This window comes from Thermobia domestica, chromosome 11 (assembly GCF_964235325.1).
Source record: "Thermobia domestica chromosome 11, izTheDome1.hap1.1, whole genome shotgun sequence".
Lineage (NCBI taxonomy): Eukaryota > Metazoa > Arthropoda > Insecta > Zygentoma > Lepismatidae > Thermobia > Thermobia domestica.
The window spans coordinates 63,123,315-63,254,832 of NC_137464.1; the positions used below are offsets into that span (position 1 = coordinate 63,123,315).

General features: G+C 35.9%; 2 protein-coding genes across 4 annotated transcripts; both read right to left on the bottom strand.

The window, feature by feature from the left end:
• Positions 1 to 1,120: 1,120 nt before the first annotated feature.
• On the bottom strand, positions 1,121 to 37,152 carry LOC145664102 (U3 small nucleolar RNA-associated protein 25 homolog). Its single transcript, XM_081730452.1, has 8 exons — positions 36,996 to 37,152; positions 30,899 to 31,334; positions 25,360 to 26,000; positions 18,786 to 18,990; positions 16,113 to 16,532; positions 11,768 to 11,974; positions 4,746 to 4,922; positions 1,121 to 1,380 (listed from the first exon to the last, which is right to left on the bottom strand). The coding sequence occupies exons 2-8, from the start codon at positions 31,292 to 31,294 to the stop codon at positions 1,216 to 1,218; spliced, it is 2,211 nt and encodes a 736-aa protein (XP_081586578.1). The 5' UTR covers positions 31,295 to 31,334; positions 36,996 to 37,152; the 3' UTR covers positions 1,121 to 1,215.
• Positions 37,153 to 57,657: 20,505 nt separating this feature from the next.
• On the bottom strand, positions 57,658 to 110,248 carry Sec23 (transport protein Sec23). 3 transcript variants are annotated; one of them, XM_081730454.1, is made up of 17 exons: positions 110,097 to 110,248; positions 103,531 to 103,679; positions 100,833 to 100,963; positions 97,880 to 97,966; positions 94,067 to 94,389; positions 92,699 to 92,843; positions 88,031 to 88,305; positions 86,755 to 86,897; positions 83,321 to 83,472; positions 79,770 to 79,876; positions 78,082 to 78,235; positions 77,575 to 77,726; positions 76,041 to 76,215; positions 72,204 to 72,359; positions 67,728 to 67,793; positions 66,582 to 66,602; positions 57,658 to 58,093 (listed from the first exon to the last, which is right to left on the bottom strand). In XM_081730454.1, the coding sequence occupies exons 2-17, from the start codon at positions 103,676 to 103,678 to the stop codon at positions 58,004 to 58,006; spliced, it is 2,325 nt and encodes a 774-aa protein (XP_081586580.1). In that variant the 5' UTR covers position 103,679; positions 110,097 to 110,248; the 3' UTR covers positions 57,658 to 58,003. The 3 variants fall into 3 exon arrangements, with proteins under 3 accessions (XP_081586580.1, XP_081586579.1, XP_081586581.1); XM_081730453.1 differs by having other exon boundaries at positions 66,582 to 66,605; XM_081730455.1 differs by lacking the exon at positions 66,582 to 66,602.
• Positions 110,249 to 131,518: the final 21,270 nt, after the last annotated feature.

The window sequence follows — 131,518 nt, forward strand, 5'->3', positions numbered from 1 at the left end:
AAATAAATAAAGACTTAAAAACAGTCAGCAGCTGCAGTAAACATGGTGCCCAACTAGACACTTCATGGCTACTTTCCTGTTAATTTCTTTCTTATATACCTAGGTAAATTTATCAATCTTATTACAGGTTTAATGAAAGAAGATCGAATCAACTTAAATCAACCTTTTTAAGCTCAAGGAAGACAAGCGACAAATAATTTATGACCTCAAAGGACTGAAAACTAAGCACAAATAAGAATGGGGCCTATTATTCTTACTGCCATTCTGTGTCTTTATCTGCAAAGTGTGCAAGGTCTCAGATGTTATTATTGCATAGGAAATAGTACAAACGTCTTGTCCCTCTGTAATACTGGCTTCTGGCGCAACGATACGAAGAAGTTAAGCAAGCAACTTGAAGTTGCATGTCCAGAAAAAGAATCAAAATTTTGTGTGAAAACAGTGTATCCCAAAACAGACCATTATGTGACAATTCGAGGATGTAAACGATCTATAGATGACAGGAAGATGGAATTGAAACCAGGATGTACAACGTTAGAAAATCAGGTCATGGTTTGCTTATGTGATACAGATTTGTGTAACTTAACACCCAGAAAAAAACTTAACGTAAATGTTTTACTGCTATTGTTAACTACAGCCTTAATTGCTGGCCATTGATAGTGCAGTGCTAGTACGTTTTTCACATTACGGCCGTCAATATCTTTTCCTGAATAATGGTATCAAGAAGTGTATCCGAGAAAGAGGAATATGCTGAAGTGTTAACTACTGGACACACCTTAAGAATTCTGAATAGACAACATCAACATCAATCTTTTTGATCTATTCGGGACGACATTATTTCAGAACAACTTCAGGACCTTGGCAGAATAAGGCTGCGACAAATCTAGACAAACAGTAAAATTTTTGTTCTCGCACTCGGCTAGTATATAATCCGCATCTTTCACATTTACACGTTCTTGTTATGTATTGTTGTATATTTACAAGGAAATGTATATTTCCTTGCAATTTGATAGTAAATAAAAAGAATAATTAAATATGTCGTCTCATTCCGTAGTTTGATCATATAAAGAGAAACGATAAAATTGAGTTTAAAAAAATAATCTATTTATGTAGGAAAACACTGTTAAACTTTTTGGTATCTTTGTTTTAAATAAACAATTTCAACTTTATACACAGTCACATTTAGTCACAATCCAAATTACCCATGATACAGGAGATTTATTCTCCTGTAACGAACATATGCACAGAACGTTCTGATGTGATCATTCGAGAGGCTCTTTCACTGTTCACGATGCCTGCCAACTGCTGGGCGTCGTATTTCGAATAGAGCATTGTAACAGTCATGTTGCTCTCACTTCCTCCTCGAGGATTCTGGTTGAATTCCTATAATAAATAAATGCGTAAGTCAGTGATATAGTAATACCTTACAATGAGAATACATTTTGAAATAGGAAAAAAAAGAAAAAATCACGAATATTGGAAATATTTCGGATTTCTATTTAATTTTCTTTTCATAAAAATTAAAGTCGACTCAGTAAAATACAGCTTGCCAAGTAATGTTATTCTTTCGTTTCTATATCCACCTCCCTTAGCATAAAGGGTATAATTGTGGGAACGTTATACTGAAAGATTTCAATTGATTTCTTTTGTTTCTATAAGACAGACATTTCAGCTATGTCCAATCTTCCGATCAACCTCCTTGTTAGAGCATAACAACTGCACACTATCTTGATTACATTCCAAAGATCTTCCACTCTTTCTATTTTATTTTTAAGTTTTACAATTATGATTTATACATTTAATATTTTTATACCCTTCCTTTGCTGTAACGTAGGTACTACACCTTAGGGTGGTCCTTATACATATAGTGAAATTTCAAAATAAAGCAATTTACTCTCTGACCCTCTCAAAAGTTTTCTTTTCATATAAAAATAATATGTGCAAAATATCATGTAAGAATTTTAATATTTAGAGGTGGCTCAACAATGTTAAAGTTTTGCCATGTAAAAGCCTAATGCTAATTGTTCGAGTATTCCATGTTTCACACAGTCAGTTACTCACAGTAAATCGATGTAAAAGTTTCGTATAGTCTCTACTGAATTATTACAGAACAACATATTTCGATTTTGAATAATCCCATAGAGGTTTGCAATCACTGATCCTGAAGAAAAGTAGATTTCCTTACAACAGGGAACTTTTCCCGTGTGTGTTCGATTACTTGGATCGCGTACTGCAAATGTTCTTTAGTCTTAAAGCGTCCTGACTAAGTCGCTTCTTATATTGGGGCGACACCACACTGCATGATCATTTGTGGTTGATGTTAAGCAAATAATTAACTTACCGGCCTTAAATCCATCCTTATCATTTCATACATCAGAATCTTCACTGAGTATACCATCTGGAATGTCAAGAAGAGCAAATATATTTCTGTTTCTTTTTGTCACAAAATCGACGTGTCTTACTTTCTACCATCGCACCTCTGCTCGGGTTGATAGATCTTCTCCCCCGTCTATCTCTGCTGAAGATTGCACCATAGCTCATTTTGTGTTAGAGTCTAACTCTGGATCAGAGAGACTAAAGAAGATCAAATCTTCCGACAGGTACCATAGATGTGTCAATGTTGCTTCACCAATCTCACGTTAGGATAAGCACAAAGTTCCTTAAGGAGTTGGAGATTATTTCTACCTGTCGTAGAAGCCTGGGGTACCAGAAAACATTATTTAACATAAATCCTCGCGAGAAATATGTTGAGATCTCGCAATCCTTGCAGCTCTGTCTGTGTCAACTTAAATTGGGAACGGAACAACCAAACTTAAGACTGTAGATTGCCTTCGCCATCCAGCGAGCTTGATGCATTGACCCAGGAGCTCGGAACTTGATCTGTGTTGATGGACCAGATGGTGAACTTCCCAAGAAGATTATCAACAAGAACAGTTCGCAATAATCATCTTGCGATTGATGATCCTGCAGTTAGTGTTCATAGAAAGGAAATACTCCATCCTGGACACTACGAATTTATGCTGCTGGAAAATCATCTGAGATGACATCCTCATACTTTCCCTGGTTAATGGATGGCCACTGTTGCTTGAAACGTTTGACCATGAGAATGACTGGTGAGCAGATGTGTCCTAAGCATGCTCCAAAGCAGAGAACAATATAAGTTTCAGGATGTGATGTCGACATCCGAAGTGAAGAAGACTATGGCCTAATAGCTGTTCAAGAGTGATACACGCTCCTTATGACAGCAACGGACAGAAGAGAACTGCGCCCATCGACGATCGAGCAGTGGATTATGCAATGTAATCACACCATGGGATTCAGCCATCTTGGAGCACTGGTCATGGCGGATCATGGTGTTGGCTCGACGATGAAGCACGACAACGGTGTGAACTTGTTTGCGTCATGGGCTCGATTGCGTCTGCTGAATGCTGGATTAGACATACTTATGCCTTTGGATTGGCTTCATTGACTCTAAACTACAAACGCTTCCTGATATGCTGACTGGAAGAGGGTCTGTTTTGGGGCAATTCTTCCTTCAACTTTTTTACAGAATTGTCCAGTCACAGCGACAGAATGGAAGTACTGATGTGCAACGTCATTAAGTATAAATAGTCTCGGACGCTAACTATTGATAACTCTGCCAGTAACCATTTCATCATCCCTTTCTTCAGACAACTCCGGACGCCATATTTCTGCACAACAACAATGCCTGGCCACATGTATCATGGGATGTGCAAGCTTTCTGCGAGGAATGACGGGTATTCCTGCTTTAATGACTTGCACGGTAGCTTAACAACGTCCGTCTAATACGTGTAAGATATGATTGGTCGTACCTGCTCGCCGCAGTATCTAGTACGGTGTCTATATCTTGTAGTCTCGCCGCAAGAACAAATCCAAGGTCTATTTAATTCGATGTCATGAAGTATTGTGTCTAATTGTAACACGTAGAACCTTTCGCCATACTGCTTTATCAAGGTTAAAATGGTTGTTCAGTTCTGAAACTGTAATCATTTTTGTATAATCATGTACTGAATCTGTGGCATAAATTTCACCGTCTCTCTCGGTGTTTCAACTTTCAAAAACAGCCATGTATTTAATGTCAAGTTTACATAAAATCATATGACACTGAAAATTTGCAATAACCAGATCTTTGAAGTTAATTAGTTTTAACTCAATCAATGAAACACAGAATGGATTTACTCTGTTCCGATAATACTGCGACTTATGAACAATATATCTTATTATTTTCTTTTTCCTTAGCGAAATTCTACATATATTTTCGGTTCTGATACAGATCAATGTTACTTAGCTTTATTTTCCTATACTTTTTCCACGTTATCCATTGCAAACATTTTCCAGCCGATGAAATCAGAATACACTTTTCGGCGTCAAACTTCGTTCTATACAAAAACATCTTGTAAATTACAGTCATCAACTTATTTATCCATAATTCTACCTAATTTCTTTTCTATATCAACTTGACTTAAAGAAATGATATACAAAGAGTGAAAAATTGTACGACTGTATATCACTGAATTCGGACCTACAGAGGATTTAGAGTAGTATAAAATGAAGTATTTCCTTTACTTCTTATACATAATTGGATAAATAAAGTTCAAAGGGAGTCATGTAGAGACCCATAGGCAAAAAGAAATTAAGAACATTGATCTGTGCTGGTAACTCTTATGCTTAGTATACTATGATCTAATTAAAGCTACAAGTACAGATATCAAAGAAAACGACAGTACCTGCATCAAATTGCACATTTCGCTATAGAAGATGGGATACGTTGGTGGCTGATAGAACACAAGATGCCTGATACCTTTGATCCGGAGACGTCGAAAGAAATGACACCTTTCACTATACAACAAGAAATGAGCTTTGTTGTGAAAGAAATAGTCCCTGGCTCTTGCAATTTTTCCCTCCTGCAAGAAAACATATATTTATCTAGATTAAGATTTAGTTACAGAATATTTGATCAAAAACGGAAATGCGATACAGTGAGCACTTTACAAGACAATCATATGAGTATACAATTCTCGTATACTCTATTTTTAACACTTTAGAATGTACGCAGAACACAAACAGATAAAATCAATAAACCTGAAATAAATAAATTCGTATACCTATATATTACTAAGTGGTGTTTCGTTATCTACTCAAAATGTATATTACTGAGTGGATACTTTCAAATATTTAGGATCAATATTAACAGACGAAAACCATATTCACGAAGAAATTAAATGTCGATTAAAAGTAGAGAATTCGTGTTATTATTCACTTCAAAATCTCTTGTTGTCGCGAATTTTGTCGAGAAATTTGAAGCTTAAAATATGCAAAACGATAATCATGCCTATTGTTCTGTATGGTTGCGAAACATGTTCGCTTGCTCGAAGAACGCAGCTTCAAAGTATTTAAGAATGAGATCCTGAGACGAATATTCGGACCTAAGAGGAACAGGAATGTAGAATGGCATAAATTTCATAACAAGGAACTACATAATTTATACCGTTTATCAAACATTGTTAGAGTCACCAAATCGAGTAGTCTCAGGTGGGCATGTCCTGTAGCCAGAATGGACGAAAGTAGAAACACTTTCAAAGTTTTAACTGGAAGTCCAGTTGGGAAACGACCATTAGGGAGATCTAGGTGCAGATGGGAGGACAATATTAAGATGGATCTTGCAGAAATACGACTACAAAGTAGAAACTGGATACAGTTGGCTAAGGATACAAGTCAGTGGAGAGCTTTTGTGAACGCGGGATTGAAAGTTTTCGTTAGATATTTCGTAATCAACTGTAGAAATACCCATGAATTTACCACTCCTACCGGCTTTACACAAACAACTGTTTTGAACCTACACGTGGTTCATCTTCAGATTTCTGAGGAATATAAATGGGAAGTAAAATTAAAAGGAAAACTTGCATGAACTCCTTCCCACTCTGTAGGTAATTATTAAAAAAAAAAAAAAAATAGCAATTTGGATGGTAAAGGATCTCACACTTCCCTTATGGAAAAACTCTTAGGTTATTGTTTTTTAAATTTGTGATATTTCAATTCTTCCCATCTTAATGAACTAAGGTCATAGTGGGTACAACCGTCGGAAAGGTCTCCTAAGCCCTTTAATTAAGCACTTAATTACTGCAAGAAAGATCACGAAAATGAGGCTTTCAAGATTGAACTATTAATACATTACTCCGCACGATAACTCTTGAACGAAAGTGATTTTTTTAAATTTTGTTTTTTTGCAATAGATAAATAGAGCAATTAGTTCTACAGAGTTTGTTAATGAAGACAATCTTGTGCAGTTTAAAAATATAGAAGCCATTTCTTTATGTCTTCCGTGATCTTTCTTGCTGTCTTTACTAGAGTTTATTTTCTTCTTTTTGCTATTATATTGTTAATATGAAGTGAAAAGAGGTTTATAGGAATATATAAAGCTTGTTGTTCTTTGCTATTTTGAAATAATGTTAAAGAATTTAATATTTTTGTTTTCTTTAGAAAAGAAAGAAAAAAAGATATTTCGCACGAACTTACAATACATTAAGAAATAGCTTAGATTAATTGATTTAACAAATAAATTGTTATAGTATAATTGGATTAAAAAGATAATTGAATGGTGAATGATTGGAAGATCGGGTAATGGTATGATTCGATGATCAGATGACCAGTTGGTGGACCATTGCATGATAAATGGATAGATAGTAGATAATGGATGATTGGGTGCTGTACGCTTGAATTTAAAGGATGAACGATAAATGATTGAATGCTAAATGGATGAATGATGGATGGTTAGAAGATGGATGTTTCATTGATCGAATGATAGATGTCTGAATTATAAATGAATGGATGAAGAGTTATTAGATGATAGAATAGTGGATGACTCAATGATGAAATGGAGAATAATAAATGACTGGACGATCGAACAGTAATTCAATTATACATCATTGAATCGTCTACTTGTTAGATCACTTAATTCACGTTAATCCTTAAGGTACTGTGGTTCTTTTACAAAAGACACTTTTTTTTCCTCTCCTCTAATATGAATACAAAATCAAAAAAAAAAAAAAAAAAACAATTATTTTAAAATAGCAGAAAAGAACAAGCTTACATATTCCTACATTCCCTTTTTCACTTTATATTAACACAATAATAGGCAAAATCCAAAAAAAATAAATTAGATAAAGATAATAAGGAAGATCACGCAAAAAAATAAATAAATAAAGAAGATCCCCATATTCTTAATCTCAATAGGATTGACTCTATTAACAAACTCGACCGAGATAATCGTTCTAACTATATACTGAAAAAAAAAAAAAAATCCTTCAAGAGGTATCGTGTGGAGTAGTTCTACACTACACATGATTGACTCCATTAACGAACTCAGTAGAGATAATTGCTCTCCATAAATTCTGTTTTTTTGTAATTTATAGCTATCATGTCCAAGCGTTTTGTCCAAGAACTATTGTGTGGATTCGAATGTAAAGAGTGGCTCAATATGCTTACTCTGCACGGGATTGTCTCCATTAACAAACTCGTTAGAGATGATTCCTTCTATTGCAAAAACAGAATTTAAAAATTCAGCTTCGTTCAAGAGTTATCGTGCGGAGTATGCACTAACAGTACAATCTTGTACGTCTCACTTTCGTGATCCTATTAATTTAGGGCTCGATTAGAAGGCTTGCAAGATCTTTCCGCTTATTGCGCTTATTATGACTTGTTAAGTCAAATATTAAGAATCGAAATATAACATTTAAAAAAAATAATAAATAAATAAAAATAAAAAAAATAACCGAAGCGTTTTTCCACAAGGAACAGCAGGGATCCTTTTAAGGTTTTGAAAGTATCTACTTGTTTTTCTCCCCCTTCCCCCCTCCCCCTTCATTCCTTCAGAAACCTAACGATGATTCTTGAGTAAGTTCGGAACGTTGTTAACGTATAAGGAAGACAAGAGTCGATAATCGTATAGTAAGTTTGTTTTAATTACATAATGTCAATGTTATTACTAAATGCTATTACCCTCAAACTGTAATCTGTCTGCCAATCTTAAAATCATACCGATATCTCTTCATGCCACATTACGGCAAAATGGCATTCCTCGGAGAAAAAAAGTCTTATGAAAGGACTCTACTGACTGTAACAAACATCATCAATGGCTCTAAAACTAAACAAACAACAGAGATCTCAATAAGAATTTACAGGACTTAATTCCCTCGCCTTCCTATTCCCGGAGTTAAGGTCAAAGGCATACAGTCTAGAATTCTAAAATTCTGAATATGTATTGTGTATGATAAAGATGCTCCACAAGCCTTTTCGGACTACATAAGACGACAAATGCTTTTCCACATTTAACGAATGTCAAAGGATGTCAAGCACTACCCCTCTCTTGGGGCAAGGTTCACATTTCGAGCACGAATACCTTGATTTTCCAGGATTTACGATTTACAAATTTGCAGGCCTATATATAGTGTAAAAAAACAAAACAATATTTCCCTAGAGCAGAGGCTTCCTCATTTATGTATGTACCTGTATATATAGTGTGTGTATAGGTAAACTAACTCATTTTACAAAATATCTTCTGCCAAATAGCCGATTAAGGGAAAAAGAGAAATGGACTCTGAGAAGTAAAAATTCATACTTAAAATTCTCTGACTTTTCCAGGACTTTTATGACTAAAATGAATTCTATGGTTTTCCCAAGTTTTCCAATCCTATAGAAACCCTGTAGGGGTTGTGGGAATTATTGCTTTCCCAGATGTTGATTTCGATGGGTACCTTACACTTTTGACCCCACCACCACTCATTAGCAAGGTAATGAAGAGAGTACCAGACTATGCCTGAGTCCCAGGGGACCGAAATCCCCCTACCAATTTTGGTCACTGGTGTATTGAATCTTACTACCATCAACATATTATATTTTCTAAATTACTCGATTTGAGTGTCCCCACAGACCGCAGAGTCCATTCCAAACTGGGAACCTCTAGAAACAAGAGGGATCTCTAGTCCCAGCCCTACCTACTTACCTCTGTTGCTCAAAGTCTCCAACGAGATATCGTGCAGATGTGCCAGGAACACGTCAAGATGCTCCCGCACATCATCCCGGATCCAATAGTACGTTTGAGTTTAAGACCGAAGTCTCTTTACCTAGATAAGAACCTCCCTTCGATTGGAATCGGAAACCTTTACCCAGTTAATCTGGAATCAGCACCTTCTCGTAATCTCGGCTCAATCCTCTCGGGGTCAGACTACTGTTTCTCTCCCCCGAAAGGATCGTCCAAGCAATACCTAATTACGGGAGAGGAACACCACACATTAGTGGATCCAATGACAGATGTTGGAATGGTAATTTCACTTGTAATTTTCTATTTGTTATTTCTTTTTCTTGAAGATATTCTTACATAAGGTAACGAGCACACGCCGAAGTGGCCCAAGAGTGATATGGAGGTATGGCACCAGGCTATGGTCGCCTTTAACCTCTTACGTACCCGTTTTACAAAAGATAGGTGAATCCCCGGGTCGTTTAGAACAAGGACAGATCCGAAAGTAATTTCCGCCTCCGCAGGAGACCAAACCAGGGTCATTCGGTTAGTAGGTACACTATGGCGCTGTATTCTGTCGTATTACCATGAAATTAGACAGCGTGACTCAAATATCCTTACAGTGTACAAGTTAGCAACGGCTGTATAATACACATTGAAAGGTACTTACATATGTAATGCAAAATTTACTTTATTTGCAACTAATACCAATAAATATAGAAATACTCGTCCAAATTAGTCATTGCACTAACTATTAATCCAATATTTCGACTCATGATGGCTCTGCTCTCGAATGCTTACTTCCTGTAGGAAAAATCCCTAATTCAATTGCGGAATGTGTAAGCCTCTGGTGGAGAAAATCGCATCCATAGATTATCTCACAGTTTTCCGATTTCTCCACCTGCTCATTCCATTAACTGCTCTATCATTATTCACTTACAATTACCATCTGCTTTCATAAGTTTATAAACTATAACTACAGATGTTAGCCTAAAACAGAAAATTTCGGATGGTAATACACGATTCCATGTCATTTGAAAGATAATCAAAATAAATAAATAAAATAAAAATATTCCATTCCTTTCTTTCTCCCAAATTCCCCAGCTGAGGCTAAATTAACCCTTACATGTGACGGGTTAACATGGCCACAGATGCCGGAAGCTCAGAAATCTAATTCCTAACAAGTTCAACAATATTCTACAAACACGACACTAATGATGGTTATCAAAATAATAGAAACATACATAGGCGAGAATGCGAGTGCAGTGCCTGGCTGTTCTTAACAGTGTTTAGGTGATCGTCTGTAGTAAATCAGATGAGAAAGAATGAAGCCTGGTAGACGGTGATGATGCAAAATGAAAGAAGACTTTCAGTTTCGAAGAGTTCAAATTGCGGGTGCGTGGTTAGTTGGTGCAAGTGTATCTCAGGTGAATACTGTGTTAGGTATGTCGCGAGGAATAGTGCCCAAGGTGATGCTGGCCTACGGAACTCAATTACAAAACAACATCGGCGAAGGATAATAGTGGACGGAAGAGACGGATCGCCAAGCATTGAAGACAATTCTCACCACGGACCACAAGAATGCGAGGAAAATAACTGTGGAACTCAGTCTGCAGCTAAAACAGTTTATCGGAACATAATACCCCGATGCGAGTTGGTCGGGTTACAATTTTCAAACCGCTGTTTACCACTAACAACACTTTAGCGCACAAAGAATGTGTCGAGAGGCCCCGAAACGCGTAATATAGTTCGATTCTTACTCGTAGGAATTTCCAACAGGCCACGTTTATGTATGGCGCACGCCCAAAGAAGTTTATGCTCCGAATTGTGTTCTCCCTATCGTGAAATCTGGCGTCGACTCTGTGATATTAGTAACTATTTTCTGGTGTATCATGGGCCTCGTGATTGCGCTCATAATTACTGCCAGTGATTATCTGGACATCTTTAGTAACTATCTGCATCCTATGGTACAGATGTTGTTTCCAACCAATAATGACAATGCGCCAATTCACACTGATGAAGCTGTTGATGTAATGGTTTCATGAACAGCAGAATGATCTACAGTACATTTGCCGTCCCGTTCCACTCCAGACCTCAGAATTATTGAACATCTGTGGTCAGTTCTGGAGCTCAGAATCCAAACAGAAATCCTCCACGCTCGCTGATGGAAATCAGTAGACACACTATATGAGTAGCTTAACAAATAAAACACAGTTCTGACCAGAGCAGAATGAAATATATTAAAAACTATACTTACAATGTGTTACAGTTTCAAGGACCTAACGTCCTCTTCATCAGACACCAACACTCAGAGTGTTGGTGTCTGATGAAGAGGACGTTAGGTCCTTGAAACTGTAACACATTGTAAGTATAGTTTTTAATATATTTCATTCTGCTCTGGTCAGAACTGTGTTTTATTTGTTAAGCTACTTATCCAGAGCTATGGAGTTTGTTCACTATATGAGTAATGGTACAATAATCTTCTGGAAACTTTATCATATCACGACGAGTCAGAGTTGTTCTCCGCACTAACCAAGTAAGCTGGATTTTCTTCAGATGTTTCCAATGTTTCGATAACCATCTCTTTATTGTATATAAAGTGATTCTAAGAAACAAATTATCAGCACAGTTCTCGTTGAGTCCCTATGATCCGGCTTGACATTATCGTACTACAAGAGGTTTACATCTTACATTCTTATATAATGGTAAGAAGATAATGGCAACAAAACTTACCTTAGAATATTCGCATATCTGCACAAAACTAATTTCTTCCCTTTTAAAATAGTTTCGTAATCTAACGAAGTCAAAATATGAGGGAACATAAATCAGAACATGATTCATTATTTTGTCCTTAAATTGCGGCAGTATCTTTGATATAAAGAAATCAAATCTTTTGTCGATAACTTCTTGAGCTGATTTCGTTTCAAACCGTTGGAACACCTGCATAAGAAGAGAAAATATAATGTGATAAATATAAAAAATGACACACCAATTACGTAAAAATTTTAACGCAATTTTAGAGAAAAATACAAACAGGCGGTGTTTTTAATATGATTATTGTAAGCAGTTGGGGACACGTCAAGTGGTTAGAGCGTTAGATTCATGTCTGTGTGGTCCCAGGTTCGATTCCCAGCTGGTGCTTCCTCAATTTTCGGCGTCCACTAGCGTCGTGAGGCAAACTGGGAAGTCACGTGACGGCCACTAGGTCTAGAAGGCTCCCGATACGCCGGCTAACGATAGGGCGACGGCCCGTCGCTAGGCTGGACGTAGTTCCACCAATCGATAACAGATGGCGTGGAGAGGCTCAGACCCACAAATCGGGCCGTTACGCCACCTAGTTTGGTTTCTATTGTAAGCAGTTACTAACCTCAAGCTTCTAGTACACGAATACTAAAAGTGGTTAACATTTGTAGTAAAAATGTGTTGCTTGCATATTATCTAGTTACAAGTTCCTACACGTTAATTTGGACTCGATATTCGATTCCGCAAAAAATACTGCACATTTATTTTAACAGAAATAATTATACAAAAAGTAAGCTAGCTAATTATTTTGGGATACATAGGAAAAGAGCGATTATCATATTATCTTCATTTCGAATTCATCTGTCGAAAATTCTGCAAGGTTTGTTTTTTCCTTTTTCTGGAAACTACTCAACAAGTGTACTGAAAACAAATATTTCTATATTGTAGCTAAACTCGTGTGACTAATTTCGGTCTCTTTCTAAAAAATAAGCTATCTGCACAATATAATAACGAAATCACTTGCATAGGAGCTTAACAATACTTTTCAACTGATAAGCTATTTGTCTTGAGGAGCTAGCTTTATGCTTAATCCAACTGGGTTCACGCGGTGTTGTCAATTTACGACAGGAGGTAATGTAAATTCCCACACTACTGCGAATGTTATTGAAACTAGATGCGCTACTTACAAGTATTGTATTTGGTCTAGGAATTAATTCGTGCGGTTGGTACGCACACATTGAAGCTGTAGTACAAACACAAAATACATAAATACCTTAAGAAAAATATTGTCCATCGCTAGCAACCACTTTCGCCCATCTGTCAGGCAATGTACGGATTCCGTGGCGAAAGAAGTCCTCATCCTTGGAAGCGATCCAGTCAGAGACCCATGTTTCGATATCTTCTGAAGAAGTAAACCGCTGTCCAATCAAATCGTTGTTCATGCAATCGAACAAGTAGTAGTCCGAAGGAGCAACGTCTGGTGAATACGGCGGGTGGGGTAAAACTTCCCATCCGACATTTTCGAAATAGGTTTTGACCGGTTTTGCGACATGTGGGCGAGCGTTATCATGTTGAACAATAAGTTTATCATGTCTGTTCTCCCATTCTGGTCGTGTTCTGGCCAGAGCTTGCTTCAAACGCATTAATTGTCGTCGATAACGTTCTCCATTCATAGTTTCACCCGGTTGCAGCAGCCCATAGTACACCACACCTTTCATATCCCACCATATGCACAGCATAACCTTTGCACAGTGAATATCTCGTTTTGGTTGTGATGGACCTGGTTCACCTGGTTTCACCCAGGCCTTTTTTCGTTTAGGGTTCTCGTAATGGATCCACTTCTCATCACCCGTAATAATTCGATGCAGAAACCCCTTTCTGCTCTGTCGTTGAAGCAGCAATTCGCAAATGGTTTTTCGTCTTTCAACGTCTCTGTCTTTCAATTCATGTGGAACCCAATGTGACATCTTTTGAATCATTCCCATGGCTTTCAAGCGTTTGGAGACTGTTGTTTGATCAACGCCTAATGCTACTGCAAGTTGTTCCTCCGTTTGACACGAATCCTGCTCGAGCAATGCTGTCAATTCTTCGTCTTGAAATTTTTTTGGCTGTCCAGCTCGCTCTTGGTCTGCCAAGCCGAAATCACCACTTCTAAACCGTGCAAACCACTTCTGACACGTTCGCTCAGCTAGAGCATGGTCACCATACACTTCCACCAAAATACGATGACTTTCAGTCGCACTTTTCTGCATGTTAAAGTAATGCAGCAGGACACCCCGCAAAAACACTTTATCAGGCACAAATTGCGCCATGTTCACTTAACTACAAACTAGTGTTGTTGACGCTTTAATCCACTGCCCTATACTATGAACGATACGCGATGACAGGGGTTTGCGACACATGTGTGGATACACGGAACTGTGGGACGCTCCGTTCGTTGCGCCATCTCTTGTCCACCCGCACGAATTAATTCCTAGACCAAATATTAGTATAATAATTGCTCACTCCTGCAAGTAAGTGAAAACTTCATGTTTCTATATCAACTAATGGTCATGATATAGACTTAAGTTTCCATATAAAACAATTAAATAATTTAGGTCTTATGTATAACTTCGACTGATTTGATTCAAGTTTTTGTTCAATGTTTGTTTTTAGAAAATTGATTCCATAATTCTAGAAAAGAATAGTAAACAAAATAATTCACCACCTGCAGACTCTGTTTGCACTTAGATGCAGATGCAGCAGCATATCTTAGAACTACTTCCTACATACAAGTACTTTAAGAAAAGAAAGTCATGAGATTCTCTTGAAAAAAATCTTTTCAAAAGAAATACCTATTCTTGTCTGATGTGAGTAATGTAATTTTTTTTAAAAAAATTATTAGCTCATAGCCCATCCCACTCATCTTCTCAGCTCTCACTCATTAGCTCATAGCCTTCTCTTCATCCTATATAAAGACGGCAAGGCATAAATGATACATAATAAATCATAGTACCCAAACTAACTCAACTGTTTTGCGATACGCAGAAATTACGGGGACCACTGAGTTGAGTTGAGTTGAGTTTGGAGTTTAACATCTCGTTTAGCAGCGAAGCTACATGAGACGTAGTCCTACAGCTTAAGGTGGAATCCGAATCACATGAGAATGGGACCTGGTCTTCCCGCGCCCACGACGCGTAAGCCAACCATACAGCCACGAAGAAGTTCAGCGGGACCATTCTGAAATTCATACCGTTGTATACCATGAAAGCTGATTCAGTTGGATGGGAACATAGCCTCCTTGTTGTATAATATTCATCTGTTATTATTATTATTATTATTATTATTATTAAGTGAACGCACTTTGTATCAATCATACATTCTTGTAAGCTGTAGAAACTGAAGTAGTAATCGAAATAAAAGAAAAGCAAATGACAAAATTTATTTTTAGTGTTTAAAATTACAAAAACAAAAGAACGAAAGAGAAAGAAAGAAAGAAATATCAAGCAATAGTTGCCAAAACTTAATTTCCGAATAAGTCAAAGTCTTAGAGCAAAAACTTATATAGTTCTGTTCCTCAAAAACGTAATTAACGAGGAAACAGACCACCTAAACAAAAGACTGAGGATTATGTAAATAATATGCAGAAAAATCATGAGAAAAAGATTTAATGAAAGAGAGTAACAAATTTAGAGCATTATACAAAGTTTCAAAGATCAAGCTGAAACAGCAACAGAAAATATGAAGTGACACAGACAACGGTAACAGCAAAACAAAACACACGATGGGCTCTTAGCAGTTCTAGCGAAATAAATTAGCAGATAATTCATGTATGTTTAAACTATTTTTATATTTCTACAACGGACAGTAAATCTGCAAATTATTATTGGAATAAGGTGTATAAAATTACTGGTAATACTGCTAATGCATTTTTCGTAACGTTGAAGGGACAGTCAAAAGAGAAAAGAGTCTACACGCCGGCAACGTTGTACTAAAACTCACGCATCGTATCACTGGTTATTTGTTCATGTACTTTCTCATCTGAAAGGCCCTGTAGTTCATCTTATGCGTAAGTATGGTTTCAATAAGTTGTCACAAATATAGAAACAGTAACTCCTATGATTCATAATTCGTAATGAGTTAAGAAGTAGTGAACAACGTAAATGGTGTTTACATCTGGTGTTCTATTTAATATTTTTTTTTTCAAAAATAGTTATAAACAATTATCAACCCATTGAAGAATAACTTTTGCTTCTATTGAATTTGACAACTGATCTGTAATATTCATAGAATACGTCGCAAAGTATTGTGGATTTACGACATATCACAACAATAGGCATAATACAATTAATCTTACCTGTGGCAACTGAACGACAACTTGACATATAGCTCCTGTAGTTACTGGATTAACTGAACGCACTTTCCCAGCATAATTACGACAATGACGATTAAACAACGAATTTATAACTGGGAGTGGAACTGAACTTAATAGCAGAGTTTGTCTATAGTAACGACTCCACCCATTCAATGTCCACAAGCGCACCCGAGAAAAGTCCGCACCATGTGAGTCTCTGGGTTGAAGGTGGAGATGTTCGAAGATATGGAGAACGTGATTCCAATTCTGCATAAAGAAGATATCAGCTTGATCAAGAATTAAAACTTCAATCGATGTTAGGAAATCATAATCTCGTTCGCTGTCCCCTTCTGCCCCGACGATCATTCGAAGTCCAAGAGGTGAGGCAACTATGATGTCTGATGAATAAAAATCAGCATATAACTGGAATTATAAAAATAAAAATTCGTATAATAGAACGTTTCTCTACTAATTAAAATAATTAAATATTACGATGCAGTAAACTAAGTAATAAACAAAATAGGAAATATATTTTGGTTAAAACTAGGGAATTACAAGTTCATTCATTGAAATTCATGAAAATATATATATATATATATATATATATATATATATATATATACGTTAAAAACGTGTTGGTAATCAAACTTTCCTTTCCCCTCCTATCCCCGAAGAAATTAGTCACAGTTAATGAATGAGCAGAATATCTTGCTTCTGCCACAAAAGAAACTATAAATAGTAATATCATGACCCAGCCCGTGGTATTGTACGGAATGTAGCTCAAATACGATCCACGAACACAGTCTTCATTTATTGTTTTAATGTTGGTAATTTTATATATCACGCATGTACCTACAGGCGATTAAGTTAAGATGTATTTAATGTAAATTATATGTGTCTTTAAACTGCGTGTGTCTCAGTTGTCGAAGAGTGATATGTTATAAGGAGGATTATCACTAGCACACTTATTACTATAGTTCAGATTTCTAAGCAAAATGCTTATTTCTTTGAACACTTCTAAAGATATGCAGAAACGTTGTACTTCGTAGTACGCACTCTGACAAGCAATTTAAATTATGGTTTATAGTGCTTAAAACGCTTATTCTGATAAATTATTTTGCTTGCTTATTTTATGATTTTCAATTAAAAATTGCACATTTTACTAAAAAAATATCACATTAAAAATGCATATTGAACTCCTATGCACTACTTTTATTATCACTCATTCCATATTTTCCGTATTACATTCATAACCACTTCTCCAAACTACTTGATTTTATAAAGCATTAGAAAATTCGAAATAATTCCTTACAACATTCACTTTCTCTTGACAGAAGAAATTTCAGTAATATTTTCAGGGGACCTAAGGTGTTGCTAAAACTGAATTCGATAAGTTTAGCCAAGTACTACTAAAAAATCCTGATTACAAAACACTGTGCAAAATTTCTGCAAAGCATTTCGGTGAAGAAACAAATATTGCAGAGGAATCCATCAAAAAAGAATTGTGTTGCTTTCCACATGCTCCTGTGACGGCATGCAATGTGAAAACAGCACTTTCACTGCACAAATCATTTTTCAGTGACAAACGCAAGAAAATCTCAGTATGACCTTATATACTGTAATATCCTCGAATAAGGCAGTATTTTACCAAAATAAATATTTCGTTTGATTTTCGTGTATTTGTTTTTGCTTATTCTGATGCTTATTATTATTATTATTATTATTATTATTATTATTATTATTATTATTAATAATAATAATAATAATAATAATAATAATAATAATAATAATAATAATAATAATAATAATAATAATAATAATAATAATAATTTATCGAGCATATTTGCATGCTTACGTTATTATTTGATGTACTTATAAATCCGAGTACAAATAAGAATCGAGCCTTTGGTTGTCCAAATTGGTACTCAGCTTAACTCTTATATCTGATGGTGAACCTGCTAGTCCCTTTCCACATAGTCTTGGATGCTGACTATTTATAACAGATTTACTTTCCTGAAGCTTTACTAATAGATGTTAGTATGGTTTAAAAAGTTGACACCTGTCAAACTTAAGTCTGAAGTTGATTTGAGGTCCTCGCTATATGTCTACTTGACTTCACTACTTCCTCTGGTTTTGAATTTCAGACCAGAAGTTTTTGTATAGAACTGAATGGCGAGCTCTTAACATATGTCACATGCAGTTAGACATAACTCTCACTTGCAATATGATGTGCTCATGTTTTCAGCTTATGGAATTGTAGTTTGAAGAAGAACTAAAATGTCCACATACAAATTTACGTGAAGAAGCAATTTTAATGCACGAAGTTGCAATATCAGCGTGTACGATCTCATCCACAAACACACATCACATGTTTCAGGAACGAACACATACTTTTCTGTTATGTAAAATTAATAAACTAAAAAATAAATGTAAGTACAATAATAATACATATTATCACCATCTAAGTATTCTGTCACTCGTACATCACTTGCTGCAAATTTAAAAGTTTCCGTGCGTTACAATTCTCTCTCAAGTTTCTTCTTTGACATTTCCTCTTTGATTTCATTCATCAACTGCAATCATCTTCTTCTTCTTTTAAATTCTACCCCATCTAAATTTAAAAATCAATAACCAAGCCTCAAAATCAATCAACATATATTTATGTGCATTTATTACCTTTAAACTTTTCTTCGTTACTGTAAGACCAACGCGGAAAGTGTCATCAGTGTTCCCTGCAAAAGTCATTTCATAATCCTCCGGTTTGGGATTTTTCCGAGGCATTGCTATCTCTTCTCCACTGAATTCATCAACAAAACGTTTCTTGTTAAGTACATTTGCTTTCTCATCCGGCATCAGAATACTGATGATATTTTTCACCACCCTGGAAAACAAATATCAACGTTACCATAACATGTATAACACACATAACTTCCAGATTTAAATAGATAGAACTGTAGAAAATTAATTAAAGATTGACAAATAAAATAAGGTATGTATTTGCTTGTACGGACTAGTGATGCTGTGCACTGTTGAATCGAATGATCCTCCCTCTCATGAATTTCAACACAAAACTATAGAAGGTCTCTAATCTCCGACAAAATACATACAATGTTCTATTAAAAATTGAGTGTTATTAATAAATATTCAGGAAAATGTGTTATATAAAATTGAGGATTACGTTCTCCCTCATTATTGGCCTCAATTGAGACGATTGGAAATTCTTAAAAAAAATTAGAACATCCGACTTTTTTTTTTAACGAAAGTAATTATGGAATTTTTATTCAAATTCTCGGCGGGTAGGTTAAGTAAGTCCTCATATTTGATCAAGTTCAACTGAAAAAGTGGGTATTATATCAAAACCTCAATAAACACATATTTTATTTTGTGTTTACGAAAATTATCATAGAATATACTTTTTTAAACCTTGGGGAGAAAAGTTCCTTATCTTGTTATCGATTGATTTTAAATGCAAGTAGCAGGAATCACTGTGAATCCTCGAAAAGCATACTCCATATTAAATGAAATTATATTTCTACGAAAGATATCTAGGATCATATTTTTAATCGGAGGCGGGGGGGGGGGGGGGCAGTAATCCTTATCCTTTTAGGGCCTGATTTTACCGTTCATTCTGGACTGATTTTAATCCCAAGCACTAGGTATTACGGAAAAAATCAAAGAAAATATGCATTATATTATTGTAAAACCGAATGAATTTGAACATTTATTGGTGAACTATAAACGAACTCGGGGGAGAGGGTGACAGAAGGTACATCCACTATTTTATTCTTTACTGATTTTATCTCCATGCAAAGAGGATGATTGGTTAACCTTAAAGAAAATGTCAACATGTTACGCCAAAATCAAACACTTTTAGCGAAAATTATCGTGAAACACATTTTGAACTTGAGGGGCAGGAGGAGGAATAATTCACCCTTTTATTCTTGGTAGATTTTAACTCCAAGCTGTAGGGATATTCACAATACTATTAAAAAAATATACGATAAGTTTTTTCATAATCAAATAACTTTTACGTAGTCTATATTGGAAAATTGTCTTACATGTCAATGTGTAAACTTGCAACATACGGTGAGTTTCACCCCCCTTTACCCTTATTACTTACTGGATTGCAACCCCAAACAACAAGGTTATTTCTGCATGTTGAAGGAAGGTCCATAGCAAGTTTTGTTAAAATAAGGTAGTTTTACGACTTATCATGGAATACATGAGTAGAACACACAAATGCCAAGCGAGTCGAATTCTAGAAGCTTCATTAATGTTCGCTTCAACTAGAATATTAATGTGTAATAAAGCAAAATATTTGTCTTAATTAGTTGGTAGTAGTTTTTCTTCCTCTATATTTCGGTATCAGTCCAAAGACACCGAAATATAGGAAAGAAAAACTACCCCGCATTTAAGGTAAATATTTTATTTTACTTCATGATACACACTGTTTTTGTTTTCTAAAATATAGTTTAAGCGTACGATCGGTTTAACTGTACAGCTAATTTAACTTAACCCTTGTGCTTGTAAGCAATGTGTTCAAGGGCACACAACCACTTACAAAACGGTTCCTATAATTTTAACAAAAGTATGCATTATGTATTCTGTGCTTAGTAAATACAACAAAGAGAAAGGCTATTTTTTACAATATTTTCTCTTATTGTCTTACAACGAATTTCGAACTGGCACCAGGATGTAATCACTGCAATGTAGAAATTATTTCTGATTATTCGGCGAAGTAGCAGAATCCAACACTTTGGTCCCTTCAGGTATTTCACAGTCCTCAGTAGTTAACAGGCAGCTCTCCATACGTTTCCTCAGACTATCATAAAATTTTGACATTAATGTGATTTTCTTGACGATGTTTTGTACCTCTCTTAAGCGGGACTTCTATGAACCTTAACACTAAGTGCTTCAAGATAAAAGAGCCCACTCGTCAATTGCCTTTCCTTAAACTGCTGGACTTAATTGCTATTTTTTAAATTTAATTTTGTGGGCCAAGTAAACTGTTATGCCACGCGCTTTTAATTCTAGACAGATCTGGCAATTCCTGAAGCACGTCACACATCACTCCAAGATTCGAAATCAACATTTGTTAAGTTTTCTTCAGAAGACCTTTATACGCACTTCTTTTATTTCTTTCCCTTCTTTCATCACTTCTGAAGTATGCAATAAACACTTCAAAATATTTTTACACTGCGGACATACTTCTAAGCTAGAAGTTACACACGTGCTATCTAAAATTCTTCCAGTTTTCCAGATTTCAATGTCAAGCTGTTCCGCTTTTGCTCTTAACTTTCTAGCATTTTTTGTTGATTAAGATATAATATGTATTTGTCCCGAAAAGATTTGAGATGATTCACATGAGAAGGAAAATCTTTATTTAGTAGATCTGCTAACCTGTGATTTGCACAGTGCCAAAGTATGTGTAATATTTGAGGAAACTGTTGCTTGAGTAAGATACCTACTTCTGATTTTCTACCAAGCTGCCCCATAAGTTGCAACTGTAACAGGATTTTATTTCAAAAAAGTCATTGTGAAACCCAGCTGCTGTTAAACGCATCATCAATGAGGTGAACACGCTTTCGGCAGTAGTGTCTTCTCAAGGAAGATGTCGGTGGATGGGCCCATGACATTTGAGCGCGGCCGTTTGGGCGCAAAACCTTTTATCCAAATAGGTTTACCTACCTACATATGTTATAATGTATTTCATAACTAGAGCCCAAATGTTTAAGCATTGGAAATTTCGAAAAAACTTCCGCAAATGAGTCTGCAAAAACTAAAAATAACATCCTGAACACAGCGAAGTTTTTGCATATCATGCACAACTTGTCTCTACCAGTTGAGAAGAAATGGGAAGAAACCGTAGCAAACTATTGACTGCCCGGTCTCCGTACTATGCGGCTTAGTTTTAAAAGAATATTTTCTTTTAATAAAATAAGACATATGTAACAAAGACATGTAATTTATGTATAAAAAAAAATCGTTAATGTTTAGTAATTATAAAGATGTGACTATATATTCATACTGTATTGTGCACTTGATTTTTGAGTCAGACATTATTAAATTTATTATAATAGTGTACATATTTTCATTTTCTATAATAAATTATACCAATATAATACGTACCAAGAGGTCAGAAGAAACGAATAAGAGCTGTTTTTGGAACAAAAATGGGTGATTCAGAAAGTATTTAGTGAATGCTTTTTGTTATTTGATCTGCCCATTAGGCCGGATAGTTGATACTCTATTGTATCAATAAAAAGTTATTTCGGATTTCATAAAAATACACACTTATAGGCACTAGCTATACATTGAAATAGGAAGAATTTGGCCAAACAAAATTTACTGTAGGAAGTCTGTGACACTCCAAAACAATTTTTTGTCCTTTATGATATATCTAACGTAAAGGAACGATACAAGTGGGCGGCAAAAAAACAGCATTATTTCCAATGAGAATATGCAATCTGTATGACAGTATGACAGAATTCTCAATGACCAGTTAAGAACGAACAACCACGCCGAAGCAGCTCATCGTGTTGCTTTGCGCCCAAACGGCCGCGCCTAAACGTCTGCCCCCAAGCGTCCTGCTCCGTAGTGGGTTCACTCATGCCTGGAAGCACTGTTCTGAGGTACACAATGAGTGATGACAGATGGCTAATTGTTGAGTTCTGTCTATAAGAAGGGCTATTTTACTGTTCGAAGTTGAGTATTTTCTTAAATAATTTGCTTTTCATTTTCGGTAGTAATGTGATTAACGATATTGATATATGCGTTAGTTGGACGACCCATACAGATTGCATTCAGTTCTTGCATATCAATTTTAAACTCAAAATCATGAAACGCTTGATACTTTTTAATCAATAACTTCTGCCATAGAAACGATTTCCTTTCAATTTTCATATGCTTTCGTGCACATTGCTTCTACAGATTTCAGTTTTGTTGTGCTCAATATTTTAACAGCGACCTGGTGAACTGCACTTTCTTTATATTTGATTTTTTTTTTTTTATGACGTACAGAAACCATTTGCTCTCATTTATCACTATCTGCGGCATTGATACAAATTGAAGCCAATGGGTGTGAAATAGTCATCTCACATAGCGTTCTGTTTGGTTCTAGCATACCAACTTCTTTGCAAGTTTTGCAAACCAGTATTTAACCTTTTACAATTACTCACTCATATATAATCTGGACATAATATATATTGTCCAGATTCCAACTTCCGGAAGATCATTTGGGTTACTAGTTTGAAGTCTGCAGCGGAGGATCACTGATAACGTCACTAACATTACACCCACTTCTGTTTGTAAAGTATTCGGTTTATATACCTCCTCAGAATTACCCTGGGCTTCTTTGCTGTCTGAGAAGGTGCAAAACAGTTTCTAATTTTTGTGTTCGTATTGAAATTCCACAGCGAATTAAGGACAAAGAAATAGAAACACAATGAACGATGTAATATATACGGAGCTAGGTCAAATATACAGCAGCGCTATAATTAAGCGAGCTCTACAAGCACAGCGTTGCCAGATCCGATAATTCGGATTATGCTAAGATACTTGAAGACTACACGAGATGAATCTCTACGTATAAACTCTTGAATTGTAATGGTGTTTAGCCTTCATTTTGATATAAGCAAAATACAACAAATAGATTAATTTTTTATTCTCTTGTTGATCCGACACCAAAATGTGCCGTCACAAGGATTCTAGAGCAATTGGTGGCTGTGTTCGGCTTGTTGTTGTGTCATCTCGTAAGGCACAAGTCGAGGCCATCTACAAACAAACTACATACAGTTGATGAAGTTGAACACACTGTGCTTTGAGATGATCCCATCTAATCGACGTGTACTTGTGCATGAATTGGATATTAGTCTTCTCCAGGAGAATTGTATTTATAGCAACTGTTTTCCCAGCTCGAGGTTGGTATTCAACGCTCATATCACCTGTCATGAATCGTGTTAACCAGTTTTGGGTTATCCGGATATTCAAAAGTTCCCTCCCCTTCCAAAGTATAGATTTCCTTTGCAATTTCCGAGGCGTTCACCATTTTCTTCCAAAAATGTCTTAACGGTATCGAGTAGCCACTTGATCGAGTTCCCATATTTGAAAATGAAATGAAATCTTTGAGTTTTACGTCCCACGGTTATGCCGGTTAGGCTAAAGGAGACGGTGATTATGAGAAATGAATGAAATGGTGGAATGAAGAAAGTGGGAGGAAACGGGAGAACCCCGAGAAAACCCACGCACACGGTGTTTGTCCACCACAAAGTTTACTTGGCGAGGGCGGGGACCGAACCCAAGACCCCAAGCACCAGAGGTGAACGCTCTACCACTGAGCCACAGCGGCCCCAAGTTCCCATATTTGATCGTGTCAGTTGACTAATACGGAAACAGGAGCTGATACGCTGTCTACGTAACGATTGACATACGCACTATGTCATACTAACTCCTGGTTAAATTTAGTACTTCCACATGACGGAACAATATAATACATTTGAATGGGTTCAAATACAAACGAATATATGCCTCACTCTGTTATATATGCAAGACAAATTATTTTGACCTGCAGGACATAATGTTCGTATCATCAGACATAATGGTACGAATTTTGGTACTTAGGAGATTTCTGGCTTGAAGCATTTATACTTATCACCGGAGTTAATATGAACGAGTCATGGAGTGATAGTGAGGATAGCTTCCTTTGTCTCAAAGAATATATTCGTATCTCTTGACCCACCAATGATATTTGGTATGTGGAGATTTTGTTACAGAAAGCAGAAATCTGTAATCCATCGTTACAAATGCAATGCATGAGCGATTGGGACACAAACTACAGACTTTCACCGAAATTCCAGACTGCTAGACACTCTGTTTAACTCATAGTAATAGGTAAAATACTATGTATTATAAATTTGAAAGGAATAATGTAGATAAGAGGTTAGTCGTCTGCTCCAGCAACTAAGAGGCTCCAGTTTCAACCTTTCCGACAAGATTTCTCCTCATCTTTACCTTTAGTATATAGATCCTGGATAACATTCTTTTAAGAAAAGATCAAGCTCCACATCTTATACTGTCACTGATCCAGTGTAAAATGACTCCCGCTGCTAAGCTCTAAATTAACTAATTAAATCAGAAATACTTTTATTTAATACAATGGGACCTTAAAGACTTTTGATAGAGCGATAAATTGTCCGAGGTCATAATATTGATTAAACAGTAGCAATACTAGTAAGTTTGTGGAAAAAGTTACCTGAGTGCAGCTTCTTTAAAAGGCACAAGTATTAACACTTTAGGTCTAGTGAGGCCTTGGTCCCGAAACTCCTCAGGAGTTTCATCACGTTTGGTTATTTTTGCATTGTGATGCAAAATTTTAGTTCGAGTTTTTAAAATATGATTCACAGCATGAAGACAATATACAAATCTAATTTCTTCTCCATTTTTATGAGTCCTTTCACAATAATACAGGTCTTGGTAGTTGTTAATAACAGAAAATAGTTCCTTTTGCAAAGTAGTAAAAATCTCAGATGAATCTAAATCTTGGTCTTTCAGATTACCAGAATTCGCACTACTTATGTTGTTTTGAATTTGCTGTTTCACGTAGAGTGTGGACAAGTCTACAGTTTTTATTGGCTTGGGTACGGTACCAAGTTCTGCGTATTTTGTATCTCCATCTATAAGTGTCTTAGGTTCAGATTTTACATTTGTACTGGAAACTTTGCCTGATTCACTAGCCGGTCGTGGAAGTTGGATGATAAGTTGCCCGAGCATTTGCCAAGTCACTTCATGCACTTTCTCTGACGGTGGATCACTGGTTATGCCTTTGAAAGTATCTTCACTCAGTTCATATTCAAGATGACGGCTAAATGGATCTTGACAGCTCTCGATCTCCTCCTAATAAAAGAATAAAATAAATCATTTTCTTACTGTTACTTCACCAAAAACTAATTCTATGCACTTTACTGTTAAACCTTACCCTAATTCCTTCTACACTTTCAGGCTATGATGGACACAATTACTAAAATATTCCTTTTGAAACGTTCTTCTGCCTTGTACCTGTTCTTCAAGGGAAACCGTTTAGCAATCATGTCCATCATAACATTGAAGTATGGAAACTGGTACAGGATGTCATTTAAAAGCATTTTATTCAAGTTTTGAGATTTTTCAGAGTAAAAAATTCCATCATCATCTAATATGTTTAGTAACGCTAATAAGGTACACCGAGAAACAGGTAAGAGAAGCTTTGAAACTGTATGGATAATAATATATTGTTTTTGCCTTTTCAAATATCAGGTTGTCTAGAAAGTGTTGAGCCTTTTGTGTATGAGATGGCGTTAGTGCGTTAAATCTTGGGATATATGACTCGCAGCAGGTCAGGTTTAATGTCATTTGCCACATTAAGTTAGATTTGGAAACAGTGGAGAAATTCTTATAATCAGACTAAGGTATTGCGCCGTGAAGATATTATGACTTTCTACAAAACTGCACTACATTTTACAATTTTATTTCGATAAAGGGGTAAATGCTGCGCAGGCCCGTGAAGAAATTTGTAATGTTTATCGGCAAGATATGTTTACAAAAGCAATAACCAAAAGACGATTCAGTCGCCTTCGTTCTGGAAATTTCGATGTACCAGATGCTTCTAACAGACAGCGACCAATCAGAAAAAAGAAAGAATGATATTCTGGAAAAAGTCGAGCAGCACTGGCATGCAAGCAATCACGACATCGTCTACGACCTAAACATCTACCACCAAATGGTATTAAACCATTTGGGAAAAGCTGGCTACAAAAAGAATCTTGACATTTGAGTGCCACATGATCTCACAAAAGAATAATTTACTCGATCGAATTTCTATCTGCGTATCTCTACGGAAACGTAACGAACTTGATCCATTTCTGAAGCAGATCATCACAAGTGATGAAAAGTGGATAACCTACAATAACAAATGTGCAAAACGGATCGTGGTTGAAGGGAGAAAAAATTAAATAAACAGTTTCTGGCTAAGCCGACAATGACGCCCAGAAACGCTATATTCTTCGTTTGGGGCACTGGAAGACCATCATATATCACGAGCTGCTGCCGCTGGACAAAACGATAGATTCGAACTATACCGTCAACAATTAGCACGACCGCACCCATCAATTAAAAAAAAAAAAAAAAAAAAAAAAGCCGAAACTGGCCAACAGAAAAGATGTCATATAGCATGCTCACAACGAAGGTCAGACTGCATACATCTTTAACGACACATCAGAAATTAAAAGAAATTCGCTGGGAGATTTTAATGCTTCCAGCGTATAACCCGGACCTGGCACTGTGAGACAATCATTTGCGAACCATGTGTCACAATCATTTGACTAGAAACGAAGGTCTACAGCGACGGGATTACGATGTTGTCAGAAAAATGGCGAAAAGTCATCTAACAAAATGGTGCATGCGTGGTCTCATTATGTTATTTTCAAATCAGAATAAATGTCTTCTCAATTATGACCTCCAACGGCTCAATACTTTTTAGACAACCTGGTATTAAATGTTTATCGTATAGCATCCATCGGTAAATATAAGTAAAGAATATTTCACTAAGATTCTAGAAAATTCCATTTTTAAATCAATTCTAGCGTAACAAGTTTTGTAAGTCTTGAAAATGTTCGTCTGATTTAAAGAGTTTTACGTTTGTAAATACTTTCATAGCTTTTAAAAGTAAAGAGTCAATGGATATTTTTTTCGTGAGTGTCAATTACACTTTTTCCACATTTTTTTTTTTTTTTTAATGCATAATATTCTTTCGTGAGTAAGTTCGGAATTAATGGACCAATCTGAATATTGTTTCGGTTTTGACATTTAGTCTTATCAAAATTACAACTCTCTCTGTCTATCAAAAAAGTGTCTATTGACTTGAAGCCAGTGACAACAGAATGAGAGGTGAGAACGCACTTTTGCTGGCGGTTGTAGAAATCATGATATTTTTCTACGAGTTTTTAAGAACTTTATAAAATTCTTTCACAGCAAATCATTTCAGAATGGTGTGTATCAGTACCTATTATAATTATTATTATTTAACCCTAGGAACACCCACGTATTTTGGCTTACATTAAAAACTAATGGGTGTGAGCCTCAAGCAGTCCCCTTCCCCCTTGGTGTTCTTACGGTTAACACTCAGGTTTCTTCCCCATACCTATCTTTCTAAACCTTTTCTAGACAGCTGAAAAAATTCGTACTTAACTTCTAAAAACTATATAAAAAGTTATACATTAACTTTGGGGAAATATTTCTCTATTTATGGGTGATACAAAATAGAAATACTATGCACTACACTAAAAAGATGTTGCTACTACATTACTGTAGCGATACAAATATAAAAATATTAAGTCATATTAAAAACAAATCTTCTTTTCTGAGCCCACTATTCTTACTATAAGTAACATGTTTCGACATTTAGACTTTAAAGCACGGCTTGTAAGTGTGCAAGCCTGTTATTTAAAAAACTGTTTTTAAATCGCAAACCAGTAAGGAATGACATTTTCTGGTGAACTGCAAGATAGTCTGTTTCGAGTAATCTGTGGCTGAACTTGTGTGAATTTATACTAGTGTGAGTAAATCTTCCGGTGCAAAATCACATCCTAATTTAGTAAAGGTATGCGTCCAGGAACCGTGAGTAAACTTGCGGAGGACTAGAATGTTCTTGTGAAAAAGTAGTTCTTATGAATCTTCAATCATTGTAATATAACTATAAAAATATTAAAATTAACTATTTACTTCTTCAATATTGATTCATCAAGTTTGAAGAAATACATATAATTAGTGAATTAATTATATTACGTGTACATGATGTATGATGTAGCAGTTTAGCAGTGGCGGAAGAATACAATCGAACAAGTCATGCATTCATTCTGAATAATGACACGAAAACCGGAGGAATAAACACTTCAACATAGTGCAGATATTATGTAAAATTAGTGAAGAGAAAAACATCAGATGAAGTTAAATTAATACTAAACTTGTTTATACTTTTATAGTGATCACTAAAGTTTATTAAATATGTGAATCAACGATTTACAGTGCGAATTTCGCGTCCGTAACCGTAATCGTCCGTGTGCGTGTTGCGTCAGTTTATTCCTTTACTATAAGCTAAAGGACTGCTATTCATAAATACAGGTTTGAAGTGAAAATTAATATTAAAATGTCTACTCTATAATATTGTGAAATGTAAAACATATGTAAGTATTTGTGAACAGTAAAGAGGGCAGTAAAACAAATGTCACTAAGACAGCCCGAAAATATACATGTTAAACTAAATTGAATTTGCTTAATGAAAGTGTTCCTATTTTATTGCATGATTAGTTATAAGTTGTCTGCATGTTAAATTCGTAATGTTTGTGCTTCAATGTAAATAACTGAATGAAAATCATACCGGAATTTCATACAGTTATTCACATGGTGATTCTTAGTATGTTCGCGCTATTGAAGGATCTGATCACTGAGTAGTTCATAGTTTTGGTTCGAATCCCAACGTGGTAATATAGCGCACCGAACAGGATCCGAACCCCTCACGGTCACAGGATTCAACGGACTAATGCTGTTTATCAGAGGAACGTAAGAACAGAAAAGTTACTGTGTTATCCTGATTATTATGATCAAGACCTTTTCTGGAAATATGGGCCTTGCATGAATAAAGCAATAAAAAGAACAACTTAATGATAATCAACCCACAACGATGCTGATAATAGTATATCCAATTAAGCAACAGTTATCTGAAATGTGATGTTCAGATTTCACGAAATTTATAGATCTCCAGCATAGATAGCAGAAGTGTAATAGCATATAAGAATAACGACTATAATTATTCAGTCCAGTCATTTTGAGAGTATGTACTGAAAAATCTATTTAGTGTGGAAAAAATTCTTTCGATATATTTGAAAAACATGATTACATCATCTGAAATTGTAAATAGGCCTATTGCGGGCGTGTATAGTGTTCTTGTACGAGCATTTGTGTGTATATATTGTTCGGTTTCAAATTATGCCCATTATATAAAATATGCAGCTAAGAAAAGATTTATGTCTACTACTGGCTTGTGCTCTGACTTCTAAAAGTAGTTATAAAAATAAGCAAGTAGGAAAGTATTTCTTATCAGTGTACATCTTTTTCCCTTTTTTAAAAAATGTTCTTTGCTTTAAGAATATTTTTGTATAAATCTTCACAACACACAATAACAAATAAAAAATAACACTTCACATTAACTACTATAAAACACAAAATAGTAGAACTTTCGAGAGATACACCCCCTATCTTCAACTGACATGAGTTTGGAAAAGGTTAAACTCAAGTCTAGAACCCTTTAAAACCTCAAGTCAGTTAAAGATGAAGGGCGTGTCCCTTGAAAGTTCTACTGTTTTATGATTTATAGCGGTGAATATGAAGCGTTATATTTTACTTACTACTGTAACAATTATCACTGCTAGCAACTTACACTACTTTAGTTTTCAATAGTTCATCAGTCAATCAATTAGAAATGATTGCTATGTACAAATAATGAGAGGCAAGCGCAGAATAAGTGGACTCAGAATAGCAGGAATTGTCCATCCAAAGAGAGACCACATGAAAACACAAACTGCCCATAGAGAATTACCACAAACAATTATGTTCCCCACGCGCCACTCCACTGCATCTTTTGTTAAAATATAAATGCTATTCAAGAGACACATAACATAATTTTCTGTGTCATGCTTCATAATATTTGCAGCTTAGTTATAGACTACATTCTTCATTCAAAAAATGAAATTCCAACTTACTTTTTCCATTATTTCATCTTCTGAATCAGTATCGTTTGAGTCTTTTTCCTCGACTTCACCATCTTCACTGTCACCAACTGCCTCCGTTTCTTCTTCAGCTTTCTCCTCCGTGTTGTTCTCGTCTCCACTACTCTCTGATTCATCACTATCAATCACCTTGGGCTTAGCTCGGCCAGAAGAACCAGAAAAGGTGGCAAGCAACTGAGTGTAGGCACTTTGTTCACTTTCTGACTCAGAGGACGCTTCACTAATTGCAGTTTCCTCCACTTGAGGTACAGAACTTCTCTCCTCCTTAAATTCCTCATCTTTTCGCACAGCATGTTCTACATCAACTTTTCTACGTTTGTGTTTACGTCTAGGATTAAAATTACCTTTTCTTCTGTATTTACCCTTCATTCTTGACGAGTTTGACTGTTTCCTCACAAACAATTCAAATCTGAAAATGATTACAAAATGTTTTAATTTCTAAGAGTAACCAAAATGTATTTTACAAGCATTCTTAATTTCCAAAAAATTCCATTAAACCTATAATTGCTCTTTGTTACTTATTACCTGGCATTTGGCAATACCACCGAATAAACAAACATAAGAAGCATAGTATTTTAAGGTTTTCATATTTGTGCAATATGTATATAAATATGATAAATTATAGTACTTTATCTTATGCGTGCTTAAATTTTATTATTGTGCTATTTCGATGTCTTACTAATACTGACATCATTACGTAGGTACTTTAGAGTGTGTAACCAAGATGCCTGATTTAACACATTTTAAATCTCTTAATTTTCCTTTTTTTTTTCCCAAAGATTTATAAAGTTTTCTTCTGCTAAAAGCACTGAACTTCCAGATTTGTTCAATCACTGAAATGCACTAATTAAAATTTCCTGCAAAAATTACTGACACTATGTACAAACCTTATAAAATTATAGAAACTAAAATTTTGGCAAATTATAGTACTTTGTATTCATTATTATTATTTTCAGGACTTCAGGAATTTAGTGAAGTTCAGGGGCTGGACAGAGATGGAAGTTCAGTGCTTTTAACAAGAGCAAAGCTTATAAATCTTTGGTTTAAAAAAAAAAAAAAGAAAAAAAGGTAACTTGATTAGGCTCTTTAAGGTAGTGTGACCCTGGAAGATGTCAGTAGATTAGAAAGAAATCGAAATGATAGGTATATTAACAGAACTCCAATATGCATTCGGTGAAGTACTATAATTCTACATATTTATATATATACAAAGCATTTTGTTTATTAGAGATGGAACATATTATCTTACGCCTCCTTATCAACTGATATCTTTCGAAAAGTTACTAGAAGTGAACTCTCCCTTTCTTTTCTATTTTAATTTTATTTTAAAGGAAAACAATATCGTAATGATTCTTTGAAGACAGAGATTTAGTATTTAGGAAAAGCTACGAATTAAATCGATGGTTTATCAAATTTGAAGTTTCTTATTTATTAAAAAAAAAAAAAAAAAAAAAAAAAAAACTTTACGAAGCCAATTCAATCCAAGGATGTTAATAAGAACGGAAGCAAACCCCCTCCCTACAAAAAAAAAAAAAAAAAAAAAAAAAAATCGCAGCGCGGAGCCGAAACCGATAACATCAGTTCCAAACACACAACAGATTTTTCGAGGAACACATTCATTGAATACGTCAGAAGAACTGACATTGACCTTAAAACAGGTTTTACAGAAAAATGACAAATAGATATAACGAAACCGTTGTAGGGTGCTCCCTCGAGTTCTCGTTTCACAGTTGCTCAACAACTTTTGCAGCTTGTAACAATCTTAAGCTAACGACATTTGCAAACGATAATGAAAAACTTTCAAAACATAATTCATTGCGAGCTTTATTTTCAGTTTCGTGAAGAGAACCAATATATCAGAATGTATTTCGCTTCTATTCTCAAAACAAGTGAAATTATGGTTTTCGGCTCTGTGAACAAAAATTATTATTATTATTATTATTATTTCAGTTAACTAGGATTGGCTTTTTGGATCGTTGTTCACCTGTTTCTATCTTGTGGCGTACCCACTGTGACACCACACTGCAGCATATCGTTCTTCACACACTCTCTCTCTCTTTTCCTTTTCCATTCCATTCTTATACCATTCACTCGGTGAGCTACGAATTCCGAAGATCTTCTCCTTACCTGTCCAAACCATCGAAGTCTACTTTCTTGTAGTTTCTTTGCTGCTGGTCTCACCTTTACTGTTTCTCGCATCGCTTCACTCTTAATTTTGTCCTTGTGCATCACTTTACACATTCCCCACAGCATTTTATCTCCGCAACATGCAACTTCTATTTCTCTCTTTTCTTCGTCATCCAACATTTTGCTTCGTATATGGCAGGTCTCACTATTGTTTAGTAAACTTTTCCTTTAAGGCGTATTGGCACCCTACGATCACCATTACTCCTGCTGCTTCTGTCCATTTAGTCCAACCGCTGCTAATTCTGCTGTTTATGTCTTCTTCTATACCTGCATTTTCCTGCAGTATTGATCCCAAGGACTTGGATTTCCCCATCATTACCACTTCTTCTTCATCTAGTCGTATTCTCGATTATATGTCTTTGATAGGGGACTGCATCCTCAAACGCCCCTGAAAAAGCGCATACTCAGTGGATTCAGTCAATGTAGAGAACAAGTAGTAATTACATCCTCACACAAGGCAAGAAGACGGAACACTTCGGTAGATATTTGCACAATATCTACTCAAACACGAGAGCTCCTTCGTGGCTAAGCGATTAGCGTACGCGCCTTTGGCGTGGGAGACCCGGGTTCGATTCCCGGCGGGAGCTCATGTGATTCGGTCCCGTCTCATATAGCCTCGCTGCTGAAAAGGACGTTAAACTCAACTATTCAAACACGCAACAAGGAAGGATATCATTCACGAATTCTTAGTTTCAGTTTCGAAGCTACGTATATCCTCCATCGCAGTGAGAAGGTTCATAGTTTCAGTAATTTCTGAGCAGTGCGTAGTTTGAAACACTTAACAGTTCCCAGGGTACTAATTTTGCGCAGTAATACTATATAGATGCATATGGATGTAGGAAAGAAATGAAATGAAATCTTTGAGTTTTACGTCCCGCGGTTATGCCGGTTAGGCTAAAGGAGACGGTGATGATGAGTAATGAATGAAATGGTGGAATGAAGAAAGTGGGAGGAAACGGGAGAACCCCGAGAAAACCCACGCACACGGTGTTTGTCCACCACAAAGTTCACTTGGCGGGGGCTGGGATCGAACCCGGAACCCCAAGCACCAGAGGTGAACGCTCTACCACTGAGCCACCGCGGCCCCTGGATGTAGGAAAGAGTAAAGGAAGGATGAAAATAAGAAATATTTGCGATTAACAGTGTATTTGACAGGGGGTTCTGCCCTTAATTCTCTTCTGAAAGTTTATTTACGTAACATTGTATTCGGATGTTTATAGTGCTGGTTGGAAACAGGAGAAGGTAAGGATTCACTGTTTTCGTTATTTCTCAATAGTGCGTAGTTTGCAACACTTAATAGTTGGAAGGTACCAATTTTGCGAAGCAATACAATACTGCGAATAGATATCTAGCGAAGAGCAAAGAAAGCATGAAATATTTGTGATCAATAGCTAAGAATGAACGACGGAAATGAAAGAAGAGTAATTCTAGGTAAGATATAATAAAATGCAATACAACGTTGAAAACAGCTTCATACGAGTCTAATCCTGGGCCGCTATCTGCGGAAAATGAGCCCTTCAGGAGGGTAACTCCTGTATCCCCGGACAAATTTTAGAAAATTTACCAGATGAACTGGAGAATCTATTTTGGATTGTGAGGAAGAGTGAATGAAAGTTAGGTGAGAAGAATAGTTGAAGTCAGGCCCACTTTAAAACCCACCTGGGTTTTTGAGCATTTTGTATTGGTACAATTAAGGTGACCACATTGCAAGTAATTTTTATCAGATTTTGGACTTCTTGTGGGAGAATTAAATGCTTTCGTGTTAAGGTATACAACTTCAACATAAGACCTTTATAAAGTTCTGAATGCACTGAATGAGTTAAAAAAGAAAGAAAAAAAATTAGCTTGCGATAATTATAAAACAAATTAATGTATGGATTACGCTTATAGCCTATTTGAAGTAAAATATGTAATTTTATATTTTCGAAGATACTTCCGTGAATAGTGTGCTCGCCAACTCAGCGACGCCAAGGGGCATTATCCTTCATACGTTTGACGGATTCAAGGCCAGATGCACCGGTACTACCAGTAAATGCATTAGTAGTAAAACTATTAGTATTATTTCTTACCTTTGATGAGAACACAAGTACTTTTCAGTAAAAATTTGGTTTTCAAACAATAGTTTAGTTCAGTCATTTATTACTACTCTTCAAATAAGCATTCTGTACAATCAACACCAGTAATAGGGTAAAAATTCTTGTCAAATTTAAGAAGCTTAATGCTCAGAGTCCCGAAGACTATGTAATGCTTACTATTTCAAGTGTTGAATTCAAACTTCCATACTAGTGGAAGTTTCGATGTAAAGTAAAGAGACCTGCATTTTCGGGAAATTACCGTCGTGAAAGAAGAATCGCAATCTTCGAATTTTAAAGTTGAAATATTGGGGGTAGAAGCACGAGACGTTCTAAATTTGCTACATAGATTTTCTCGACGATCCAATGTAAAATTTCAAAATAGCAGTCATTTTTTTTTAAAAAACAGCAGTGAATAGAAAATTGTTGCAAGCTGTGACAATGATCACATTTTATCACTTTTACCACAAAGACATTGAAATATTTCGAAAAAACCTGAAAATACTCTTAAAATCCCATATGGGCCCAGGTGGGTTGGGTCTTTTCAAACCCTGGTCAAGTTATGAAAATACTTGTTAGCTGTTTTTTGACACTGTAAGCGGGACTATAAATGGAGGTCGAAAGGATTATTTGGCGGAGAGGTAAACTTGATATGATTTATGGAAAGGGAAGTGTGGAAATGGTGCGTAAATGACAAGATTGTGACAAATCGTGTTTGAGTTTTATGACTTATACAAAAATAAAGTGTGTCAATTGTTGAAATTTTGTGAAAGGCATGGTAAAGAGCAGAACAGTTTACCGTAAGTGTGGAAACAAATAGAAAGTACAGTAAAGAGGAGGAAAATCTAACCAAACCTAACCTAATACAATTTAGTCTTTTTCTGGATGGCATTTAGTATCTCCACCAATGCCGTCCAACACATAAGCCAAGTATGTTTCTACCATTTTCGTTTGTGCATATACCCACTGCCGCTGACGCGCCTGTTTCATACGGACGCAACCCCTCGCTCCGCCAGGCGCCCTGCTTCGCTCCTACCTGATTTGGTTAGATAGCATTACTGCTTTTTAGTGGCCGCCTAGCATAAGTTGGTTCATGTTTTATACACTAGTTTTTATGCCATATGCTCACACTGTATTTCGAAAAATAATCACTACCAAGTGAGCCAAGATTACAACCTAGTATTTTGGGGGAGAAACTAAGTAATACTCTTTTTTATTATTGTTATTTTTCCTGTGGTCCGGCGATACAGCAGTAATACCCCTTCAGATCACATTCTGATGGTAGGCCTAAACTTCCTATTTTACATTTTCGGAGTTGCGTGAACTAATGATGTTTTCAATAAGTGGCCCGGGAAGGGAATTCCCCCTAAAAGTTGTAAAATTTTACTCAATGAATATGTCCACCTACACTCAAGGTATGTTATTATATTTTCCCAGTACTATTTTCACTCCCCTTTCCATCTAATGGTCTTATAATCTCTTAGTTGTACTATTGCTGACAAAGTGAGCTTGCTACTATTTCATCGATCTTTATAGCTGTTTCTAAAGAAATTTTCACTACTGTACTTAAAAAAAAAAAAAAAAAAAAAACACGCCATGTAAAACTCCAAAGGGCTATGTATTATGTCTTAATATTCTGCATCTAGCCCTGGCAAAGTAACTCTACATTTATTGAGCGATTTTATAGAACATACGTAATCAGTTATTGAGCGACTCTTCAAATAACAGATACAAATATTAAAATTTACATACGACATTAGAACATCTATTTTCCACACTGCATCTTTAACTGCAATACAGCAAATACTTACATTCTTACATAAGTGTTATAAGAACTTGACACGTCTTACGTTACATCAATTTACTACAGAATTTGCACTAACACACGTCAAAGATACTTCTAACATAGTACAAGAGTAGATTCTCGTTAAAACACACCAATGAATGACGAAATCAAATAATACGCACTACACACTGTAATTACGTTGTAAGCAATATTAAACTCATCTTCTCAGATGTATTCTGTCTTCAACTTTATGTAACAACATACATAATGGGAAATCCCACTTATATATGGGATCATTCCATGCATTTTTTTTTTTTTTTTTTTTGCAAAACAGTGTAGGAAAAGCAAAGCGAATAATGCAAAGCATGATTATAACACTGGCTATTCTGATTATCGCGACTCTAAATTTACTTTGTGTTTTCGTAAACCGTTACAGATCGTGCCAAGAGAATTTCATATTTAAATAAGGATTTTCACTCTTTTTTTTTTAAATTTAAAAGAACAGTGTGTGGAATGAATAAATATATATATATATATATTTTTAGTGCATATTTACTATACGAATCCACAGATGTAATATTTCCAGAACAAATTCATAATAATCTTTTAATAGATTAGAATGTTAATAATCTTAATGGGCCTTATGCAGAGACGTTTTGACGCCCGATTAAAGCCATACTAAGTGGTTGACTAACGGGTGGTTATCAAAATTGTATTCAGAGTCACTGATTAGGACGTAGTATTTGACGAAGTTAATCACATGTGACTAATTAATCTAGAGCAGAGGCTAATCTTTTACCCACGGTTTAGCGTGCGACACAACATTTCATATTTCGTATTTCATATATTTTCATTTTTACAGACTACGCATGCGCTCATCTACTCTTCCGTAGTTGCTACATTTATTTTTCTCACCCGATGCATTAGGGTTATATAAGTTAATCATACCCAAATCATCATTTTAGTTGTACTCAAAGTAGACTCTGAATACCATAACGTGCATCTCCCTTAGTAAATTGTTAGTATGTCCCTCTTCATATTCAGCCACTGCAGTGGCGCAACTCGGTGGAGCAACTGCTTGTGAAGCATTGCTTTAAATTGCTGCCTTCGTTTGTTTCCACTGCAGTTGCTTCCACTAAAACGGTTGCCGCCACCGACCGCTCTCGCGCAACTGTCTCGAGCAACTCTCAGTGTCCGTCACTCGAGGTAAAGCATTGCTTTAAATTGTAGCCTTCGTACGGAGACACTGGAGTGGCGGTCACCGCACAAGGTTGCCAGTGTATCTCGATGCCAATGTATGTATATGTTGTTAAAAAAAAAAAAGGAAAAAAGAAAAGAAGAAAAGGTACGGATCAGACGAAACATGCACACTTGATCTTTCCGTGCCTGCCCTAGTCGCGGGTTTACTACCCCTCCCCGATGGGGGAAATTTTTAACACAATAGAAAATAACAATGAAAAACTTATTTTATGCATACCTTTATTTCGTTATAGTATAAGTTTTAATGAATTTTCATTTTACATATGTTGTGAAGAAAGACTTAATTATTATAAATTAACGATCTTTTCTTGTTGTTTGAAATAGTTACAGAGAATGATGAGTTTTACAATATGCGTTGGCGCAATAATGAAATAAATTCGTTTTGAATTTTCGCCCGTAATAGTTTGAATATTCCAACACTAAGAATTTCATTAAAGGAAATAAAATAATCGGATTGCAAGGGCACCAATCAGGAGGGGCAAGGTGGGGCGATCGCCCCCTAGAGGAAATTGTACTTCAGAATATCGAAAATCCAATAGAATTTTTACATTAGTTACAGCAAAATTTGAAACTATCTTTGAAACGTCGCTTATACTGCCCCCCTTGTAAACCACAACATGGGCGCCCTTGTTGGATTGTTGAATTTTATCTAGATTTATATTGTGACAAGGTGTTGAGGAGCACATGCACAGAGGGTTGCGAGGGAAGTGCAGTACACCATAATTACCCGCCTCTTCGCTACTGTCTACTGCAAGTAGAACGTTAAAATTCTATTTAGCTTCGACGACCAATGATTAACGCCAATAGACTTCCTAAATCAATTATTATTTGGAGACTGTTTGACTTATGTTATTATTATTATTATTATTTATTATTATTATTATTATTATTATTATTATTATTATTATTATTATTAATAATAATAATAATAATAATAATAATAATAATATTTTTGCACTTTCCTTCGTCTTGCTAATTAAATTTTTATTCAAAGTGCTCCCCTCAAAACGTTGCTCCCCTAGACTCGGCCCTAGTGGTAAATCCAACTCTGCCTAGTCGTTTATTATGTTTTGTTCTTTGGGTATTAGTCATTCATCACCTGATTAGCAGCCACCCCTTATGCCAAATGAATCATTTCCGGGTACGTTTATAACTATTATTATTATCACGTAACGGGGCTTATAATATTGTATTCTTAGTCCGTCCGTTACTCCTACGATAAATCTGGACAAATGCCAAATTGTTATTTTCTGTTTTTGCAGTAGATATGTGGAGCGATTATAGTATCTCGTCCGAGTTCGTTAATGGAGACGATTAATCAACCGGACGTGGTAAAAATCAACCATTTCCGGTTTTAACGTTGCCATTATAGAGCGAAAGCCATAATAGATAGCGAGAAGGGGTTTTCTCAAATCGATTAAGTGTTCCAAGAATATCTTCCATGTCCATCCTTAATACTGTATTGAAACCGGAAGTGGTAGAAATCCAGTACGACTTCAGATTTCAATATTAATCTATATAAAGAAAACCGATAAGAGAACAAGTTCGATTTCCTTGGAATCGTAGCATTCTAAGAATAGTTCGCATTTTCTCTTTTAACACTTTATTCAAATCGGTAGTGGCAGAAATCAACCATTTCCGCTTTCAGTGTTGATCGCCATAGAATAAAAATGATAATAGATAGCGAAAAGTGTTTTTGTAATCAATTTAGCATTTCAAATATATGTACTATCTCCTCTCTTAACCCTCTATTTAAACCAGAAGTGGCATAAATCAACTACTTCCGGTTTAAACGTTGATTACTATAAGGTAAAAACAGTAATAGGTAGGAGAAGCGGTTTCTGTAATCAATTGTGTCCCAAGAATAATATTCCATCTCGACTCTAATCTGTTTACTAAAACCAAACCTGGTACACATGTACCATTTTTAATTTCCAGACTAATTTGAAAAAACATATTGGCACGCTCCACTTTATTATCTTTACAGAATTATGTATTATTATTATTATTATTATTATTATTATTATTATTATTATTATTATTATTATTATTATTATTATTATTATTATTATTATTATTATTATTATTATTATTATTATTATTATTATTATTATTAAATCATTAAGGAAAGAAGAATGTGAATCCTCAGGAATCTCATTGAAGCTAGTTCAGACCAACTGTCATCCGGGGAATCTAAAATATTCCCCTTCATGTCAGCATCTTCAAAACCCAGGGAACTCACTCAATTAAAAGGATTTAGTTCTAAATATCTAAAAATTTTCGACATACGGAAGTAGTTAAAGAACTTCATTTTGTCTGCACAGAGATCACGATACAAAGTATGATACAGGCCAGTTTGCAATCTCATTGATAGCATAGGATGCACGGACATTCGTTTTTTCCCTCTACGTTTCTTCTTTTTGAGCAGCAAAATAAGAAGAAGTGCTTGCTTACTATTAACAGCCATAACACAAAGTGGAATAACTTGAGACAGTGGAAATGCTTCTACGAACTATATGAACCGGATAGTCGCCGAATGGACACTGAAATCTCGAACCATGAATGGTTGTATGTGTGTTTATGCGTGTTCCATGTATTTCTGTGTGTCCTGGCAACACCACTCATAGCTTGGGCAATAAAAGGGGGGGGAACAGAAAATAACAAGAAGCCCTGGTACCTGCTGTCGGTTGCTCGTCTTTTCACAAACAGTGGCGTAACTCAGTGTTTCCACTCAGTGGCCGCGAATGAAGGGGACCTATGAGTACTAACTAGTCTGAGACTAACCCTAGATAAACGAATTCTCTCTGAATACCGCCCAATATGTTGTGTTCTTACCTATGAGATGCTTATCTACGTAATAATACATAAATGTAAGTCGAACTTGTTATTCACGGATTTGGCGATATCTACTAACCACAAAGGAAAGTGAGGTGATGTATCTAGTTAATGTGCTATGACGCGAAACTATAGAAATGTTCAAGAAGTAAGGGATCCACATAATTGTAAAACTTACGATAAAGAAATGTTGTGATACTTTGGAACACTAATATACGAGCAATTGAATCATACTAGAATATCACCTATAACGTCTTTAAAGATATAAATATATAATTCAATATATAAGGTAATTTTATGCCATATACAGTTTTGCGCTATCCTTGTTTATGTGTATACACCAAGGGCGCCGATCCTGGGGACCGAGGGAGCCCCCCAAAGCTCATGTGAGTCCCCGTATTGTATTTATCAATATATAATATTTGGTATAATTTGAATGCAATGTGTCTTAAAATCCTCATATATGTCTTCTACATCTGATTGCCCCCCCCCCCCCCGAATTTACAGAGAAATTGGCGCCCTTGCTATACCCACACTCGCTGATGTGCCTGCTCTCTACGGACGGAGCCCTAGTATTATTCGGGCCCTACTGCTGCGATCCTTCCTTGACTCGGTTAGGTAACACTCGTGCTTTCTAGTGATCTCATAGCACAAGTTGGTTACTTTTTTTTTTTTTTTTTTTTTTTTTTTTTTTTTTACACAATAAGTCTTATCATATACATACACTAAAGCCCCGATAAACCAAATCTGAAAAAGAATTATATACGCAATGAATTTATTATGGATTCGTAAAATACATGTGTACATTTCTTCTATATATGCAATACTAACGAAGTAAATGGACTTCGAAAAATTCTTGAAGCTTTCCCACTGAAAATAACAGTGCCATACGCCTGTGGAAATGACGTAAGAGGTGACCAAACGTGACCCACGTGCCCAAAGACCGTAGGTGTGGTGGTATCAGAACTCAAAGGGATTATTTGAATATAGAGTAAATAAAAGAAGTTCATTGTCTTTTTTTTTTTTTTTTTTTAACTTGACAACATATTGTAAAATTGAACTATAATAATTTGCTTTTAACTATTTACAATATGGGAAAAGTACCGAATTTCGTCCCCTGGTTTATCTACGTTGATAAATGCCGCAACCTCGTTGCATCTAACTGAAATTTCCGTAAAGGAGGAAATAGTGAGCTGGACGTATCGGCGCGAGAAGTCGTTTTGTTTTGTAGTGAGTATTCTGTTGTTTAATAATTATCAAAAGCAAGAATGTTGTTTTTCCAGTGTTGCCAGATCTACTGATTTTGCAGGAGATCTGCTGCTTTTTCTACGTTCTACTGATCTACTGCGAAAGAAAATGAAAAGTGAACAATCTCCTGCTTTTTCCTTACTTCGAGAAGTTGAAGAAATATTATTAGTCTATTATTAATATTGAATCTTCAATGTTTCCTCACATAAAAAGACGGAATTTCTCTGTTATAATACACAAAGCTCTGTAGAGCATATAGTTATAGAGCTTTACTGTATATAATATGAGTCCAAAGAATACAACTGTACGTCATTCTCTATATGCATTATGGTTAGCGTTTTTATGGCTTTCTGTAAGATTTACAAGTAAGTGTTGTTTAAATTAGGACTTGGGCTGGAAGAGTGGTTTAGATCGTTTCTCCGCGATCGTCAACAAGAAATCGTCTTACGCCACGGTCACGTGTGACTGCACAATATAGCTACGTTATCGCTATGTACATGAAAAGACATTTTCCCACTCCACTTTGCTCTTTCACTACGTTTTACTTCACACATATTTGTATCAAATAATATTAATATAAATCGGGACTTTTCACTTTCATTTGCTCAACGTAGTTCATCGGAAATGAATTCTGGATTGCTTGTTTTGACTACTGCCCCTTTAATAATGACAAATTTTATTGCCCCCCCCCCCCCGGATTTACATTCAAACACCACCACTGTCTGTGTCTACTGCTTTCTCCTGTTTTTTATCTTCGAATCTCCTGCTTTTCCAAGTGATTGGTCTGGCATCACTGTGTTTTTCTGGTTGTGACAACACATTTAGCTCCAAAGTTAGGTAAACGCACTACAATTTTCTGTCTAATGCCTATTTTAAGATTGGAAAGTTGTAATTGTTTAAAGCACGAGTGCTATGCGCACTTGTCGTCATATTGGACAATGAGTGAGTTCCTAATTTCGTTCCCTTAGGTATACCTAATTTTCATCCCCGGGACGAAATTTGGAACAAATATTTCTCTCTCGTCTCGGTTTAGATGTTAATACAATGGAATCTGATTATTCGCTTCCCTTCTAATTTCAGATGCCCTTGACACCGGACCTCCTCATATGACAAACGTCAGAAGATGGATAAGAAAAAAAATATTTCTAGTCGTGTATCTACTGATATAAATCAACCTTTAGAAAGGGGCACGAAAAGAAGGCTTCTTTTGGAAGTTGTGCAGAAAGTAGCCATAAAGGGCCTTATGCAGAGTCGTTTTGACGTCTGATTAAGGCAATACTACAAGATTGACTAACGGATGGTTATCAAAAGTGTATTCAGAGTCTCTGATTTAGGACGTAGTAATCGACGGAGTTCATAACATGTGACTAATTTATCTAGAGCAGAGGGCATCACTTAACTACGGTTTAGCTTGTGCGACACATTTCGGAATTCGTATGTCATGTATTTCCAATTTTACAGACCACGCATGCGCACATCTCTTCTCCGTAGTTGCCACATTTATTTTTCTCACCGATGCATTGGGGTTCTATAAGTTAATCATCGTTTTAGTTCTACTCAAAGTAAACTCTGAATACCAAAAAGCGCACCTTCCTTAGTAAAGATTTAGTATCCTTACTAACTAATTTGTGACTAACCCTCGATTAACGAATTCTCTCTGAATACCGCCCAAAGTATCTAGGCCTACTGAGCCAAGCACCTCTACGTTTTGCCTTGAGTCTCAGCAGGGATCATTTAGACCTAGAAAACGAGCAAATACTGTTTTTGTGAAGAACAAGAAACCGAGAAGATGACTAAATGTTCCGCCATCAAGTGAGAAAAAATAAGAAGACGAAGATACTCCATATATATCGACTGACAATGAAGATAGCGAGAACAAGGATGTAATACTGTTGTTAGACACCGAACAGATTGCGACTTGAGGGCTTTTGCACATGGCGATGTTTAGGCGTGACCAACAGGCCCGTAGCCAGCCCAAAAATGTAGGTAGGGCCCGGCAGAAGTTAGGGACGGCCCGATCCAACCATATTATAGTCCATCACTATATTATAGTTCATTTGCAAGCCTACCATGAAAATTTTAGGAGCCCACAAAAATTTAGGGGGCACCGACCCCGTGAATACGGGCCTGGTGACCAAGTGTTTAAGTTGAAATTTAAATATGTCTATTGAGTGAATAATTCAACCTACAAAGTATTGTCGGAAGTACAAGACACTAATAAGTGCATTGTAATATTAGTGAGTATATTAATTCTGAAGTAATTAATAGAATACAAAAACAGTAAAACTATTAAGCATAGTTATTAGTGTGATTCTAAACTTTCGGGTAAGATCCATTTTGATTATTTCTCTCCATTATCTTGAAGTAATTTGCATCTATATTTTTACTTATTTTGTCTTATCCTGTGGTGTTATATAAGTTTACTTGTTATGTTATTCTTTGTGCTTCAAGTTTAATTTAGATTATTATGAAAGTTAAGGATAAAACTTCTTTGGAAGTTTTGGAAAAGACAGATTGCATCTCAATGGAAGTAGAACAAATAGCGGAAGTTTTGGTATCTTCCAATAGTACAGGAAATCAAATCTCCAAAACATTTTCAGAAATGGAATCAAAGGTCACAGGAAATACGGAAACTACATTTATTAACCCGGAATCTAATGTAATACATATAGCTAATAACATATATCAATCACACCACTTGGTATCCTATTACATCTTCCTAAAATCACTATCTGATGACATAGGAAAAAACATATAATGTCAATCAGCCGTAAAATATTTTACGCCGAAATACCTGGAATTGAGTGTATTGAAAAAATAGGCCGCAATTTAATAAAACTTAAATTCCGTTCCGGAGATGAAGCTAATAAATTCATGACTCATCCTATTTTGACAAATAACCAATGGGAGGCTTTTATCCCAAATCACCTTATTTACTCTTCAGGTGTAATCCACGATATAGACACGGATGTAACTTGGATGAACTACTATCAGACATTCAGAGTGACGTTCAAGTTACTTCAGCACGTAGAATTTATCGCAGAAATGATAATAACGAACTTCAACCAACATCGACTGTTATTTTAACTTCTGACGCTCAAAATCTGCCCTCAGATATAAAATTATATTATATGAAACGTGACGTACCTTTATACATACCAACCACCAAACAATGTCTTTTTGGATGCTATAAATTTGGTCACAGAAAAAATAGTTTGCGGTGTTAAAAAACCCACATGCGTCAAGTGTGGTCAATTTCATCAATCCGACTCATGCAATAGCCCAGTTCATTGTCTAAACTGTGGGGCTAGTCATAGAGCTGATTCTAATCAATGTGTAGAACGCCTTCGTCAAATCAAAACCATGGAATTAATGGCCAAAGAGAAAATCTCTTTCAATGAAGCCAACATAATTATAAAACGCTCTCCAGCACCAGACAACTCAACTTTTCGTATTGAAACTTACAGAAATCCAACAACACAAACTTCTATGTTGTCTTCTCCTTCTAAAGATAAACATTTCACCTACTCGGAAGCTCTTTCACATCAATCCACTATTTCATTAGAATTCCTGCGTAGACAAGTACCTGGGAGTCCTACACGAAAAAAGAGGAAAAACATTGTGGAACATAAATCTACAAAATTTATGAGTGACAATAATTCCAAGAAAACTGTGCAATCCAACATCGACTCAGAATCTAACTCTAAATGTCAACAACCTACTACATCTAAAAACTTCTCTCAGAATACCAACAGTATAAAGAAGGACAGAAGTAGGATCTTTCCTGGACCAAGAGAAGATATTTCTTCTTTTAAAAGGAAAATATATTCCCACCCACATTCACAACCTACTAATTTTAACAATGATCTTCCTCAAGGGAAAGACTTTCCGAACAGAATAAAAACCTTTCACCCAACATCCCTTGTGCCTAAACATGTAGACTCGGTTGTAGCATCTCATGATATAGGTCGCAGAATTGACTTATCAGGGAAATTTCAAAATAAAACATTTAAATTAAGAGAAATTCTCCAACATTGTCTGACTTTATTACAAGCAGAAAATGAATCACAACTGAAGGTGGACACAGTCATACAAGAACTATACTCAATTTTTGATATATAAAAAAATGTTTTCCAAAAATCCTTTATAAAGTTTAGGAAAAAAATATTGTTCATTTAGTGTAATTATAAATGGATAACATAATGAATAGAAAGTTAATTATTTTACAATGGAATGCACAAAGCATGTATGGAAAACTCTTTTATTTAAAATCATTGATTAATATATATATTCACCTGACAGTACTTTTACAAGAAACATGGTGTACTCCGAAAATCCCATTAAAAATTAAGGGATATAATTGTATTAATCATTTGAGACAAGACTCACATGGAGGAATTGCTATTTGTATAAAATCTAATTTACAATACCAATCACTCAATTTACAACTAACTAATCACCACAATCATATTCAATATATTGGCATTCAAATGCACAACATAAAGTTGATAAATCTATAGATGCTGCCCAAAATAAAAGTTAATACTTGATTTTGGAAATTATTATTACTAAATAAACAAGAAATTGATTATATATGTGGATATTTTAACGTATCGCATACAATATGGGGCTCAAATAGAACAGATCCCGCGGGGCGAATTTTTTTAAAAGTACTGACAGAATCACCATTCACTTTTCTCAATAACGGTTCTCCAACCAGAGTACAAAACAATTCCTTCAGTGCTCCTGATATAACCTTGGCTAAGAGAGAGCATTACATAGAAACAGAATGGTCAACGTATTTTCATATGTGTAATAGTAATCACTATCCAATTATTTTTAAATCACACAATAAATCAGTTACCTGTTCACTCTCATAACAATGAATTATTTAAATGAAAACTTCAACATGTTGCAAAGGATATAAATTGGACAGCATACAGCAATATGATTCAGGAAAATATCATGAACCCAACTAAAGAACAGGACCTTTTCAAGCTAACTAAAACCTCTTCTTCCATTCTATCAGCAAAACAAAAACAAGTGTGGAACAGAAATAATAATTCAAATCAACGACCACGTAATAAACCAACATGGTGGAATACTGAATGTCAAAAAAGTGTTAATAAGTGTATATCTGCTTTCAATCAGTGAAATCTCCTTCAAATTTTGTTAATTATCAACAACAGAAAGCTCTGTCTAAAATTATTATTAATAATACCTAGAGACAACATTGGCAAAATTTTTGCAATACCTTGTCAGATCGTACCTCAACGTATAAAATATGGAACTTCTGGAAGAAGTTCAGAAATTATTATACAAGTAATGAAAGTACATTCCCAACATTTGACTTCAGTTGGATTGAGCTATTTCATTGTAAACTAACACCTTGTTCAGTCAACAACGACAGAATACTTTTAAGCACATACTTATTCAACAATACCAATCCTCTATTAGAGAAGGATTTTACAATGAAAGAACTGGAAATTGTTCTTAAAAATTTACATAGAAATTCATCTCCAGGTATTGATGGTATTGGATTTAATCATTACAAACATCTTCCAGATGGTCTCCAAATTTTGCTTAACGATTACAACAATATTTGGAACTCTGGTATTATTCCATTACAATGGAAAAAATCCTAGTGATTCCCATACCAAAATCCAAACATCCGAATAATATGACAAATAACTTTCGACCTATAGCTTTATTAATTTGTTCAATGAAAATATTCAAAAATCTTTTATTAAATCGACGTATGTGGTTCATAGAACACCACCAACTTCTTCCCTTTAATGTAACAGGCTTCAGAAAAAAATTCAACATACGATGCATTAACATTACTGATATCAGATATTTACAAATCTTTTTACTTAAGACAATCACTACTAGTTATATCCCTGGATATTCAAGGTGCATTTGACAATGTTATATTAGACATTCTTATTCAAAAAATGCACGAACTAAAAATTCCAGGGAAAATGATAAGAATCGTACACAATTCTTTAATTAACAGGAAACTTTTTATCAAATGGAACAATTCTTACTCCACCCATAGGGAAACATCATTGGGACTTCTACAAGAAAGTAAACTAAGTCCCATCCTCTTCAATATATATATATATCTCGGATTTGCTGAAAAACAACTGGTATCCATGCCAGATGATTGGTTTTTGCAGATGATGTCCTGCTAAACATTTAAACTAACAATATTAAAGAAAGTCTTCCTATATTAGAAAGGAGCCTAAATAAAATAAATAACTGGATGATTCAAAATGGCTTAGAACTCAACTGTAAAAGAACCAAATTCATCTTTATCAGGAAGAGGAATTTTCAACAATATATCATACAAATGCAAAATATCAAGATTAACTCTGATAGTGCAATGAAATATTTAGAAATGCATCTTCACAGGAAATTAAACTAGAGAAAATATATTCAATTCCTTTTGAACGAATCAACAAAATATCAAAATTTACTCAGTTGTCTATCATCAAAAAAATGGGGAATTAATTCTATATCCCTAGCAACTATTCTCAAACAAGGATTTATGTCAAAGGTAGCTTATGGCATTATATTTATGAATCATATCCACTCTCATTATACTAAACTGGAACAAACCTTATATTTGTTAGCGAAATCAATTTTTTCACAACCAGCATTCTGTCCGAAAGGAGCTCTTTTAACAGAAATTGGATGCAACCCAATCCAAATTTTTATTTCTAAATATGGATACCAATATATTTTAAACGCTTTAGGAAAATCTAACTCTCCGATCATGAATAAATTACAACAAATTGATTTAATTCTGCAAAAAAGTACACCTTACTGTAAAAAAAAAAAAAAAAAAAAAAAAAAAAAAAAAAAACGTGGTTCATTCAAGCATACATGAACTTAAATATTAATATATATATATTCAGAAAGTTTATACCGTAAGTTGTTTTGTTTGGGACTATCAAGTTAATATGACGCAGATCAAACCCATTATACCTAATTATATAAAAATTTATCATGAAGACTTAAGACAAGCAATTTACCAGAACATCTGGAAAGCTCAATTCACTCTTTTGACGAAAACACTACAATTGTTTATACTGATGCCTCTAAATTCCCAAATTCTAAAGTTGGAGCTGCAATATTTATCCCAGCAAAATCCTGTACTATTAAATATAAATTACCACAATCTACATCTATATTTGAGGAAGAAGCTTTTGCGATACGCCAGGCTCTACTGTACATAAAAAGAAATAAAATATTAAAGTCGACAATATGCTCAAACTCTTTAAGTGTGCTAATGTCTCTCAATACAACTCACTGGAACAAAAAAAAAACTACCTGGCTCATTTTAAACATCAAATATCTTTATGCAATTATGTCAAAAAAAATAAATAAATAAATATCAAATAACATTTGTGTTTAGCAAAGCACACGTCAACCTTGACCCAAACTCAACTATTATTAAGCTGCTAAAAGTGCATGTCGAGTAGGCCAAAATATAAAATTAGCACCACAAAATTTCAAATATATAATATCAGAGTACGTAAAATCAGAGTTCAATCAATGGAGATTAAAGAATACTCCATTACCTGGAAAACTTTATTGGGAGATTCACGAAAACAATACAGCAAACTTCTTCAAATGCCTATCTTCCTGGACAAGGCAAGAAGTAATAATATATTATCGCATCTTACTTAATACTGCATTAACTCCAACAAAACAATTTCAAGTTAAAAGGAAAGAAATTTACCACTGTTGGTGCGATAAAGGAATTGGCACTCTAAACCATATTATATTTGAATGCGATCTATATAAGTTACACAGAACTAATTTACTCCAACAACTATATTCGATTCTGTGACACGCACCATTTTCTTATAAATTTGTTTTCGCATCAAACAACTGGAAAGGAATAAAAGCAATGGTACAATTCATATCAAAAGCATGACTTAATTTATATATTTAAAAAAAATCTCTCATCATGTTTTTTATTCAAAACTGGTAAGTAATACGTCAAAACAAGGAAGTAATACGTCAACCTTTAATTTAAAAAAATTAAAGAATACTTGGAACAATTATCAGAATTCAAAATAATAATAATAAAAATAATATATTACTTCCAGGAAAGAAAAAAAAAACAAAAGTTTTAATCAGTTGAATAAAAACTTTTCTTCTTAACATTTGTTGCACAATACTTGGAGGGTGCATAAGTGAATAAACACCAATAATGGTGAAGGAAAGACAAGAGAACGAGGATGTTGATTGTAACATTTTTGGGATGTCCTTCTCCGCAGACAAGAAGGGGAAAAGTGGATACGGTGCTTTCAATGGTGTCACGAATTGTGTTCTCTCGTAGTAAATCATTTGTGAGAGATGTATTCCTAGTTTAAATTCTTAAAAAGAAACCTCAATGCAGTTCAGTGAAGCATAATATTTCGTTCTCTGAGTATTTCTTATGTAGTCTCTTTTTTGGGTGTGTGTGACGTTGCAAGTAGCATGCTAGTACGAAGTGGACACAGTAGCGTCATTTCAGATTTGGGTTGGGGGGGGGGCAAGTCCCTTGATATAAGTAAAATTTCGCGTTTTTCACTGACTTACTACTACTATATTGATAAAATCTATATACATCTCAAACTCAGGGGGGCAAATGCCCCTCCCTGCCCCCCTGAGTGGACATTATTTTCAAAGAAACTAGTGGCCTAATTGCCATTTTTATAGGCGTAATATTTCATTTTCCGAGAATTTCCTAAGTATTAACGGGTTTTGTAAGCGACGTTGCATGATGCAAGGTATTACAATAGTGGACATTATTTTCGAAGAAACTCATGGCCTAATTTTCATTTTTATACGCATTATATTCCAGTTTCCGAGTATTTCTTATGTATTGGCGTTTTTTGTGTAGTACCTTTATAAATAAAGCAATTTGTACACTTAAAAATGAAACTTGCACATTCTTTTCTCTCAAAATACTGGGGTACGAAATTAGGAACACTTTTTGAAAATCAAAAGTTCGTACTTTTTATTATTTTTCAGCAGTTCTTTTATTTAATTATTATCTTTCCAAAATCCAAAAATGAAATGAAATCTAAGTTTTACGTCCCACGGTTATGCCAGTTAGGCTAATGGAGACAGTGATGATGAGAGATGAGTGAAATTGTGGAATGAAGAATGTGGGAAGAAACGGGAGAACCCTGAGAAAACCCACGAGCACGGTGTTTGTGCACCACGTCCACACGGCGCGAGCTGGGATCGAACCAGGGACCCCAAGCACTGGAGGTGAACGCTCTACCACTGAGCCACCGCGCCCCCTTTCCAAAATCCAATACCGCATGTCTTAGCTAAGTGTCCAAACTATAATAGTATGTTATTTCTATGTGTCTAAACCTATTATTGTTCCAACAGGTGTAAAAAAGACAAATGGGGGACGAAATTTGGATACTTTCCCCAAAGCGAAATCACTCTTGGCAGTAAAAATTTTAATTACACCACCCACACCTCGGATTCTTCATTATTCCCTGCAGAGATTCGAAATAAGCAAGATTGATAATTAAATAATAACATGTATTTGTAGTTGTCATTGAACAAATTCTACACACAGGTAGCTAGTTCACTCACCTCTTCGTAAAAAGTGAAACTATTTTTATTAGTTTAGCGCCATGTGGTTATGAGCTATAGACTTATTTAAGGGGTGCTTTTACGTACCCCTCAAATATATTCACGTCTCAAGAAAGATTATAAATTCTGTACTGATTTATGTAAAAGTATGTTAGTAAAGTCTCATCAAATAGGATAAGACAAGTCTAAATCCTCGTCAATTTTTGGCAAATTTTTACCCATAAAAATAAACGAACCCGTCCTATACTACCATAACAAATAAGGCAATTTCCAAAATATAATAGATGGTCCTTTGTACCCATCTCAAATTTGGAAGACAGGCTGGGGCGTACGCAGGAGGTGGGTCCTAGGGGTCCGGACCCCCCCCGAAATCCCGACTTTTTTTTGTAAATGTAGTCTACTTTTAGGGGCAATTTTAGAAATCTTCATATAATCTCAAATTGTATTTGGACCCCCCCGAAACGCTTTAGACCCCTCCCAAAATAAACTCCTGCGTACGTCCCTGGAGACAGGTCAAGGTATCCTTGAAAAAATAGACTTTGACCCTTTGGACGTCACACCACGTGATGTCACTCAGCCATTCAGATCAAACTCTCCGTCAAAATGAGGCCAAAATCCTAATAGTACTCCCGGTTTGACGCACAAAAATCATACATTTTTAACCAATTGCCGTGAATACAACAAAAATTGGTGAAATTATTACTTTACGAGTCATTTTTTAGTTTTATGAACAGACCCAGGCTTTTGCAGCAGTGGTGCCTGTGCGCTGGAGGCAGTGACGTGGCGTGACAATTTAACGATTGTTACCGGTTGCTGATACTACAAGTAACTCTTGTTTCTCAATATCTGAAAATCTAGTACCGATACTCACTTTTTCTTTCAGCGTATCAGCCATTTCAAACTATAGGCATTGACAAAGTGGTCAAATTCCACTTCATTTACTCTTGACCTTTTAGAACAATGTGGCTCTTCATGTTCTTTCATTTTTTACTAAATATAATTGAAACTATCTCTCAATGATCTTAGATATTCTTCAAAGTCATTTGTTTTCTTTCTGCAGTAACCTACATCATGAACTTTCTTTCGTAAGATATTGAACAAGATTTCTTATCTTGATGTTATAACAGAAAACAGTTCAAGTAAAAAATTGAAGTCAAAACTTTGAAAGGTTTGATAGAATTTTGCTACACAAACTCTGGTTTGAGAACCCTATTCGTCGCTTTTATCCATCATGGATTTAAAGACTTCTAACAGTTCATCTTTAAAGCTATACAGCACATCATTTACCCTACTCCTATAGTTCCATACCTTGTGTTTGAGACTATTGGCGTACTTTTGTTGACTACATAATCTAGAGCATTTGTTCTTTTTGAAGATTTTGAGGAAGAAGAAGCAAGTCCCAACACAATTAAAAAAAAACACCCTTTTCCAGTAGCGTAACTTGAAACTTCAGTGCCCCCGCAACCTTTAGTTATGCGCCCTAGTTTCTATATATTTTGCGCCCCTGGAGCTCGTGCGCTCCCCGCCGCGAGGGGTGCTATTTACGCCTATGCCCTTTTGTATAATCAACGGACTTTTCTAAAACTAAATTAAGTCTATGGGCATAAGAATGAAAATATAATTAACAAGAGGCTGCCTCACCAACCATAACTGGAGTTTCATCGTATGTTTGAGCAACAAGTTTTCCGTATTGAAAATTAGTTAGACAGTGAAACTGCGACACGATGAAGACGATTGCACAGTTCTTTTTCAACACATCAAACAGCATCGAAGTCCAAATTCAATTAGTAGGTTAGCGGCTAGAGTTGGAAATTTGTTGCATCGAAAGTTTTCTATACTAAATTAAAAGCAAAATATTTTCAACTTAATTAGCATAAATCCTAAATAATAATAATTACTCGAATTGGAAGGAGCGCGGGCAACACCTCTGCTTTGCTCTAATTATCATTACTATTCCCCCTTGCTCTTGAAATAGTTCCCATATAGCACAATGTGTTTCATCAATAGGCATTTCTGTATATTTAATGACACTTCAGGGACTGACAATATCTTTGCTCCTTCAGGCATGAGACAACCATCTAAATTTATATGCTGTTTAAACAGAAATAAAATCTCAATTAAAAAAATGATAATGCCCATAAGCTCATATTAACATTCAATGAGAAACTTTATTTTGAATCAAAGTAAACCTATATTAAATTTTTGTTAGAATATCCTATGGAATATATTCTTCTCGTTCACTGTTGCTGTATTATTCAAATTTAAAGATAACGTATTAACATACAAAAGTTGTGTAAAAATGATAGATTAACATATAAATAATGCACTGGAACATCTTTCCAGTAGCATGTGTTAAATGCTATTAGTATGAAAAACCTGCTACTTATATTTGTCCGAAATTGTATGCTGTTAAGACAATGATATAACCTTATGAATACTGAAATTACAGTAAAGTTTCTATCCTTTAGAATGGGGAGGCAAACGAAACAGTATAGTAGAATTACCGCCCGCTCGATCCTCTACAGCGAGAGGAAAGCGAATAGACTCCTAAGCGGGCGGTGAGTAGAATATACATGTTGATGATATTCTAGATTCTCCTTGTTTTGACAGGGAACGTTCCTATTTTTTCCTGTTCCACTCAGCCGAACGGTAACATAAGGGCCATTCCGAAAGTCCAAATACGAGTTCACAGGATGCTTCTCGCTGGCACACTGAAAGGTGCTTCTGGAGTGAATGACCGCTATCGGGGTTCGCGTTACCTCTGAAATCCTGCGGTATCAACAGAATGCTCCTATTTGGTGTTGGCATGTTGCACTCGTTCACAATGTAAATGAAACATAGGCTATCCAAACTTAAAAAAAAAAAAAAAAAAAAAAAAAAAAAAAAAAAAAAAATGTAAACATCTTCTCATGTCGATAATGAAATTTGAAGATATATGAAAACAACGAAAAACTGTAATATTTTTATCGTTACCGCCGGTAACAGCGGTAATACGCACTACACGTCCCTGGCTGGAGGAAACGACCCCCTTTGATATCTCTATATTTCCATTATGAATGCATATTGCTTTCTAACGGTTGGTGAAAAATACTTATACTTGAGACTTTTTTTATTTACATTTAGCCTTGTTAAGCGTTATATTTCATTTACTTTTCAATATTTGCAGGTGCCAAAAGAGGATCGAGACGTCGAAGAATGCACGCTTACTTTTTTAAAAAATTAAAATACTTATACGTGCATCTCACACTTCAACGACGACCAGTAAAAGTTAAAATACGGAGCTCTGCCATAGCCTATGATACCAGAGGAGTATTCTTCAGTCTTTCATTTCTGATGAGATGCGCGATCTCCAAGTTTATATAAATTTGTATAGATTAAGTTTTTAATAGCGTGGTATTCTATCTCCTTCCCTTAAAGGAAGAAGGAATTTATTTTAACATCTCGATAATTATTCGAGCCGTTGTGCAAAGACGATCGAATATGGAGCTTTATAAATAATGACGACTTGGACGGAGAAGGTTGAATTAGAATAGCCTACAAAATGAATCAATTACACATAAGTAATTGAGAATGAGTAAGAATACTTGGATCTAGCTTATACTTGTGTGCGACTGTTGGATCTCGAGTTGATAGGCTAAAATCAATAAGTAAGGCGAGTTTATGGATGATTATGAAAATATATTTTTTTTCTCAGCAACACAAATTCATAGCTCAGATAAGTTTCCCTAGCAAAGGGTAATAATGGTATATTCAGATAAGAGGCACATGACAAACAAAAAAGGCACATATTTAATTTAAAAAAAAAAAAAAAGTGATTGACGTACAAGTGCATATCTTGGCTATTTTTCTGTATACTCACTATAAACCTCCAAATATTTCTGCTCGCGTGGCACAAACTTTGATGTACCCCTCTGTGTATTGACACTTCAGTGTGTAGTCAGTTGAAATGCTCTTATGCAAGCCACTTTTTCAGGTGAAAAAATCGCTGGGGACAAGGTTGGGGCTCTAAGAGGGATGACTGAATACCTCCCATCGAAATCTTTGAGTTCTCATCAGTACGAGCAGTTGTGTGGGGGTGAGCGTTGCCATGGGTAAGAAGAATTACAGAGTGTAGTATTTCTCTCCGCCGGTCTTGGATGGCACGACGCAGATTACTCTGTGTTTCACAATACACATCTGCTGTAATTGGCGATAGTTGTGTTGGTTTGAAAAATTCCGAGAATCACACCTTTTTTTGTCCCAAAACATGGTTGCCATGATTTTGTAAACTGATATGATTGGTTTGAATTTCTTCGCTTTAGAACTTCCGTACCATTCCATTGGGTGCCACTTCGACTCCCCAGTAATGTATGATATCCAAGTTTCATCCCGCGTTACTATATGAGAAAACATCCGCAGTGAAAAAAAAAAAAAAAAAAAAAAAAGAAATGCAGCTGTTATTCTTTGCTTTGTGTGAGTGCCTGTCAGCATTTTTGTCACTCACCTCGCACATACACAATGCCCTCCAGCAAGATACTATAGAAAAATAATCATTTGCATTTACCATATTAAGATATGTATAGAAACACACACACCAATATGAACTTGGGAGCTTGAACACTTTGGAGCTCAGTACATTTCCAGTATATTCAGTATCAGCAAAATCCGTACCTAATACAATGACTTTTTAAAAGTTTAAGGAATAATCACACTCTTGATGATTTCAGGTTTGTAATTGTTTTACCATCAAAAGAATATTTAATTTTAATACATTTAGTTTGCCTTGATTTTTTTAAATAATTTTTTAATGGGACTTCCAATTCTCCTCACAGCCCTCCACTCCATCCACTGCTTTAAATGTTTAATTAAAAATGTATACAACTTTTGCTTTGGAAAAAAATTATGATCTCAATGGATACAAAATTGTTTCTAAGACTATTAAAACAATTACAGAAAAGTATTCTTGAGAAATTACCAGTTTTATGATTTTTCCAGTATGTGGATCAAAATTCCAGTATATTTTCAGTATATCCAGTATCAAAATTAAATTCCAGTATAATTCAAGTATTTCCAGTATCAGTAGACACCCTTTACTTCTTATGATAAATTCTTTTCACAGTTTTCCACCCCCAAAACGCAGGGAAGAACGTAAATTTCAGCGCAATTACAAAGACAATCTGTATAGAATTTGACACATGGCAACTCTTCACATAGACTTACGTATTTATCTACCATATACTAATACGAAGAATGTAATGTTTGTAATCACACTGCCAAACCGATTGGCATGAATTTTTAAACAAAGTTCGTAACTACCTCTCAAACTAGGGTTTTATCATGTCACTTGCATTAACATGCCTGTAGTAAGGGGATAGGAGAGTTCAAATTTTATGCCGAAAACAATATTTCACACCGCAACAGTGGATTAATTTTTACATTCAAATAAAGGTTTTTTTATTGTTACACGCCAAAATATATTTTCAATTGTTTCTACCATAAACTTTCAACATAAACCACACAATGTAAGTGAGGAAACGAACAAATTTAGGAAGAGAAAACCACAAGACAATCAGCACTTGCGTCAGACTGGGTTCTTACCATTTCATTTCGGTTGAAATATACATCCTAAGGGGTCGAGACAGTTCATATATTTTCCATAAATCCATTTCTCCTATATCAAGAATGGTTGTTCAGCTACTTTTCTAATAAAAAGTATTTTTAAAATCCAGGAAGACATAATAAATATCTGATAGTTCACTTAGCAATATTTACATAATTCTTTATTTCTTAGAAGTATTACATAGCGAGTTTGATAACTCAATACATCATTGCTGTACTTGCTGAAATGATGTCGAATGATGATAGTTCATACTCATCCTCTTTCTGCATATCTTTGGTCATGCAGAGACCTAATACGATAGATCCACTAGATAAAACGTATTAATTTCGAAAGTTCTTAGTAAAATGACAACCACCAACAATTCTGTAACATGATAAATAAACATATCTCGTGAACACATCATTGAGCTGACAAACAATTATCCCTCTCCAAAATAATCTGTTTCGCCGTTTCGAACTTCATTAAATCAGCTACAATTTTTATGCGGTTGATGACACAGCCAACTTCTTAAGATGCTCCATGAATACTTGTAAACTAACATCGTCTGTAAGCACAGGGGCACCACTCTCCTGAAAAATGGTACAGAAATCAAATTAAATTTGCAAACAATATAAGAATGCACACTGATGGAAACTCTATTTAGGAACACCAGTACGAAGCCACGGATCTTGTCCAAAGGTGGCAGATAAGAAAGTGATAGTAGGTGGACTGATCAAAACATGGCGTCCATGAAAAATCCCAAACATGTTGTGCAAGATGTTCAAAAATCTTGCAGTACTAGCATTAATGATACGTGTAACCATCTCGACGGGCAGCTGTTCGTACAGTCTTGTTTTAAATATATCGTTGTAGATCTTGGTGTAGCGGGGGGATGGTCGCTATTAAAGTTCGAGTGGCAATCAGATACTATCTCACCATATCTTTCACGTGATCGATTATACTTAGATCCTATCATCTTAGTCATCCCCTGAATGACAACCAGAGGCAATTGGGATATGTAGCTAATTGCCCCGAATATCAGACTGCATGTGTGAGTTCTGTTCGAAGAGTGCAAATATAACTATCTCCCCGCTTGACTGCACAATAACACAGCCATCGTCATGTCCAAGACAGAAACGAGTCTCATTGTTAAATAAGTCCCCCACCTCGCCCCTGCAGTCTCTCCCCAAATCACTGAAGACGCTCTCGGCATTGAGGGTGTCACATTAATCGTGCGAAGGGAACACGAGAACGTAGCACTAACTCCATCAATCGATCGTTTCGAGTATGACGTAGGAGCTGACTTTTACGATCAGAGACAGGAGAACGAGAACAGACTGAGTAAACTGGGAGTGAACGAAGTGGAATGGCATAAAACAAGGTTAGAAGTGTTTGACTAATCATGAATCCACCAGTAGTGTACCTACAAAACTATCGACTACGGCTTCTTTGCTTGTCACATTTTAAATATCAACGATAGCTCTTGCTGCCTTCTCCTTGCTCTATGTGAGGGGCTTACTGAGAAACTGAGCAGCAAACTGTGACATCACGGAGGACCAGTTGGAAATGACTGACTTAGAGCTACGTTCAGCCTGTCATGCGGTGACTGGTGGGCTGGGTTCTCCAAATTAAGATCAGTACGTCCTTATGGACATACATTCTGTGGTACAAATTTCGTACGATGTATATGGGGTGTTCTTAAATGCGTTTCCACCAATGTATTTACCTTTTGTATTTCTAGACATTGACAAAAGTAACAGAATCTTAACTATTTTGCAACTGTATTGGTTGGTCACGAGTGCCGAGGAGGAAGAAAAAATACAAAAGGGAAGTAATTTGTTTGATATCTCTACTTGTTCATAATAATAATAATAATAATAATAATAATAATAATAATAATAATAATAATAATAATAATAATAATAATAATAATAATAATAATAATAATAATAATAAAGAAAGAAAGAAAGATGGACCAAAACTTTTTTTATTATTCTTTGAGCTCCCTTATTTTTCAGTTTAGTGTTTGTATACATTTTTATATGATATGTACGATTAATCCTAACTCATCTCTTTCAAGCTGCCTCCCTTGTTCCTTACCTTTAATAACAGCCGCTTCTAGTTTATTACTTAACTTGGACATTTTTTGTTTTACGGCACTTCATGACATTTTATCTTATATCTAAAACTTTGAGTAAATTTATTTGATCAAACTATTCCGTCCATGAGCAATTATAAACAAAACTAATCCGAAAAAAAGACTTCCACATAATCTGTACATAATATTTCTCTTGTACATAAAATTTTAAATGAAGCGTTGTTCTTTTTTCTTTTTCTTTTTTTTTTTTTAAAAAAAAGCTATATAATTCTTTAAAAATGTTCGACATGTTAATTTCTTTCCTACTATACAATAGTGATTTTGGAGTTTGTATAAATACGATGAAAAGTCTCGTCACATTTTACAAATAAATTTAAATTGTACAAGATAATTATACATTCATGCTTAAACAGCTTGTACAGCCACCTCTCTTTCGAAAGTTCTCCAATCTTACTCATACGCAGAACTGCTAAAGAACAGTACATTCTCAACTCCTTTTAACCTTTTGTAGCACAAAAGTACAACTGCTGAAAGACAGAGGAGTGTTCAAGACTTTTTGAATATGACTGAACAATGTAAATAAATCAATCTGAGTAAATATTTAATTTTAACTCCGGCGGGATTTACATATAAACATTTCTTTATCTCTCTTCCTTTGTAAATTATGTTCCTGGTTCATTGTAGAAGGAAAAAACAAACAAATTTTCCAGTTTCAGTTTAAAAAATAGCATTACGAACAGATGACAAAAGCAATAATGACACTGCATTGCAAAAGCACAATAAAAAGCAATCCGTTCATATTATAATGTGCAGAAATAAAAATGAAATGTAATTTAAAAAAATGTATTGCAAATAGTGCGAGTTCTGTAGCCTGAGAACACAGCAGCGGATAAAGATAAAATTTTGCAACAAGAAAGAAACAATAATTTCCTCATAAAATAATATTAGCAATATAACTTGTTCTTCGTAAGTCTTTATGATCCAATTCTTCCGGTTATCGCTACTGTATGTTTGATCTATGGTGTTTTCACTTCATTTGTAGAACTACAAGTGTTATGAATAAAGAAACGTAATATATATTTTACTATAAATAATAATATATGTATAATTTAATACAAAAGTTTTTTAATTATTACTGAAGTTATTTCAAATAAGTAAATAATAATAGGCACAGAACAATAATAATATAGAAAAAATGTAATAACGAGCGGGAGATCGGAGTTCGAATGCCCGTCAGTTCAATGTTCAGATGATATTCCGTAAGAATTTTTATCTTCATGTATTTATTATTCACTTATCCCTCTTTAATTAAATACGGGTATCCCTTGAATATAACCATAATGCTGACTTCAATTCTAACAGTTTCATTCATTGTCTCATAACCTAGATAATTTTAAATACTACGAAGTATTCTTTGGGCAAAGACCTACACAGTATTTAAACACGATTATCACGCAACTGTCAATGTAACGAATACTTTTTCTTTTTTAGAAAAAATAAACACTATTATGTTTGTATCTATAATAATATTCTACTGCCGTATTTCATATTCTAAAGTTGTTATAATGAAAAATTCCATCGGCAGTAATAAAATTAAGTATCATTACCAAGCATTCTGTATATTCTAGATCAGTGTTTCTCACCCTATGGTTCGTGGACCACAGGTGGTCTTCGAGGTATGTACCGGTGGTCCTCTTAGATTGAACTTTAGTCCAAAAAAGACAAAAATAAATAAATTAAAATAAAAAATATATAAATAAAAATTCAAGTGAACTGCGTACCATATACTCACTATTTTTGTCAATCTGGAACAAGTATAGATTATATAAATAATAAATGATACAACTTAATGAACTGAAGATTATACAAATTCTAACAGGATATATACTAGGGGGTGATGAAAAGTTCCTGGCTCAAGAAAAACGGATGTCAGAGGTCCGGGATTACATATTTATTCAACGTATTTCCCGTTGAGATCAATGCACTTGAGATTTTAACACAGTTACGTATTAAGTTATGAGGCTTTCCCACCCCAACAATTTTATTTGTCTACTTCAATTTAAAGGGAACAAATCCAGGAACTTTTCAGCTTCCTTGTAGATGTATATTATGATAAAATATTCTTAATACCCTTCAACCATTAAAATAATAATAATAATTATAATAATAAAATTAAAAAACCTAAGTTATTTTTTCTATTAATACAAAGTTGAGTTTAATTAATACTACTCTACAAATGTAAGTATACTGATAAAATGAAAATGAAGTCTTTCAGTTTTACGTCCCATGGTTACGCCAGCTAGGTTAAAGGAGACGGTGATGATGAGAAATGAATGAAATTGTGGAATGAAGAAAGTGAGGGAAACGGGAAAATACCGAGAAAACCTACTCACACGGTGTTTGTCCACCACAAAGATCACTTGGCGTCAGCTGGGATCGAACCAAGGACCCCACGCACCAGAGGTGAACGCTCTACCACCGAGCCACCATGGCCCTCCGTAAGTATAATGGTAGAGGACATGTTCACAGTGGTCTGTAGAATATTTGACTAATCAAAGTGATCCCCTCATGGGGAAAAAATTGAGAAACGCTCTTCTAAGTTATCATTTTGCAATATTAAGTAGCGGAATAACTAAATTTATCATTATTTTAAGACCCTTATTAAGAATCAAGCTCCTTTACCGTATGTGTCTGAGAACCTTGCGTAGGAGGAATATTAAGAGACATATAAAGCGAATGTCTGGGTAATAATTACTGCACTCTTGTACACTAGGTATCTCTAACCCTAAGGCTAGTTTTAGACGGAAGCATTTATCATAGCATTTCTCGCAGCAGATGTACTACCAAAAATTTCGTATAATATTCTATGGCATCGAAATTATATGGTGCTTTTACGTGGTAGCATTTTGATAAGCATCTTGTCGTGACGTAGCAAACAAATCACTGGAGAAGAGCGCAAGTATGGCTCCGGAACTAAAGCGTGAGGTAGCTAAAGCTATAGTAGTTGTAATAACAGTTCTCGTCGGTTCAATTAAAAAACGAAAACCACAAAAAGTATGTGGGCAAAGAGCATCCCCACTTCAACTCATTTTTCTTTACTATAATTCGATTTCCCACCCAAAACAAAGAGCATGGATATTTGGCACCAAATCTTTCGCTTCCTTTTAACACACCACGGCGCTGCAATCGAACCAGAAATGCTGGGGAAAATGCTACGAAATAGAGCAGGTTCTATCGACAAGAAATGCCATAGAATACGTCATGGCATGGGAAATGCTATAGCATTTGCTATTTTACACGGTAGGATATCGATGATAAGATTTTTGCTTCGAGAAATGATACGATAAATGCTTCCGTCTAAAACTAGCCTAATTCTCGATCTACTCATTTACTCCCGCCTTCTACAGTTTTTGTATCGTCCTATAGCACGGAAAGGAATTGGACACTCTCCCTCTCCTCTATTGACTTAGCGACCCCGTCTAGATGATCTTAGTTGCCTTCAGGCTGAACACTCACAATCTACATCATATACAGTCTTCTTCAAAAAACTTGACCATCCTTTTCTCTTTTAAATGACGAACGCACAAAAGATAAAGATCTTAGTCAAACAAGTTTCTAATTCATTTGAGTTACTTCCGCTTATGCATAGGATTTTTTTTTTTTTTTTTTTTTTAATCAAACTGTACATTTAGCTTTTTGTACACTGTACAATAACACTTAACACATTGACAACTGCTACCTTTGTCTCAGAACACGGACGAATGATATTGGTACAAAGTACCATCTAAACATGTATGTGTGTCCAAATTTGAACTTGAAATTTTATTCGGAAAGCCAGGGCGCCATCATCCGTTGACTTCATAATGTGATTCTCGTGTATCTTACCAACAGTCCTGCACCGCAACTTTTGCAGAAGACTTCTAGGAAGCACAGGAAGGGGAATCTTCTGCCATTCCTCTTTACAGGCTTCCCAGAAGCCCAAGAGAATGACACGACATGTGTGGCTTTCCTGAGGCCCACAGATATACATAGGGCTGGCATCCAATGACGTCATCGGTATGTTCCAAATGGAATAGTCTTGTCTCTGTTGGTTGGTTGATTGCATGTACAGTGTGTGCGTAGAATGAGATGTATGTGATGAGACCTTGTCTTGAAACGGACTTCATTTATGGCATTTCCATACAGACGAGGCAGGTCCTCTGTATAAATAGGTTAGCACCCCGTTCAGCACGGAGGCTATATGTAGACCTATAACTTAACGTGGAATCCGGACCACATGAGCTCCCACGGGAAACGAACCTGAGTCTTCCAACCCCAAAGCAGGTACGCTAACTATACAACCTCGAAGGAATTATTGCATAAACAGGTGTCAGTATGTGTTGCTGATAGTATACGCAGGCACCTGACAAACCTGATAATAGTGAATCTTCTATTACAACAGCATCCCGCAACAACCACAAATTTTTTCGATAAAGTTGTCTTGCAATGACGAATGAATTCTGGATGGGATTTTTAGTCGGTCGAAGTGTAAGTTGTGCGAATTTAACCCCAATCGGATAGATAAATGCAGCGTGTGACGAACTTTCACTGCCATCGAATAGATGGCACTCGTACAGTCGTTTGCATCCCTCTCCGAACGATGGACTTCACTTAGGTAATTGTTACAGATCATTTTGTGTCCACACCAGCTTTCTTCCTTTGAACGGCAATTCGTGCTAGAACAGGCTACTCCTGAGAATACGCAGTGTTACTGTTTTGAAATATAATGCCTCGATTTCGTTTTAAATAGTTTGTCACAAATATTGTAAATGTTATACTAATCCAGTTCTTTTTTCTTAATGCATATGCAGTTATCGTATGTTTATTTATTTATTAACCGTCACCGGATAGAGCTCAGAGGCCATTTTATACTGGATATTTAATAACAATAACAACAATGAAAAATATTTGGGGAGGTATCGGCCAGGGCCTGTTTTGTAAGGACCATACCGGAATTTGCCTGGTAGGAATGAGGAAAACCCTGGAAAATTCCAGTCAGGATGGTCGGCAGCGGGAATCGAACCCACGACCTCCCGAATGCGAAGCCAAGACTACCACTTGAGCTACTTCGGTCGGTTTTCATATATCTTGTCAGATTTTGGGCTGGCATTACCTATTTTTGTAAACACATGCTTTCGATGTTTTCTTTCCCTGCCAGAGATGGAAAATAATGTACTAGCAAAAATTCTATCACGACTATTGTGATTAACGTTCAACAGCTCAACTAATTACTTAATTACAAAGATAGTACCTGAGCAGGTAGTGCGCAAATACTTTCATCACGTTGATAATTACTTGTGAATTGCGTTTATTTTAACATATTGTTTATTGTGTCGATGAATCTTAGAATGATGGCATATTAAGGGCCGTTAGGCCTAAAGCTATCGTACGTTTTCGTAATGTCTCCGACGTATTAAATTCTTTCAGTAGACGTTATATATAATAAAGTTACGTTGGATGTACTGCTCATACCTCAATCACAAGGAACGGATATGGATTGTATTAACATCATAAGTGAAGTAAATTCATAATCCGCCATGAATCGGTCTGTAATATGTAACCTGTATATTTCACTTGATCCACTCGGCTACCGTGCTTTGTTGTATGTTAAGTCATGGGGATGTAAGAATAGTCGACGCAATCATGATAAATGATGTTATTTATAGATGAAATTAAGTTCTACGAAGAAATTACGAGAAATATTGATTTATGTAGAATGTATGAATCAAGAAATGAAATAATAATATCGTTTGTAGGCGTAGTAGATAGATGCTGCTTACTTTAATTTTTTATGTGGTACAACAACTATGGACTCATATCTTACGGAAAAATTAAATGAAATCTTTGAGTTTTACGTCCCACAGTTATGCCGGTTAGGATAAAGGAGACGGTGACGATGAGTAATGAATGAAATGGTGGAATGAAGAAAGTGGGATGAAACGGGAGAACCCCGAGGAAACCCATGCACACGATGTTTGTCCACCACAAACTCCACTTGGCGGGGGCTGGGATCGAACTCGGGACCCCAAGCACCAGAAGTGAACGCTCTACCACTGAGCCACCGCGGCCCCTTATGTCTTACGGATATGATCACTGGGCTGCAACACATAAAATACAAATAAACGATTTGACTGAAGAGTTATACTGCATTCTGTTATTTCGTCTTGTGATATGATCTAAAGTTATTCTAAGCCCACGTTCCGTTCCTGCGTCGTGGCGAAGTCCGCATTCTGAGAGCATCAACGAGCTTACACTGACCGTTTCACCATATACCAACCGCTGTGAGCTGAAGGTGAGGAAGTTTCTACATATTGTACGAAGTGTGCATTCATTACATAATGACCCCGCACTTAAATATATTCCTAAGATTTAATTTATTGCACAGGGTGCGGCTCGCAATTCTCTGGGACGTGTGTGGCCATCACGCGAGGAGACACTACAGCACACGGTCGCATTTAACACCCTTGGTTAATGAACTATATCTATAATTGCTTGTTTTTATATTGCTTGATCATATTCTTGATAGTAATCGATCTTATGGAGCATCCATTTTTCTACTTGATTTTAAAAAAATGGTTTGGAAAGTGGACAACATTTCCTTCCCACAACCTGTTCATTTTGAGAGTCTTGATACACAATTAGGGTTGAAAGTTCAACACGTATTCGACTCAATCTCCTGTATGATCATCGATAGCAAGAACTGAACCCTCGATCTCCCGCTTAGTTGCTGGTTAACTATCGCTCTCCTCTTCGCGTAGAATTTCGAAAATAAATAAATAAATAATTATACTTTAAAATACTGTTGCAATTACAATCATTCATTTACGATAGTATTTGAAAGTATTTAAACTGCTTGCTTGCTATCTCAGGCTACTCTAAAGCAAAAGCCAATGTTAACTACTCCCACCACCAGAAAGAAATATAATGAAAAAGAACACTACCGCATGAGGAACTGGCATCGACTGCTGGGAAAGGAAAAGGGGAAAAAAGTATTAAATATTAATTAAAATAAAACAAAAAAATATACTACATTAACTACTAACTAGTGAATTTAAAAACAATAACAAAAACACTTAACACGATAAAATCAAAACACATAAATACTATACTACGATACATGCTATATGAAATAACAGAATTTAGTATCACAAAAATTATGTGGAATACACATATCTGCACAATACACATGATTTCATACTAGCAAGAAAAGCGAACTTCTTTTTTCCTAAAATTCTGTTTCTTTTTTCTTTTTCTTTTTTTTTTAACTTATGCATGCTTAAATGATAAGAACTAACTTGCAAGATCAAATACAACTTTTATTATTCTAGCAACTACCACGAATTAACTATCATATCAGTAGTACATTCAAGCAAATTACACAATATAAAACGTATTTTACAGACATAACGTGAATACAACTTTAGTAGCTTAATATTACTAGTGAGAACAAAATATGAGTTCCGTTTATAGGCATAAATAATTTGACTACCAAGAAAAAAGAATGCTACTCAAAATTATGCTTAAAAGAGTAAAGCGTTAAAAAATTGTTAATAATTGTTAACCCCTTGATTTCGGGTTCATAAAGTTATTCAAAATAGAATCAAAATAAAAGAAAATCTTAAAGAACCAGGAAAGCATTACTTACTTAGCCTTCATATCATGCAATGCAATCCAATGTTATTTTTTTCTTTAAACATTAATGTAATACTGCACTCATACAGCAGACATTTCATAAAACTTGATCACCCACACTTAAAAGTCTTCAATTCAATCCAATTAGAAAATTTTGATACGTGCAATTCTAATTAGTTTTTTCAAAGAGAGTAACTAGTTCCTACTTTGCTTACACACACTATCCACAGATGAGTAACTAGTTTGAGAAAGAGCGACGGGTAGTTAAGCTTTTTTCGAACAAGATTGTACAATTTTCTGTATAGCGTATACTAATTTCCAAAACATCAAATGTTCAGTTTTTAGATTCTACGGTTATTTATGACTTCTACTCTAATTGTTTTTCATGCAACATAACTTACTACCTGCTACATCAATTACTGTCAAAAAACAAACATGCATAATGTAATACTTACCCCGCCGTAGGCATACATATTGTTGTGTGTTTGTGATGGATTCACCTTCGACAACAAGAATCTCGCCTGAAACGAATATTGATATTAGCATTTACTTGTAGTTTAACACAGACCATGTGGAACGTATTTACTTGGTACTCACTTGAGTATTCCAATAGTGACAGAAGAATTTATTATTGGTAATATTTCAAAAATATTCCTGTATCATCTTCATGGTCAAGAGGTGTATGTAGGCTTACATATTTGAATCAAAAACCATTACTGACCATTCGAAAAAAATGATAAAATGTATGGAAATACAAAAACCATTAATTGATGTTCACGCCAGTGAGAGATGGTTATACAATTTCATAAACGTAACATGCAACCAAGAATAACCTCTAAAAGTACGGTGGAAGTCCATTTCAGATTATGGTTCCTTATACACACAAACTTATACAGAATAGTAGACGCTGTATACAACAAAATAATTAGGCATTGACGTAATTATACATTGAAGGGAAAACAAAATCCTGTAGATACAATTATTGTTTATGGATTGCTTTCATTTGTAAAATAACCCAGAAATTTCCTTCTACACAGTTCCTTTCTCTACGATGATGTTTTATTTCTAGATAATTTCCGATTATGGTAATTTTTTGCACAATTATTTCATTATCGTTAATAAATTTAATTATTATTGTGTTCCGATCGTAAACAAAATTTCCATTTTCCGGATTCAGCCTAGAATTTTTTCTTACTTTAAGAAGGTTAAATACACTTCTTCTGTTTCATGACGAAGACTTGTATAGAACATGAACATTCTAATGTTATGTTTGGAGAAGTTAAGTGTCTTGATATAGTAGTATTACTATAGGTAGCAACAGCACTATATCAGGATTATCAAGACACTTAAAACTCTTACAAACACAACATAAGAGATGTCCAGGTTTTACATAGGTCATATTTTTTAATTGGAGACGTGCATTTAAGCTCTAATAATAGCACAGAAAAGTCCTAGCCTGAAGACGGAAACAGGAATTTGGATAACTCTTGGAATACAATACTAACTTGAATTATTAACGATCACCAAATAACCTCTCCAGTCCATAGGTGCACATATGTGCACCTCTGATGTTTATTTTTTTGCTTCTATTCTGAGGCTTGCATCGTAGTAGAAACTGCTTTGTAAGTTTGTGTACCTCGCACCTGCATTTATTACTAATCTTGTTCATTAGATGGAATCAACAATCATCATATTTCAAGCGATAGTTACAAAAAAGTGGACCGCTTAGTGCCAGGACTCTAGAGGATAAACTGTTTATTCCGTTTTAAGTTTAGCTCTTGCGCAATTGACTTGAAATCGTCCCCATCAAATATCCAATAATTAATCAATTGACTTAAAAAATTACCATACTCGGGAATTGTTCAGAAGTAAAATTTCTTCACAGCACCGTGACAACTTCAATCAGGAAACTGTTCGGTTGTTTTACAAATGGTGAATTCATGAACAATAATTGTTTCTACGAGAATTATCTTCCCTCCAATGTTTAATTATTTTAATGGCTAATTATAGTGTTCTATACAGTGTGTGCTATTCTTTATAAGTAATTTTATGTATAAGGAATCATAATTCAAACTTAGTTTTCATCGGTCTTTTTAGAAATTTTGTTCATTATTCATGCTAGTACACATTGTTTATAAAACTAAAACTATCTTACATTGGAATTAATTCCATTGACGTTTTTCTAACTCTATACATATTATTAAATTATTGTGAACAGGTCTTCTCGGGCTAGCAGCCAGGTGAATACTGTTGTATCTTGCGACGTTTCGAGGGCTGACATCGTCCTCATCTTCAGGCGAATATGATGGTGCAATGGAGTGTAAGATATAACAGTATTCACCAGGCTGCTAGCCCGAGAAGACCTGTTCACAATACGTCGCCTGGAAAGCTTCAATAGATACTTTATTAAATTATTGTTTTCAAGCCGTCGTTTTTGTGTGTAAACAAGAATTTACCTCCTAGGTTTGAAGATAAGAACAGGAACGTTTTCGAAATAAAACCCTTTTTCGTCATTGGAATACTCAGATAATTATCAACTCATGAGTCAATTAGTCACATACGGTAGAAAGCGCTACCGATAGAGAGCGCCACTGTATATGGCCAGTGAAGCAAGCACGGATAGATACGAGGAGCCGACGCGAAGTGTGTGTAACTTCGTTGTGCAAGAGTCAGTTGCAGTGGAAGCACTCTTACGGAGATATATTTGGTGTTTCTATTCCGAAACGGATACAATCGAAACAGCCGAAGAACGACAGAATCGAAAGGGACGCAAGAGAAAGGAAAATTGTGAACTCTGGCAAAGGATTGTTTGAAGGGGTCCTCAGAGAGAAAACTGTGCGAAAAATACGTTTATCAGTATTATTTCTTTTTGACAATGTTGCTATCACTTTCAGGCCCCGAAAAAAAAAAAATGTACCTAAGGGTATAACAAATTTTTTAACCAAAATATCAGCGACGCCCCCCCCCCCAAAAAAAAAATTCTACAATTTTTTTGAAATTTTCAACACGCAAAAAAATAAAGAAAATACGCATCGATGGTTTTGAAAAAATGCACATTTACATCTAGATAGTATCTACAATCTGTGAAACTTTCAAAATTTTTCGACCACTTCCACCAAATTTTTAAAAAATATTTAATTTTGAGCATGTATGATACGATAATTCGGTAAGGGGAGTTTTTTTTTTTTTTTTTTTTTTTTTTTTTTTTTTTTTTTTAAGGTCAAGGGTAACCTTTTGAGTCAATAGCTACCCAATTTGGATCAAGGACCGATTTCACTATCTTACAAGGAAAGACCCTCATGTTTCTAACCATAAGGGGTTTCGAGATATGACCATCTCAAAAATTGCAAATCACACTTTTTTCTATCCGCCTTCTTTCTTCCCATGTAGGGAAAACACGAACAAAATAATGCTGAAATACGTCTTTAATTAATTTAAATGAAAAGTCTAAATACCAAATTTCCTATTTCTAACCTTAAAAGACTTCAAGATGTTGACATTTTATTATAACAACTGCAACCCCCACCCTTTTCCCCCCGTCTACACATCCTTCAATATTTTAAATGAAAGCTCTAAATACCAAATTTCATTTCTCTAGCCTTAAAGGATTACGAGATCTGGTCATTCTGTTATAACAATTTTAACTCCACTCTTTTTATTTTACCCTTTCTTTTTTCTTTCCTTCCGAAATATCAAAAAAGTGTGTAAACAAATCTAATTATTTTAAATGGGATGTCTATATAGCAAATTTCATGTCCCTATTCTTCAGAGATTCGGAGATATGAATATTTTACTAAAATTGATATACCCCAATTCTCAGCCCTTCCTTGTCGAATATCCAAAACTCCTTCTTTAGTGGTACCTTACGTCACAAATTTCATGCACTGTCAAAATTTGAAGTTCCTAGCTTAAGTGATTTGGCCTGGCGCTGTCAGTCAGGTACTCACTCAGAACTTCTTCTATATATAAATGTTCCTATTTCCTAATCTCGGAAGGGTAGAGACCTGAAGTTTGGTATATGGACTTTCCATTTAAAATAATTAGACATGTGATTCACTATTTTTGATATTTCCCCTGGAACAGGAAAAAAAATCACTCCCATTTCCCCCTCTTCCCGTCGAATTTCCAAAAACCATTTCTTAGTAGTATCTTACGTCATAAATCCTATGAAATGTCAAAATTTCAAGCTTCTAGCTTAAGCGGTTTGCCCTAGGCGTTTATCTGTAAGTCAGTCAGTCTGGACTACTACTTTTATACAGAGAAATTTGATCACGAAAGTGCACTTTAAAGAAAGTAATACCGAAACTATTAAGAATACACATAGGCTAAATGCGCCAGTATTCACTATGTAGCATGTAAACTATATTAAAGAAGCAAATCACAGTTTCTCAGCAAACGAACAAATCGCAAACAAATTCTGAAACCGTTCCTATAGTTTGCCTTATAAATTTTGTTCTGATATACCATCTGGTGGAAGAAAAATTTCGCAAGAGATCTACCACACATGTTTTGATATAATAATAATAATACGAAGATGAAGGATACACACTTTATAGAAAAATTAAAACTATCGTATCATTCTTAGCTGTAATAAACTGCTTTTCCAATGCATTAATGTGTAGACAATATTGCAAATGCTATTGTTACAGGTGTGGGATACAATATTGCGAAGCAAAAAGGGTTGGAGGGGAGAGACCACTGGACTTTTATATGCTGAAAAACCTTTCACTAGTGAGTTGAAAATGTACGTATGTATCCTCGAACCTTCATTCCTTCTCATTACGCCCTATGAAGACATTACAATTAGAAAGTGAATATATAATCATTTTACAAAATAACATTTACAAAATAACTCTTTACATACACTGGCGCATTTACCCTACAACAGAAAATTCACTACTATACCAAAACTATACAAATATTCATATTACCTGTGAACCTCCTTGTTCCGTATCAATATACCGAGGCATGGGAAACCTATTTTGTAGAATATCCTGTGCATCATCCACTGGAGCCTGCAGTAATTGTCTGAAATTTTCATATTCCGGCATATCCTGATAGCCCAAAGCCCTCCACTGCGCTATAGTCTGGAAAATAATATAATAAAAAGCGCAACATTAGAATAAGTATCTAAAGTTAAAAGTTTGTATTTTTACGCAAATTCTATAATTAAGAATATGGCACAATTTCAGTTGATTCGTCTTCAACCTTTGACAGGTCCATTTTTTCAAGCGTAAATTGAACAGACTTGTTACATTTTCTTGTGTCTTCTAAAACAAAATATCATCCTTAATAAATACTGTTAAGTACGATGACACAGACTGTTTACATCGTGTTACATCCATTTCGCTTAGAGAATTGGATAGCTGTAAGTGATTTATGTTTACTTTAAATGCACAACAATTAAAGACGTTCTAGGTCTTGCTTATTGTTCAAGAAATAGAAGACACAAGAAGTAACAAGTTGTATTCAACCACATTTGAATACATTTGTCGAATGTTGAAGACTAATCAACCTAAATTCAGTCAAAGATAAATAAAATTTATGCAATATAGGGTAAGCTGTCATATTCTTTACTATAACTTCCCTACAATACACACACACACGCATCAGTTATTAATATAACATTCGTTACTTTTCAAGTTAAGTTGCGGTATTTCAGTGGTATCTTCTTTAACTCTCCGTTATAAAGGTACTGCACCCATCACCTCAAATAGCTTTGGCTATAATTTTAGCACATTTTTAATGCGTTGGGATATAAGATAATATTGCTATTATATGATTTTACTATTATATTATTGATTTTTTTGCTTTTCTTTCATTCTTTATTTGGCTATGGTTACATGTACACGACTATGTGCGGACCCAACTGCTTATAACAAAGTAACCTTACAAAATAAAAAAAGATAAATTTATTATTTTGCTTTATATTTTTAGTTTATCTTAGTCCTTCATAAGCTGTGTGGAAGGTTCTAGAAAGCTGACTCCCACTGGAAGTACAAGGAGTATTTTCATGAATATATATATATATATTGCTGAAAATCAATTTTCATTGTTTAATATATAGCAATAACCTACATAAATTAATCTTATTTTGAGCAATTTTCTACAAAGAACTTATTTATACCCTTGTACTTCTACTGGGGGCCAGCTCTCTAGAACCTTCCCAACTATGTGCATTCACTTACTGGTGATCTCAGGAGGCAGTCGTGACAGAATAGGTATGCATGGTTGCGCAGGCAGATGTACTGACCACAGATTTGGCACTGATAGTTGGTTTTCCGGTCATTCTTACGGCCACAGGGCTTACACCTCGAGTACTTTGTCTTCTTCGCTGCAGAAGGAGTTGAGCTACTGGGACCAGGCGTGAATCTCTGCAGTCTCTGCTGCAGGGGTTTCGGAAGGTATCTGAATGCCTCCTGACGTCTCCGAAGGATAAGGTCGAGGGCGAGAGTCTTAAGGAAGTTCTATGCAGTAGGTTTTCCTTCGTATTGGAAAAGTAGACTATGTGGGCATTGATTCCGGCAACATTGAGTAAAGAGAAAAAGATTCTGAGTAGCCATTTTCTGCAGGCTACACTAACCTCATAAGTACCACATAGCTGGTCCATGGTGTCAACTCCTCCTTTGGTAGTGTTGTAACAAGTGATTATCTCAGGATTTTTCTTGTCTCCGGTCGAGTCGTCTATCTTGCCATCAGGTGGAGAGTGGAGAGAAGAGTCACGATCTTTCATTTTTGGACACGTAAGACACCAAACTCATCCGGTTTCCACACCCGGAATGTGCTTTGTAGACTGCACGACCACTGTTGTCGGAGAACTCCTTAGGAAGTTCCCTTTTGAGGATGGTTCCTACAAGCGTCAGTTTGTACATGTCCAGGAGCGTGGTTTACCAATTATCCGTCGTAATGTTTCTTCCGGAGCCACTAATCTTGGTTATCAGCAGTTCCACCACATCACCTGGAGAGTTCCTTTGACTGAAAGGGCCATCTGGTTGTTTGCCAGCGTAAATTTCCACGTTTGAGGTGAAGAACATTTTAGAATCGGCCAAAGTGAAAACCTAAGATTCTGTATTTGGCAGGCTTAGTAGGGATATACTGAATAAAGGAGCAGTACCCGCGAAAATTCTCCAGCTTCTCGTCAATAGTGACGTTACTACCAAGGGCATAACTGTCCTGGCAACCTTGGATAAAAAGGTTGAAAACCTCCCGGATTGCAGCTGATTTAACTTCCGCACGTCGGGCCTGGCGAGTGTTCAGACATCAAACCTGAAACACTGCAGAAGGTACCTATATCGAGTGATGGTCATCGTCAGAGGGAAGATTTCCACTCCAGTTTCATCCATAGCCCAGTATTCGCACAGGCTCACTCTTCCCGACTTAAATACTCCAAGCAGGTACGGCAGACCACGAAGGGCCTTGACTTCGGTTTCAACTGCCTTTCCGTACAGGCTTGCCGTCTTGTTTTTGTAATTTTCAGTGCGCGTCTCGATCTTCTTGTCGGTACTGTTGATGATATTGATAATCTCGGCTGAATTGCAAAGGCTGAGGGCTTCTTCCGGAGTCTTATCATTCTTTGCTTGGCCTCTTAGTCCAAGAGTTCCTTTGATATTCCACGACCTGGTGCGAACCTGCTTCTGATTTGGAGGTTTCTTCATCCACTTGGTAGAATGATCCTTTCCGATGTAGTAGGCCTTACTTCTGTGTTGGGCGCCATCTTCATAGTCGTCGGCATAATCATTTGTGTTTGTGTAATGCTCTCTCTTAGAAATATGTTCATCCGACTTCTCGCCACCATCATCTTCGATCAGCACTTCCTCTAGTTCCTCATCGCCTAACTTCGTGCCTTCCTCATATTCCACTGCCCAGCTACTGACGGTTTCCTCATTATCTACTCTTTTAGTAGTTTCAGAAGTCTCTCGGCCTCCTCCTCGTCACAAGCAATTTAAATAACCAATATTGCACTAACGAAATAATGAAAAGAAGAAAGCAATCGTGATGAAAATGCATAAACACAATTAAAAAGGTGGGGTGCATAAAACCCCACTATGATAGCATGAACGTAAACGTGGGGTGTATCTACCCCAAGCACAGAGAACAGCGATGTTTATTTGACAACTTCTTCTCTCAGAGTGAAGAAGGTGGGTCACACACGTCTATGTATATGCGCACAACAGCTACTGAGACTGACAGCGGTACTCATGAACTCATCTAGTAGTTAGAACTGTAAGTAATATGACTGGGGTATAGTACATCCCATCTTTGCGACGGAGGGTTAATGATTATTCAAAATCGTGAATAATCAAACCGATCAATATGCATAAAAACTGTAACACTGAGTCACACACTGTTATTTATTTTCCGATGTTTTACATACAAATACATTACTCGGACTAGTACAGGACTCACACATTACTTTTGGGTTTTTAAATGGCTATAAGCTCCCATAAAACTTCACAAAGAAGAATACTGACTTACTACATACTTTTATCTTCCGATTTCTCTAAGGCTAGTTTCAAACTAATTATTAACTGTACTGTAAGAATCATATCCCAATTTCTCGATTCGTGTAACAAAGCGTGAAATTTAAATGGACAGTGAATTTGAATAATTTTTAGCTTACCAACAAACAATGTATAGTCTATTTTGCTTTATAGAACCTTAGTTTTGGCTCTATTACCCGGCTGATCCTATTAAACAAAATATACTATGCACAGATATCTTGCAATTGACACTCATTGACGTTATTGTTAAATAAATATACTACTCACTTCTCCGTGGAAGATAAGTATCTGGAAAAAGGTGTCCATAAGTAATATTCTGTCTGGTTGAATACTACTGGTATCCAAAAGTACAGGCTCAGGAGGACCATTGAAGCTATAGCTGTAGAGAACAGGCTGGATCATCACCAATGATTGTGTCAGATCTTCTCTCATTAGCATATGTCTGGAACAGAAATGTGAAGAGAGAAAAAATGTCAAGCATTTATTATTATTGAGCTTCATTTAATAGTTACATTAAGATTAATCTGTGAGAAAGCTGTGAATAGTCGTTTTGAGAGAAAGAACCGTTTGTTTGTAGGTTGACATGGAATCCAAATCACAAGAGCTCTAACCGGGAATCGAGGCCGACGCTAACCATATACCCACGAGGAAGCTCAAAGGACAGTAAGTTCTATCCACTTTTGTAACTCGGCTTCGAATTCTCCTTGCATAGATTGAGACACTGGATAATACGGTCTCACTACTGGTTCTTCGTCAGTGAGTTGGATTATATATAAAGCACTACTGACACGTTGAGGATGTTCAGAAAAGAGATGACATTTCATCAGAACATCGAAAAGACATGATTCTGTACTTTCGTCAAGGCTGTTCTCGAAGACAAATATTTCTGTACTTCAGATTCACAGAGTTTGAATTCGGTGGGCAGTGGCTTAACTGGTGACCAAGACTAATCCCCTAAGGAGTAACGTTTTTGAAAACTGAACGACAGTCAATTTCAGACGTGGTACCGTCTTGCTTATCAGCTGGCCACTCCGGTCGCCCAATTTCATTCTCTTTCGAAGAAATAGTAATTTGTAAAACAATAGCTTTATCCGTAGTAATGACAGGTTTCCCTGAATTATCTCGCAACCGAATCATCATTTTTTCCTTGTCAATCACGACTTGAAACTTATCTAGGAAAGGATATTCCAGAATGAGATCAGTACGAAGATATTTTATTACAAAAATAGGAATATTAAAGATGTGATTTGAAATATTCAAACTAAAGACTTGGACACCTCAACAAATTTCTTTCTACCAGCAGACGCTTCAAGGGTTAAACACAACGAGGAGTAATTTAGCAGAAGGAAATCTTGTTTTCAAACTTCCTAATCCATGAAGCATACATCGCTGCCATTGTCGATGGTATAAGAAAGATTCAAACAAACAACAGTGCCTTTTATTAGAGGGCAGGAAAAGAAATAGTGCTCACTCCACATCTCATCAACCTTCTTCTCTAGAACGAAGTTCACATTTAAAAGATTAGCTATTACTACTGTCAATGAAATTAGGCTACAAATAGCCTCATCTTATGTGTTTCCAACGGTAACAAACACTCACATGAATCCACGAGTAGTTACTCTTCTTTTACCTTTATCCTCGTCCCCCCTATGATGATCCTCGTACTAATACGAAATACAGAGATATTTTAAAAATTATGTTCGATATTATCACAATTGATTAAATATCTTAGTTTCAAAACACTCAAGATATGACTATTTTTATGTCTCATACATTTTAAATAATAAGATACGACACATACCTGTAAAACGATGTTTCATCAGGGCTGTTGTTGAACACTTGTAGAAATTGTGACCTCCGAAGATGATACATAAATTGAGGATATAAGCTAAAGTTTTCAGATAACCTAAAGCTATTTGCATCATCCTTGTTGTATTCGCCGAACTTTTGACACTGAAAGACAAAGATGAGACGATAATCAAGGCGAGGTTAGAAGTTATGATGTAAGAAGTCAATTTACTTCACCACTCATTTCATACGAAACCTGTTGGGATCATTTTCCCAATAATTTCAATTTAAATGTACTATTACTATCATTAAATGAAAGAAATCAAACTAGCGGGCAATTTACCGATAAGAACTGCTTCCTCATTTTATATCCAAGTACGGACGTACAAAAGTCCCTTTATGACCAAAATACAAAATTTTGTATCTTGCATTTTACAATTATATTATTATAATATTAAAAAAAAAAAATGAAGACGTGTTCTATGTGCAAAGAGAACACATGTAATGAAAGAAAACTCACCAAACGTATTAACATCCTATCAACCCAACGAAGAACATCTGGGCCATCATCCGTTTCAGCACGATGCACTACCATTCTTGCCATCACTACCGCTGCTGCTTCTTGATCAAAACCAGCGCTGATATGGTGAAGATTTGCCGTTGCATCAGCCCAACTGCAAGGAAGAAAAAAGAAAACACCGGTTTTGCCAACTGTCAATCGTTTAATACAATGTAATATCTAATTAAGATAATGATTACTTTGTCCAGCATTAACATTCTTTAAAACTTAAAGTAATTAGTTAAACACAGCTAGTATTAACGAATATTTATGAAATATGCTAAGTCATGAATACCGTAATAAAATGAAGTGATATCAATGACATGTAACTGGAAAATATTTTTAAAGGAAATCTGGTCAGTTTGTTCATTTTTCAACTCAATGCTATAGTGGCTGCGAGATGTTCATATGAAAGCAGTCTGTTTTAATTTTATTGCTTTTTCTTTTTCTTTTTTTCTTTTTCTTTTTTTTCTTTTTCTTTTTTTTTCTTTTTTTTTTTTTTTTTTTTTTTTTTTTTGCGGGGGAAGGTGGTAAACTTTTTAGACTACGGCGTGAATCTAAACCTTACTTTTACCTACAAAATGTCATCAGGATTGATGATCCGGACTAAATCCGAACTTCGCATATTTTCCAATTCTGTCACCCTGCTTTACACGAAAAAACTTTGCAAGATACTTCTTCAGTTAGTAGCTGCTAGGTCTTGGATGCATTATCATCGAGAGATTATCATTTTTGACGATGGAACACGAAAGGAAAACTTTAACCGTACATAGCGGCAATGATTATAATTTGATCCTCTACACTGCAATTCGAAATTCACAAAAGCTACAATGAAAAGAAGATTCAATGTTAAACCTTGTTTGTAAACGAAATAATAGTAATATACGAGGGGTATTTAACAATTATTGCCTCTGATATGGGAGTTAAACAAAAATATTGTGCTTATAATATCTTGTACTCTACAGCTTTAGAAGAATGTGTGCCAAGCTACACGGCCATGTCACAAATATTAGTTGTGTTCTCATGTTTTGCGGGTAGCAAGTACATCCGGATTATGAAAATGGAGAAAACTGAAGTGCGTACCCTGCTCAAATACTTTCAGATGAAAGGTCTAACCGACAGAGATTGCACGTTGATTTGGTTAATGTATTGGGTGATTCTGCCCCTCCTACCAAGTGATTAAAAGAAGTTTGTAACGTGAATTACGTTGTGGCAGACAAAGCTATAAGCATGTAAATGGTGCTAGTTCTCCAACAACAGTATGTACGCACGAAAACATTAATGTTGTGCATGACTTAGTAATGAATGATGAAAGAATGACTGTACGCAAAAAATCTAGTTTTCCTACATCTCTTGAACCTACTAAATATATTTGTCAAAGATGATTTCCAATAAACCTGCAAAAGCAAAATAAAGCAAAATATGCTGTTAAATACCCAAAAATAATTGGAATTACATTTTACTCGAAGTATCGTCTTTGAAGACTTGACAAAAAATACAAGGACTGACGCAGAAAATTGCATGCTAATAATGGCTGGCGACCAGATTCGTAACTACGAAACACATGTGTGTACTGATGGCATTCCGGTTATTTTTGGGCATCTCCTCGTACACATTTCAATAGTTATTAAGGAAAGAATTTAACTTACTTTCTTGCTATCGTGGTAACTCGAATACGCCGCTGGCCACTGGAATGTTGGTATTGTGTTATGAACTGAATACAACCTCTTCCTCCTTGTGGTATGGGTGCAGCGTGCTATTGTTTTGAGGAATAGAAATAGGTACAATTAGAACTGACAAGATACTAAAGCGCAAATACTGACGACGGCTTCTTTCCCTATTAATTCTACCTATGCTAAAATAAAAAGCGCATTTTTAACCAATGATAATATAAAAGAAATGAAGTACAATACACACACACACAGTGATTAATGTTGAAGCACCATCTCTCCTCTTCCGTCTGCATGAAGTCTTGACCCACCCGACCTTAACAGCTCCAAGTTAGGGGTCATTTCGTGAACACGTGAAACTATGATGTGACGGAAAATAACTAGTGTGAAAGTAGAACAACAGGATTAACATTACGTTTCTTATAAAAATTAAGTCGTCACCAAATGGAACTTCTGAACGCTAAATGAAACACATGGTGTTATGTTCAGAATGTAAGTCTTTCAGTAGCATAAACGTTTCTCAGAGGGGAGAGAAAGTGTTGAAGACAAAGATCGTTCAGGTAGGCGGTAGTCTTCAGTTACTGAGACAAACATCAACAGAATACGGAATACGCGAGGTGATCAGGAGTGACAAAAGACTGGGAGAGCGTGCAGTGGCTTGCACAGGAATCTGTTCGGCGGATTATCACAGAAAAATTAAACGCGGAAAATGTGTGCCAAGATTGAGCCAGAAAATAAAATCTCCCGCAGGAAGAAAGAGTGCCGTCAAGAAAAGGACATGTACGGAACACATTACATCGCATCGAAAATGAACTAGAATTGTTGGAATCTGTACAAAATATAGATTTCTACCTACAATCCTGAGACTAAGGGGGCAATTCATGCAGTGAAAGTTCTCGGTTACCCAGATTAAAAATAAATAAAAAAATAAAAGTAAAAAAAAAAATAAATAAATAAAGTATCGTCACGTTCAAAATTTAATGTTCTCGTGTTCTAGGTCTTCATGGAATTGTAATGTTTGAGCGAATGAGTGAGGTGTTTGAGTGGGAGTGACTTATTGGATGGATAGTAAGTCAGGATTACTACATTGAGATTTTGACCAGATTTCGCGAACGAGTGACGAGGAAGAAGCTTAAAATGTGAATGGATTCTACACTAGAACAACACACCAGGCCATACGATTCTGTCTATCAGGCTATTTTTGGCGCGTAAAAAATATCACTGTCATGGAACATCCCCATCTAGTCGCCGGATCTGGCACCATGCAACTTTTTCTTTTCCCGATACTGAAGTCCAGCCTCAGCCGCACCTGAAGATGTCAAGTTGAAAACGACATATTTCATACATGAGCTCAAATGTTGTCAGCAGTAGCAGTAGCGAATGCATTAGTGTGTGAATGCCAACAAGAACTACTTCGAAGGTGAATATCATACTAGGCAGTAGCGCTATAAGTACCAGAACCTATAAGCAAAGTTCTTCTTTCTTCATACCTCTGTGAAGTGAATATTCTTTGTGCAAGATTGATATGTTGCATTTTCCTTCAATTCAAGGAATCAAGAAGATTAATATTTTCGTATTCATGCATGCCTTTTGTACTTATTGTTCCAGCAACTCTTAGTTAAGAGGCAATTATTGCGATTAATAGATTAAGCAGTTTAGATTACACTAAAGAAGGCGACAGTAGTACGACGAAATCATCTGTATCTTTCGACAATTTTTTGGGAATATAAAATGGACATATAAAAGAGACCAATGGCATCTTCAAGCAATTTCTCTCTACTCTTTCACATTTCTTTTTACCCACTATATTTTTTTTACAATACTTCCTGCTTGTTTCTTCTACATAACAATTATTTAAAACATTTTGGACTTTTTTGCCCAAAGCTGTAGTTTACAAAATATAACAGCCTTTCAATCCCCCAACTAACGTGACACCAATATTTGCTGACAATTCCCCAACTAACATAACATCAATATTTACAGACACCTACAAAACAAATTTTTCCGGTTTGTGTTATTTCTGCCACTTTCCACCCTGTTGCTATTAAGATATCTTCTAACTCTCACTCTTATCTTACGCGTATCACATAACTACGTAATCCCTTTCTGTTCGCCGCATATTGATGAAAACCAACGAATCCAAGGGAATTTTACACCTAGAGAAAATATTTATTTAATTAATATGATCCATAAAATGGTTGCCTTCAGCACGCACAAAATGTCTTTCATCAGGCAATAATGGGATATAATTAACACGAGCAGCAATACGGGCCTCACAATGACGATGCATCTTTAAAGCTGTGAACTACACTCCCAAGGGTATATGGATTCGTTGATGACAAGGAGCCATTTGAAAACCTTACAATATTCGTGAAAGGAGACAAAAATAGCTAGGCATCTGCGCATTGCATTTCACATGTACTGGATAGCAATAAAGCCCAGGAATCTGACCACTTCTTCGGATATCATGTTCCTCTAAGTGTCGATCGACTAAATGTAACCTGTGGAGTCGGACATATCTCACAAAATGAACTCACCATCTAACTTGATCTAAAATATCTTCTGTGAACTTTCAATTTAAAGGTATCAGTCTAATACCTCTATTAGACTACATCCACTTTATTTCGAAACGGATGCTACAAGATACATACCACATAAATAAACAGCAAGTACTCATCTCTATATCATGAGAAATTTTAAATTTGATTTCGATCCTCTCTGAGACCTTTGTCAATATCATTTCTCCTAGTTGCATTTGCTTCATTATATAATCATCTTAGAGATATTTCTGGAAAATTTGAATGACACAGGATTATTCAATAAATAATTTAACTAGTAGTATCACTTGCTACCCGCACTTCTTCACTCGTAGATTTCCGTTCATAAACAATGACTTAGTGGCTACTTTAGTTATCAAAAGTTACGGTGGTTTTTCTATTGGTAAGTAAAGATATGTACTCATTATTTTTATTATTGTACTTTACAGAATAGTTCAACACATACACAGCGACATTTATAACTGAAATTTCAGTGTCTATGAACGGAAAAATACAAGTGAATAAATGAGAGTAGCAACTAATCATAGTACAACTTAAATTGTTTTTCTTATGATCTGTCTTCAAAATTTCCAGAAGTATCTCGAAGATGATTATATAATGAAGCAAATGTAACTAGAAAAAATGTTCTTAAGAAAGGTTCCAGAAAGGATCAAAATCATATAACCTTCAAAATTAAGCAGGATACAAAGATGAAAGCTTGTGATTTATTCATATCCAATTTAGTACACAATTACATACAAGAATTCATTAATATGATACTATCTACATACTACAAGCATTTAAAGTGGCCCAAAAACTTTTCTTAGTGAATCCATCATCAAAATTCAGTTTTAAACAAGCAACATATTTCAGATTTAAAGACTTTTTTAAAAAAATAAGAAACTTTTAGCCAGTCGGACTGAATTTACGATGATATTTAAAGAAAATTTTCCACCCAATAGTACTCACAGGTGACTAAAGTAGAACTATTACCTGGTTAACAACTTCGAAGAAGAAACTACAAGTTGTGTTTGGATTAAGAGTACAAAACTTCCATTGGCAAGTTCCACCCATTCCGATTTCGGTATCTGAAACACAGCTGCCTTTTACATTCAATGACACACACGGTCCAATTGCACCAGAAACTGGAAAAGAAAAGCATGTAAATTACAGCTAATTAGGAGAAATAATAATAATGATGAACTGGAGTAAATCAGAGTATATCATTTACGTGAATTAATAATTAAAAAATAATAAAATTTATGTTTATTTCCAAGCTTGAACAGAGCCAGGTGAAAGCAACACACCTGGTATTCAAGTTTTTTTCTCTCTCTCTCTCTCTTTCTGATAGGTTCTAAAATTGAGATTCCCACACTAGAATAAACCTTGAACATCAACCCCTCACTACTTACAGGACCGACTGCAGTACACATGGCCATATACATATTCTTCGTCGCTCTAGGTAGAGTTAGGTAATACCTCTGTCCATTTCGAAGAATACAAGCATGGACTTATACATGTAGTGTTATGAACTAAAAACTTAGAACTTTACGCTGTCAACATTTTCAACTTGTTTTCATTTCCCATTCTTACTGTATGAATAATACGTAAGTTTAATAAATGTGGGTTTTTGCTTAACCCTAATTTTTATATACTGGTTCTCATGTTGTAGTAAAGTTATTAGTATTATAGTTTGTGTAAATTTGGCATAGGAATAAAGCTAAGATCTGCAACAATAAAGCAACCTTAAGAAAGAGACAATTAAAAAAATGAAATCTGAGTTTTACGTCCCACGTTTATGCCGGTTAGGCTAAGGAGACGGTGATGATGAAATAATGAATGAAATGGTGGAATGAAGAAAGTGGGAGGAAACAGGAGACCCCCGAAAAAGTCCACGAGTATGGTGTTTGTCCACTACAAAGTCCACACGGCGCGAGCTGGGATCGAACCACGGACCCCAAGCACCGGAGGTGAACGCTCTACCACTGAACCACCACGCCCCCCAAGAGACAATTAAATAAGATTCGGGAAGACGTTGAAGTGTAATGGACCCAAATCTGGTGAACAAAGAGAGTAGCAGAAAACCATACGCTAATTTATTGATTTTGACTGTTGTAATGACATCTGTACAGGAAGAGCACTGTTGTGATCTGAGTTTTTTTTTTTTTTTTTTCTTTCGTAAACCAGGCCCCTTTGCCATATTTTGTTCCCTGTAATTTGTCCAAAACTTTGCTTGGACAAATTAGTAGTATTCACCGATGATGGCTTTACCATACGAGAAACAACCAATACAAAGACATCTTTTGAATCTCAAAATACCTATGATGCATGGGTCCCTGGTTCAATACCCGACCAAGTAAGTTTGGACAATATCGTGTTCATGGGTTTTCTCGGAGTACTCCCGTTTCCTCCCACATTTTCATTCCGCCAATTCTTTCATCATCAATCACTTGCCTTAATTACCAGCCTGCCTTGGCCTAACGGGTATAAACGTGGGACGTTAAACAGAAAGATTTTCGAAAAAGAATTCCAAACCACTGAAGCAATGATTTTTCCGGTAGAATTCACATATGTGGAAAATAACTTTTTATTTATTTATTTTTGTAACTTTGTAAGTTTCGTTTCTCTAATATCCATGTTTATCAGTGGTTTTAAATCGACGCATAGAACCACTTGGGTTTTTCTTAAAACTTTAGTTGTACTTAGGGTTATGCTTGTGATTCTACGGTAAGTATAAGCAATCGCAGAATTAATCTTGCACAAATTTACTATATCCATAATTCTTCGCCCAAAATGTGAAATATTTGTTTACCTGAAATGCATAGATCATTTGCAATCTTTAATCGGCTATCCTGTAGTACCGTATCGTACACTTTTTAAATGTTTGGTACAGCGAAAGAATTCAATTGTCTACTTCAGGGTCGTCATCATCAGACTTTCATAACGGCGATTGAACTCAGATGTCCATTCAGCAATAGTTGAAAATGACGGGGCCGAGTCCCCCGAAGTTTTCCATATTATTATGTATCTGTATTTCGGCTACCTTCACACCTTTTTTTCACTAAGTAATAATGACAGCTCTGTGCTCAAAATTTCTCATTTTTCAAAAACAAACACAGTGTATACGGACAATTAACTTCAGCTGTTATTTGTTGATCCAAAGTTCTCATAATGGAAAATGATTCATAATAAAGTACTCGATTTTGAAGTAGTGCTTCTATCTTTGAGCCATTCCGAGAATTTTTCAAATGACCTTTGTTTTCTAAAAACTATGTCTATAGAGAAAGTAAATATCGCTACATTCCATAAACTAGAATAAAATTTGACGAGCGGTTTTATTAAAAATTTCACTTCTTGGATAATTAAGATGATTTCCAAGTATTTACATCATATATTAACTACATCTAAACGGAAAAGACATGCAGTCACTAAAATAAGTTTACTGAAATAAGCCATCATTTTTTCATCGTTTCTCACTCATGATTCACTAATTCACAGTTTCATAGATGCAATTCTTTTTACCGATACTGTGATGCATAAGTAAACACACAGGCTCGTCAATATTAGCGACTAAGTGAGCTCCCTCCTCACTATACAGCAAGCGCACGCGCCTCTGGCGAGGGAGACCCAGGTTCAAGCTCATATGGTTTGGATTAAATGTTAAGGTGTAGATCTACGTCTCATATAGAATCTGCGCTCAAAGGAACACTTCACTCTTATCCAACTATCAGCGACTACGCGTCAAATCTGGCAATTTTCGTTTGATCTTATGTTTTCGCTTTTGATATATTTTACTATTCTATAGGGCGTAACACAAGAGAAGGTAAATATTCCAGGAGGTAAACGTATGTCACTAGCACACGAAGGTACATGGTTACAAGGGCGCCCATATTGTGGTTTCTAAGGGAAGGGGAGGGGGGCAAGTATAAGCGACGTTTCAAAAATAGTTCCAAATTTTGCTGTAACTAATGTAAAAATTCTATTGGATTTTCGATATTCTGAAGTACAATTTCCTCTAGGGGGGCAAGCGCCCCACCTTGCCCCCCTGATGAGCGCCCTTGCATGGTTATCTGAGTACATGGTTACGAAAGCTTGGTTTCTAATTATGAATGTTCAAAGTGGCCACCCTCTTTAAGAGTTAAGCAAGCTGCATTAAAACCTGTATACGTACACTGATGTAGTTTAGCCTTGGATGATTGCTGCTGCGTCTGTTATCCAGTTGAAGAGCTCCGCACAGTTGCTGAGTTTTATCAAGTCCTCTTTCCATTCCTACAGGTACTGTGTTTCGTAATTATTAAAACAAACGTATTAAGACAGTTGTAAGAATTTAGCATCATCATCATTAAAAAAAAAAAAAAATATTCACGTATTCTTCAATATTCTTCCTCTGCCTTTAGTAGATCAAATAGTAATAGTGTATCAATTACCTTTCAATTCTCTCGAAGATTTCACTTCCAATGTTCCATTGAAAGCCATCTTGAACTCTCCTTTCTGATCTCTTGCAAACACACGTTGGAAAGTTTGTTTGAACAACGATGAGTTGAATGAATCACCCATAACCATATGACCTCTGAAATAAAACAAAAGACATAATAAAATGTGTACACAGGGTGCATCTTCTCTTCTATTTCCCATGAATGATACCTTACGAATCGGGCTTTATGATACAAAAAGAAGCCAGATTGTCTTTTTAACGAAGTTCTATTATACAGGGTACTTCTAATCCTAATACTTAAAACTAATCCTTCTCGCTTTATTTCCTAAGGTTGCACGTTTCCAAACATACCTTTCTGAGCCACAGCAAAATGGAAATGGCTAAATTCCTCCTGCTTTACTTAGCTGCTCTACTACCTATGTTAAGGTAAGTGTTCATAACACACATACACGACACGATTAACCTTCAAAAATTTTGAGCAGTCTGGATAAAATATAAGTATATGGCGTGATCAAATGAAACCCGTTTGGAGACAATACCTGTGAAAGTACTAATGGTATTTAACTACCCTTTATACACTACGATGCAAAGGCATCCATGATAAGCGTGTCACAGCGTCTGTGCTTCAGAAGAAGCCACAATACAAGTTTAAAAATTTGTCCCCTTGCGTGACAAATCTACAAATGCTGTCCATCTAAAATTTGGAAGGTTGGTGTTCGAATCATTCATGGGCGGCTGTCTTCTTATCATCTAGCAGCACCACAGTTCATGCTGAATTCATCCGATACGGATCGAATGTTCAGACATCTACTCACACAAGCAGCTTCATCCACCGTTGCACAATTGTTCCTGCACATTCATGATTAAGAAATCATTACTGTTTTCAACATGTATGCGTCGCCATACATGTCTTTTATCCAACGAAATACTTCAGCTGGTTAAAATTCTTCAGTGGTGAGGAGAGCTATAACAGTACATTAAACTTGTTTGGACAGGTTGTGAATGTGGAACGCTATCTTTCAATACTTATTCTTGCGGGAAAACAAAAAATCTACTGTACAGGAACAAGAACATACTACAACTACACATTCTTTTCATCACACTATATTGTAGTTATGGTCAGCGAACGGGTTTCAGTTGATCACACTATATAAATTAATTATATTCAATTAAAAGAAAAAAAAAGAAACTGATTAACTGTTCACTATATTATAGAAAATGATGTTACCATTTAGTTTAAATTAATTATTTTAAAATTCTCCACTTACCCCGTGGAATTGCAGCACTGTTTCATTTCTAGAAGGCCTGTCTGATCCAAAGCGCATGAGTAAATATCCACGGCATGCCCATTGTTCGCAGCTCGCACCGCCAGGCCCTCATAATGTTTTATTGCCTTCTTCATATATTTGGCATTATCCTTCTGTATATCATGATGAGATCGAATAGGCTGTCGCAAATCATCATTTACTACTTGACCAGGTCCCTGAGAACATGGGCCACCAACGAAGACCATAATTCTAGCTCCAGTATTCGGATACGTACACTAGAAATACGTATTGAAAATATACGAAAATGTTCAATCAATTTAAACTATTAGAAATAATATCAATACTACTATTGTACCATGTTAAGGAAGTTATATTACATTAAGAAGGTACAAGTAGTTAAAGTATTAAGAAAAACTCCGAATTTGTACTAGTGTTAGTGGGAATATTAATAAGTACGATATCAACACAAATTTACTTAAATAACCAATTTTTTACTTTTCTAATACACATGTATTGAACTATTGATTCTATCAAGGTCTATCATAATTAGAACTTTTTTTTTTTCTAAGTGATATGAGATCAACAAATATTGGTGTTCCTAATAAACAAACAAACAAAAAAAAAAAAAATAGATTTCAAAGCAAGCATTATTATGATTAAATTTATAATTATCACTGATTTTTGAAACTTGCTATCTGTTTGTAGTTGTTCGATTGGAATTAGCACTGAGACTATATGAGGCGCCTATCTACAGCTTTGTGTGAGATCCGAGGCACATGAGGATCAGGAAATCAAACCCAGATTTCACAGGCCCAAGATGTATACGTGTAAGATAAATTTCCATATCACTTAGACATAAAAAACACATAGCCACAAGAGAACTTAATTACTTTTAGTGTATAATAACATGTTAAAATACCAAATTAGATTTACTAATCAGAGAGAGACAGAAATCAAAGTAATTCAGTATCACAATTACTCACGTACAAAACCAAATTCAGACCTCGATCGAACATAACTTATGATTTTGAAACTGAAAATTCGTTTTAGGAATATTTTAGAACTTAGTTCTCTTTGGAGAATTTCAAATTTTGACTATCAGCTTTTGCTTAACAAATTACCTGCATCTCTAAATTGAAATATATTACGACAAAGCAAAAAGAAAAAAAAATTCACAAGCAGGTATTTTCGAAGTCAACGTATCAAGAGCTACGAATTTACAAGTATTAAATAACATAATTCCATTTATTAACTTCACCATGCAGTTACATTAAACGTGCGTATGAGTAGCAAACACTGAGCACTGAGTAACCGGTTACTGTTCAAAGTACTCTTACATATAAACTAACTGCCAAAATATTCGACATGACTCCAGTCTTTTCTCTACATACTAACTCAAGTTGCTCTGTTTGATAAGAAGTGCATATGGATTAGCAAAGAAATACTATAATTATAGTAGTCATGAAAAGCATAGATAGACACTAAGAGAGTTTGCTCGCAAAAAAATTCTTGGAATACACATACGTACACAGATAATTTATACCTTGTCCTTCCTTAGCAAGAGTAACAAGGAAATCAAGTAAATTTCGGACAGATACTAGCGGTATGTTAACCTCTGGCTGCTTACAAATGTTGCAAGGACGAGACCAGTGGTGACAGACAAGGAAGATCAACATCCAGTAAGGAAACATGACACCAATTACATTTGAAGTCAAAGCTGTCTTTTAATCCGTCAATCAATGCATTATACAGTGTAGACTGAATTCTTTGGATTCGTAGATGGCAACAAATGTCACTTTTTTACATTCCGTAATCGTGTAATAAGAAAGTGTTCAATAAAAAATCGACATTGGATTTGTTTAACTTGTGAAGTGGCACGTTAGCTGAAATCAAAATGAAATGAAATGAAATCTTCGGGTTTTACGTCCCACGGATATGCCGGTTAGGTTAAAGGAGACGGTGATGATGACAAATGAATGAAATGGTGGAATGAAGAAAGTGGGAGGAAACGGGAGAACCCCGAGGAAACCCACGCACATGGTGCTTGTCCACCACAAAGTTCGACCCGGGATCGAACCAGGGACGCCATGCACCAGAGGTGAACGCTCTACCACTGATCCACCGCGGCCCTAACTGAAATAAAGTTTCAGCTGTTTTTAACAATGTCATAATCGTACTTCAAAGCGAAAGAAATAAATTGGCATTATTTGATGGTAGACTAATACAGGTTTTGGCATGTCAGTTTATATTAATTCGTTCTTTTAATATTAGCATCAAAATAACTACATAAGTTCATGCATTAAGGGAAGACTGGGGCAAAATCTGTTATACAGGTGTTGTCATATTACCCTGACAGGATTATCTTTAAAAAGAGGACCCAATCCCAGAGATACCTAAGCAACGAGAAAATATATGTTACCATTTAAATGAAAGAAACAAAGTAACAAAACGAAATAATCAGAAGAGAATTAATTTATAAGTTCGTTTGCTTTAAGAAAGTATCACATATGCAAATATAACTCATGTATTAAACCAATAATATTACACAAAATGAAAAAAAAAATGTTATTTATAACAAATATTTACCATAGCAAAGCAAAAGCAACTAAATGAAAATAAAAGAGGCTATTAGAAGAAATTATCAACATTAATTTAACATCAAACCTATAGTACAGTTATCATTATTACCATAGTTATATATTCAACAAAAATTTTAAAGAACTACTCAGCTATCAGATATATACTATACTGCATGTCACAAAATTCTGGCATAAGAAAAAAAAATATTTCCTATTTTATGTAAAAAATCCACCGAAGTGATTAGAGTAAAGCACTAAACTCATGCAACTTATATATTCTTACTAAGTTATTTACAGTGCAAAAGAAAATATTACAAATATTCAACATTTGGAGCATAGTATTTTGACACAACCAACATTATTTCTAATATTATTTGTAGTCCATAGATGGCTGTGTTACAAATCGATAAGAATTGCCAGTAAACTGCAAAAATACCGTATTTTAATTTATCTATTACGTCATAAGGAACAGATCAATTTGAGCGAGGTTTCATTGCCTTCAAGAAAATGTCAATGTGCTTATGGCAAAGTAAGTTTGGTCAAATTTATCTATCGTTCCAAAATTAACAACAGAACACTATAAAACTTCAGGACCTAAACTCCCTGATGATTACAAACATTTACTTGGACTAATCTTGGCATATGTCTATTATTTAACACTTGTTGAAATTTTTAATGAGAACTCCCATTTTCCTCTGTGGAGTTTACTTAAAGCTTTTATCGCAAACTCATCACATCACAAAGTATCTATCGTTGTAGTATAGAAATATGAAAAAAAAAAAAAAAAATTCTTTTGGTAATAAAAATACATACAAATAGCTCGATAGGCCCGCGATGGCTGTGGTAGAGCATGCACCCCTGATGCATAGGGTGCCTGATTCGACCTCACATCTTGCCAAGTGAACTTTGTGGTGGACAAACACCGCATGTGTGGGTTTTCTTGGATCCTTCCGTTTCCTCCTGCTTCCTTCATTCCACCATTATCATCCATCTTAGCATCATCGTCTCCTTTAGCCGCGGTGCATAATTGAGGGACGTTAAAAAAATCTCGATATTGTCAGAAAAAAAAAAAAACTGCACTCCTAAAAAAAAAAAAAAAAAAAAAAATTGAATTTTCACGGAACTACTCCGAAACTCTTCTTGATAATATTCCAGATTATCTTCAATAGTACAGATGTACTATACGGTTGTACTTGTTTATGTATATATTTTAATTACCATTAGAAACGTTTTTGTTTTGATATTTCTAAACGATGGATGCCCTGTGATGTGATGAGTTTACTGTGGGAGCTTTAACAAAACACGCCAAAGTCCCCATTCAAAATTTCGCCAATTACTACAGAACAAGACATATACCAGTTCAAGATGATTATATCACGATAAATGCAAAAAAACAAACAGGTAAATTTTTCCGATAATAATCGAGTTTGTTATGATGTACAGAATACATTATAAGATACACAATTATCCTTACCAATTCCCCTCAAAGTTGAACAGAACAGATCTTTAATAGGTAATTGTATCTTTCCTCTGGCTCAGAAAGGTAAGGACAGATAAACTTCATTAAATAGCTGTTTTTAATATATCTAGTAATCTAAATAAAGTCACCGCAAAATTATCGAAGAGCACATTCTGATGTTTTAACCAGTACAAATAGAGAAATGACGAGACTGCAGTTGTTGTATCACAGTTTCTGAGGAATTACACAATGCGCTAAGCTATTATTTGTATCTGTGAAAAATACTTGATAATGTTATATAAATTACCTTGACCGACATTTCACGAGGTTTCCTTGTTAATATGAAACGGATATTAATATCTTTCAGTTTGAGTTGTACAATTTTTTTTAACATCTTCAGTTTTACGCTCATGTTAAAAAACTTACCCTGTAGAAGTTTACCGTATCTTTTCTTACCTTCCATACTTTCCTTCTGAGTCAGATGAAACATGCCATGTGCAAATAAATGCATGATCTGTTACAAATTCAAATAACAGCATAAATAAATGATAACTGAAATTGTGTCGTATCGTGTATTTTTCGTTAATGTTTTTCCTTACGAAAATATGAAGTAAACGTGAGTACACCTACCTCTAGAAGACCTACAGCGATGGAAAGGGCTACTCCTGTAGAACGAAGAGGTCTTTTTCCTTGAGCAACTGGCCATGGATCACGTTGAAGTTCACCGAGAAGATCGGTCAAACTCATATCACACTTATGGACAGGTTGCAAAAACCTGCAACAAAGAGTTACCTTGATTCAAATACTACGTGGTAGAAATGTTCAGATTCTTTTCGCCTTTCTTCGTTTGGAATTGAAGATCCCTATTCAGCACCAAGACTATACTCTATGTGGAGCTACTGAACTACATATACTCCCATAGGAAATAAAACTCAGGTTTCCCCACACAACAAGTTAAGAATTTTACCATTTCTAATTTCACACATTAGTTTCGATATGGTCTAAACACTGTTATATCTATGATAGCTATAGAACAAGTTCCTTAACCCCTCAGCAGCGACCTACCAATATAGTAGCGACAGCCTCATCTTTACATGCTTTCGACATCATTATATTGTAGTTTGAGTTAAGCGAGTAAAGTCATTCTGAAAATGTGCCAATCCAAGCAGTTGAACAACAGAGTAGGGAATACGTAATCACTTTTGTGCCGGTGTATGAGCTTAAGATAGTTCTATGGAAATAGTTACAACATTTTTTTATGGATTCTTTTTCTTTCCTAGTTTTCGGCTTTTTGGGAAGATTTAGCTTGTTCACATACTCCACTAGTTACGACGACATGAACCGAGAAATCAGAATGTTAGTTTGCTACTAGTTTCTTAAATTCCTCGTCACGTTGCGCTCTAAGCTTCGAAAACAGTGTTTCAATACAAACATTTCACTTGAAAGATAACTAATATTACTGTGCTCAAATGACTGCTTCTCGTCATTCTAAGACAATGAGCTGAGCTAACAGTGCCTAAATCTAATAAAAATAATAAAAATAATTTTATCAAAAGTAAAAATAAAATGAGGATTTTTTTTTTTAATGTTCTTTTCTTCGCTTAGTGGTGGTTTGTGAGAGAAGTCACGTAGAAAAAACTTAACTTATATCGCTTCAAACTAACGGAAAGAAACACTTTATGTCTTAATTCTTGTATACATGGGTTAGTACATTGGATAAGATTTCTTCCGCTAGTTTGAAACGATAAAAGTTTTATTTTTATCGATGTGACTTCTCCCAAGAACCGCTACTGTTTGCACTAAAGATAGAATAGTGGCAGACGACCTTCACAGCAGTTAAAATAAGGTCTTTATCATTCTAATGTTAATAAAACCGTATATCACGTAGCACGCTGCTTGCATAAAATTAAAAATGTTATTATCTCTGGATTTTATCCATTAGAATGTTAGTATTTATATGACGATCTAGAAAACTTCGAAACTAAATACAGAACCAACCTGTTTGCTGGTGATAGAGGCTGTCCTCCTGGGCCTCTTGGTTGCTGTTGTTGAGGAACACTGTATTTTCCTATGCCCAGCATATCTTGTATTTGCTTCGCACTGAGGTCTTTGGTACCTCTAAACACATAGCTCTTGGAGCATCCTTCACAACCTAGCTCATGGACTTGCACCATTTTTCCGAACGTAATCAGACCGATCAACGCATTTGGAGGTAAAAGACTCAAAGACATCTGAAGTGAATCCTTCAAAGCGCCAAGTTCTTCTTCATCTATGCATGTGTCTACTACAAGTAGGAAAATTGGCGGAAGGCACTGGGCACGCTACATAAATAAAACAGAAATAAAAATACGATCACCATCTGGATTTATTCTAATACTGAAGTATAGGAATAATGGGTAACAAAACTTATCAAAAACATAACTCACATTCCAATCTTACTTATAATCTTTGCCAGAATTCTTCTTCTGGGAATAAGGTTTGAAATATGTAAGGTAAATCACACATAGGAAACAGTATAAGCAGACAACAAAACGTCAGCTTCCCCCTATAATATAACAGAACTACAGGAATTTAGCAAGATTACTTCGTTCACTGGAGGCTTCTTCGAATTCTCCCTCGACAACTACATTTGGCAATCTGTTTCATCTGTTTTATTTGTTACTTATTCTCAAGGAAGAATCTGACGAGACTAGAAATAAAGAAGAATTTATTCCCGTGAATCTGAGAAAAGTACGGGAGATGACCTATATTATTTTTGTTCCTTTTGGTAACCGCACAGTTATAACTAGAGGGAGGCACAGAATGATGAAAGAAAGGAGAAAAATATGAATATTTAATTATACTTCCTTAGAGATATAATTACGAGCACGTATTCACTCATCTTTTTAGAACGTATCAAGCATAGATTTATACTATCATCTGAATAATACAAGTCCAGGATTAACACCTGGTTGCTAATATATATTATACCCTAAAGGATGTAGAAATATACAATAAGAACAAAACTGAAGGATACTAACATGGGGTTATCCCTCCGAGGAAGCCCAGTCTTCTGAACGGGTGACTAACACATGTCAAGAGTCTGAGGTATACGTCTTGAAGTATATGAATTGATATGATTTGAGTCTGCTGTCCCTTTGAACAGCGAAGTTATATGAGATGTGGACATACAACTTAATATGGAACCCGATCCACGTAAGCTCCCAGCGGGAATCGAACCCGTAACTCCTGCATCGATGGCGCGTTTGTTAATTATATAACGTAAAATAGAGGCAAGCAGGATTCTGTGAACCAAAGCGGGGGAGGAGAGGCTTGACCCATCTCTCAAATGGACAATTAACAGGCGTCACTGGGTCTTGTAGTGATACCTCAGAATGTAAGTCTGCACGTAACTTGAGGTAGGTAGGGCTGGGTTTCTATTCCCTTGGTTAGCCGGGGTTCCCAGAAATGGGTTTAACTTTGCTGCCGGATTGTGGTCATACTGTGGGTTTCGGTGCTTTCGAGTGCTTCGGCATCAAAAGGGGAAGGGAGGTCATATTTAAGGCTCAATGGCGACATTGGTGATGTCAATGAACTCGCTACCCTTCATCAATAGGTAAAACTGGAAGAAAGACATTTGTCTACCACGAAATGTGCGTCTAACTCATGCCCCACTTATACTATGGACTTTACTTGCAAGTGGTATGCAGTTTTGGAACGATTAACCACTGGAACGTCTGAGGAAACAATGGTCGGTCTACGGGTACAAGGTACCGGTCTTTGAAAAGAGTGTTTGCCCATCCCAAATGGGAAAATTTTTGTTGTAGTAGACAACCTCAAACACGTCACCTTCTAGGTTCCCCCAATTTTGTGTTAGCATCAGGCAGCTCCGTCCATCGTGGGATACAATAGAGTAAGTTTTATATAAAGTTAAATATACTGGAGGTACAAGTAAATCCTTTCTCATAAAATAAGGTGAACTAAATGTGAAGATACATCATTATTATTACCCGTCCCCGTATTATTACCGGGACATAAGAGTTTCACTCTCATTCAAAACGGAAGGACTGACGAATCATTGGTTTCGGTAGAGCAGATGATACCTCAGCCCTAATCTAAGATAAGCAGGGTTGAGATTGTAGTCCTTCCCTGGTTCCAACCGGGTTCTCAGATCATGGATTGGATTTTCCCGGTTTGTAGTTATACTGTGGATTTTGGTACCTTGCGATGCCGGAAGTCTCCTAGCACCGAAAGGGAGATGTGAGTTTGCCTCAGGACCTCAACACTGGAGATACCGGAAAACTGTCATTCGTTAGGGGTCTTCCTTCCTGCAGTATTTATCACTGACAGATAACCTTCGGTCCATTACTATTGATTAGATGAGAAAGGAACATTCTCTTCAATATGGAGAGAAGTCCACTTAACGCTCAGCACGGTAACTAGAGTGAAGGAAATTGGAGTTTCGATTTAACCAAAAATAGAGAACATGGAGAAATACTAAAACTTTTATCAAGATATTATGAAATATAAAATTAGAACATGCTATTTAGATTCGAAATACCGTGAAACATAACGAAATACCAATTCTTGTTCTTATTGGTCTTCCATGCATGGTGTAAAATATGAAACTTTATATTTTATTTTCCTCGAGTTATAACAACAAATATTAATAGTAAATGAGAAATGGGGAGAACAACCAATTAGTTTTTAAATCATATCCCTCTGCAGGTGCAAATTCATGAAATTTAGTGAGAAAGCGTGACTGGGTCGGGGATCGAATCCAGGCTTCAAGCCTAGTGTGTTGATGTGCTTACTACCATATTATTGACTACATTCCTAGACCAGCAACAGATTTTTACTCTTGAAGTCGGTGCTAAGCCAAACTTTTAATACATGCATTAACCTACGATCTTCTTAAAACACAAGTATTTACGATATACAGAATCAACTAAATCACAGCGCATCAAGAAACTAATCCACAATAACTGAGTTGAGTTGATTTTGAGTTTATCGTCCCGTTCAGCAGCGAGGCTATATGAGACCTGGACCTACTGATTAACGTGGAATCCGAACCACATGAGCTCCCGCCGGGAATCGAACCCGGGTCTCCCACAATAACTGACAATTTTGTTATTTGGTAATGTACGTTTTATCGAAATTAGTGAGGGACAGCTTGAGACAAGTCACGAATAAATATAATCTATAGTTCCTAAAAGAAGCCTCATTTGGAAAAGAACGTGGCTGGCTTTTCTGGAGATGTATTTATTAGTTTTTTTGTTTTTTTTTTAACACAAGTAAAATATTTTTTTAAAATATTATCGCATATCCTACGAAATCGTCTTTTATATATGACACAAAGGAAATACACGATTTTACAGCACACCAATTGCTTCATAGATACTTTATATATCATGTAACTTACATTTTATCCACAGAATTTCAAATGCTAAGATTTTCGTCTCAAGTACTTTCTATATCATTATTACTCATACCACTATCTACAAACAGCTACGGACAACGATCTAAAACTTTTTTGAAAATTAGCGATAAGGAAGACTAAGAACTCAGAGTGATAATATTGTGTAACTCTTGACTACCCTCAACAAGCATTTTTTCAGTAAAGAAAATTAAAAAGCCAACGAAGATCGACAAGCATTCAAGAATATCAAAAAAGTTGCATCAATATTCAACAACAGTTGAACAAGTGAAAAGATACTTCTTTTTTTTTTTTTTTCTTCCCATTAGTAAGCACCTACAAAATAACCATAGAAGGTAAAAAAATAGGACAAATGTATCATTATAGATTTGTTCAGATGTACTATGGATACTTACCGTAATTGTATATTCAATAGTAGAAAACATGGGAATAAGTTCTGCCGGCTGGTGTTGCTCCGTAATAGCAGCATATTGCGGAGGAAACTGAAACAAAGTAACCTCTGCGTAAGAATTATAAACAGTTCATTTTTAGAATTGCAAATATTACGCAAGAATTTATATTTTGTTAAAATATTTAATCTCAAGAGATTTTAAATATAATGATGATAAGGACAATTTTTATTTATTTATTTATTTATTTATTATTATTATCTCAATTTTCAGAACAATATTTAAGTATACAAAATGGATCATTTGTTTTGACAGCCCTCGTAACTTTTAAATTAATAGATACGAAACGCTGAAATTTTAGACCGTGCAAATATCGCTAGGAAGACATTGTTTGAAATACTCTTCAATGCTATTAGATAAACGGTGTTGCCAACCCAATATACAGTTATATTTTATAAAATGGAACTACATCAGATTATTATATATTTCAAATCTACACGTAAAACGAAAACTTACAATTTCATACTTATTATGTAGTGCTGCAAACTACGGACGGTACAGTATTACAAATACGGAAAAACAATCACATTTAGGAAGGTTCTACTACAGTAATTACGTAAATGAACGGACGAGGTAACGTACAATATTACGGTTATCGTATCACATATTTCGAAGTAGAAACAAGTTACAAAGAATTGAAAATTAGACTTTTTTCAAACGACTTTATTTCGAAAAAGTGTTTAAATAAGTATGAAATCCAATTAAGTACATAGTTTAGAATAGGCATAAAAATCATAATGTCGTTTACACCAATTTCATATCTCAATCCATTCGGAGATATGAAAAAAATAGTGAAATTTGATAAAACTGCTTAAAATAGCGTGTTTGTGGTAACTTATAAAAACTTTTTGATTTACATTGCTTCTATGGCATTACAACAATATTTTTGGTAGGTATAATTACGACAAGTACTCAGAATTACATAATTTTAAGAATTGTTGCAAACTTTACCAGTGTTTACCATATCTCCAGAACGGCCTGATATCAAGTTGATGAAAACCATATTATGACCATCATATTTATTGAAAGTCATCTATGCAATTAGAGGAAGTACTTGTCTAAGCAGTTTATATATATACAGGGTGGTTCAGTAATGTTGGACAGCCCTGAATAAATCGGAAACCAGAAGAGATATTAGCAAGAGTGTGGTGGATCCAGATACTTGTGGAAGGGGGACGTCTTTTGAGGTACCACACAATGTTACCAGGTCAACAGTGTTTCCAGCTCAGTACAAAGTTGTATTTTTTTAAATGAAACATATAGAAGTTTATGCCATCAAAAGAATTAGTACAGAATGTGAATACCAACAAGCGAAAGCGCATCTGTCAGTGTTGCCAAATAAGGAAGTTATAAAGCTTCAAAGAACAAGAAATTAAAGTGTCCGTAGGGAAAAACTAGCAAAAAGGCAAGAAAAATAATACTACGGAATGAAAAGGAGTAACAGAAAGAGTAAACCAAAGAACGCACTGCATCCAGTGAGTAACAGGGTTGCCAAAGCAAAGGGGGAAAAATTGAAAATTTTGCAGTTGCTATAGGAGGAAAAATGCCCATATGACATAATGCTGGAAACACCATAGAAAGTCTATGTAAGAGTCAGGAATCCTACTCGCGTTTGTTCGAAAGCGATATCTCTAACCGTTTTCGAGATACACCAAAGATGTGCGGGGTTTGCAACACTGCATAATTGATTTGACGATTAGACCCGTGTAGTTCTTACATTTTGTTGGGCGTATCATTTTCATTACTCGTTCCTGTAGTTTGGAGGGCGAGGGAATTATTATGCAGTGTTGCAAACTCCGCACAGCTTTGGTGTATCTCGGAAACGGTTAGAGATATTGCTTTCGAACAAACGCTATTTAGATTCCTGAATCTTACATAGACTTTCTATGGTGTTTCCAGCATTATGTCATATGGGCATTTTTCCTCCTATAGCAACTGCAAAATTTTCAATTTTTTCCCCCTTTGCTGTGGCAACCCTGTTACTCACTGGATGCTGTGCGTTCTTTGGTTTACTCTTTCGGTTACTTCTTTTCATTCCGTAGTATTACTTTTCTTGCCTTTTTGCTAGTTTTGCTCTACGGACACTTTAATTTCTTGATCTTTGAAGCTTTATAACTTCCTTATTTGGCAATACTGACAGGTGCGGTTTCGCTTGTTGGTATTCACATTCTGTACTAATTCTTTTGATGGCATAAACTTCTATATGTTCTATTTAAAAAAAGTACAACTTTGTACTGAGCTGGCAACACTGTTGACCTGGTAACATTGTGTGGTACCTCAAAGGACGTCCCCCCTCCACAAGTATCTGGATCCACCAAATTCTTGCTAATATCTCTTCTGGTTTCCGATTTATTCAGGGCTGTCCAACATTACTGAACCACCCTGTATATATATATATATATATATATATATATATGAAGGTTTTTGTATTAAATCAATCATTTGTATCTTCGTTCCCATTCATTCGAAATCCGTCATATCACGTTCACAGTATTAGAAACTAAAGTACTTTGGACGTCCATTGCTCCATCAGGCTCATTGCTCCATAGCTATTATTGCTATAAAGGCCACACAACTTTGGATGTTTGTGATAGTGTAGCGTCCTTAGCTTGCAACAGCGAATAACATATCTGATATCGTAAGTTTTCGTGAAACATGTAAATTAGAAAACCTAACATAGTACCATTGGAAAAAATATAATTTCATATTGGGCTACGAATACTGTTAACCTAGTGGTATCGCAGAGTGCGTCAGACAATGTCTCCCTACCGATATTTGCATGGAAGACAATTTCAGAGATTTTAGTATATCAGTTTAAAAGCTACAAGAGTGTATCAAGCTAAATAATTCAACCTATATATATATATATATATAAAATTCAGTTTAGAAGCATACTTACAGGATTGCGTTGGAAGCAGAAGTTGCAAACCCAAAGCTTTGCCCTGTAATCCACCTGGCACAATGGGTTAAGAATAGCACGACACGTATTTCTTGTACACAACACAGGATCATACTGAATCGGAGGAAGATCTATTAATAAAAATTAAGAAATGAAAACGTTAACACACTGAAATAACGTTCTCAAGCAAATGAGCTAAAATAGACATTCAAATACAAACTCTTTCGGCTCTAACTCTTTTACCCACCGACTTCCTTTCAAATTGCATACCATGATGCAAGAACAATAAATATAGACAGCTACTAAACTCTGAAGTAATTTAAATGTTTTATAAACAGAAGAAAATAGGAGTAAGATAAACTAAATAGCCACACTTACGTAAAAAATAAGCATTACATATACCTATGGAGTAAGTCCCATACTGTTTTTTTTTTTTTCATTTCATATTATTCAACATATATGAGGTGCGCTCAATTTATTATTATTACTGTTAGCAGATGGACGAATACAGTTGGAAGGTAACGGGCATGAAAAATTCGCTTGGTGCGTACAAAAGTTTTAAGAAGGTCGAACGTCGTGTGATTTAACGAAACCAAGCAGTCTTGACCACAGGCAAACCGAACCGACATCACGATTACGCGAGTGGAGAAAGTTTTATGGACGACCTTGGATGAAGTGTGCGTAATATCTCCTCTGAACTTAGCATTTATATGGGATCTGTTGAGGCCATTCTGTATGAAGACCTGAAAGTGAGAATTATTCCTTCAAAGTGGGTTCCCAGACCGATGACTTTACCACAAGGCTACGCAGGTACCAATGTGTCAATTGATACTAACACATGACGACGCCATGAATGGTGTTTTATTTCGTTAAGTGTCGCAATAAATGAAACATGGGTACCGAATTCCAATTCTTATATATGTATAATACAAAAAGGTATTCGCCACACTGAAAGCATACAAACTCCCCGCTACCACAGAAACTTGGAGACAGTGGTTTTCGAGTGGTCCAGACACAATGAAGATGCGTTCATGGCGACCATGGAATCATGGCGTCATCAATGCGAAAGAAGTTAAGTCTAAAAGATTACGTTGAAAAGTGACGTAACTTTTAACTTCCTGAGGTAAGTTGTTTGTGACATAAAATAAATAAATAAATAAAAAAGGGAGTCCTGAGTGCTTGAACGCATCTTGTAGATAACACGATTCAGAGTAAGGAAGAAATCAGAAGCTAACTACGTCTATTGGCACTGACGCCGAAGAAATTAGTACAAAATAATCTGTTTACATTTCATACAGCATTCATATCAAAGAAGAAAGTTAAACTTGAAACAAACAAAACCACGAGAATGTGTCACTGGATGATTAAAGGAAACTGCTAGGAAAATAAGACAATTTCCATATATCATTAATAATACACTTTCTTAAGAATCAAGAGATGTGCGTATGATATTTGCAACACAACTTTCTTTACCTACTTCTACCCTAGTCTTTATAATTCATAGAAGAAAATCGATGCACCAGCGCTATAAAAACTTCAGTAAAATGACATCGAATTATATATGTATACCAAAATCTGATCAAAATAAAACTTTATATACTAAAATGTCGCTGTAGAACGCCAGAATAAAGAAATTTTGGTACAATTGCGAAATTGTTTTTAGGTATCTTCTCTATATTATGATGTGCAAAAACATTTCTTTTTTCACAGGACAGCTATAATTCAGTGGTATAAAGCCCACCTATAATTCATGGGATCACTGGTTTGTTACCAGTTCCCACAGTGAGTTTTGTGATGGACAAACACTATGTGCGCAGGTTTCATCGCAGTTCTCCCGTTTCATTCCACTTTCTTCACACCGATCATTACTACAGTCATCCTTACCCTCGGTGCATAATCGTAGCATGGATAAGCTTTTCTTATATATATATATAAGAGAAAGAACTTGTTAACGCATTTCGATCTTTCAGTATAACGAATTAAAATTTCGTCTTTCTCTTTATTCTCAGCTTTATCTTTTTCAAAATGTATGATTGAAATTGATCTGTTTTACAACAAACATTTTTCTTATTACATTATATCATTATTCAGATGACAAGGTAGCCATTTTGCACTGTCGGTTAAACAAGATAGTGATTTGAAAAGAAACATTAAATAATCTTTGTGTATCTTCCAATGCAAGACGTAATATTACTCCTAACACGAGCGCAAAGTTTAAAAATCCATTAACGGACATTATGATCTCACATTTCTGCCTTACCCTTTCGTTTATGTACATCTCATCTCGCCAGTGTTGTTAGGTAGAAGGGTAAATACCACAGCCTACAGATTTCTGACGTGGGAAAGGAGTCAAGAGTACTTTATTCGAACGTCTGACCTGTATGTCATATTACAAGTACTCCGCTTACATATCCTAATTTTCCTCTCATTTAATAAATGTTTAATGTATTTGTCTGTACATTCATATTGAAACAATTAGATCCTGCAATGGATATAACAACACGTGAGTTTTTGAGAATTAGTTTATTTCATATAGCTAAATTTCACTGTAACACATTAATTTTAAAGGTCTCTAAAATTTTGTTATACTGGTATTTTACTGAATTAATAACTTACCTTGCAGTTTTAGTATTATATATCATTGTCTTTATAAGATATTATATATAAACTTAAATGTAAGTATCAGGAGCCATATTACCTGGTCTTTCCTTCAAAGGCTGGTACAAACAGCCTAAAGGTACAACAAGACGAGTTGCCTCCAACCGACTGGACGGCCATACATTCCAAGTGAAGCGAACACCATCCCTATCTTCGTTCTGTTGAATAAATTCTTCGTATGTGGTCATCCTACAATTGAAAATTTGTATTCAGAAAGATAATACAATGGTTAACACGCACTGTTGTGTTTTGTTAAAATAATAATAATAATAATAATAATAATAATAATAATAATAAAACTACGGTTATTTTTGGTTTCACCTAATTGCATGCCTTAGTTGAAGTATTTTTTTTTCTTTAATGTTTAAACAATCAACAAAATAATAAATAAAAGAAAAAGGACTCACATCGTATAAATTTAAGGGAGCATTTCCACATCTCAAAGCCTCTACATTTTTTCTCATATATTATCAACCTACGAAACATGAATGTACATAAACAATGCATTGAAGTCAAATGTATTTTCTGCACATGTGTATGTATGAACAGTTCAAAGCCAACGTGGACTCAAATGATTAGAATCTAGGTACTATTCACTTTTTCAATGGATATGCAAATTAAATATAGTGGCTATATTTCTAACTCACTGAATTAACTTGGACTAAATTAGATCTTTTGTACTCTGTAGTCTTTCCAATTGTCCACTTATTTTAATAATGAATGTAAGTATAACTTTGTAATGTGATTTCACTTCTGCAGTTGCGTAACTATTTGCCCTTGTGAAGTGACTCAAAATATTCACAAGTATGTAATATCAGTAGAACTATTTCTAATAGGTTTTCTCCGCGAATGAGTCGACAAAGTCTTTGTAATCAAGAGACCTCAGGTTCGAGTCCAGATGGAAGACTACTTTTCCCGGGGCAAACTGATCAATTTTAAGCTGTAGATCCCGCATTTCATAATTCCGCTGTTGCGTAAGCACGTTAAGGGCAAATATACCTATGTCTACCCATAGATAATCTAAATAAATAATAAAGCAAATCTATTTTGAAAAAAACATGAACTTTGCTAAACCTGCTTACGTTTTGAACACGCATTCCTCTATAATATGGAAACCATTACGGGATGAAGTGAAGTGAGAAGGCAGTGTGTTACAATCTTCTACCATAGAAGTGTACGAGTGGTACGAATGCAATGTATTAACTTATGATCCGCAACCATAAAAATGTCCGGAAAGTGTCCCAAAGGCAACGGATTTCGATGCAGTACATCTCAAAAGTAGTTAAATACATTCCGCACAAAATATGAAATTACAAAATAAGTTCTATTTTCCTCACTTCCTTCCGTTTTGTACGCAGAAAGTTGGGTGCAGATTTATTATACGGATCCATGGATTTGTAAAATTTACAGAAGAAATTTGTAATAATATTTTAATAGAGTAATGTGTAGATAATGAAAATATGGTGTGCACCTAACTCTGAGATGCGTATTCACGTGGAAATGTAGTTATGAAAGTCGAAGGTGGTACCCACGTACTCTCTCTCTCTTAAGGTATTTAGAGATAAATATAGTTTCTAAAATGTTTATGATAAATCACAAATAATATTGTATTAGAGTAGTCTTTAAGCAATCGAAGTAATTTGTAGTTTTACGTCCAACACTGATTAGTACATAAAAAAAGTGAAAATGAAGTGTAACATTTTAAACAAACATTCACGTTCAGGTAGCCATTATGCACAGTGTATAAACTGATTAAAGGTGAGTCAGGGTATGGCCTCTTCCATTTCAACTCAGGCAAATTTTAAAAAATCTGTCCAGTGATTCTCTCAGATTTTTATGAATTTTAAATATGTTACACTAGGTACAAAAATAAGGAACCCATATTTTTGCGTTTTGCTCAAGAAATATTTTTTGACCAAGTTATGCCCACTTGAAATTTTGGGTCAAATCTCCCGCGCTTATGGGCTCAAAATTTTTAACTGCATGTATCTCAAGAACTGTTCAAGATATTTTCGTTCTGTTTTCTTCCTCTGAAAGCTCTATATAATGAGACTAAATTCAGCTCTGTAAGTTACATACGTACTGACCTATTACTGGTGAAAGGAAAAAACAGACCCAGTTTTGGGTCAGTATATCTCAAAAGCCCCACCTTTAAAAAATTTCATATTTTCAGAATGGATTCAACAACATCCCAACATGTTTCTGTATAAATTTCAGAGAGAGTATATGCTTAGTTCGGATGTTACAGCCTTGGTGTACAACACTATTCAATTTTCTCGAGAATCTGACAAGGGACGTATGCGAATCGTGATAGCTATAGCACGGCCAACAAGAGATGGTCTCTGACGTTTCTTACCACATGCGGTGGGACATTGCAGCCCCTACTTTGATACCAGTGTTACCAACCACGATCACTCTGTCTTATACCATTAATTAAATTGTCACTACAGTCAAACCAAAAAAGCCTTGACACGCGAGTAGTGGCAATGTCACTGCGAGCTGTCAGAGACGTTCTCTTACTGGACGCACTATAGTATTTATGAAAATTGATACCCTAACTAACTGTGGATCGCTAATCATCGTGGTGATAGTTACTCAGTGCGGAAATGCCTCGTTTACCCGCTACGTATAATACATATACCATACAGTGACCAGGTGAAGCTGTGCCGAGTTATACCCTAAACACGCCGGAAAATGGCAGAAAATGAAAAATGTGTGCAGTTAACCTAATATATATATAATAGGGGGACATGTGACAAAGAACACGGCAGTAGTGTCACACAAGTAGTGGTGCCATCCCAACAGAAACTTATATGTGATCAAATAGAACGTATACCATTTTATGGCGTAAAACGTGAAAGAAAATTAGCAATTGATGTGTTATCAGTGTTGTGAAATAACAGAGACACGAGGATCTAAAGTTGAGAGATTATATGGCAAGTACAGAGAAACGAACAAATGTACAACAACAAGACTACGGAAGGAACGAATGTACAGTAGTAAGTCGACCCCAGCATGCACAGCACCCAATGACTAACAGGCTTGATACAGAATTCTCCCAAAAAGGGCATATGTTAGAGTAGCCGTAGAAAGAAGTCCCATGTGACATAATGCGGAAATGTTAACAGCAAGGCTTTCTGTAGCCCAGCAATTCAAATAGCGTTTATATGGAATCGATATCTCGAACTGTTCCCGAGAGCTATAAGACGAACTGTCTTGAGGTTGCAACACTGCATACCTTCCAAACCACAGAAACGACGTCGTAGTGTCTGAAAAGGATACAGCAATGCTGCAGCACGAAAGGTAACACGCAGAGATTAATGACCTATGATAGATATCAGTCAACAGTATAGAAAACGTATAGTTAGCATGTGAGACAACGATGAAGATAAAACACACTGTATTCCGGTCAACAGTAATATACGGGTGCACAATATTTTAACATAATATGCCAATGCACACAACAAAAAACATAGAGAGTATGGCAAAATACGTACATTTCTCGCCCCTAGCCGCACACTAAATATGAAGCATCAAGCCCGTTATTCACTGGGTGTTGTGCATGCTGTGGTTTACTCCCTACTGTACATTCGTTTCTTCCATAGTCTTGTTGTTCTACATTTGTTCGTATCACTGTACGGACCGCGTAATTTCTCAAACTTAGAGCTTCGTATCTCTGTTATCTGACAACACTGATAACACATCAATTGCTTATTTTCTTTCACGTTTTATGTCAATTGTTTTAATGCCATAAAATGGTATACTTTCTATTTGAAAAACTAAGTTTGTATTGGGGTGGGAACACTACTTGTGTGTCAGTACTGCCGTTTGTCACATATCCCCCTATCATATTAGGTTACCTGCACACATTTTTCATTTTCTGCCATTTTCCGGCGTTTTTAGGGTATAACTCGGCACAGCTTCACCTGATCATTGCATAGTATATGTATTATACGTAGCGGGTAAACGAGGCATTTCCGCACTGAATGACTATCACCACAATGGTTAGCGATCCAGTTAGTCAGGGTATCAATTTTCATAAATATCTAGCTGTCACGATTCGCATACATCCCCTGTCAGATTCTCGAGAAAATTGAACAGTGTTCTACAACCAAGGCTGCAACGTTTGAACCAAGCATTTACTCTCTCTGAAATTTATACAGAAGCATGTTGGGATGTTGTTGAATCCATTCTGAAAATATGAAATTTTTTAAAGGTGGGGTTTTTGAGATATACTGACCCAAAAATGGATCTGTTTTTTCCTTTCACCAGTAATAGCTCAGTACGTATGTAACTTACAGAGCTGAATTTAGTCTCATTTTGTAGAACTTTCAGAGGAAGAAAACAGAATGAAAATATTTTAAACAGTTCTTGAGATACATGCAGTTAAAGATTTTGAGCCCAAAAGCGCGGGAGATTTGACCCAAAATTTCAAGTGGGCATAATTTCGTCAAAAATTTTTTTGAGCAAAACGCAAAAATATGGGTTCCTTATTTTTGTACCTAGTATAATACATTTAAATTTCATGAAAATTTAGAGAATCATTGGGCATCCTCTGCCTGTCTTGAGATGGAATAGGCCGTATACGAAAGTAAAGAGTTAGAACCATTGAAATCTTGGTGATGCAGTACGTATATACAGGAAAATTACTGTGTCCATTTCGGAATTTTGAGTATTGGCGGTAATGAGTGAAGTAGTGCATAAGGTTCAGTGCAAATTGAGAAGAAAATCAGAATTTCCTTCCTGATATTGGGAGATAAAACGCTGTCCAAATTGTGATGAAGGTAGGAAACACGAGAGCCCTACGGAGCTCCCAACCCCGTTCGCCCACTGTCGCTCACTCAGCTGTTTTGTGAAAATGGCTTTGGCGCTTTTTAGTGGCCACTTTGTTTTTGTCTAAACTGTGATGAACAACGAGGCCAGCGGGGCTTTTAACCCCATTCGCTCTTGTTAAGATAGCATTCGTGCTTTTTAGTGGCTAGCACAGCTTGGTTGGTGTTTTTGTAGAAGACTTCTTAAAGTGATTCCTAAAGGTATAGAAAGTGATAAAGAGAGAAAGAGGCATGCCTTTCATGAATTTGTGCATAGATCCGTATAATAAATCCGCACGGAAAGTTCTTCACCATTGTGAATCAATATAGTGAAAAACACCCTCAACGTTCACCCAGAGCAGCTACGGTATAAAAAACGTAGGCAGTCGTGAAGAAAAACTAGAATTTTCTTCGGCATTTATTCCGTCAACCCTCACCAACTTTTCAACACGACAATAATAACTAAAGAAGACTCCTTCAGGTTTCGTTTTGTTCACCTACCGTAGTAGGCCTACATCGGTTTGGAACGGCGGTGCAGCCTTGGATATAGTATACATGAAGCTGCATCAGCTCCCGAAGGAGCAGAACGCTCATACTTTTAGGGATTATTCACTGAGTAAGTACGAAAATAAAAAAAGAACGTACCTGTACTTTGTATCTGCATGTGTAGTGCCCTCATATTTTATCTATGACTATGTGTCTAGGGGGGGGGGGGATTTAACGCATATCGCATGTCTTATGCACATGGATACTTCTTACTATTACACTACGTAGAAAATTTATGATATTTTATGCAGAAGTGGTAATAGAACACAGAAGAAACGCAGATCAGGGGGTTCTCATGTATACTACTACCATCACTTTAAGAAGTCTTCTACAAAAACACCAACCAAGCTGTGCTAGCCACTAAAAAGCACGAATGCTATCTTAACAAGAGCGAATGGGGTTAAAAGCCCCGCTGGGCTCGTTGTTCATCACAGTTTAGACAAAAACAGAGCCGTACTTCCCATTTAGGGAAGGACGAGAAACGCCATACTTTCTGGAATTATTCATTGACTATCTAGGATGTTAAAAAGTAGGTAATAAGACTGAGTTCTTGCCCTTGTACTTAGGGTGTTTAGGTAGTGCAACAGTAAGATGTATCCTCGTGCACGGGAGATGAGAAGTAGCTGTTCTTAACTATTACCCATATCACTTACAGCTAAGCCTTCTTAAAGTAAATCTCCACCAATGAATGCAACTCGTCCCATAAAGACTTTTTTAAAGGTGCTAACAGTATATTTCGTGAAGGAAGAAATAGGTTATGAATTTCTTAGTCCCAGATTGTAAATTCGTACTGATTTCAGCGTAAGGAAAGCATTTTCGGTCCATGTTCCGTTATGGGGGTCCAAAACTACACTGGACCCCCTTAAGCTAACCTAACCTAACCTGACCTAAGCTAAGCTAACCTAACCCAACCTAACCTGACCTGACCTAACCTAATATAACGTTATATTATGTAATCAAACTAAAATCAATAGAAAGAAGTGGTCAAAGACACTGGACCCCCTTAACGGAACATTGACCGCATTTTCTTAATTTTGTATCAAAGTTTCTCTTTGTTTCAAGCATCTTATACTCGCAATAAGGTATATCGAAAAAATGTAGGTGCCGTATTATAAATATTAGAAGAGAAACTGTCTCCAACATTTCCAACTAGTTTGACAGAGAAATAAAACCAAACTATTCTACACTTAAATTACCAATAACCTAATTTTACTTATTTTTCACTCGTACTAGAAGCATTATAACTTACCTGATTAGTATTGAGTAATTAAATATTTAGTAACTTAGTACTACATTAAAAATAATTGAAGTCTACTCCACCACCTATGACACACCAGCTGTACAGTCGGCTAAGGCCACGTCAGTAAAATTAAACAAGTGACATTCACAAAGCGCTTGACACAGCGTTGGAAATCATACAGCAATTATCGTGCGCATACTGTAATTTCGTCGCCTGATGAACAGTCAGGACAGTTACCGTACACGGAAATACGATAATATTGAAGTCGGAAATTCGATACATAAGGGCGTATTCAACAAAATGTAAAATACACATTTTAGTTTGCAACATAGCCATAGCAGTTATAACTGATTTTTGCAAGTTTTGTTTTGCGTTAAGCTCCGCAAATTTTGTGAATGCTTCTACTGAATAATTAGTCAATCTCAAGAGGAAGTTATGTACAGATTCTGTTTAGTAGAACGTGTTGGAATTATTGGCAGAAGTTGATACCCAATCCATGTTATAGCTGATTGTCTAAAGATTGATAATTCGTTATTTCTTTAGATCCACCGATTGTTCACCATGACAGAGAGACCTAGAGCGAATGGTATGTCCTGTAGTAATGCAATCGCCGTAAGTATGTAAAACTTAATTCAATTTCATTCCTGAATCATAAATCCTTCGTGAGGTACACATAAACAATTTTGCATTTATAGCACACATGAATCTATAGCTAGTGCACCTCCCTATTTGACCAATAATGGTTTTGACGACATGACAAGTATGAGGAACCGTGAGTGTTCAGGCATAACCGTGGTATTTTATATTTTATGGAACATAGGAGGGGGACAGGGACGGCGTTAAGAGTGGGCGGGGGTGGGCGACCGCCCACCCGATGGATGGCCTCGCCCACCCCAACAGAAGTAGAATAATGGAGTGCCGAATTTAGGTTTGATGGGGCCTTAAGCTATTGAAAATAATGGGGCTCTTTGTATTTCTAACTTTCTTTTTCAGCGACAAAATTTCGCCTTTTTTGTTTGAATATATCTTATATGGCAATTTATGGACCTAATACATATCTAAATACGTTTTCGTATATATATTTCGTTAACTTACTGTTTTGAAGACATTACAGAAAAACTGTAAAATTTGTAAAATTAGCGATAGTTTAATTTGGTACCAATAAAGCCCCTTGCCGATCTTCTCTGTTTTCTTTTTGCACCAACTATGATCAACGCTCCACGCCATGCTTCTACAACATGTGGAGGCCGCATCATTTCTCATTTCAAGTTGTTTCTACTCAGTTGGGTAAAGTTTGAAATGTTTCCAGGGATCCGATGTAAGTAAATGCAGTTTGAATATCATCCAGGGTTAGTAATTACTACCTGAAGCTCAACTAATCGTGTGAGCTTATTCCAGGTCAGGTTACTAGAGTAACTCAAAATTGAATGCAAGCAACCCTCGAAGATTACACAAGGTGTAATAGACACAAAGGGCGGTATTCAGAGAGAATTCGTTAATCGAAGGTTAAACACAGACTAGTTAGTAAGCATACTAACTCTTAACTAAGGAAGGTGTACTTTATGGTATTCAGAGTCTACTTTGAGTACAACTAAAATGATGATTTGGATATGACTAACTTATAGAACCCCAATGCACCGGTGAGTAAAATAAATGTGGCAACTACGGAAAAGTAGATGAGTGCATGCGTAGTCTGTAAAAATGAAAATACATGAATTACGAAATACGAAGTGTTCTGTCGCACGCTAAACCGTGGGTAAAAGATTAGTCTCTGTTGTAGATTAATTAGTCACATGTGATTAACTTCGTCCAATACTACGTCCTAATCAGAGTCTCTGAATACAATTTTGATAACCATCTGTTAGTCAACCCCGTAGTATGGTGTTAATCAGACTTCAAAACGACTCTGCATAAGGCCCAAAATCGCTGGAAGCAGAGGCGAATCTAGAAGGTTAAAACTGGAGAAGGGGCAACTAAAACCCAGATTATGATAGATATATCGTGAGTTTACTATAAACTTCCAAAAATATGCAAGTAATGGCTTCAATTATTTTTGCCATTCAAAAAACTGGGGGCTTGGACCTCTCCGGCCCCTGGTTAGATACGTCTCTGGCTGAAAATCATAAAAATATCGTTGAAAAGCCTAACTGTTGCAATAAAATTATTATAAGACCTATAAATGTAGGTAGCATCTTTTTACTGCGACGTGAAAAGATGTTGGTATTATATTTTGCTTTGCTATGTAGTAACTAGTGCCGATAATCTAATGCAATCAGCCTGCTGCATACTAACTTACACAAGGTAACAATACATAAAATACTGTTAATATATACAAACGAACAACTCATATGCTTAGAACGAATGGATGAAATCACTGTGATTCGTGCTCCTATTCTTTCCTTTAGTCAGGGGCGGATCCATTCTGTATGTTTGGGGGGCAATCGTTCGAAGTCAATAGGTTTTATTTTACGTTTATAATACAAGAATGAAAATTCTTAGGATAGGTTTTATTTTTAAAATAAAAAAAAAATATTCAATTCTAGGGGCGATTACTCCCTGGATTCGCCCCTGACTTTAGTGATCCATTATTGCACTCTATTGATCACTATAGGAGCTCCTCCATGACTAAGCGGTTAGCGTACGCACCTTTGGCGTGGGAGACCCTGGTTCGATTCCCAGCGGGAGCTCATGTGGTTTGGATTCCACGTTAATCAGTAGATCCCGTCTCATATAGCCTCGCTTCTGAAAGGGACGTTATACTCAAAATCAACTCCACTCTATAGATCACTATGAAAATCAGTGCCAAGTTCTGAAAGTTATGAAAATACTTCTGCACACTACTTTTCATACTTACGTACAGCAAAATATCTATAATTTCGCGATATAAAGATTATTGCCGCTTAGGGCTGTAATTCCTTTATATTTTACTATTATTTCGCAAGCTTGTCGTTTCATGCTTTCTTCTTATGCATCCACTGTTACCAGACTCAATTTCTTGTCGAATTCCAAATAGTAAGTGAAAGGGTAGCACTAGAGTTCTATCCGCATACAAGATACTGTATCACTTATGCTGTGAAGTCTTATTAAAGTAGCTAAGTGTTATGGCTGTAAAACAGGATTCTCATTACAAATGGGGCTCTGAAACAAGATCCCCATTACAAGCGGAGCTGGGAAACGAGGGTTCTATATTATAAGCGAGGCTGGGCAACAGAAATCCCATTGCAGGTGGGTTGGAAAACAGCGCCCTATTACTTGCTTCATGAGAGCTTAATACATAACAGTACAGAACACCGTTGTTGTCAGGGGCGGATCCAGGACGGACTTCTGGGGGGGGGCGGTAGGTCGTAATACTGCTACTTAGAGATACATTTAAGAGCTCTCGGACGGGAAAAAAAATACAAATACATATGACAGGATTCGCAATTTGAAACGTTCCATTTCGAAGAAAGTGGAAATGAACTAGATGCTGGAAAGAGCGAAGACGACAGCTTTGCTTCTGAAGATACTGATTTATATCTTTTGTCTCTTGCTTTTTTGTAATAAATCCTTCAAAGATAAAAATATTTGCAGTAGCCTATTTTATCCTTGTTTTACTTTACCTACTTATGGAGAATTTTATGTTATTAACGGAAAGTAGAGTATTATCTGTTAGTCCGTGTTGTTTGAACCTTCTTTTATTTCTATGCATTCATGTGCATTCTTGGAGGGAGAGGAGGTAAAGGTGTCTTGAACTTCATAGAGGTAGTGTGTCTGCAACGCGGAATTCGGTAGATCGAGCATATAGCCACGAACTCCCGCAGCCCATCCTACGTCCTGCATTTCTTCAGTCCCACCAGGCGAATGCTGAAATTGCACCTTCTATAAGGCCAAGACAACTGTTTTCCACATCCTTGTTCCTCCCCTATTTCAGTTTAAGCCTTAGCTAACTAAAGAGTATAATGTCAAAAAATGTCTACATTGCCCAGTTCTCATTTTCATTGTCCGCCCACCCAGCAACTAGGTCCGCCTCTTTTCGCCCACCCCATCAAGCGTTCCTGAGGCCGTCCCTGGAGGGGAAGCGTCTCCTCCCCCTCCCAGAAGTGGAAGTGAAGTGGTATTTTAGTAACAATTGGTGGCTGTCTTTTTCAAGGATGTTACAAAATATGGTCTTTTCTGTCGACCCAGTGAAACCAACCCGTTGGAAAAATCCCATTTCGTGCGTATGTGTGTTTTTTTTGTTTTTTTTTTACATTAGTTATTAGGAATGGGATAAAGAGAATTTTCGTCAAAATTGACAACATACATGGGATTTTTCACTATATATACGCAACACGCCACAAAATTCTCTACGAGCGAGAATTAGACTAATGACATAATGAGTCGTCAAAATTTAGTCTGAATAAAATCCGAGCAATTTAATAAAATACGGTAGATTATACATGTATAATAAGGACTGGCTCGGGAGAGTAATGCTCTCGGAAGTAGAAACGAGAAACACAGTTCTGATTGGTTGGCGTTATCCATTTCTTGCCACGTTGCACTAAAATAGCAGAAATCAAACGCTTGCTGCTGTCGGCCGTGGTGGCAGAGTGGGCTAGCGTTATATCATAGTAGTAAAAGTCTCTTTTGGCGCGAGTTCAAACCCGGCCCGAGGAAAGTTTGTTTTTAACATTTTTTTTACATTTTTATAACGTTTATTAAATTAAAATAATATGAAAATAATACTTAAAAAAGTGATTTATTTACTTTTGTGCAGATAAGTAGTTGTAGTACTTATTCCCTTGTACTCCATGATATAGGGCTCGTTTTGTTCCCCTTGTACTTCATGATATAAATTTTGTGACCAACTTAAAACAACTGGCTAGGATAGCGCGTAAAACAGCTGGTGAAAAAAAAAAACGTACTTCCGGGAGTATTACTCTCCCGAGCGGGTCGTGTATAATACTGTATACACTGATCTGTTAGAAATATGGAAATATGGCGTTGGAAGGCGATACACTGACCATGCGTCACTGGCAGAAATGTGTGCCATGTGGCCGGCAGAATCCTTCATGAGTTTTTCCAAAACACAAAGTTTAAGATTTCTTTTTACATACTACACAATAGTGAGATGCCCATAAATTTGTATAAATAAATAAACGGATTGTAGGTGAAACACATCACAAAAAAAAAAAAAAAAGACATTTTGTTCAATATTCTTTAGTCACATGGTATTGAAATTTTGAAGAAATTACCTAACAAATAGAAATAAATGCTAACCATCCTTGGTCTACAGTCCATGAAGAGCTATGGTTGAACAGATAACGCACGCCCAACTGGGTGATGCGTGCTCTGTGAAACAGCTCTCAAGAGCCATTATTTTTGGTTTTCTAGGCAAGAATTCGTTGGCCCTAACTTGGGTATCCTTTAGTTCCGCAATTTGCTAGATCAATATTAGAAAATTGTATTCTCACCGGAAATAAGGCTGAAACCATGCAAACCATATTAACAGAATTCATTTTCAATACCACATTTCGCACTAAAAGAATTTGATATTTCATGAATGTAAGTATACAGACCTAAAATAGAACAGTACTTAATACTTTGTTAATGTAAATGGATAACATTAATAACTACTTGTTGAATTGTTTGTAATACCTTACAATCTAAAATTTTTGCGAAGACAGCTCGGAATGGAGCCCATAATTATTATGCCATTTTTTGATGAGTCACCATGAAATTGCTGTAAAATTTTCGCTGAAAAAAATGTGTATTCTTATTATCTATCACTCGTTTCTAGCTGTGTTTTACATTTCTCCCAGGCATAATCCGATTCATATATTTATCATTCTCCGCAAACTTTGCGTAGAGCTACACACGTAAAAAGGAAAAAAACAGTTATAATTGCTATGCTGATTACCGCAAACAAATATGTAAATTTCGCGTTGCGTCAACGCAAACGATAAGCGATAGCGAATTGAATGGGAATTATAATTAATTTATTATAACTGATCTCAGAAATATCTAAATTTTATTTTCTGTCCTCTAGCCCCCTCTAGTTGCGGACAGTGGTACAGTGCATTCTACACATTACAATATGTATATTGATAAGTCAGGCTTTAACAACTCATTTGACGCAAAAATTTACTTATGCTCCATTTTTCTTTATATATATATATTTTCGTACATCAAACGTGCTGATAATGAATTTGGATGTCACTATATAATTACTAGGATTTTTTCCGCCTTATGCAGAATCGTTTTGATGTATGATTAGAGTCATACTAAAAACCAGATTACTGCAGGAAACATGTGTTAGTCGAATTCTTTAGTAAGGCACTAATCACTTGTCAGAACGACTCTGCATAAGGCCCTTTGTTTTTAAATAGTCTATCTTAAACTAATGTAACTAAGAATGCATGCTCTCCTGCAAAAATGTTAACAGTACTTGCTCTGGTGTCTTCTTGCTTTTGTTAACTTCTACTGTTATTCGACAAAGCCTTCCAGGTCAAATAATAAATGAACGAAACAAATTAAGAATAATCAAGCAATGCTGCTGATGTTGACGTGCAATGTATTACGCAGTTTTTGTGTAGTCAACTTGATTCACTAGAAAGGGCTCTCTTAAACTCGTTAGCCTCTAAAAAGCATAATTCTACAGTCAAATGCCAGTGTAATACATAAAGTTACCTGTGACCGCCGCATAGCGTGTGAAAATACATTTGTATGAGGCTGACTCCGTGTACTTTAAATATAGATAATTAATGGCTGTCAAGGGAAATCAAAGGTGGTACACATCTATCGAGGACAGGAGAATGCTGTTAGGATAAATGTATGTTATTCACCTAGCAGTGAATGTGCCTCCTTACGAACTCCTATCATAATATGCTAACTATCAATTACATCATGTCATTATTCCCTCCTTCATCACCTCAATGTATGTATGCTTGTTCTAATATTCTCATAAATAAATAACGGAATATCTATAAGACCATCTACATTTACATGCCATCTCAGTTTCAGGGGTGAAGTCTTACCCAACGTACGAGCAAAGAACTTTAAACCGGGACGAGGGGCAAAAGAACTCGATTATGATATACAGGGTGTTCCATTTAAAACGCGAGTAGGAATCAGGTATAGGGTAACTTTTGAACAGAATGAGGTACAGGTATAAATGATACAGCAATTTTTAGCTTGATTCATTTAGATATTTTAAACATAAGAGCAGTTAATGAAGTCCATGTGTGTACATGCAGTGTTGCCAAATGTAAGTGAAAGTGTAAAAAAATATTTACAAAACATGGTAAATCACATGTCACACGTAGTGCTCTCAACGGGTCGGGTCGTGTTGAAGACCAACCCGACCCGACCCGAGTGTCTCGACCCGTGATCCGACCCGACTGACCCGACCCGTAACCCTACCCGAGCTGACCCGACCCGTTTGAGAGCACTATGGTCACGACACTGGGTGAACGCTAAAATGCACTCCCATTGTGAATTAAACCCGGATCATGTGTACCGAAGTCTTACACGTTAACCACTAGCTAGATCAAGCGGGGGATTTGTATATGCATCTTAATGAATATTTGGCACTTTTGAGGTTTGGTTATTTCTTTTTATAACTGGTACCAATATCTGACGTAGGAGAAATTTATTTATTTTTTCTTGCTTTAGTTCTATGTGACGAAATTTTTCTTCAAGGTCAGTGTTCTCACCTGCTCGGACGGCAGGGGTTCTTCTCGGAAGGCAGTAGCAAGAGTCACTTGGCGGAGACAAAAGGAAATCGTTTAACTACAATGATAAGGATTGAGGAAACGGGAGAACACCTGTGATTTTTTCCAACCCTTCACCTTTCATTCCAAAATACGCTCTTATGATTCCGGGACCCGCGCCACTTTGATTTTTCTTTCTCGGTAATTAAAACGTATTTTACAGTATATATATTTGCAAGTAAGAAGATACATAATATGAATTTTGTAATTTAAAATTTAAAAATACAGTATGATAATTAATTATAAAGTACTAATTTTATTTCATCACTTTCAGCCCAACAAATGAAATTCAAACAATTCGCACCCTGGGTCTTCGTCATCAATACTGCGTCTTATTCTTTGTCTTGCACAGTCAAGTCTTGGTCCTGCATTTCGTAGTTTTGGTGGTCTTTCATGCTATACAAGAGCCAAGAATGCTCGCCTCATCGGTACAAATGAAGACCAAATATGATTTTGATTATGGTCTTTCATACTATACGGAAAGCAAGAAAATATGCTCATCGCTACTTGATCACCAAAACAAGGCCAAGAGCAAGATTACTATGCACTTCGTCTTGCATATCCAATCTTTATCTTGTTCTTGTATTAATGTTCTTGGGCTTGGTGAAATAAAATGAAATATTCAGTTTAAGGTCCCTCGATTCTGCACCGAGGCTAAGAGATATGGTGACCATGAGAAATGAATGCAATGGTGGAATGAAGAAAGTGGGAGGAAACAGGAGAACCCAGAGAAAACCCACTACACGGCGTTTCTCCACCACAAAGCCCACTTAGCACAAGCTGGGATCGAACCATGGACACCATGCACCAGAAATGAATTCTCTACCACTGAGCCACCGCGGCCCTGCTTGGGCTTGGTCGTCCATATCCAATCTTTCTATTGGCCTTGCTTAAACAATTTCTAGTTTTGTTCTAAATCCAGACTCCATATTGACGTAGATATTAATATTACAGTCGATTGGTAAAATCAATCTTCCACATTTAAAAATTAAAGTACACACAAGTACAAAAATAAGCATTTACCATAAAAACACTAGCCGCAAGTGTTCAAAATAGATTTATGGTTTCTATAAAATCAATTGAAAATTGCTATTTTTAATTAGGCAGCTAGTGAAAAACAGCAGCTTTCGACTCCAGCCGAGTTTAAGCTCAACCTAAACTCAGTTGACCAAAGTGAACTGACCCGACAACCCGACCCGAGCTGACCCGACACAACCCGACCCGAGCTAACCCGACTGACCCGACCCGAGTAGCCTCACCCGACAACCCGACCCGACCCGTTTGAGAGCACTAGTCACACGTGTGCATGGACATGCAGCCCAGACATTTCAGCGCGGATTTCTGAGTTGGATCAGTAGTAATCGTAGTCGAAGAAGAACGGTTTATTGTCACCATCAGCTTGTCCAGAATTCTGCCTTTAATGGCGTACAAGTGAAAACGTGGTTTTAGAAGTTTTACGTTACCGTACGTACTGGCAACACTGCCTGTGTTTAAGTGCAACAGCATGTGTGTTTGGGTACTGTTTATCACATGGAATCATTGAAAACACTAAATAAAAACACTGAAAAAAGTAGGAAAAATAGTGTAACCTTAACGCTGTAAGAAGAGGTTAAATATGGGTAAAGAGAGAAGTAAACAGGCAGTGTGCAGTTCATCGTCGTAATTGGTGTTGTGTGTTTCGTGTTGTGTCGCTTGTTTGTTACCATGAGGTACTCCACAGAGGAAAGGGTATTGTGTTTATTGTTGAACATTTTTTAAATCAAAGTCGTGTGCTAATGTGATAGCATTGTTTTAAGTAGGACTTCCAAATACCGGTGTGCCGGAAATATCAACAATTAAGCCAATTGTAACAAAATTTCGCGAAACGGGATCTGTACGTGATAAATCACGCAACAGACAACTGCATGCTCTTACAGAAGAGAAGATTCAGAACGTTGAGCATCGCATTTTGCAATCACCTAGAAAGTTAGTTCGTAAACTTGTTGCACAAGCAAGTTTACCAAAAACAACAGCACACAGAGACTTAAAAAGCTGCACCTACATGTATTTAAGTTACAGGCTCTGCAAGAATTGAAGCAGATAGACAATGTCGCAAGTTTCAGATACTGTCGTTGGTTTAATCATTCATCCGAGAGCAAGGAGTGGATGTTTTGGACAAAGTTTCCTTTAGTGATGAAGCATAGTTCAATTTAAACGGGTATGTGAATAGCCAAAATTCACGATATTGGTCAAGTGATAATCCCCATGTGTTCCACGAGCAACCACTTCATCCAGAGAAGAAAGGTGTGTGGTGTGCAATTTCACGACGTCGAATAATTGGACCAAAATTTTCAACACCACAGTTGACGGTACCGTGTATCGTGATATAAACACCCAATTTATTTCCATGCTTGAACCTGATGAACGCGATTGTTGGTTACAACAAAATGGGGCTACATGTCACACATCCAATGAAAGTATGTATATATTGACTGAGTGTTTCGATGACAGTAATAAGTAAAAATTTGTGGCCCAGTCGCTCCCCGAACTTGACATCTCCAGAATTTTTCTTATGGGGATACTTAAAATTATGGGGATACTTAAAACAAATCGTGTATCCAAATAATCCAAGGACTGTACAAGACCTGAAAACCAACATACGCAGAGCCATTGAAGAAATGAACATATCAACTCTCCGTGAAGTTGCTTTCAACATGCTAAGGCTTGTGAATTTTTGTTTGGACGAGAATGGTGGACATTTTAAAAATGTATTATGAGGCTACGTTTCTCTTTTTTCCACACAGGGTTGCAGAGTGCATTACGCTGTTTTTCCTACTTTTTTCAATGTTTTTGTTTAGTGTTTTCAATTATTCCATGTCATAAACAGTACCTAAAGACACATGCTGTTGCACTAAAATACAGGCAGTGTAGCCAGTGCGTAGCGTGGAACTTTTCGCGAGTACGCCATTAATGGCAGAATTCTGGACAAGCTGATGGTGAAAATGAACCCTTCTTCTTCGACTATGATAGCTACCGATCCAACCCTGAAACCCGTGTTAAAATTTGTGGGCTGCATGTTCGTGCACATGTGTGACATGCGATTTACCATGTTTTGTAATTTGTTTTACAGTTTCACTTACATTTGGCAACACTGCATGTACACTTGGACGTTCATTAGCTGATTCTATGTTTATCTATGTATATCAAGCTAAAAATTGGTGTATCATTTATACCTGTACCTCATTCCGTTCAAAAGTTACCATATACCTGATTCCTACTTGCGTTTTAAATCGGACACCCTGTTAAAGACTGATCTGTAACTTCTTAGACTGCGTCTCTAATTTGTTTCTATAAACAACTGTCTCTCCCATCCTATTTTACTAATAATCCCATCCTATAAGAAAGTTCATATGTGTCTGTGCATATACGAAAGTTGCTAGCATGATGGGTAAATGGATCTGATGAAAAATAATACAGGAAGAAGAAAGTATCACATGCTTATTATTACGTACTGGTTCAATATAAATTGTTGCAGAAAATACTAAAAAATATATAGGGTGTATTAATAGGAAAATCTATATTTAATGTGTGGTTCATCCATTAGCAAGCTCTCAGCAATATGGTGGCTCACATTGTCTTGCTAGCCACATTTCTCATACACAATTCTTTTCAGATGATCCCTAATGAAATTTAAGCGTGATATAATAGATAGTAGTCCAGTGATAATGTTGGACATGTAATTTGTACTTTGCACCCTATCAACCTGATATGACACAACCTGATCAAGGATGTACAAACACGACGTGAGAAATGAAACAGTGGTCCATCATGAATATTGGTGCAATGAGCGAATGCTGTGCTTTCCTAAAATGTTCGCCATTATTCATGCAGGACCGGTAGTTCCCTATTCTGTTAACACCTGCGTCAGTATAGCTAGTATGAGTCCAGGAAATTATCCCAAACTAACCCTGTCCATGCGTTGAAGGAAAGTTACTGCTGAAAGTGACCCTTCACAAATCAAAGCGAGTTCTCTTCTGCCATAAATGTTGATTATGGAATATGTTTTTTCTTGATGTTCCATTTCGAGTGAATTTGGATTTATTTGTAAACTGGACAATTGTAAAGCCGGAAGTAGTAAATATGCATATGTACCAGAAGCAGAATTTGTGCTGGTTCAGCAGGTGATAATGCTTGGACACGTTGCAGGTTACACTGATGGAACTGTTGGTCTAATAACACTCGCAATACTGTCATTTGACTGACGCCCGTTTTACTGGTACAGCCACAATCAACGTCTGTAGGCCGATAAGAATACATATCGATGGGTGAGAAGCAGACACTCGCAACAATTCTCTGTCAATATGCGTCGAGACAATTTAAGTTCCTTTCCTGTGCCTAACACACTGATACAAGTAACAGAATATGGATACTACCTATTTCTGATGGATTGATCGCCGATGTTTAAGGCATGCATTTCCCTGATTCATCACATCAAGGTGTGCTTACTTTTGCATAAGGATATGTTGGTGTGTTCTGACACTAGCAAACAAGTAATTTATCTTATAGTTGAATTGGTCATTTAGCGCTAGTTACGCGTCACCACTACTCACAGAATTATACCATTTCAACTTTTGTCTATGAGGTCAACTGAATAATATTAAATATGGAAGAAATATACACATGTTTTGCGAGTGCGAATTGTGAGAAGACTTTTTCATCTTGAAATATTCAAATTTTAACTGATTTTCATTGGTAAATCCAGCTCTCGCCACAATACAGTATCTGCTACATCCCCATGCCGTAAAAGTCGGTGGACTACCGATGGGCAACTAGAGAAATTTCGTCAAAAATTAGTGGCCCTGCAGCGGCGACCAGCTGTGGCCACACTTCCGTTTTGGAAATTATACCACCAGCGGCAGAGACGCGACGAAACGCCAATGAACAACAAAATTACTCCCCCAAAACATGTTAAATCGCCTATTTGCGTAATTTGTTTACATTAAGGTGAGTCTAAAAACACTTTTCAAAAGTAAAAAAAAAAAAAAGTGTGCCGGGATGGGCGCGAACCACCAACCTTTGGATTACTAGGTACGTGGTCTTCTGACTTGATCACGGAGGCACTAAAGGTAAGGTCGCTTGTAGAGGTAAAAAATAGTTGAGGTCTTTTTAATTTGATTAATCAGAGTGCTCCTGTAACCGTGTATATTCAACGATAACAATTTTGTATTAAATAAAAATCCGCTCGCCATGTAATTTTATAAGAAAATGACGCGCGTCTATTTATTTTACTTCATGTTCTCCCATATTCAATTTCAAATTATCGGTGACAGTTGCCATCTAAATTCATACAATTATAAGCACTCATCTCAAGATCTTTTACTTCATGATGTAGAAGCAGGGTTTACTCTTGACCCCCGTAACTAACTGTAGGAACAATTCGTCAGGAATAAATATAAATAATAATAACCGTATGCACATGACTGGCGATAGTTCGTGTTGGTCCCTTCGCGATTCTCCGCGACGAATTGAAGGAGCGCGGACCAAAATGAAGTCTTCGCTGCAACGCGGTGGTAACTTCAATACCCTGACTCGAGATATCTCTTTCGACTCGACGTAACCGTGCCGCCAATGGTACACTATCGGCAGTCCTTGGACACGTCGCTATATCGACGATCGATATTTACCAGCAAGTGGGTCACTAGGTGTTGGCGACGTTTACGTCATAGGGATGTCATGTGGTCCCATTTCCGGATCTTTAAATTAGATCAAGTAGTCCAGCATTCAGCTAGAACTTAGTACTAGTCTTCGGACAGTTCTGATAGAAATCATCATTAAGAAAATCTTCTTTCACAGAGATGGTGTGCACTTCTGGTGATATGATCCTTACAACACACTAGATATTATCTATGTGGAAATATTCACGCAAAGACGTAGATTCAGTTTAGATATACTCTAAACCATAGCCTCATTTTCATGTCAGCCATAACAGGTTGGCCAAATTTCGCTTTACCCTTCAAAGATGCCCTACTTCTCTGAAAGCCCCCGAATTACCTGTACACTTGCGTTCGTGAAGAAGGTGCAGTAAATGGTTCCTGCAAACGTTCCAGTGATTATGCTTCAGTTAATCCACTTTTAAAATCGCAAAACTGATCGCACAAAAATGGTCTTCTGACAGTTTCATTATTTGAAGCCAACTAGTGGGAATCTGAGACGAACCAGAATTATTCGTTCGCAAATGCAAAGGCAGATCAATCTATTACGCCAGGAATTCTGCTGCATGAATCATAGTTTGCCATTTTTTGTTAGTGACAATTTTTTCAAGATACAGATAACTACTCAAGTAATTTTTTCAATCCAATTTTTTAAGGCAAGGAATTAAATAGGCAAGAACCTAGTTTTGCTATCTACGTACAGTACTCCTTAAATTGCAATTATTTCCCAGACGAAGCTCTGTTGCATGAACATGTATGATAAATTGCTATTGTCTTGTTTTTTCCCTTTAGATATTAATTCTACTGATGTTTTCAGACTCATTACCTTTGGTAACAGTATTTACAATTATTATAGTTTATATTTGATTTAAGAAGTAATTTATAAATTATTTGATATAATTTCTTTGTGTGATAATTCAGCATCACCTGATAAATAATGTTATGCAGTTAAAATTCCAATAATATTACGTTCGAACAATAAACAGTATTCAGATTTCTTACTAAAATTCGAACAAAGATATTAATAGAATAATTGATCAAATATTATATTCGAATGAAAAAGTAATTATTGAATGAATTTGTTGCAACTTATTTGTAATTATTGAAATGATTACAACTATTAATAAATAACCATGTAATTAATAAATAACCATGTAATCGACTGAACCATGTAATCACATTACTACTAGATTGGACTAGGGTTAAAATGGTACTTGGTCAACGATAGGTAATCGTTTCATTATTTTAGTAATTTTTTCGTGTTAATCTTAGCCTTTTCTATCACATATGATGTGTAGTAGCTCAAAGTAGGATTACCTTTTGTATTCCGTAATTTATAAATGTATATAGGGTGCAACATAAGGGGTCGTCCACATATTACGTAACACATCAAAGGAGGAAGGGATTCGACTTTGCGTTACGAAGCGTGACAAGGGAGAGGAGGGAGTTTAGGTCTTCGTTACTTAACACGTGTATTATTGCTGTAATGTTTATTTTTACTCTCAGATTTACATGCAATCTTTTAAACAAATAATTTTATTGAGTTCTTTTCTTTTTTATAAATAAACTACAAGTAGCATAATACCCGTTCTTCGCAAGGGGCAAATAACTTTTAATTTGGACATAAAGGGCACCAAAACTGTCACCAAACTACTTTGGGACTCCAAAAACTATGAATTCGATGCTAATATAAGTCATTTCAATTATTTTTTAATGTTACCATCCTCTCCTTACGAGTACTAATGGGGGTCGAATTTGGGTTTAAACAGCATCGGAAGTGCCACTGTTCATCTCCTCGACCCCGAAAGCTATGAATTCGACACTAATATCGGCCATTTTCGATCATTTTTACACATCTCTCCCTCTCCCAAGTTGCGGAGCTAAATTTTAATTTAAACGGCATCGAAAGCGTTACTGTGTATCTCAGCGACCCTGAAAACTATGGACTCGATATTAATATCGGTCATTTTCGAACATTTCTAAATGTCACCCTTCCCCTTCCCCCACGTTACGGGGATGAATTTGGATTTAAATGGCATCGGAAGTGTCACTGTTTATCTCAGTGATCCCGAAAACTATGAATTTGACATTAACATCGGTCATTTTCGATTCCCCCAAGTTGCACTTTCAAAGTGAAACGATAAAAAACATCCCAGGCCAGAACTTCATCTATGTTGAAAATTTGATCGAGATCGGTTGGATGATTAAGAGTTATTAAGTTACAAACATAGTCACTTTGATTTTTTTTTATATATAGATAAATAAATATTTTTATTGTTTTGGAAAATTGCGAACTATAACCTATATAAATTGAATTACACAGAAGGGATTCGAAGACGCTACTAGACAGCAGCATGACTGGTGACGAACCCTGCGTTTATTAAAATACAATAAAACTCCGTACAACTGAACGATAAACGATTTGCAGATCAAAATAAGCAATTAAAAACCTGATTCGTAAGATAATCATCTTGTACTAAATTTTTGATTTTTGGATTTGAATATTTCTGAAGAAATCGAGTTTATTCGCATTCTCGCACTGATTTAAGACAAGAATAATTTTAAAAGGGTAAACTGAAGTCCAAAGAAGATGCTCGAAAGCTTGTCACAAACGAGATGTCCCTGCTCCTTCACGTGTGCAACCCGATAACAGAACTTCCTTTGTCTTTATGCAATGAGCTTTTGTAAGTCAAAAAATTTCTGCAGGAATTCTGCAGAAGAAACACTTGTGATTGTTAAAAATACGTTTTATGCGACGTAAAAAGCAGTTCAAAACTATATTTATGCAAGTCGTCCGTACATTTAAGACATCTACACAGAGCAGACATGTTTTTATACTTTTCTGTTTGCTATTTTTTCCCCTCTGGCAATTTTTCTGCACAGACGCGACAAATTTTCTGCGATCACATCGCAGATCGCGGCATGTTCTGCTATGGGGGTGTGCAGTCACTTCGAATCTGTGATCGACGAGGAAGAGAACTTTGCAAGGTCGACACTGGCGAACTTCAAATGCACGAAGCATCCTGGATCCCTGAAAAAGAGGTCGATATCAGTTCTTTAGATCCTGTTTCATCTGCAGCTTCGGACAATATTTCCTCCTTGTCATCATTGGTGCGATCTTCTTGGGAAAATGACAGCATAGGCGTGCCAGCCGGGGGATGAGGGGGACGCGTCCCCCCAGAAATTTTCTAAGAGGGGATTATCCCCCCCAGAAAATTGTATAGCAGGAATTCTTCCCCAAATATCTCGGCAAAAATGATGAAATACTGGCATGGGAACGTCGATTGTCAATTAATAATTCCTGGTATTGAAAGGAATTACAGTTTCATTGAAGAAAATGCTGTAACAATTACCAGGGTATATAAATGAAGTACAGAAAATAGCGACACTATTAGATACGTCGAAAACTACCATAAAGCGTACACACATTCATTTATAGTAAAAAGAAAATTTTGAAATATCTATTTGGTCTAGGAATTAATTCGTGCGGTTTTTAATAAAAATTGAAGCTTTATTTCAAAAACAAAGTAAATGAATACGTTAACAAAAATATTGTCCATCGCTAGCCACTACTTTCTCCCATCTTTCAGGCAATTTACGGATTCCCTGTCGAAAGAATTCCTCATCTTTTGACGCAATCTAATCAAAGATCCATTTTTCGATATTTTCTGAAGAAGTGAACCGCTGTCCAATCAAATCGTTATTCATGCAATCGATCAAGTAGTAGTCAGACGGAGCAGTGTCTGGTGAATATCGCGGGTGGAGTAACACTTTCCATCCGACATTTTCCAAATAGGTTTTGACCGGTTTTGCGACATGTGGTCGAGCGTTATCATCTTGATAAATAAGTTTATTATGCCTGTTATTCCATTCTGGTCGTTTTCAGGTCAGAGCTTGCTTCAAACGCATTAATTGTTGTCGATAGCGGTGTCCATTAATAGTTTCACCAAGTTTCAGAAGTTCATAGTACACCACACGTTTCAAATCCTACCATATATACAGCATAACCTTTGCACAATGAATATCTCGTTTCGGTTGTGAAGGACCTGGTTCACCTTGCTTCACCCAGGCCTTTTTTCGTTTAGGATTCTCGTAATGAATCCACTTCTCATCACCAGTTACAATTCGATGCAAAAATCCCTTCCTTTTCTGTCTTTGAAGCAGCAATTCGCAAACGGTTTTTCTTCTTTCAACATCTTTCTTTTCAATTCATGTGAAACCCAATAAGAAATCTTTTGAATCATTCCTATGGCTTTGAGACGTTTGGAAACTGTTGTTTGCTCAACTCCAAATGCTTCTGCAAGTTCGTTCTGCGTTTGACACGAATCCTGATCAAGCAATGCTCTCAATTCTTCATCTTCAAATTCTTTTGGCTGTCCAAATTGCTTTTGATCTTCCAAGCTGAAATCACCACCTTTAAACCGTGCAAACCACTTCTGACACGTTCGCTCAGCTAGAGCATGGTCACCAAACACTTCCACTAAAATATGATGACTTGCGGTAGCACTTTTCTTCATGTTAAAGCAATGAAGAATAACTCCCCGCAAAAACACTTTATCAGGCACAAAATGCGCCATTTTCAGTTGAAGAAAAAATGTTGTTGTTTCCGCTTCAAGCAACTGACATATACTAAACAAGATGCTCAATGACAGTAGTTTTCAACGCATGTTTGGATCAACGAAACTATGGGACAATAAGCTAGTTACGCCATCTTTTGTAAAACCGCACGAATTAATTCCTAGACCAAATATATATTAAAATGCTACGTGTATACACCGTATGTTTGTGATCAAGAGAAGTTTATATGTTTGTGGCAAATTCTTTTAACAGTGATATCTCGGAAACTACAAGCTCTGGAAAGATGCCGTTTTCACTGATCGATTGCAAATTTTGTGAAGATTGTTGAGTTATAATTGAATATATTTTTTAAAAATGGACGTTATTTCTTTATTACATTTTTTAGGAGTACGTGGAAGTATTGGAAATTTAAAAAGTAAAGCATCATATCTCAACGAATTATATATCCCAACACCGCACATTTGTATACGAGGTTAGTATATCTCTCGGGCATTTGTTTCATGATCAAATGATAATGAAAAACGAAGCATAACTATTTCTCCAGTGTAAGATGAATATTTATTGTTTGGAGTGTTTGGCCCAATGTACACCATATAGCCTATCACTGACATTATAATTAATTGTGTGTATGAGCTAGTATATTTATGAAAATAGTAGATTCTAATTGAAAGTACACAATTCTTAGTGTGTATTTTCATTTTGAACAGCTACCGCTTTGTGGAAGATTCAACTTGGTTCCAAGGCTAAAATATTTCGAATTTGACTTAGTACTTATCAAAAGTTTCACGCTGAGTTTCAAATATTTCTGGCTTGAGATTTTATCTTTAGTCTTCCAAGAAAGCGGTAGCTGCAAAAAAAAAAAAAAAAAAAAAAAAAAAAAAAAAATGTCCCTTTCTAAGTATCTAAAAAGATTCCTTTCCCTCTACACTTATAGCATCACAAAGAGAAGAGAGAAAATGTGAAATTATTTTTTAAATGTACTTAATATACCGACTCTTGCTGTATCGGCTTCGTGTTAAAATACCACCATTATTACGCCAACCTGAAAAATCGATGGAAGACTTACAACACTGTTTAGCTTCGGAAATATAACTCAAAACCCGCCTAAAAAGACCTTTTTCTTCGTGTGCGGGTAACGTAGGTCTCTTTACGTGTTCTTTTTAATGTATTGTTGAACTTCGTCAACTGGGCTGTGCTCAAGTGCGCTACTGTTTTTGAAAGGACATATTTTGCTGCGTGTTTTCTCCAACAGTAACATTATTTAGACAGCTGTATTAAGGGTCTATGTGTGTTACTGTGAATGATGTTACTGTTGATGTGAATGTGTTACTGTAAATGTTGATATGAAGTTTTGCGCTCTTGTTTCTGTTTAGTGTTGTTTTATTGTTTGAAATGGATCAATTTATTATAAGAAAAAGAAAAGAAGACAGCAAGTGGGCCAAAGCAGTGCCATTGTTGAAGAAAAGAAGAGAAAAATTAATTCAAGTGATAGTTCAGTTGATGGATTACAACCTGAAACTGACAATGGAAATTCAATAGAAGAAACCTCTCAATCTCCACGTCTAGCAAGTGGTTAAGATTCTCCCCACCCTTCGAACCTTTCAAAGCCCAATTAGACTTTAGTGTTACCTACAAATTTTTCACAACAGTCTTTGAAAATTCGAACATTGAAATTTGTGCCAATTTGGTTCCTTTCGTGGCTGCACGTCGATCCAAACAAAATTAACGTCATTTTCTGTTTTTACTGTATAGACATCTTGAAAAACATTTTTTTTAAAGTTCTTACTAAAACCACGGAAGACGCTTTCTCTACTGTAGGATTTTGCAACTGGAAGAAGGGTAAAGAAGAAATTAAGTATACACGAAACTTCAGAATGCCATAAACTGGCTGTATTACGCTACACGCAGAGAAAAAATTCAGTAGAACAACAACTAAACAGACAAATTTTTAGATGAACAACTGAAAGTCAGGAAATTCCTGGAAAAAATGTAATCTCAAGTATACGTTATCTTGCAAGACAAGGACTCGCATTTAGAGGACACGATTTCCGGTTCAGGAATTTATTTGATGAGCCTTTGCTCTGAGGATTTTCCATAATTGAAGAGCCGGATAAAGGGAAACATGAAGACATGTAATTTCATGGATGTTAAAATCCAGAACGAAATCTCAAAACTACGGGCCAAGAAATTGCTATTCACATAGGGCTATGTAACAAAATCAAATCTCAAAACCCTTCTCTGTTCTCTATCGTGTCTGATGGTTCCCGAGATGTGAATGGCGAGGAACAGTTAAGTATTTGTACCAGGTGAGTTGATGATTTCTGTTTTCATGGACGTTTTCCTGTGTTCTATAGTATATAAAAAAACTACTGGTGAGTTTATAGCTTCAGTTATTCTGGATAGATGGTGAGACTCCAGCTTTCCATTGCTCAACTCAGTGAACAAGTTTATGATGGCTCTGGAAATACGAGTGATGGCTCTGGAATTAGTGTTCCATCTATTACATGAAGAGCTCAATTTCAAAAGAGCCTGTCAAAAGTTTTTCAGGAGACGAATATTTTGTGTGTGTTTCCATCATTCTATTTCTGTAAAAGGAAAGTAATCTACATAAAACAAACTTGTAATTGCCTACTTTTCTTAAAATAACTGTGAAATAATAATTTATAGCAAGAGTTTTATAAATGTTTTTAGGCATGAGTCAGAAAATAACTTCAGAGAATACCGCTGATTAAGGACATTTTGGGAAACAACGTTGTTTTCTTTTGCCTACAATTAATTTGACTTATGGAGTTTTGGCATGAAACCCTGTTCAATATACGGAGATGCTTCAATAGAACTTAATAGAACCAATATTTCAAAATTGACAAAAAAAAAAAAAAAAAAAAAAGACAGGCTCTTTTGGAATCCACCCCTTCATATGTAAACAGCAACTTCTTGCCTTGTATATACATACGTACATTGTGGGACTCACAGTATTAATTTTGTGATTAAGGGTGCCTGTAGTGCGTCAGAAGTAGTGAGAAACTCTTTGCAGTGGGTGCCCGAACTATGAGTACTGTTTTTGCAGTCACTTTCAGTGAGGTCACGATTTTATGCTCTAATCGAGGTTAATGCTGGTGGTCTCGTCTTAAACATTGTAAACATTAAATCCTTGTGTCCCACTGGGTGAATTCGTAGACTTAGTCTAATAACGGGAGTTGTTTAACACTATGAAGAAATTCTCTCTAGGTTAGAAAAGATGAAGACTGACGGAATTGTCAACACATCTTCAGGGTCAACAGCTGGGCTTTTGCGCCTTTTTGAAGAAGGATCTACGTTTCTTGAGCTCATATGGCTAGAGATATTATCAGAGGTTGGAGCTTTTTAACAGGACACTTAAAGACCCAATTTCAGTGTCAAAATGGGAAACAATTCAAATCATAAATGAAAACAT

What these genes read in the sequence shown, in the direction of transcription:
- LOC145664102 (XM_081730452.1), bottom strand. Translation starts at nt 31,294, where the DNA reads ATGAAGGGTAAATACAGAAGAAAAGGTAATTTTAATCCTAGACGTAAA. An exon ending in TTTAAAGAAGCTGCACTCAG is followed by an intron (nt 18,991 to 25,359) that starts GTAACTTTTTCC and finishes TTTGTTTTCCAG; the next exon opens with GGTGGTGAAAAATATCATCA. An exon ending in TTGTCGTTCAGTTGCCACAG is followed by an intron (nt 11,975 to 16,112) that starts GTAAGATTAATT and finishes CTTCTTATGCAG; the next exon opens with GTGTTCCAACGGTTTGAAAC.
- Sec23 (XM_081730453.1), bottom strand. Translation starts at nt 103,678, where the DNA reads ATGACCACATACGAAGAATTTATTCAACAGAACGAAGATAGGGATGGT. An exon ending in ATATGTATGCCTACGGCGGG is followed by an intron (nt 66,606 to 67,727) that starts GTAAGTATTACA and finishes TTCCTTTCCCAG; the next exon opens with CAGTCGATGCCAGTTCCTCA. An exon ending in CGATGCCAGTTCCTCATGCG is followed by an intron (nt 58,094 to 66,581) that starts GTAGTGTTCTTT and finishes ACCATTTTTCAG; the next exon opens with GAGAGTGGTGCCCCTGTGCT.